This window comes from Anarhichas minor, unplaced genomic scaffold (assembly GCF_050575085.1).
Source record: "Anarhichas minor isolate MPS153535 unplaced genomic scaffold, ASM5057508v1 ptg000055l, whole genome shotgun sequence".
Lineage (NCBI taxonomy): Eukaryota > Metazoa > Chordata > Actinopteri > Perciformes > Anarhichadidae > Anarhichas > Anarhichas minor.
This window is the reverse complement of record NW_027466501.1, coordinates 3,753,236-3,872,358: the sequence shown is the minus strand read 5'-3', so window position 1 is coordinate 3,872,358 and position 119,123 is coordinate 3,753,236. Positions and strand designations below refer to the sequence as shown.

Here is a 119,123-nt window from a genome sequence, read left to right as displayed (position 1 = left end):
GAAGTGTCCAGAAGGCAGACCGTGACCTAATGGACATCCCGGTCAAACCTCGAAGGAGACAGAGGCAGAGGAAGGGCCAGACTCCCTCTCCCGCTGGGCCGCAGTTATCCCCCGCTCCCGCTGGGCCGCAGCCGACTCCAGCTCCCCGTGTCAGGTCGGCGGTTCGACCGACTCCAGCTCCCTGTGTCCGGTCGGCGGTTCGACCGACTCCAGCTCCCTGTGTCCGGTCGGCGGTTCGACCGACTCCAGCTCCCTGTGTCCGGTCGGCGGTTCGACCGACTCCAGCTCCCTGTGTCCGGTCGGCGATCCAGCCGACTCCAGCTGTCGCCTCAGAGCAGCAGCTATCCCCGGACCCGGCCGCCCCCGCCTCGGAGCAGCAGCTATCCCCGGACCCGGCCGCCCCCGCCTCGGAGCAGCAGCTATCCCTGGACCCGGCCGCCCCCGCCTCCGAACCGCAGCGACCTCTAGTCGCCTCCACCCCATCTCCGAGAGTCGGAGACCTGTTCCCCGTCCGATCTCCAGCCCCTGGAGACCTGTTCCCCGTCCGATCTCCAGCCCCTGGAGACCTGTTCCCCGTCCGATCTCCAGACCCTGGAGACCTGTTCCCCGTCCGATCTCCAGCCCCTGGAGACCTGTTCCCCGTCCGATCTCCAGCCCCTGGAGACCTGTTCCCCGTCCGATCTCCAGCCCCTGGAGACCTGTTGCCCGTCCGATCTCCAGCCCCTGGAGACCTGTTGCCCGTCCGATCTCCAGCCCCTGGAGACCTGTTGCCCGTCCGATCTCCAGCCCCTGGAGACCTGTTGCCCGTCCGATCTCCAGCCCCTGGAGACCTGTTGCCCGTCCGATCTCCAGCCCCTGGAGACCTGTTGCCCGTCCGATCTCCAGCCTCTCGAGCCCTGTTTCCCTCCTGGTTCCCAGGCTCTCGAGTGCAGTTCCCAGGCTCTCGAGTGCAGTTCCCCTCCTGGTTCCCAGGCTCTCGAGTGCAGTTCCGACCCCCAGGCTCTAGAGCTCCGTCCCCCTGACCCCCAGGCTCTAGAGCTCCGTCCTCCAGACCCTCAGTCTCCCCAGTCTGCCAGGCCAGCCATCCCTCCTCCGGACCCCCTCCACCCACCCGGTTGTGGACTCTGACTCTCGGCCTCGGAGGAGTTTGAGTCCTCATCATGCCCCGTGACACTTGCAGGTATGAAAATGTTGGTGACATCAAGTATAACAACTAAGGAATCATATAATTCATACATTTTCCCAAGTATTGATTTATATTGGGAGGAAATTACTATTAATCATCAGTCCACTAAATTGGACATCATGCATCACTGGCTATATTTCCTGCAGCAAACCAGGGGGAAAGCCGAGCAGACACAGCACAGGAGGCGGATCCCCAAGCTCAGGTTGGGGGAGGTGATGGAGGGAGTCTACTATCCAGTGCAGGTGCTGCAGGTGCTGCAGCCGCTAGGCACGTGGCATTGGTCACACCTGCAGCCCATCAGCAAATAAGAGTGAGCAAATGTTCACAGAGCAAAAAATGCAAACAGATGCTATGATGCTGCATGCACACGAAGAACCAAGTACATCTGTATGCAGTGTCTTCAGGCTTTGTGCCCTGGGTGCTTTGCCAATTATCATAAAAGATAGTCTGCAAATGTTCTTTGTATATACATATCACATTCACATCTTTATATATCATTTTATAAATACATATTTCTTCAGTTGAAAACAAAAATGCATGCTGTCCACCTGAGTGGACATATGAAAATCTCTTTGAAAAAACTGGATTTAAAAAAACAAAAATTCAAATCTTGTTTTTCATGCCTAAAGAGCAATAAAAACTCTTGGTAAAAAAATCCTGACTTGGGCTGTCATAATTCATGCATGAAAGGGTTAATGCTGGTAAATTCTGTCTTTGTCTGGCAATGTTTCAGACCCTGCTGGCAGCTTTGGCAGGACACCAAGTGTATTCTCAAACTTTAAACTGGACATCAGAAAAAATGCCAACCTCTTCCACTTTGGCATTTTACATCTTTAGTAAATGTCTTGGATTGAGTGACCTTTGCCGTCTCGGGCCCTGGACTACCTAGTCATAGGGGTGCACGAGCTGACCAGTATGAGCGAGAGAAGGGTGGCGAGGCTGGTGAACCCGGCCCTCAGTGAACTGCCTGGCTTCCTCATCCAAGATGGTGGCTTGAACTCCGGCTTCATGATCGCACACTGCACTGCCACCGCCTTAGGTGTGCGTCTGTATGTATTTAGAGGAGACGTCGTCTCTCAAGATGGTAAATGGACTACTTGTAGTCTTCTGACCACTCAAAGCGATTTAACACTACATGTCGTCATTCACCCATTCACACCAAATATGGCTAAAATATAGGAAACTTGAATGAATCCAGTTTGTTTGAAGGGGTTCTCACAGCAATAAAAAATACATATTAGAGCGAATTATGACGCGAACACAAGCTCTAAGCAGCTTTGAATACATAACTAAAACTTCTAACGCCATAATAAAAACAATCGTACATTTCCAAATCATTTGAATTGTGTTTTTATGCAAATAAAAGTTAGTCAGCCTGCTGTTGATTATAGCTCTTAGAAAGAAAATCTCAATTGGCCATGAAAATCAATCTGTGCGTCTCTAGTTCCTGTCGATGCCCGACACCAGAGGAACAGCTACATGCACACTAGGATGTCTTTGTGTGATGAATAATACAAATAATGGGGACATTTTAAACATCACTTTTGAATTTTTATTCAAAGGATTTACATAACATTAAAGCACATAGTACATCGTGTTAACTTACAAAAGAGCTGCATGATCTGATGTGACAGTAACAACGGGCCTTCTCTCCGTTCAAAACAGGTGTTCCAAAATAAACATCCAACACAACACCCCCCCCCCCCCCCCAACCCCAAAAGAAAGAAATGCATAAAAGCAAACACATTAACACACACGCACGGAAAAAACAATTTGACCACTAAATCATATAATAAGACTAGCCTTTAAAATAAAGCCTTGATTTCTCCCAGCTGGTTTGGATGCACTCCAAAACATTTGGTACCTCACAACTAGGAACTACACTTTCTACTGAACAGGTAGTGATTTCTCTGTACATGGGGGTTTCTACGATCCCCCCCTTCCTACTCCTCCTGTCCATCTGATGGCGGGGTCGGAGGTCATCCGGCCGCTGTGTTCAGGCTCGGGGGTAAGGCCTCGTCATGAAAACTGGATCTGCTGCACGGTGGGAATCTGCAACACAGACACAAAAGTTAGAGTTTGAGTTCGGATTATTTCCCCCCCAACTGATTTATCTTCTTGTTCAGAGCATTGTGGGAAAGTGGTGACGCGAGCAGCACATCCAGCCGTTTTTGAACCGCTGCTGCCTCAGCGTCTCTTTACCTGTTGATATGAGGTGGTGTACACCATGACGTTCTGCTGCTGACCGTCCGCTGTGATGATCCCAGCTGGCAGTGGATTTGCTGATTCGGGCAGAAAGGTGAATTTTAATGAGACCGGACTTCAGAACATGAAGAACAGAACACAGACGGGCTGGGCCATACGGCTTATTAATAACATCTATATTTGTACACTCTATATATATATATATATATATACTAATTATTCATACAATTTAAATTCAATTTTTATCTGAAAGACTGCTTGCACACTTGTTTTTTTAAATGATCATTATTTTATTATATTACATTTTTGTTAATTCATCATTGACAGACTGACAGATTGAATGAATGAGAGATCTTTTATTTTGAAGTCAGCTCTTACTTACTTAATGCCTAGTATATAACAACGTGGGGGCTAGTTTTACTTTAAAGTGAAAGTCGGCACCTTCCATCACTGTTTACAACGCTATAATCACTTACTTCAATATACTAACATATCAGGGGGTTAAATGAGGACAAAGTCTGAAATAAACTTGAATATTTCTGCTTACTGAAGCTATCGTCTGTGAGCTCGTCTCCCAGGCCGTCTCCCACCGACACTCCGGGAATCCCCTTCTCCCCCTTCATGGCCTGGAACAAACACCAGAGAAGCAGGAGACATTACAGATGTGAGCACAGCGACATCTGGAACTAAACGAGAACGTGGTGTCGACTACAAAATTAGCTGATTCCATTTTCGGGCGGTTGCGGTCACATATAGAAACCTTGAAAATGAAATGCCAATGATAAAACACATCACTATAAGAAGGTGGCTTTTAATCACAATGGGCAGAAAAAATAATGTTAGTAGACGGACAGAAAATTTTTGCTGGTTTAGATTATTATTATTAATCATTTACTTATTATTTATTTGGTAAAAACCTTCAAGCTCATTATGTAATCATACAGCTTTTTAGATTTGGTTTAAAATCTACACCAGGTTGCCTTTTGAGTGATTATTAGAGTGGAATCAACGCTACATCTAATCCTACTCTGATGAATAATCTCATTATAGAGTAGAGAACCTGAGCTGTAAACCGGAACACAAACGGGACAGAAGATCAGAGTTTAAGGTTCAATAAGTAAAGAATAAAATGGCTTCATCCAATTCTTAGTACATTTTAAGAAAGGACTCCATCCATCCATCCATCCATTCATTATCTTCTGCTTATTCTTGGCCCTGCAGCCGGCTAAAGAAGAGTGTCCCAGACGTCCCTCTACCTGGGGGACCCTGAGGCATTCCCAGGCCAGACCAGATATATAGTCCCTCCAGCCTGCTCCAGGTCCCCCAAGGGCCTCTTACCAGTTGGATGTGCCCGGAAAACCTCTAAAAGGAGGCGTCGAGGAGGATCCTGATCAGGTGCCTGAACACCCTCAGATGTCTGAGGTCCTCTCCCCTATCATTAAGAATGAGCCGAACCGTTCTACTGAGGAAGCTCATTTCTGCCGCTTGTATCGGCGATCCTGTTCTTTCGGTCACTACCCGAAGCACATGACCATGGGCGAGGGTCGCAACGTAAACTGGTAAATACAAAGTTTTGCCTTCCAGCTCCCTCTGAACACCACAACGGTCGGATACGACGCCGAAACGCTCAAGACAAGGTCACTGGTTTTACCATTGCAGCGCATGTTTACGTGATCACTCGGGCCTCGTTTTTTTTTTTTTGTGTCTCACCTCTCTGAACTTTTGCAGGTAGAGCTTCAGCGGCTCCACGTACATGTCGAAGCCCAGCGTGGACATGGCGAACAGGATGTCCTCCCCGTTGATGGTCTTCCTCTTCTCCTGGTGGCAGCGCTCGCTCGCCTCCGACGTGATGAAGCTGATGAACTCGCTCACGCACTCCTGCACGCACTCCTTGGCGTCTTTCGCGATCTGTGGAAAACAGGGACAGATTCTTAAAGGCCGCGAAGAGGAAAAGACATCCTTCCGAAGAGCTAACAGAACATTTTCTTCAAACTTTCTTTCTTTATTCAGGATAAAAAGCAGCAGGCCTTTGTAAATAAAACATCTGTTTTGTCATATGTTGAGTTCCCCCTGCAGTGTCTGCTGTCTGTACAAAGTGCTTCCATTTGCCAAAACAAACAACCTTTGAAAGTAAATGTGCACCAAAGTGGGAGATAGAATAGGTTTTTAAATCGCCCTATCGTCGGGTTTTATCTCAGAGACCTGATGTGAGTGGGCGGTGGGTCTTAGTTTCTGTGGAAACATAAACACTTTAGGCGTCTAAAGTGCTGCACTGATGGACCAAATACCCACAGAAAGAGGAATCAGGACTATTAAGTGCATATTGAGTTCAATGAGGCGAGCTATGTGTAGAAAACTGTTCAGAGAGGTGCTAACGTTAGCAGTTCACCTCAGTCCTTTCTACCCATAATCAACTTGATATTCGGGGGTGACCCTACAAATGATGAGGCCAATTTCTCTCACAATTCTCGTTTGACGGCAGTTACTATTTGTAAATTAAATTTTTTTTTACACTGCCTTTGCTGCTCATTTGAGATAATGATATTTTCAGCCCAACCTTTCCGGTCTGAGGAACAGCGTTCTTCATGATGCGAGCCACGTTGGCAATGGGAAGGTAGATGTCCTGCTCCCTGAAGTTCTCCTTGATGCCGCCGTCGTCGTGGTCATTCAGATTCTCCTCTCCATCATCTGGGGCGAACAAACAAAACACACGGATCAGAATCGGCAGTTTTAGACCCCGAGCTAGAAACACAACAGCGGCAGCCGCTCTCTGACGAGCCACACTTTCGGCCTGCTCCTCACCGTCTTGGGACTGGAGGACGTAGTGACCGGAGGCCATGTACTCTCCGCTGATGCCCAGCTGGGAGGCGTCGGTGGTCGAGCTGTCTCCGTCCATCTGCAACACAAACACAAAGATCTCGTTTCAACTTCTGGAGCTATATCAATATAATTCACTGCATGGCATCAAACTGAAAGTTCAGCTTACGAAGCTTCCTGCGCAAAGTCATGAAGGAGCAGATAATCTCCATTGGAAAACAATTCCATTTTGTGTTATTAAACTCAGAACTGTAAGATTAAGTTATTCTTTGTAGCTACGCTATGAATTGAACACAAAAGCCTGACAGGCTGACACAGATCATTTAAAGCAGGGAGGACTAAATTAAGTACTGAAAGTAACATCACTTTTTTGGAGGACAATTACTCCCACGCAGATAAAACACTAGAAAACATTTTTGCAAAATCCCTCAATTCCTCGGCTGTTTTAATACCAGAGTTCAATCCAGTGTCGCGTCTTGCTGTTTAGGCAGTACCCTTTTCTTATAAGTGAAGTTTTTGCCTGGAATAAATGAATAGATGCTTCTGTTCTCCCTCTCATGGGCTGGATTGATATGGTCCAGTGATATATGTTGTCGCACATGAATTCAATTCCCTCATCTCTGCTTTGAGCAATGGTCAAGCTGTTATGGTAATGAAGAACCCAACCTAAAGACTTTAACTGACACACTGGTGGGAATTATACAATATGTGGGCATCGCAGCTTAGGGGTGATAAAGGACCTGGTTGTAGCTGTATTTCCTTAAGGCCTGTTGGAAAAGCCTCCAATCCAACAAGTAGCACTAAATAGTACAGCAGTTTTCAGCATCTCAAATGTGAGGATTCCCTTTGTCATATATATATATAGTAAAATGGGTATCTACACTGATATCCCATTCTGTATCTGATAAACAAAGCTGGCGTTTCTGCCACTTAAAACAGATTCACACAATGACTTTACTATATCTTGGCCTTTCATGCTGCATTGATTTCTAGTTCCCCAGTTACTACAGAGACTTGCACTGAATTTATCGGTTAATCGGTTATTCATACAATGACCAATGTGATATATGAAATAGACAGCATGGAGTTATTACATATTGAACACATAGTGAAAGCCATGAATGAATACCGGAAGGACTTCTGGGTGTTTTGATGATTATTCAGGACAAATACATATCAAAGCACAGGTTCACTGAACGGCTGAATCTATCGGCTCTAAATTACTCTATTTAAAGTTGAGTTGAGTTAGAGAAATCACCAAATGCGTGTGTTGCTTTGTCTCTGTGTGAACTATCGCAGCTGATCGCATATTCATGAGCTCACCGACTTGGTCTGGTGTAACGCCAGATGTTACATTCAGGTCATACGCGTTATACGTTTCCATTTTAAAGGCAGCGACTAACGGAAGATGTGTGGCCTCTTCTTTTGAGGACAGATATTTTCAGATGTTGACAACGAACACCGCTAAAGGGCTGCCCCTCCCCCTTCACGTTACGCGCAGTTTTATATGATGAAATGTGTTTGCTGGCTCGTGGGAATACATTATGAAAATACATTGGTACGGGGCTGTGAGCTAGCGTTAGCTGTGTTAATGTCGTTAGCATAGCTTAAACGGGACAACCGTGCAGACAGCTGTATACCCGCGGTGAGGTCAGTTTACGTAAGCAACACGCTAACGTTAAACATCTAGGTCTGTATTTAGCTTTCGTGTGCTAACTAGCCCGTATCTGCCGCGGGTTGACATATTGAGCTAACGTTTGCTAATACCAACCCACGAACCCACGAATTGAACTTGCTAGTTTCCTGGCCCTAATACAACTAACGCTATTGAGTTTAGCATAATGAAGAAAGACTCTACCTTCTGTCGTTAACCTATTCAGGTACATAGTGCCCCTTGAATACATTCTCATTGTAAGTCCACTGCAACTCGCGCCTGCACAGACGGCGTCGGCCTGTTCTTTGTCGTACAGACCCGAGAGAGACGTGGCCGGGCCCAAATGTCAAAGAGTCGTTTATTAAGTTTCGCCCGCTGGATACTTCCTGATGAGCAGCCCTCATTCACTCAGACAACAAATAAAAAATCAGACAGAGACGGACATTTCCATTCGAGCTAACGAGAAATCGGTTAGCAATCATTGGCCGGAGCCAGCCACAAACCTGCAATGAAGCCCTGGTTGGTTACCTTCCTGAGACGGCTGTTTGGTTGGACAGAAAATGGCTGCGAAAGGACCAGTCCCAGCGCGTAACCGCGGCTGCACTACCGCTGCTCGCCGATAGAGAGCCGTGCTGCATTCAGGGACTCCTTGCAAGCTCCTACCTCACAGGTTTAAAGTAAATTCAGCAGTGGAAACAATTGTAGTGGTGACTGTCAAAATTATTAACAGTTTTAAGTTTTTCAAATGTTTAGTTTAACAATCGAGGCTAATCAAGGCCAAGTAAAGAGTCACTGCACTTTGAGACCACAGAATGTGTAGTTTCAGAAAGTGCAGATTTTTCACTACCAGAGTAAGGTTTTTAGTCGTAGTCACGCTCTATTGTTAGTTATAATTCCTACATTTATGGCTGCACTGAAATGCAACTCTTCCACCCTAGAAGTTTCCCGCAAAAGCTTCATCGTCCATCTGCTTTTATTTCAAGAAAACTGCCTAAACTTCCCAAGTTGTTTCCGTAAATGAAAAAAAACTTCTGAAGTGCTGCATCGAAGGACAAAATATCTTCTGAAAGCCTATTTAGGAGCTTATTAAGCTCATCCTGCCGGAAAAAAAGTGTCACATGTATGTTTTAGGTTTCAGGTTTACCAAAACCCCCACAAAGGCAGCTGTGTCAGTAATGCACTCGAACCAAGTTAATGTTGAAGGTTTTCACCACAAGGTTGCGCCCGGTGACAGCAAATAATACGGTTACTCTCTAGTCATAATGCTGTTTTAATGGTAGTTTACTACATTCACATTTCACTCTATCTTTGCTGCTCATTTGACATATTGTCAAATATGTGTTTCTGTCAGACTTTGATACACAGTATATTAAAAAAACGTATGAAAAAGTTGAGTGTTAGCAATTCAGTGCCACATATCGACCAAGTGGATATTTGCTCATTTTCAATATGCCTGTTTATGTTATGTGATCAATATTATAAGTTTATACATGTCAGTAGTTTGACTCTAAGCCATAACATGGTGATTATGTTTTTTTATAATTTCTTTTTTTTACTGTGTCTCAAAGTCTACATTCTGTTGAATATTGTCTTTCCCATCCTGGCAGCAAATACAAATTCTTTGCAATTTGCAAAAAAAAGATACTGTAACATTTTGGCATACTTTTTTTCAAGTGTCTCACTAAAAAATTTTCGTGTCGACTTTCAAAAACACGGTCAGTGAACGTCGTCTTGTGCAATCCACATCTAGCCCGCAGTCGTAAAGAGCTCAGGGGCCAAAGTCCCTCCTCACTGAGAGTGTTTGTGCCTTTGTTTTTGTGTCCCTCTCTAGGACTGGCCACAGACCTATAGGCTCTCAGTGTTCCGAGTTGTTGCTGTACAAAATGGACCCGCCAACCGGCCCGTCCCTGGGGCCTTATGACTACGACCTGCTGGTTATAGGAGGGGGGTCGGGAGGCCTGGCTGTGGCAAAGCTCGTTCCTTCCTCCTGTGTGCTGTCAGTCACATGGTTTTGTTTCCTGCCATTCAAGCTTTTTTTTTTTTGCTTTCTACTTAAATTAAGTTTAAAGAAAGTATGAATCCATGTAGTCTTGTACACTCTTTTGTACACTACATGTATACAGACAGTATTTGAGGCATAGCAAAAGTAGAATCTGTATACTGTTCTTTGCTCCCACAATGAGTTTTTTTTATTTTTATCACCTTTGCTGTGCAAGATTTCGATCAATCAGATGTTGATCAGGCGCAAAGCAACACTGACAGACATGACATCACATGCATGTCACAAAACGACAGCAATCATACATGAATGTGTTTTAAAGATTGTGTTTGCCCGTGTTAAAATGAACTACCGCTCCATTTTTTGAAGCTGCTGTAATGATAAATCGTCAGCTTGATGACAATGTGAACGGGGTCTCTTGTTGTGCTGAATCTGCAGCTCCTTCAGCTCGTCGTTTCGCTGTCTGGCCCACAACTTCACTGTATGAGTTCCTCCGTATGCATTCAGCTTCCCTCAGTGTTAGAGGACGCCCCGCCAACTCCACCTCATAATTGCCGCTAATCCGGTCAATGAACGCGCACTCTGCCAAAGCACAGCTCTCACGATTACCATATTAATGGCTTCATGGTAATGAAGATGATCCGTGAGCGGCTCTAGAGGGAAGTGGAAATGAGTTGACGGGCCAGGAGCTGGGATTGTTGTCAAGAACAAAACGCTTAACCCGTTTCAATATTTAATTTACCTCTTTCTCCTCTGTCGCTCACATTGATTACGTGTATCTCCTCCCTCCCTCTGCTAGGAGGGAGGGAGGAGATACATGAATTGTATGACTGTTGATAAACTATTGATAATTCAGAGCTTTAAATGAGGTCAACATTTAGCAGTGTGATAATAATATATGTGACAAAATCCAATCCAATCCATACATATTAATCCTCTGTAACGAGTGTCTCATCTCAGCGTCTCATGGCTGGAGCGAGCTGGTGGAGGCTGTGCAGGAGCAGGTGAAGACTCGCAGTATGGAGGTGAAGAGGGAGCTGAAGAGCTGCGGAGTCTTTTACCTCGGTGCTCGTGGAGAGTTAGTGGGGCCCCACACAGTAGAGGTAAACACTTGAGCATTCTTGATTGGTTCAAAACGTCTGTGATGGAATTACTGCCAGAAATGAGCGGTGGCCATTTAATATTCTTCCTAAACTAGATAGCATGGAGCAGAAAATGAACAGGTGCAGTGTGCAACAAGGATCCCCAGCTGGATGATGATTTATAACCCAGCAGGTTGACTTCATCCCTTGCCCTCCTACGCTAAATTGTTCAGAGACAAACAATTTGAATTTGAACAAAACAATAGAGACTGGAAGAGTTAAAGCTACAGCTGGTAACTTAAAGAAAGAGAACTTTTTGTCATATTTACTCAAACTGTGACTATATCCTGCCCGTAGTACATGAGACAGATAATCTGGGTAAAAAAATCTGGTTGCTCTGCCTCCTCTTAGAGCTCCTCAGGCATTTGGAAGATTCCACAGAGCCCAAAAGAAAAACAACCAATCACAGCTGAGGAGTCTCTAACACAGCTTGGAAAATATGACAAAATGTTATTTTTATTATCGTTACCAACTGTAGCTTTAACGGGGGACAACCAGAGTCTAACCTGAAATTATTGATTGTGAGAGGCAACGATTTTCATAATTTCCTCACCAAACAAAAATTTAAAATAATTCTTAACGACCTGAATCTTGATTGACTTTGTGTTTCTAGAGGGAAGGTCCTAGTCATAATTGTGCAAGACTTGAGGTTGATTTGTTGTTGTGCTCTTCCCCCCCACACCTCGTCTTGCTGCTTCAAAACAAAAGCTTTTAAATAACAAAATAATGGAGCACATTTATTGTGAAGAATTTTATAGCAAATGAAATGTAATCAAAGTTTGGTGGTAGCTATTCCTCAATAAAAACAGAGAGGAAGACCAAGCAGCAAACACTTTTATTGTGAAGAATTTATAGGAAATGAAATGTGTTTATCCACAGTTTTACAGCCTTTGACCACGAGATACTTCCGATCACTGTCCGATCAGGCAGGTCGCATTAACGTGTCAAGTGTGGACACACATGTGGAAACGGCTGAGTTCCAATCTGAAGCATCCGATCACAAAAGTCGCTTACAGCTGCCCTGTAAACTGTGTTTTTTTTTTTTCTCTCGTTTTTGTTGAATCAGGCGACAGGCGTGAACGGGAAGAAGAGGCGTCTGACAGCAGAGACCATGGTCATCGCAACAGGAGACAGGCCTCAGTATCTGGGCGTACCCGGGGACAGAGAGCACTGCCTAACCAGGTCAACCAGCACTCGCATCAGATTCCACATATAAATACCCGTATGAATATAAGCAGACTGCGTCACAGAACCTCTGAAGTCCCATCCCTCTCTCCTCACCTCCCAGTGAGGATCTCCTCTCCTCCCAGTGAGGATCTCCTCTCCCTGCTTCACCCCCCAGGTCGGACCCTGGTGGTCGGCGGGTCCGCAGAGGGACTCGAGTGCGCTGGCTTCCTGTGTGGCCTCGGACTGCCCGTCGTCGTCATGCTGCAGCCTGACCTGCTCCCCAGGTTTGATCGGAAAACAGCACAGAAGATAGAAAACCACATGATCGTTAGTGGAGTGGACTTCCTTTATCACTGCTCACTTACCAAGGTACTGAGTAAGATAAAGACAGGGATCAGTTACACTAGTAACCTGGAAATGTTCCTTCTTTATGCAGTGCTGCTTGTGTCTGTGTTAGGTGGAGCAGACTGAAGCTTGCAGGGAGGATGTCGTTTCAGGTATGGCAAATGTTGGAAGCTATTCTATCAGGATTATGATAGAGACACAATATCCAGTTGAAAAAGTAGCTTATACGTCAGTATAAAATGTAGTCTCTTTCATAACCAGTTAAAAGTCCTCACACTAACTTTGAGTAAGTGATGCAAGCACTTGTTGTACCATGGCCCACAGACCCTTTGATGTCCACCATCACATGATTTATAGATCAAACCCAGATCACCCCACAGAAGATGTTCTTTTGAGTTGCAGCCCAAGGATACCGAATATATTAGACTGCATAACGGGGAGAAATATCTATCAAAGACGCAAACTAGACATACATCCAAATATTCTAATTCAGGTGATTGTTGTGGCTATAAAACAATGGTATCTTGGATTTGGAAGTTTAAATCAGTTAATATGTAATGTAGCTTCAGTAAACACCAGTTATAAAATATTACACTATGTGATGTTGTCAAATGCTTTAAAGCTAGTCAAAGGCTGACACAATATTCAATATTCTACATTGAGTGCATTATATATTACTTTTATAACGCCATGGAGTTGGTATGTTTTCTGGTTCTTGGTCCATCTGTCCACCCCAATCGTTAACGCGATATCTCAGGAGCGCCTGGAGGGAATTTCTTCAAATTTGGCACAAACACCCACCTGGACTCAAGGACAAATTAGTTAGAATTAGGTGGTCATGGGTGACTTTGACCGCACAAATCAAATTATTTTGCCATAACTTAATAAGAATTCATATGCTTATTATGACAATTTGACACAAATGTCTAACAGGTGAAGTGATGACAAATCCAGACGGACATGGATGTAAACTGCAACTTGACTGGTTTTGCGGAGGCGTACAACCACGAGGAGCTAATTTGAGTTTATTCTTATTTTAATTAGGTGAATCTGCAACGACACCCCAGGAGGTTTCTAGACTTCGAGTGACCACCATCTCCCAGGAAGGCCAAACTAAGCAGGAAGACTTTGATACAGTACGTTATCCATGTCCAATACATCCTTTTTCGGCAACAGTTTTCCAGTAAATGTTTCAAATAACAGACAATGCAAGACACCCTGGTGAACTGTGTCTCTACGTGTCTCTGTGTGTGCAGGTGCTGCTCACCATTGGAAGGAAAGCCTTCACCAGCGACATTGGTCTGGAGCGTGTTGGGGTGCAGTGCAGCCAGAGGTACGTTTAATCAGTTCACGTTAATTTTGACCTCTCAGTGTGTGCGTGGCAGGTTTTGTTTAGGTTGTGTGTGTGTGTACTTTTCTGTGTGCAGCACTGGCAGGATCCTGGTGAACAAGAGCGATCAGACCAGCGTGGATCATATTTACGCCATCGGATCAGTGCAGCATGGACGCCCCTCCACAACAGGCCTCTCGGTGCATGCTGGGATACTGCTGGCCCGTCGCCTCTACGGAGGAGACGGCATCTTGGCACGCAGTATGGAAAGAGTTTACACGGGTTGCGTATGTTGTGCGTGAGCCAAACGCTGCATATGAGACAATAAAGATAGAATTGATTGGAGCTGATATCATTTTTCATTCACAGTGTGACTACACCAATGTGCCCACTGTTGTGCTGACTCCGCTGGAATATGCTGCCTGTGGTCTGTCTGAGAGGAGAAAGCCAATCTAACATTTGGAGAAGAGAGTGCAGAGGTAATCACACACACACACACACACACGTACATACTCAAACAAATGGGATCTAAAATCAAAAATGTCTGCCCTTTTGCAGGTGTATCACAGCTACTACTGGCCACTGGAGTGGGCACTTCCTGCCAGGAATAAAAACTCCTGCTATGTGAAAGTCATCTGCCACATCCCTGACCATGTATGACTTTTATTTATTTATTTATTAAAGCTGCAATTATTATTTTTTAAATATTAGCAATGAATCAAATAATTATGGGTAATGTGAAAGATTTTGCCTGTGGTGATGAACTCACAGATAATTCTCACCAACTCTACAGTTCCCCTCAGCTCTTTTAGCGTCTTTCAGCTCATTGTTTTGGTTTTACTGCCCACAGCTTTAAAAGTTACTACAAGGAGTTTTTACCTGGTTATGAAACAGTCTTAATTTAATACTGCTGCCTCTATAATGACTTACATAATCAAACAAGACCATCGGCAAGAAGATCGGCTGTTTCTATCTAGTTATTCTTAACGCTTGTCATCGTAGGCGCTTTAACATTTTTGTAGAGACGTGCGTACGAAATTAAATGAAGAACGACACTTGACAGATGATGTCGGAAAGATTAGGTATCACTGTCTAAGCATACTTAACATATAATGAGGCAACTGTGTAGTTATAGTTCAGTCCAAACTAATTGAAGCTCCCCACACACTTTGATAAGTGTGATACGCAGCACCTCAGCTATAAAGTAATGAGATTCTTTTCCTTTCCCGCTGGAGATATTTAGTCATAATACCTCCAATTGTGCATTAGGTCACACCACATTACTCCACCCACCCTTTTGTTATAATTTTAGCTCTTTCCAACAATTGACTTGGCATCACTCAAGATAACTGCATTTTAGAATGCATCTTTGCCAAGCTGATAGTAACTGTGCTAATTCCAATATTCACTGCTCGTTCTCACTTCATTCCCTGTCTGCAGATTACACTGCGGCCATCAGAACCACCGAACTAGCTTTTAATGTGTTCATTTGTTTTTGTGGGTTTAAATGTGTTGGGGGATGTCTTGAAGTAAGTCTGGAGACTTGGACTAGAACAGACTAGAATGTGGGACTTTCTGCTTACATAACAACAGTGATTCTGACTCACACATACCTTGAAACTCATCTTTGGACCCTGGTCCAAACTTGCTAGAAAGCCCCCCTGGAGGACTGGGACTCGATTAAGACATGACTGTTCTGACATGGGGACTGGACCTTAGGGACTTTGAACCAGGTTCAGACTTGAGGACTTAGGTCTCTATTCACACATTTAATTTCTAACTTTTATTTACACTTCGTGGCATGAACAAGATATACCTTTACACCTGGCATTAAAATGTGTTTTGGGCGATTGGATTGCATTCAGATAGTTCTCCAACACTAGGCCTACGTGGGTTAAAATACATAGTGCCAGGGTTGTGCTGAGTACTATTTTTTTTTAGTCCTCTGGAGCTTCGGTAGTAATCAACAGTGAATATGCGACGTGTTTTGAGGCTGATGTCGCCGCGGAAGATGCAGCGCCCGGAGGCTTCCGCTCAGCCCTATCAGAAGGAGCGATTAGATTGGATCGGATCTCAATGCTGACACTAGAGACACATATTAATACCGAGTGTAAGATTAAATCAGATACAGTATGAATATTAGACACATGGCGTAAAGGTAGTCAGTGTAGGCTTTGACTCACAAGGTGAGGAATTTGGACTCTACTCAGACTCGGACAGGATCTTAGGGATTTGGAACAAGGCTCAGACTTGAGAAGACTTGATGGAGCCTGACTCAGTAGTCAGTAACTACAGTAAGACTCAGACAGGACCTTGGTCACTCACATTTGGGCTCACATTTGAGAACAGAGGAACTGGCACTCGACTTGGACTCACACTTATAAATTGGGGATTTGGGACCCAGTTTAGATATTACCTTATTGACCCACAAATTATGGAAGTGGAACTCAGTTTGAATACGATGCAAGTCTGATTCACACCCTAAAATTCCAAGCGGACAGAAACTTGACCAACCAGAGACTACCCAGACTCGAGTCTTCTGACTCAAACCCAGTGGTGGGCTGTGCATTTTATACCTGGGTCTTCAGTGCTGTCCAACTACAGTTGAACCACCTCCTAATAACCTCATTATGACACCACAGCTACGGGTTATTATTTGTTTCTAGGGGTGTAACAAAACACGTATTCGTATTAAACTGTTCAGTGCGAGGCTTACAAACCGAACAATACGTTTGAATGATACTAGTGCATTTGGAAAATGCAGAAGCTTAAATTGTGGGAAATATAATGTTTTCGGTGGACTGTGCTCACGTAGGAGACAACGGGCTGTGTGACCTCTGAACCCGGAACAAAAAACCCCCAAAAAAACACAGCTGAGTCACCGCACGTGTGTTCTGGGAGGCTACGCTAAACTAGCTTAACGGGAAAACAACAGCAGCAAACAAGCTGCGAACTCTCCCCGCAGAGTTTAGCTGTTCCCTACTGATTCAGACAGGCTAAAGCAATCGCCTCACAATCCCCATTTCTCCAGACCATCATTCTTGCTTTGTAAAAGAAAACAGCAGCCCGAACAGATTCAATTGTCCGGACAATAACTCCGCGCATGACGGTATGCTTCGTAATTAACGGACAATGCATATGGTCCAAATCAATATACAGTAATTAGCACAATGACAACAACAAACTCACAAGAACCAGTCACATATATTCATATTACAACAAAGCATGAAAAATCAATCCAGCAACACTGCAGCGGAACACGCATTCTGCTACACACTCGAGGGCCATTCAGATATTAGATGTAAAAAAACAAACGCAGTTGACTTACCAAATGCTGTTCACTTAAAGACAAACTCCATCCTCCTTTCTTTGTTGACAAAGAGTTTAATCCCACGGTTAAATCCCAACTCACAAATCCATTTCTCCTCCTTCAGCCATTGAGTGTTAAAAAAACAAAGCTAGGTAAAAAAAAAAAGAATCTACATCAAGCAAAATGCAAACAATTTCATAATTTCTTCCATATCTTTCAATTTGAACTCTTACTACTCCAACTAAGTTTTGTTTCACAATAGTCACGTGCTCGCCCACTGACTAATCACAGCGCACGCTGCACCTCACTGCAGCTCTGCACCTGAAAACTGAGCTGCGTGTTAATGCTGACGTGTAGGCCAGCTAGCAGGCTCTGGCACGTCAATGAATATGCCCAACATGTCAAACTAAAGATCTGATTGGTTGAACACTATGACAATCAACGATATCGTCCCCATTCACTTAAACTGCACATGGATGCACTTGTGAGTCTGCAGGCCTTGGGCCTCTGTTCTTACCTAGAGACACAGAGGTGAGATCTGATTGGATAAAAGCTCTACTTAAAACAAGCTGCACTGGGAGCAGAGCAACTGAGGAAGACAGTAGCTGTGCAATGAGAAAATAAGATAATGGGAAAAATATTTTTATAAATTATAATACATGTAGTGTATTTAAGAAAAATTATAAAATAGCTATAACTTTGTGATTCTGTTTAGGCCAGCAGAGAAGGCCTTGCTGGCCCTGACGGCCCACCACTGCTCAAACCTTTGGTGAACCCACTGCAACACTGCTGTGTCTCAACAGGACCGCGTGGTCAGCGTCCATGTCATGGGCCCCAATGCTGGAGATATGCTCCAAGGCTTCGTTGTAGCGATGAAATGCGGTCTTACCAAGCGACAGCTGGACGCCACCGTGGGCATCCACCCCGGGTCAGCCCAGGTCAGAATCCCTTTTTTCCACACTATTTCATAAAAACAGCAGTCCTGCGATGACTATTAAAGCCCCCCCCCAGCAATGATATTAACTCAAAATCACACTCTTGATGTCCTGTCACACTCTATTTTGCGCTACTGTGCTGAGAGGTAAGTTTTCAGGTATTACCATGTTCAGTCCTTGGGAAAAGCTTTGCTGTCTGGGGTCAATGCCAGAGCAGCAGATTCAAATGAGTTTCCTGCTCTGAATGCTGCCCCTCTGAATTATTCATGGATAATATTTAATAAACCTCACAGTCCATCTCTGCAAAGGCTGACCCCAGAGCACATGAGCTGGTTCATACTTAACATTTTCTAAACTTGATTATTAAGGCGTTCAATGGAGTGTTAAATAGAGGTTACCGGTCATGGCGATGTCAGGGGTTTGGGGATGATGTGTAATGGCTAATCACAGATCTACAGCTGGACTGATTGATTAGTAGGTGATTGAATTTTAACTGATGCCGCTATTTAGCAATCATCCCAGTGGTGTGAGGTACATAGGACAGGCCCCAGTGCACGTTACTAGTTATGAAGCGTGCACGTGCACACACCCACACCACCACTGTTATGTTTGAAAGGAACGACTGCTCGCTCGTCTTGCCGATTTGCTCAGCTCGTCAGTCTTGACAGATTTTGCGCCTAACTAACATCAACATACATATTACCCAGCATTCATCATTGCATGTCTGTAGTGTATACGATACAAATGGCAAAGAAAATGATTATTTTAACTGAAATGTATTGTTTATTTATAGTTTTTATTGTTTACATATAACAAGCATATGTTTTTTATTATAGATTGCTACTGACAAATTTACCAAATAATAAAAACCATGACGGAGATGATTTAGCCTTTTCAAAGTAGTATATATTTATCAAATGGCTTCCTTATTAATATATAGTGCATCTTTTCATATTTCTGATGTCACTATCTGAATCACTAGTAGGACCGGCTGGTCATCCAGCACAATGTAGGACGTCCTGTTCTCTTTACGCTCATTGGCGCTTTTTAGACAGTAGTAAATGGTAAATGGTCTGTACTTGTATAGCACTTTTCTAGTCTTTCCGACCACTTAATGCGTTTTAACACTACCTCATTACTATCTAAGACTATCTCATTCACACACCGTAGGCACAGTTACGGGAGCTCATTTTGGGGTTAACTGTCTTGCTCAAGGACACATCGATATGCGACTAGCGGAGCCGGGGATCGAACCGCCAATCCTCTGATTGAAGGACAACCCTGCTATCCACAGTCGCCACTAATACTGAGCATTTGCTGGTAAAGGGACAGATATTTTTCTTATGAGTTGGTGGATTAAAACAGAGCTAAGAAGAGTGTTTGACTTACATTCAACAGGTGGACAAAAATAATGTAAATCATATTGATCTGTGTCTGCCGGCTGTGTAAATAAGCAGCTCTTTGCTCACATGCTAGCCATGAGATCTTTCGTAGGTGATAATATATCAGTGTCGTGTTTACAGTTGCCCCCTAGTGGCCAAAAAACAATTCATACAGCTTTAAGTTTATGTCATAGATAAATTGGTCCTTGAACGTCTCTGGAGAGATGGGGGCACAGCATAGACTAAAATATGGACGTAGTCTCTGGGACGTCCCCCATAGCTTTCTGAAGCTCAAAGTAGGTGGCGGTGGACCTTAGGCGGGCCGGGTGATGCAGCAGTGCAGACGGCTAGCAGCTAGCGACCTAAAACAGCACCCACCTGTCACTCAAAATGGCCACGCCCTTTATTATGCCTAATATTAAGCCTTAATATCATTTAAATGGGTCAGTTCTATAAAATGTACAGTTGTACATGATATTATCTATAAAGACTAAAAGCGTTTTTTGTACCACGCTGTTTATTTCTGCTGTAATGTTGGGCATTTTGTCATGGAGGTCTATGGGGATGGACTCGCTTTTGGAGCCAGCCTCAAGTGGACAACAGTTTTTGGCTCTTCCGTGTAGCCTTCATTTCTCAGCACCGGAGGGTGCTGCTTGGAGCATAGTGGAATTAATTGCCATCTGGCTCTTTTTTTGACAGTCGGTGAGGGTCTGCAAAAAAAGACATTTAAAAATCCTACACCCAAGAATTTATGTCATCAATTTTATCTAGAGTTGATACTACTTTTCCCCCGCTATAAAAAACCCCCCGCTGTAGTCACCATCATATATACAAAACTTTGTTTTAAAGGATTTCCAACTAATGTTTCTCATATTCTCAACGTTTGCAGTGCACTCCACATGGCCTGTTGACATGAACTGACATTGGTCTCTTTCTGCTGCCTTAGGTGCTCAGCTCATTGACCCAAACCCAGCGTATGTCTGAGGCCCTGCTGATGAGGGGCAACTGCTGAGGTTAGCCCCCCCCCCCCGCTGTCGATCACAGTTGCCTATATGGAAACGATAGAAGACGGCAAGGACGCGATCACCCCGACGAGTGGCGGCAGCAGGATGGCCGGCTGTCCATCCAGTGACGTCTTCACCTGAAACCCGACAGACGGACGGGCGAGGACCGATGCTCTGCTGCCGACTTGGCGTCTTGCTTTGCGCGTCTGCTTGCTTGAATTTTTTGATGAACCGCTTGCTTCAAGAAGAACTTACAGAAATAGACAGCGCTGTTGAAGCGTTTGTATGGCTCTCGGCTTTAAGGAAGATAAGATGCTCCCTCCTGTAAGCTTTAATATAGCTGAGTTTCTAAAGGCTGCATGAGAGTGATAAGACTCTAGGATTTGATGCGTTTACATGGAGTAAAAAGCTCGGGCTTACACGCTCTGTGTTTTTACTGCCGTGGCACGAGCCTCAGGTTTTTTTTTGCAGCCTTAATTTCATGTAATCAACTGGACGGGGATTATAGAATTACCCCAAATGAATACTCTTTATTGGCGCGTGCTCTCGCTTTAATTGACCTAACTGTGTCTTTATTGAGACGTTAGGCCGGAGTTCTTCGATGCACCTTTTTGTCAGCTTTCCCTCTTTTATATTCTCTCCCTGATACGGTGCCTCAAAGCGTAGCGACTGTCTTAAAACAACTGTTGCATATTCATGCCTATCAAAGGTGAAGTGTCTCATATGAATGCAGGGACTTGAGCGCAGATTTTATTTATTTTTAAAGCTGACCCCTCGAACAAGGGCGTCATTTTCATTCACTCGGCGCGTCCAGGGACCCATCGGGCCCATGTTAATGGGCCGTACATACCCGCGCATCGTGCTGGTGCTCGCTAAACATTGTAGCAATTAGATGTAAATTTTTCTCCGAGGTTATCCTCCAGACCACCTTCGGACTCTCTGCCTGACAGTCGTGCTTGTGTAAGTAAGACAGATATCCCAATTAGAAAAAGTGCACCGGAGTCTCTCTCTTTCTGGCATGTGGCTGAAAACGCCATTAGAGCATAATTCGATCAAAGCGAAGCAGCCTCCGTGACTCTGTGCAGGTCTCGCAGCAAGGTTAAGATGCCGCATAGATGTCTATCTGTCTAGCTGCTCTGCTCGGACAGTGTTCAGGGGTTTCACCCGGTTTCACCTGACCCCTGTGCAGTGCGCGCTGTTACACCACTAGATGTCACTGTAGCTGTAGGCAGACCAGGTTAATGATGCAGCGCTTGAAAGATGGAATAATAACACTGATACTACCTGATTGAACAAACTTAATTGCAGTAATTATACTGCTACCATGTCTGCAACTAATATTTATGTTACTGCTGCTACTATTAGTACCAGTGATATTGTTTGACCGTGTACTGTGAGCTCCACCAATAAAACTTCTGCTACTTCACAACAGAAAGCTCCACTGCACGTACTACTGTCTGCAACCACTGGTATTGTTGCAACTACTGTAACTGTTACTATCACCAACAGATGGTTACAGATACTCAAATTACTCTACACGGACTACTTTTGTTACAGTTAGTATTTACTCTAACTAGTACAGTCTAGCTCCTAGAAGCACACAGATTTTCGTTGGTTGACCTCTTTTGTTGTTGTTGTGTCTCTTTGTAGTCGTTACGCATCTCTCAGTGAGTTTTTGTGTTTCTTTTTGGTTATTTTGGGCCACTTTGTAATTGTTTTGGTCTCTTTGTCATTATTTTTTGTTTGTGGTTGTTTTGCCGTTATTGTGGTCGTTTTGTGTCTCTTTGTGGTCGTATTGAGTCCCTATGTAGCTGTTTTGTGTCACCTCGTAGTCAGGTTGAGTCTCTTTGTAGTTGTTTGGTGTCTCTTTGTTGTTTCTTTTTAATCACTTTGTAGTTGTTTTTTGTCTCTGTGTAGTTGTTCTGTGTCTCTTTATGGTAATTTTGTGTATTTTTATAGTCATTGTGAGTGTCTTTGTTGTCGTTTTGTGTCTCTTTGTGGTTGTTTTGGCTTTTTTCATATTTATATTATTTTATATAATGCTCGTCATGTCATTGTACAAATCCTTAATCTGCAAATAGTAACTGTGACTCACTAACAACACCAGTGGACTTAATCATGTAAATACATCTATCAGGAATGTAGTAAAGTAGATAAAGTAGCATAAAATAGAAATACTCAAGGGGTGGTGGAAAGTAACTAAACAAGTATACTGTACTCAAGTACATTTTTGAGGCGCTTGTACTTCACTTGTTGCACTTGTACTCGTTTATTATTCATGGTGACCTCTTCTACAATATGTGTGTAAAAACATGAATGTATTTATTCTAACAATATTAACTAGAATGGTTAAACAGCAGGATTTTGATGTGACGCTCCTTCGTATAAACGCACATCTGGACGCGCCCATTTCCTCGTGTCCCTGCCGCCGCCCCCCCCCCCCCCCTCCAGCAGCGCAGCAGTGGTACGCTCCGCGTTGGATGCGTTCAGATCATTGACCGGCGGACAATCCTCATCAGTACCACCAGACAGAGAGCCCCGGAGCCTCCGACAGACACGGCCCTTCATTCCCCCCCACACACACAAAGCGAGCAGCGCCCAGCCGCCTCTCCGCCTCGTCATGAAACAGACTTTGAGCGAACTGATGAGGATGAGCCGGATATGCCGGATGGTATTCGCCACTTGTTTGGGATCCTTTATTCTGGTCATCTTTTATTTCCAAAGTATGTTCCAACCAGGTAGGATCTCCCTCCTCTCTTCTCTCTGGCTGTACGTGTGTGTGTTTTGTGTGTGTGTGATGTATATGTGTGATGTATGGCAATGTGTCTGACAGTCTCCTGGCATGTTGACATATCGATTTGTCAGGGCTGTACAGTAACGCAGAGGATGAATAATTGATACACGCGTGAGCGCGTAAATCATCCGGCCGGAGCACGCCGTTTTGAAATCCATCGTTCATGTGGCGCAATTAGTCCGGATTGATCGTCTTGTTGCGCTTTTGTTGAGCGGTTCTTTCTCCGCGGTGGAGGCGTGCGTTTGGGGGGAATTGGAAGGAAGCGACCGGGCGCTGTTCGCTCGCTTCCCCCTCCCCTCAGCTGACAAGTGGCATGGAGATTTTTTTGTCTCCGGAAACGTGGCTTGGAAACGGGAATCGGCGCATGGGCGGCCGTGAGGTTTGGCAAAGTGCACGGGCGTTTTACAGGCTATAGAGATCCACCTAGAGATTGCCACCATCTGGATCGAGAGCTGAGACCGAGCTATAATGGGGAAATCAATTTGGAGTCCATAATCTGGAAACGAACCGTCTCTTGGGAGCCCTTAAAAACCGGTGTCCTCTCTAATCTGTGCGCGCCTGGAGACCCGTTTAACAATTCATCACGCAATAAAGGAGTCTTCTCCATGCCAGCGGGGGTTCCGCGGGGAGAATTTTCATACCCATTATGTTAAATGAACAGATCTGATGTTCTGCTCTTTGCCAACAACATTCGTTTCACTGAATCAACGCCCCTGGGTCTGGATGTGGTATCCGTGCGCTGTGGGCTACATCAGCGTGTCTGGTGCGCCAAGAGTCCTGCGTTCTGATGCGGCCAAGGGGTAGCGCGCGGTGTTGATTCAGTGATGCTGATTTACAGTACAACAGGTTTACTGTACGGTGCAGAAGAAGGGGGGAAAAACTCTCTCCGGGCATTTACTTAACATCAGCAGAAACAGAACCATTCCAGTGGCTGAATTGATGCTGTATCATGCTTTATGATATGCTTTTTTAATCTGCAATACTGCTATGATACTTGCAGGTCCATGTAAAAATTGATACTTTAGTCTCAGTCTGTGGGTGATGATGTGAAACCGGAGGAATTCTCTATTTGAGTGACGGGGCTGCTGGGATAAAAGAATGAAACAGCCAACACCAGAGAGCAGAAGCATCCACACAGAGCAGACTCTTTTAGCGGCTCTGTGAGTCACCATTGTTCCTGCTGGCAGCCGTGGACATGTATGTGTCTTAGCCCCACAAAGAAACCCAATCTCATCAGGGTACCTTTAGTGAGTGAAATGGCCTTACTGTAGTGTAATATGAACATCTGATCACTATAAGGATGTCATTAAATTATCCGGGTATGAAACCTTCTGCATGTCAGCAACTGCTCAACAGATCAATAGTTGGAGCACATTCTGTATTGTTAACATTGGCTTTAATTCCAGACCCCACTGCTCTATGTATAATAAACAATAATAATTGCAAAATCAACCTTTTTTTGTTTTACCTTTAATTGTATTGTTCCATGTCTTTTGACCGTAACAAAACCCAACATGTAGTTAAGCATCGATGTGACGTTCCCTTTGCCTCAAACTGGGTTTTTAAATCTCTTATAAAAGAGCTGTGTTAAAACTCCAGTAACGGGAATTTAAATGTGTGCTGGTGCTGCGTGAATCTACGGTCCACACATCACATCACAATCCATCATGTGCACCCATGTCTGCGGACGATTTCTGTCATCGGTTCATAATCATGTTCATAAGCAATTCACGCAAAAAAAGTCATAGAAAAAAACCCCAATGTTGATTATGGAGAGCTGAAACGGTCCGTCGATTGATTTAATATGGTCATAAAAATAATGTGAGACAACAAATTCATTGTTTCAGTCATATTTCAAGCAAAGAAAGTGAAAAAAATGGTGAAATGTCCTTAGGTTCAAGCTTCTTCAATAACATGAAAACGTTGCTTATTCAAATAAAACAGGCTCATAGGCACGTGGGATCTGGGAGGTGGTAATGGCCATTTTTCACCATATTTTGACATTTTAATATAGACAATTAATAAAAAAGAATCAACAGATTAACCAATTGTGAAAATGTATGTTAGTTGCAGCTCTATCAGTATGTTTATGTTTAAAGAAGAGCCTGGGCGTAAGGCTGAGGGGATCATGTGTTCGGTCATGTGTGTGTGTGTATAGCTGTCTGTCCACGGCTAATCTCACATTCTACTTGACCCATCATCCTAATATTTTCTATGCTCATTTATGACTTTTTGCTCAAGGAGCTCTCGTGGTGGTGGGGATTCACAATTAAAAAAAAACTATTTTATTTTTTCATGCGTCATTTGACTGCTGAGTCCTCACTTCTCTTAACCATCCAGTCGGGGCTGTAAGTAGTAAAAGGCTGCGGTTTTGTTATTGAGTATCTCTGAGTCATTTTATTTCAACTCGGTTAAATAATTTAAAAAGCATTACAAAAAAACGCATTCCAACATAGTTCTCTTACGAACTTTTCTCTAACAAAAGAAATTGGCCCCATGAATGCATGCCCTATGAATTATCCGGAGCAATGGGGAAAGAGACGTGGAACTTAGTATCCGGTGGCAGGAACTTTGCACAGAGTGAGACCTCCCTGCTGTATGTCATTAAATGAGCTTCCAGGCAGGGATTTAATTGTTAAGAAATTAAACCAAGACTCCCTTAAACCCCTGGTACGGTCCTCTGGATCCTGCTCCCAGAGTTGTGCCAATCTCTGCAGGCATTGCATCAGCTTCTGACCCACACACACACACACACACACACACACGCACACGCAGGTCACAAAGTGGATGTTTTATTCGGCTGTGGTGATGACAGGGTGCTGCATCCAGAGCGCTCTGATTGAAGATATGTCTAAGGCAGGGTGTTTGTGCAGGAGCTGGGATATAAATTGTAATGCTACAGTGTGTATTTATGCATGATTACACAGGTGAGACGGATAGTGAGCGGTGTGTACGTGTGTTAAGTGTTGACTTCCTGAACATCTAATTTATATCTTAATATTCTTTCTGAAATGGACTTCATCCCCCTACCCATACCTTGTCTTGGTTTTGGCTTGTTTTCACTTCACCTATTCTTCCCTCTCTCTACACACACACACACACACACACACACACACACACACACATACACACACACGGCAGCACCTCCAGGCAGCATCTCCCAGCTTCAGGCATGTTTAGTGGGCCTGGGAATCCCGTCTGGCCTCGTAGTGTAAACTCTCACCTCTCTTCCATGACCTCTTGTAAAAGAGACAGAGGGGGGGGGGCACGTGTCATCCCACTGTGGCCTAAACTAACACACACACAGCAAGTTGGGCTTTGAGATTTGGCAGTATGCTCCAAATTAAAAACAAAATTGATCACTTCGACTCACAAGCAGCTCCATCTGCTGTGGAAGCCGGGGAAGGAACAGACCTCGAGAGACGTTATCCTGCAGCGCTGTGTTCAACAGCAGTTTGAGAAGACGCCAAATTCAATTTAGTTTGGAGTGTACTGCCAGCCTTAGTGAAAGCAGACAGAAAGCATGGCAGCAGTGAAAACATTATTTCATGCTCAGTGTCCAGTTAAGCTATATGTCCCTGTGTGTTAAAGGAATGCTAAGGAATACTGTTGAATAGTGCTGTTAGTGTGGTGGCAGCTAGGAATGCCCCGACAGTAAGAAAATTATATATTTTTTCAAAAGTTCCAATAAACATGTGCTGAATGTCGTAGTTTCTAAACCAATTATTATTTTTTCATACATGCATTTCATATCGGCCTTGTATCACCCTCGCAGAAACACACAATGCCACTTGGTTAATGTTTTGAAACAAATGGTTAGGTTTAGCCTTGGTTCGAGTTGGTTAGAAAAATGATCATGGTCTATATTGAAATAATACAATTTAACAGCATAACGTAACAAAGTAACGTGACAACTTAATGTTACAAAGTTACGTGACAACATGACAACATAACAACACAACGTAACGTAACAACGTAACGTAATACAGTAAATTAACAACTTTCCTATGCACCGTTACGTAAGAAGCGTAAAGTTTTGTAAAAAAAGTTCTGTAAAACGTTACATGAAAAGCATGAAGTCAACATTTATCTTTAGTTTCATATGGGGCTTTTATTTTGTTATTTTGACCACTCCCATCCGCTCCAATTATTAAAAGTGTTATTATAGTATAATAACACTTTTGAATAATAATTATTTTTGTTTGAAAGTTACATGTTATAATTCTAACATGTAACTTTCAAACAAAAATAATAATTATTCACAGCTAAACTAATTCTTGTTCTTAAGTCACTTGCTACACCGTTTGTAATGGGGTGGAGGTCGAAATCTCAAAGTCGAAATCTTAATAAAACCAAAGCTATCTGCATGGATAGATGTTACTGCAGTTAAGTTTAATACACTCCATCAGCACAGAGCTATCCACCAGAGACTGGTCATTTGGGGCCGAACCTCTCACAACAGATTGGCCAAAGTCCCTAAAAGTTGGCGGTGTCGTTAAAAGAGTTTAGTTCTAAATTGAAATGAAATATTCAGTGTAGGAAAAAGTGGAAAACTAATCTGACAAAACGACTGCTGTCATAGAAAGCCCACGATAGAATATCACTCAGGTTATTTAAGTGGCTCCCTGACAGCAGTTCTGTTTGCCTGCCTGAAATACTGAGTCACGAGCAGCAAAAGCTTTTTCCAAAATGAACATAGGGATTGTAAAAGCAAAACCCCCTGCGGTAGATTCCCTGTACAGTACCCAAAGCAGGAGACACAAATCTAAACGGTGGTGAAACGTGAGTCACCTATGCCACCTGTGCCAAATGGAGGTCGGCACCCCTGTTGTTAAATTTGAGCCAAAAGGGCCGGCTCGTTAAGTTTAGCCACCGCTCGCTGACAGCCGCTCGCAAGGACCCGTGCCCCTTCCACCTCCATCTTGTCTCCCTGAATTCACTTTGAGCCTATGGTTGCTTTGTGCTCCGTGACAGATCCAGTCTGCCTCATCGGTCTGAGTCTCCGCTGCGCCTTTAAAGGAGTCGTTGCTGCTGCTGAGAGCAGCGCGGCTAATAAGGCTGTTTGTAGCTTGTTTGGTTTCTTTGTGAAGCGCCTCTGGGATATTTTTAAATGAGTGTATGTGTGTGTGTGCTGAGTCGGCACCTTCTGTTCACCCGCTACTGTGTGATTTTTCTGCCTGCGAGTGGTAACCTGCTTGAGCACCTGGGCCTCAAAGTCGCAAGCTCTCATTTCACGTCTTCCACAAAGGCCTTGTGCCTCTGACGCAGAGACGGACCCGAGAGGGACCACACTTCAAATCCCGAAATTATTATTTCTTTTGCCCTTGTGGGTGGGAGAAAGGGAGAGATTACCATGCAACAAAGCTACTCTTTTCTTTTTGAAGCAAAGAATGAGAAAGTCTTGGGAAAGAATGGAAAATTCTTGCCTGGAATTTCGATAGGAAACTCTAAATTCCTCACCTTCGCTGGTCTGTGGCCGTAGTGTCAGCGGTAACTGATGCTGTACTGCAGAGAGACTGCTGAGTCGAATGAGCTCTAATCCTTAGGCATTCCTATAAAAGTCTCCAATAATACCTTGGAGGTTGGTTATTCAGATGGTTCAGTTAATTTTTTTATTGCCGAAGCTAAACGATCGCGTCACCGTTTAAATGCACTTCAGTAAGTGAAGACAGCTCTGTGAGCAAATCTACAGATCAAACTCATTGAAATGAAATGCTGAGCGAGGAGATGAGCCCGAAGAGACGATGACTGCGTTTGTTTGTGTATGAATGCAATCCGTCATTGTACCCCCTGCCCCGGTATCTGTGTGTATTGTGAGAGTGTATCCCGGACGTCCTGTTTGTGCGATCTTACTGCTTCTGCTGTTTTCCTGCCCCGGCTCTGGTGCTAAATCCCAGATCAAACATCCCAATGTGAGGGGGGGCGGTGGATCCCCTGCCGTGTGATCCACATCTGGCACCAGTACACCCAGATTAGCCGCCACACACATACAGCAGCGCAGTCTGTGTCTCAGAAAATGTGCCCAGTGTCCTTCAGGATCTGAACTCCTTTGACCACTACAGTCCCCTCTGAAGTCCGGACAAACGGTCGAACAGCGCAGAATTGGTGTGTAATGTGGTTTTACATCCTGAAGTATCAAGTGCCCCCACATGTTCTCCTGATTCTCCCTCTGAGTAACTCAGAGCAGACCGACTGTGCCACTCCGCCGTCTGGACTTCGGGTCAGGCAGCAGCCGGAGGCCGACGCTGAGGACTCCTCATTTACTAGACTGAGTTGATGACCATCTGCGCGAGCGTCTGGACCTCATTAGAGAGGCGATGAAAGGGCTGCCACAAAAGACACAGACACACACACTTTTTTTTTTTTGTGGAGGGATCTCAATTGAGACTTCATAAAGTGTGTGAAAGAAGTTGGATCAAAAAGATTTCCTCCTCTGTGTAGCCTTGTGAGGACACTTTTGTTCTTTTATGTGTAGAATTAGAACACACACTAACAGCTTTCTTCTAGCATTAGCAGGCACTCATTTCAAACTACAATGCTAACAAAAGCTATGGAGCTCACATCAGCAGAAACAGTGAAACAGAACAACGAGCAGGCTTTTTCTGAGAGGAAACAGTTAACAGACACCGTTTGCCCTTCAGAGTGAGCAAGTGTGTGTATGTGTGTGTGTGTGTGTGTGTGTGTGTCAGAGACAGAATAGCTTTTGCATCCCTGATAACTTCATCTGCGCGTCATCAGCGAGGCCTCCCTGCCCGAAGGGGATTTTACACACATGAAACACACACACTCACCCAATCTCTCACAGCAGACACATACCGTTAGAGTTGCACATGGGAAAACTACCGTCACCCTCGTCTTGTACCTTCACCTAAGAGAATGTGCCGCGTCTGACATCTTCATGATCCGAGGTTATAATCCGATGATCGCGATCAAACTGTGTCATAAACTGTACTCGTGCAGTGTGTGTTCTAGTGTCGTGTCACAAATGGGTGGGAAAGGTGCGGCGCAGACGTCTGTATTTATCAGTTGACAGTATCCCAGATGGTTTATTTTTGGCGGGGGGGGGGGTTGCTCAATCTCCGAGGACCGTTTTACTTTGTCTTCCCATGAATCAGAGACAGGGCCTGTTATTGATGGGAAATGTGCACGTCTGCGCCTCAACATCTGGCCGCCACGCAATCGTAAAATGCGTCTCAGGTTTGATCCAGCTGTTTACAGCAATGCATGTTTTGACGGGTATCTGAATGTTTCTAGAAGGTGAAGAGTGGATACTCCCAAAAAGTCCCTATCTGGTTCATATAGATATCACACATATTATACTGTATATTCACTGTAGCATTTCTTACTGTGATTGTGCAGGTTTGAAGCTGTGTGTGTGTGTATGTGTGTGTGCTGGCGGGTTAAAACCATGTACAGCAGTAAACTGAGACATAGCTACCATCTGTCAGACTTCCATGTCCCACACACTGACATCTGGTCTGTCTGTGGTAGTCTTTGTGTGTGTGTTCGGCGCAGGGAAAATGGTGTCCAAAAGTGGATGCAGGGCTTTCCCCGCCCCCCCTTGAGAGTCGGTGAACTGTACACTTCAGAGATTTACTGTATGCTGTTCTTTTCAGTGGATGGTTGGAAGCCGTATAACATTCCACTGATTAGTATTGATTTAGTGAGCAGAGCAGATTTCTAGCATAGAGCCTGGCCTAGTCCGAAAGGTCCTTTAAAGGTTGATGAAATGCTCCTGTAATTCAAAGTAAGAGTCAAAATATAAAATAATAGGTATAGATTCTAAATGATGTGTTAAATATGTTGAAGATTCTTTCGTTATCGAAGATTTTATTTTGCCAGAAAAGCAGACGTAATTGGGAGGAAAAGAAGATCAAATATGAGCGGGTCTCGGAGACATTTTAAGTTAATACTGGGTGGCAACATGCAATATCCATTTTCAAATGGAAGCAGCAAATAATTTGTGAGGACACGCAGATAATCACTGTGCTGCTTTCTGTAGAGGCTGTGCACAAAATATTCTAATTTAGATCTCTTAATTCATTTTGTGTATAAACAGAAAAATAAACTCTTACCAGAAAGTTTGAATTTGTACATTTAAAAAGAAAAAATATCCAATTTACCCGTCCACCCACGCCCCGGGTTCCCTTGACACCCAAAACCCATTTCCCCCACCTTACCAACACGTTATTCACCCAAACCTACTACAATCATACCTCCCTCCAATATCCCATCCAATCACACCAACAAAAGAACTAAACGTATGTACACATAAGCAATCATTTAGAATAATATCAGTACATGAAATTTAAAAAAAATAATGAGAAGAAAAAAAAAAAAAACCTAAACACAAAAAATATAAACTTTATAAAATCGTTGTCTTTGATGCTAACTTCGCTCCCATCGGTCTTCATTAGCATATAGCCTACAAGTGGAATCTGTGCCACTAGCATCTCTGGCAGCAATACTTAAAGTGAATCACAGATGAGAAAGATCAGTCGTTAATAAGCTTTCATTTATCCAACTGTACTTTACGCATTTAGAATAAGGCAATTTTTGGGATACAAATGAATTATTCCCGAGGATGGTAAACAATGTGTTTTATTCCAAATGTGTATAAATCCACGGCTGAAAATAGTCCCCAACAAATGCCAAATTTCCTTATGTTTGAGTTTGTTGAAAACCACATCACCAGCTGTCTTTTTTCTTTTTTTAAACTGAAAACGATACATATGATTTTTTTAATAGCTATTAAGTATTGAGAGAGGGACTAACACATTGCTGATTTTGGTCTTTTTGTGGGATTTGCATCAACAAGGCAAAACTATTGCCTTGCCTATTGCCAGCCCTAACCTGTAAGTAAATCAGAAAAACAAAGTGTTGTTCTACTTACATTTAATATACGGTAAACTTTGGTACTTTTAGTCCCTTCCCTGCATCCATCTGTGTGCGTTGAGTGCTGGCATGCTGATAAGTGTACAGTGGGAGTGGAATGGTCACCATGGTCGTTATGCTCGTCTGCAGGCCCAGAGCTGAGACGGTAATGTAATCACACTGCCGATAAATATTGATTTGGTCGTTAGGTTTGAGCCCCAGGGCAGTACGTCAAGAGCGCGAGTGTCGCGCATTGGCCACATTTGGGCATTAACAGCGGCAGAGTAAGAGGGAGCAGGGCATTTTTAGGTGGTGACAGAGCGACTTCCAGGCCAGATCTCACAGCCAGTGTTTACCTCTGGAGTGTAAGGAGCCAGGGGAGGTGTTAGTGTGTGTTTGTGTAAGTGCAGGATGTCTGTAGGCATGCGGTTTGTCCAAAATGTGACGTATTTGCCGCTAGAGGATAAGGCAACAAGTGTGTGTTTGTGTGTGTGTGACTGGAATCCTTATCTTTGAATGTCAAGGAATTGATTTAGGAGTTAGGGTAAGTAAATGGCAAGTCACCTCAAAACAGTGTATAGTGTGTGTGTCTGTGTGTGTGTGCCAGCGATACTGTAGACTGCATGCGTAAGAGAAGTGAATCATGGCTTAAATTAGGTGGAGGAGGGTTGGCTGAGCCGTGTGTCTCATTAAACGGCTGGTGGAGGAACATTTAAACCTGCCTGCTCCGAACCAGCTACTGGGACACTTTACTGAACAACTGGGAGGGATTTTCCACTCCTCCACCTCCCCTCTCCTCCCCCAGCTTCTCCCTGGATATCGACTCACTCTTTTTGCTGAAGAAAAGGAATAATCCAACCCTCGGATCCTCTTTAAACACTGCTAAATGTCATCGCTCGTTGGTATTCTGGCCTTTCTAGGAGGGATTTTGTGATGAAGTGCTGCAGTTAACTTTCTCAGTGCACCTATCTATACTTTCTTTAAATGTGTCCAATCTTGCTCTTCTTCCGTTAAGGATTTCCCTCCATTTCTAGAATTAAGAAGAGCAATCCATTAAATTTGAGCCCTGGCTTCCTTTTAAATGGGAACTCCTCCAATTTTACACATTAAGGTCAGTTTACTAGTCTTGAGGCTGTTGAATCCGTTGTATAATGTCTGAGAAAATAACCCTGATTATGTCACAGTGATGTCATCTGGGTTATCTAAATTTGGGTTTTGAGACCACACATTTATAGAAAGCCTGCCTTACAAACTGGAAGAGGTGGAGTTGTTTACATGATGCATTATGGGAAATGTGCAGTGATTTCTCGCATTCTGGTCTCATTTCTGCTACTATTCAGGCTTTTTTCATCCAGCGTTCATGGCTATACCCGCGAGAAATAATGCGCTGTAATTCGTAGATGTCCCACGTAATCACTTCGTATGTAATCCACGAGGTCATGAACCAGACAAAAACCTGCACAGGGGGACTGGGAGTAGAGGCGGATGTTTTCCACCGAGGAGACCGCTGTTAGTTCCCCGTGTGAATCGAGAAGTCAGCGTTGATTTATTCGTCACGTAACATGTATACTTCAGTAACGCCACTTCCGAAGTTATTTTAACTCAAATGACGATCTTATCCTAAAGTGGTTTTGTTGCCTAAACCTAACTAAGTATTTTACAATCTTTTGATAAACCTAACCAAGTAGTTTTGTTGTCTAAAGTTTACTTTGAAAAGCATTACACGTTACATGCGTACAGCATGTAACGAGCGGAAATTGACACGTGTTGCTGGACTTCCGCAGGAAACGCACGTAAAGCGAGGAGTAACTTTTCGTAAGATATCATACGAACCGTTGAAGATACCGTGTACTATTGATGAAGAAAACTTGATTCTATGTCTCTTTCTTGATGGATTTCTCCTCGTATGATTCTTGTGTGTGTAAATATATGTGTAGCACAATACCACTGTACACGCAATACAAATACAAGGTGCATCAGAGTGTTTTCGATCAGAAGCTTTTTTCCTGCTGCTTATACCAATGTTTTGACAGTTTCCAGTTTCCACCATGGTTTCTGTTGTGGAGAGTGAAATTACTTTTCTTCCAAAATTGCTGACATGACAATTCAGATCTGTGGAGATTAAACCATCATGTGCAGTTCTACCTGATTAATTGTGCAGCCAAACCCCATTTGCCCCAATCACTCACAGCTCCTTCGTGTTTCCCACATCGCCTCCTTCTCCTTCCCCTTCACGCATCTCTCTTTTCCATTATCCGTCCATCTGGGCTTGGTGGCGTCGGGGGAGTTTTTTCCAGCCGCGGTTACTCTGCCAGCGTGGCCGGTTTGGCCTGCGGAGCTGGCGGATGCTGCCATCGGCCTTGCTGCAGGCCCAATGGTGCGGTGCGCCGTGGCAGCGCCGAGCCCGCTCAGCTGGCCTGGCGACTCAAAGACTCCTCTCATATCCCTCCAAAAGAAGGGGTCAGGGCGGACATGTTGGCAGAGCAGAGCAAGCTAACCTCTCCTCATCACTGACTCAGCAAGAAGTGGGCTTACACATGCACACATGGCCTTAATAAACCTTGAAGATGGAGCTGTTTGACAGGGCAATCTTGCTTCACAAATGAGCCTGTTCTCTCATGAAGTTAGCTTATCCCTCAGGATTTAATTGTGCTTTTGGCGATCTGCCTGTTAGATAGCGAAAATTGTTGACTTTGGCCTGAAAGCAGCAATAAACTTGCAAACACTGCTCATCCATGAGGTCCACGAATGTGCAATCTCATTAGTTTTTGAGATTCTGTGCACATAAGTGGGAAAATTTGGGTCTGAGAAAAAGCTGCTGTAAAAAGGTATGAAGGTCATTATCAATATCCACAACATATTTCCTGGAAATCTAGCCAGTAGTTCTTGAGTCAACAAAGGATTAAAGAATCGACCCTGCTCAATCTGCAATCCTGCCTGATGTCACTATCAAATGTCAAGGCTGTTTAATGCTCCAAATGTTTTCTGAGTCTGAGACTGTGGGCCTCCCCTCAGACAAAGCTCGGTAAAATAGTGCATTTACCTGCCATAATAGGGAAGCACCCCCCCTTACAACGTCTGGCTTCACCCCTGCTCCAAACCACCATGAACTAAGTGTCTGTGGTGCGGTTTCCATGCCGGGTCACTCCAGGACACACCATGTCTGAACATGACTGAGGGGAAAGAGAGCAGGAAAAGACGGGAAAATAAATAAAAGGATAGAAACAGAGGAAGAGGAGGAGGTGGAGGGCGGCGGCAAAGGAAAGTTATGACAGCAGTGGAGGGAATGGAGATCACGCGAGGGAATCGACGATGCAAAATTCGGAAGACGTCTATTATAAGCACTTCTCTTTGCTAGGACCGACCATAGTAAAGCTTGAATTAGTGCTTGAGTTCAGGACATACATTTTCCCTAAACCCTGTTGCTTTCTGTCATGAAGAGGATGTTGAGATTCGCTTCAGCTCTCCTGCCTCGCTCGGATTGATTTCCTTTTGGCTGGTTTTCTCTCTCTCTCTCTCTCTCCGTCCACTGACTGCTGTGTGGCCAGTACAGATCAATGATTCATGAAGAGGCAATGTGAAAAAATGAGTGCTGGGCAACGATTACAATTTTTAATCGCGATTAATCGCATTGTTATGCGCAAAGTTTAATAATTAATTCAAAAGTAGTGTATTGCGCACTTTTATTTTAAAAGTACTGCCATATGAACAAAAGTGCAATAACATTTGGTTTGCAAACACTTTAAACAAATAAGGTTATTTTTAACAGAAGTATTCCCTTTACACAGCAGCAGTTAAAATGTTTGTTATGTTTGTTAAATTCTCAATTGCGATAACTAAATGATATGCTTATTATACATATTACAAACAAAAACACTTTTAAAAACTCTAAAAAAATAATTTAAATGAATAATTTGTTTTTTGCTTTTTTGGTATTTTGGTCAGACACATGCAACGCTGATTACCGTAATATGTGTGGTATTTGTTATAAATGTACGTTGGTACATAGAGGGTGATAAGAAGCTGTACATGGAGGGACTTGGGACCCAGGGGAATGTAGGTGAAGCAAGGGAATCTGGAGGGGGTCTGTACCGTGGCAGTAAGTTATCCTAATAAAGAGTTGCAGTTAAGAGCAGTTTGTTCTCACGTGCTTATATGTTTATTTAAAAACACGACAATATGTATTTTGATATTGTCACGTTTGATCCTGTAACGAGACGATCACACGCATGCGTGTGTGTGTGTGTGTGAGAGACAGGAGGGACCGACGGTGACGGAGTGAAGGGTGGTTCCGGACCGGGCGTGTCACCCGGGGCGGCAGCAGCAGGAAGTGACGCCACACAAACACAGCTGTTCACCACTCGCTGCCCGGTTCTTGTGTTAAAAATGTCCGCTTATTAATAAATAAAAAAACTGCGTTAACACGCGATAAAATAATTGTCGGCGTTAATTAATTAATGCGTTAATGCGATAATAACGCGTTAATAACGCGTTAACTTGCCCAGCACTAGAAAAAATGAATCCATCTTTGTGCTGTTCTTCAAATTCAAACTCACTTGTGAAAAGCTGAACAGAGGCTTTTAGAGGATGTCAAGTTCACTGCGATAGCCTGTCTTCACACTAATTATACTAATGTCTCAAAATGAATGTAATTGCTACAATACAGGTAGCATTTCTAAAATAGGCTGTTGTTTGTGTTTGCTGTACCAGAGTCCGAGCCAAACCACATCCAGACAAGCACAGCAGAACGTCATAATACCAGAGGGTTGATGACAGCTGTCTGCTCCTCTAATCCCTTCTGTGGTCTGCTTCTTTCTTTTGTTTTCATCTCTTATTTTGTTATTTTTCATGCTTTTTTCCAACAGATGTCCAGCAACTCAAGCGATCAGTGCGTCTTTGCAAGCCCCTGGGGTATTTAGGCAACACATCTACTTGGTTAAGTTTAGGATAAGATCGTGGTTTGGGTTAAAATATCTTTTCTCAAGCGTTACTTGGGTATGGAAGTTTTGTAACAAATAAGACAACGTTTGGGTTCAAGTAACTCCAGAAACGATGTTACGTCGGTGGGGAAGTTATGTGACAAATAGGTCAATGTTTGAGTTAAATTAACTACGAAAGTGACGTTACTTAATTTTGAAAGTTACGTGAGAAACGAGTCAACGTTGACTTCTGGTTTCACACAAGAACAAACAGCGGTCTCCTGGGTGAAAGTCCTGTGTTTGAAGACCCACTGATCCACGCCGACCTCCTCCCTACGCGCACTTTGTCACTCTTTGTACTACATCACCTGTCCTCCCTTACAATTACGTGGATTTTACTAATTGATTATGTGGGATATATATACGAATGATATTGCATTACTTTTCGTACGTAAAGCTACAAACAGTGTATGAGAACAGCCTGGATTATAGATCGTTAGTTTTTGCATGAAGTCCCCACATAGTCACTGAATACAGAAAATAAATCCTTTTATATATGTTGTTTTTCATGTTTTCTTTTTGCCATGTCTCTGAGTCATCATTAGAATCCGTTTCAACAGTGAATCCAGTCTGACTACAGTTGCCATCCTCCATGAAAAAGCAACCTAAACCATTTTAGAGCCATCTTTTGTGTAAAGTGGGTATGTGATGCAAAATATTTTAGTGGAATATTCACTTAACAGTGATGTGTTTTGAAAGGTCTGAGTGAATGGAGAGGTATCGACCCATGACTAACACTGTAGTCTGGTACCAATGGTTCAACACTGGTATGAATGTGTGTTCATCTCTGCATTATACTGAGGGTTTGTGTGGGAACCGGATACGACTCTCTTAGTCTCTGCTCGCCTCCAGCTTTTCCAGTCCTCTCTATTACAATTTGATCCTTTTCCCTCCTTTTTTCTTATCCTCTCATCTCCTCTATTGATTCCTCTCATCTCATCTCCTTTCTTGATTCCTCTCCTCTTATCTCATCTTGTCTCTTCTCCTCTCCCCTCCTCTCTTGATTCCTCTTTTCTCTCAAATTCTCGCCTCTTGCCTCGTACTGTCTCGTCTCCTCTCGTCTCCTCTTTTGATCCCTCTCCTCTCCTGATTCCAGTGGTGGTGCATTTTATACCTGGGCCTTCAGTGCTGTCCGGCTACAGTTCCATCTCTTAATAACCTCATTGTGGCGCCACAGCTACGGTTATTATTTGTTTCTAGGGGTGTAACAATACACGTATTCGTATTAAACCGCTCGGTACGAGGCTTACGAACCGAACAATACGTTTGAATAATACTAGTGCGTTCGGAAAATGCAGAAGCTTAAATTGTGGGAAATATAATGTTTTCGGTGGACTGCGCTCAAACTGGCAACCCACATGACGTAACAGACAGCTGTCTGACACTCCGACCCCGGAAGAAAAACATTCTACACGCGACGCTAAACTAGCTTAGCGGGAAACAATAGCAGCAAACACGCTACACTCTCCCTGCAGCGTTTGGCTGTTCTCTACTGATACAAACAGGCCTAAAGCAGTCGCCACACAATCGCCATTTCTCCAGACCAGTGATTTTCACACCAGTGTGCCGTGAGAGATCTTCAGGTGTGTCGTGGGAAAATGTCCAATTTCACTTAATGAGTCCAAAAATGTATTATTTAGTTGTGGCAAATTGTTGAGCGTCTGAGCTGCAATATAGTGTCTGGCTAAGTACTAAATAATCTTCCATGCCAGTAGGTGGCAGTAGGTAGCGCAGTAATAACCTTGTTAATTTAGGACAGTAGAATGAAATGACGCGCGGGAGAGGTTGCGGTGACGAGACGAACAGCGATGGAGAAATATTTGAAAAGGAAAAATGTAGACTCTGAACTGGGCCCTGGACAACATAACCCAGATGAAAAGCCTATAAGGATCAACACATTTAGAGACTTGTCATTAAATTGTCAGCATATATCCGGCCCTCGGTACAACGGCCCGCCAGAAAATATCATGTTTATCATAACTGGCCCACCACACCACAGAGCTCCGGGACGAAAAGTGGTGATGTTAGCTGACTTTATGTGCAACATAACGAAGCATCGCACTGCTCTAAACCTCCAGCTTTAGGGACGTATGATCATCACAGACATGTGTGAGGCAGTAAAAGTCTCCACCGCTGTGTTCCCGACTGCGCATTTTGCTGATAAGCTGGGCGCACTTGGCACAGAGATCACTCAGCGATTTGGCGACTTTGCAGCTCAGAAATTTACATCTGAACTGCTCAGCAATCCGTTTGCAGTTGACGTGGAAAGAGCACCTGTGGAGCTGATAGAGCTCCAGTGTAATGACACTCAAGGCAAAGTATGACTCTGAGGGCGCTGCAGTTTCCAAGCTTCACCCCCGAAACGATGCCTTAACTCCGCCTCCATGCTGCTCAAATGCTCTGCATGTTTGAAAGCACATACCTGTGTGAGCAGCTGTTCTCTGTGATGAAGATGAACACAAACCCACACAGGAGTCGTCTCACTGATGCACCTTCACTCCATTTTGAGGGTTTCCACAGAACCTAACCCCAGATATTAATGAACTGGCAGCCAAGAGAAGATGCCAAACATCTGGCTCTGGCACATATGCATAAAATAATGTAGCCTAACACGTATTCTTTTTGCACTTTGTGCAATATCCCTTCTATCCTGTTTATTAAATGGTGACTCTATTTGGCCCTCAACGTAGTCACAATTTCTTATTTTGGCCCCTCTGGGATTGAGTTTGACACCCCTGCATATATGCTGTATTATGCTAAAAGGTGTCATTTTGTAACTTTTTTGGTTGTTGGTGTGCCGCGGGATCTTTTTAATGTAAAAAATGTGCCACGGCTCAGAAAAGGTTGAAAAACACTGCTCCAGACCATCATTCTTGCTTTGTTAAAGAAAACAACAGCCCAAACAGAGAAGCAAATGTCCGACCCTAACCCTGCGATGACGGGATGCTTCGTAATTAACGGACAATGATGCATATAGTCAGAATCAATGTAATTAACACAATGACAACAACAAACTCACAAGAACCAGTCACATATATTTATATGACAACAAAGCAACAAATCAATCCAGCAACACTGCAGCGCTAAAACAGTATTCCACCACACACTAAAGAGCACCAGCCATTCAAATATTATTCACATCAGAGGGACCAACATCAACCGTATAATAAAAACGGCACCATAGACAAATGAACACAGTAGTAATGCTACTGCAGATGTAAAAACACAAAAGCACTTCACTTACCAAAGCTGCTGTTCACTTAAAGACAAAGTCCATCCTCCTTTCTTTGTTAACAAAGAGTTCAATGACGCGGTTGTACAGAACATTAGTTCAGTTCAGTTCCAGTCAGAGGTCCTCCTGCGAACGTGTTCGTTGAGTTGTAGATCCACTCGGGTCTCTCCAAAAGTTTTCAAAAGCACCGTAGCTTGTAAGTGTCCTGTTGTGCTATGGTGTCGTTTTGCTGCCTTGGTTAGCGTAGCGTAGCTCCAAACAGCTCCAAACATCAAGACACTCAGTTGCAAATAAAACGCATTCCCAGCCATAAAATGTGCAGCGCTTCTCCAATGCTGAAATACCGTTCGTACAAATCCTTTTCCATGCCTTTTCCTGCTAGCTGTGGGGTTGACTGACCCTGTCCAGCTTTTCCTGAAATGTCCTTCTTGAGTAATCCATTTCTCCTCCTCCAGCCATTGAGTGTTAAAAAAACAAAGCTAGGTAAAAAAATAAGAATCTACACCAAGCAAAACACTAAAAATGTCATGTCAATGTCATAACTTCTTACATATCTTTCAACTTGAAATGTTACTACTAATACTAACTTCTGCTAGCTGCTTCAGCTTCAAAACAGTCAGGCTAGCCCACTGACCAACCACAGCGCACGTTAATGCTGACGTGTAGGCCAGCTAGAAGGCTCTGGCACGTCAAAGAATACGCCCAACATGTCAAACTAAAGATCTGATTGGTTCAAAACTATAACAATCAACAATATCGTCCCCATTCACTTAAACTGCACATGGATGCACTTGTGAGTCTGCAGGCCTCGGGCCTCTGTTCTTACCTAGAGACACAGAGGTGAGATCTGATTGGATAAAAGCTCTACTTAAAACAAGCTGCACTGGAAGCAGAGCAACTGAGGAAGACAGTAGCTGTGCAATGAGAAAATAAGATAATGGGAAAAATATTTTTATAAATTATAATACATGTCGTGTATTTAAGAAAAATTATTAAATTATAAAACAGCTATAACTTTGTGATTCTGTTTAGGCCAGCAGAGAAGGCCTTGCAGGCCCTGTTGGCCCACCACTGCATGATTCCTCTCCTCTCTTGATTCCTGTCCTCTATTCTCTCGATTCCTCTCCTCTCTTGATTCCTCACTTGAATCTTCTCCTCTCTTGATTCCTCTCCCCTCCACTCTTGATTCAGCTCTTTCATTTCCTCTGCTCTCCTGATTCCTCTCTTTTAATTCCTCTCCTCTCCTCTTCTGGTTCCTCTCTTTTAATTCCTATCCTCTTTTGATTCCTCTCCTCTCTCCTCCTCTACTCTCCTGTGGTTCCTCATTTTGTAGCCCATGGTGCTTTCACCAGGCAGCTCAGGAGAACCTCAAAGTAATCTGTCACTCTCCGCCTGAGAAGGCCCATCTGTCCTCTGCTTCTGCGTAGTTGGAAGAACTGTATATGTACCCCAAGGTTATCTGTGTGCTTCATGAATCACCAGTGACGGTGATTAGGCGATATTTATGAGGACCGGCTGGGCGTCTGTTAGCTGCGGATGAAGGGAAAGGATGGAGGGAGCGTCATGTAAAAAGAGAAACAAAGACTGATGGAGAGAGGAGGGGGGGGACAAACGCTCAGAGCTTTTACACCTTCGTCCTACTACCAGCTTGCTTTGCAGGCGGGATGGGGTTGCCATGGCGATTGGGAGGGAGAGAGGGCTTCAATGGGAGCAGAGCAACGTCCCGGTTGGCTGGGGTCCTCCAAACAGCGTAGCAGAAGTGTGACTTCTGACAGTGAGCGTCTGGGAGAGCTTTGTTGAGTCTGTTTTCACCTCGCAGGGTTTTCAACACATTTAAAATGTAAGTAGAGGAAGAATAATTCATGGCTGAAGTAACTTCTGTATTTACCATTGCTGTCAGGTTAAAACCCTCAAGTCAACTTTTCAGCGACCGCAGCAGTCTTGTTTATTGCATGACCAAAATGCATTTTTGAGTTCATCCAATGGGGTTTGAAAGGGTTTCATTAGCAAGAGCGCGTATCATTTTCTCAACCCATAGAGAACACTATGATCCTGTCACGGGGCATGATGAGGACTCAAGCGCAGACAGTCAGAGTAGGGGAAAAAAGGTCTTTAATAGCTCACAAACAAAAACAGGTAATCCAAGGACAAGACAAAAGACGAGGGGGAAAATCCGGCAGGACAAGGCAGGGCAGACAGACTGGGAAACCGGGAACAGGATGAGCAAAACGGGCGGGTAGGAAGGAAACAAACACAATGATCTGGCAGTGAGTGAGTGAAAGACAGGGGTTTAAATAGTGAACTAGGCAGAGTGAACAGGTGAGACTAATGAGCTGATGAGGTGAGTGTGACTGGCAGGTGCACTGAATGAACTGATTAGGTGAGTGAGGAGCTACAGAAAGAAACAAAGACACAGAACACACAGGGCAAAGCCTGATCGTGACAGATCCTTTAATTGGGGTTTAGATATAACAAATATAAATTAGGAATCATGAGGTTTTCACGTAGTGTTGGCAATATGATTACTAGAAAAAATACACACAAATATGCGTCATGAATATTTGTGTGTATTTTGAAGTGTGTGCTATAAATTTTGCCTGGTTTTATAATTACATTATTTGATATTTTAGCAAAACCTCTCCCTGTTTTCTGATACACTCCCGTTGTAATTTGCTGTTGCAGCAGTTTGCAGTTAATGCAAACTCAACACTTCCTCCACGTTTCCCTCACGTCTTATTAAATACAGCCTAATGTGCATTTACACAGTGCTAATTCCATCAGAACAACAATGGCCATGCCAGAATCACCACTCTGTCGCAGTTTGAAATAGAAATATTGTTTCTCTCATCGAAGTGGGTTCTACTGTGAAACATTTCCTGCTCAAGTGTTTCACATTAAAAGGTTCCCAGCAGCTCAAACAGCATAATCATTTATAGAATTGCCATTTTTGGTAAGATTTTAACGTGAAGCATCTGCAGGGAGTGTTGAGTTATATTGAATGTGCCTTAATACTGATATAAAAAATTGCATTATATTAAAGGGAAAATTTCAGATTTTTCAAACCTGCTTGCCGTTCACCTTACGCTGCCCTCGAAAGTAAGATAACAGAATGAAGAAATGCGGAAGTGTCCTACAGGCAAAGAATAAGGCCAATACGTTGTTTTGGCAGAGTTGAGTTCCTTTTAGGTCTCAACAGAGGTGACGAGTGCAAAGTTAGCATGACCCATAAAGGGACCGGACAAAATTAAGAAATTAAAAAGAGTAGCATTGGACTTCTATAACTGTAATTCAGACGCATGATGTAAAGTTTACGGTAAGATGAATAAAAGTAACTTAATTCACATGACAAAAATAAGACTCTTTTGGGGCATTTTTGCCGCGAACACTCCTCTAAGAAAGCAATGCCAAACGCACTTATTTGAACCCAAAACCGTGATCTTAGTACTTAATCTTAGAAAGTTTTGTTGCCCAAACCAAACCAAGTAAGTTTTGTTTGAATGTCGCGCTTTTATTCATATACCAGTTTTTATTTGATAATGCATGGTAATTATTCTCGACTATTTCTCAGCCCTTATATCTGCCGGCATCTCTCCCCATCCTCCTCTACTAGCCTACATCTCTGAATTCTGCCTGGCTGCCACCCCCCGAATCGATTCCCCCCACACACCCTCCTGCCAAGTCACGGCCGCGGTCAGCTGTAGATCCGACTGACGGCTAACAGAGACTCCGCTTGTATTCCCCGCTCCGCGTCTCTCGAGGTCTAGCGGCTCACTGAATCATGCTCAGTCACTAACACATGGGCACCCAGGGCCATAATTTCCCCGTTCTGTCTATTTTAAGAGGACTTGCAGTGCTCTAAAAACACACACACACACACACACACACACACACATTATAATTTAGCGGTGGAGAGAGAAGGCAGCATTCACGGTATCCGAGTGCTCTGAGAGAGACAGACAGACCGACATGGCGAGACAACACCCACACGACTCAGTGTCTCTATTCTTCATTTATCTCTCATTCAGTCTAACGACATGTTCTCGCAAATGAGCTCTTTGCATTTCCTTTAAAAAATAAGAATAACACGTCCACCAGAATAGCGGTAATGGCTCAGTGCCCACGTGCAGACAGAGGCATGTGGCAGGTTTCCGCTGCCGTGCTGCCAATGTGTTGTTGAGGACGGCATGCTGCAATAAACAAACGAAGGCTGCTGGAGTGGACGGCGTGTCCGGTAATCTGTCTTCCTGTTTCTGCGCGGGCGTCGGCGGGAAACGAGAGATTAGACAAAGGGACAGAAACCCCGGCCCTCCGTTTGCCCCTCCGTGTTTTATGTTAGCCTCTACGTGTGAAAGTGGGGCGTCGAGGAGGTGACGGCGAAATATTTGTGGCGGACTGCTGCGGTAAAGTCGTGAGCTCCTCCGTTTTGGCAGATGTTGATGAATCGGGGCTGCTACGGCCGACCTTCAGAGGCATAGGAGTGCAATGTGGGAATGCGTTCTTTTCATTTACATTCAATCCAGCAAGACTTCCTGATAAGCAAGTTCACTATTCACTATTATTTTGCTTGCTGGTAGTAAAATTGTACCAGGGTTTTGTTACCTCTGTAAAGAGATTATGTATTCGGTCATGTGTGTGTATGTGCGCGTGGATCTGTGAGTCTTGTTTTTTCACAGCTAATCTCTCACACATCCGGACCCATCAGCCTAATATTCTTTGTGCTCATTTAGGACTGAAGGACCCATCATGGTTGCAGTGATTCACACTTTTTAAAAAGACATTTCATTTTTTTATACCATCATTGACTGCTTTCTGCTCACTGTTCTTAACCGGCCTGCATAGTGAACCGCTTCAGTTAAGACTATAGTTTTCTCTACACATTAAGAATCTTCCCCTGTTGATTTGCACGCCTAGGTAAGACAATTGCATGAGCAAAGCTATTTGTTACAACTAAAAGCCCTTGAACACACACACATGTTGAAACTAAGCATTCTGTAATTTATTTGAAAGACGTAAGGGCCAAATATGAAGGCCAGTTTTCTTTCTGCCTCTCTTTTAAATCCAGCACGCATCACTTCCTGTGTATGCATTCAATTAGCATATTTGCCAGGAATGTGAGACCAACCGAGGATTTAGGGGTTATAGAGGTGCACGTACTCGATGAGAATACATTAAGCAGTTTAGCAGCGCTAGGGAGAGAAGGTATTAAATAAGACTTTTTTAAATTTTTTATTTGCTGATCTCATTCACTATCATTTTAAAAACGAATGATGAGGATTTCAAAGTTTGACTTAACATGAGCACCTAAATCATTTCAAAATTAATTCAAAGTGTTATGTGGAAAGGATTATGGAGAAAGATGGATCAATCGTCAAGTCGTCTTGGTCATTATCACGTAACTTTGGCTCCTGGTCAGATTAAGTAAAGATCTTGAGAGCGGTCTAACTTAAACCAACTTCATCAGAACTCTCCATATCGACGCGTCGACGCATCACGACTGAACTCAAGTAATTCTTCAACTCCTGCACTCTTACAAAACAGACTGCGGATCGCTTAATGAAGGCAACACCCACCTCATCTATTGAAGGGCAGAATGGGGAAGAAAAGCCCAAAAGGTAATAGGTTCATTTCATTTGGAGGCCTAATGAGGAATTGATTTTCCCTAAATGTAAGCAGAGATGAAAGCAAAGTGGCAGCTCGCTGCAGAGGAAGCGGCGCCCTCGAGAAGCAACTAATGAAGAGGGAAATGACAACATGCGCTCCTGCAAGAGTCCGTACTACTGACACACACACACACACACACACACACACACACATAAAGGTACACACACTATTGAGTGATCAGCTTTTGTTTTTTTTACCTGTCTGGAAAACAATTTTCTGGTAATGAGGAAGACTGGAAGTAAACAATGTGACTCATTTTGTTATCTTTATAATGCTATGGGCCCTCATACTCTCCAACTGACTAAGCACTTTAAGTGGAGCGCACACACACACACTTTAAGACTATTTTCAACCACACACACACACACACACACTTTGGGCTAGACACACACACACATCATCCTCACACACTAATTTTCCAACTATTTTCAGCTGTCCAAAGCCTTTTAGGTGCACATACACACTCCTAAACACACACATACACACATTATCCATAGTCATTATGTGTCTATTTTCAACCATGAACAGACACACACGGAAACTTTTCCAACACATACTCAATTTAAATCTATTTTCAACTACACACACTCATACATCATCCCACAAGCCATTTTCAATACCCCAACCACACACGTACATTCATTTTTGTAAGTGTGTGTGTGTGTGTAGCTCCCAGCAAGAGACCCAGAGCAGCAGACAGCAGCAGCATCTCAGCTTAAGTGTACGGACACACACACACACACTTCCCTTCTGCTCCCTGCTGATTAAGGCTTTTATAATTACAGCCGTCCGAGTGCCCGTCTTGTTCGCACTTCAAAGCCGGCCGGCCTGATTGGAGGAGAGGAGACGTCCTCTCATTTCTCTCCAATCAATCTGTCATCACCTCTTTTCTTCTTCTCTTCTTCTTCCAGGGCCTAACATGCATTTATGGTCCAAATCCTCCCTGACCCAGAGTCAGTATCTGCAGCGATCAAGGAATTAAACACACAGACATATGCATACTTCAAACTAATTCAAAGTAAACTTCAAGGAACAGTTTGTAGTTTTTAAAGTTAATGTTCATAAAATGAGGTAGTTTCTCTGTTGTTATCATCTATGCTCTTTTTTTTATGGTGGACGCTGTGCACAAGCTTTTCATCTACAAGTGATCGTCTTCAAGTGCAAAAAAGCAGTTCTCTCTTCATGATGCAACGGCAGTGACAGACTTCAAAAAGCATTGCTGGTTTCATTGCTAAATTAAGAGCTTCTTTCATTGCTCTCTTGGTCTTCCATCTGTTGCAAATACTACTAATTCCATCTTGTTTTCTCGGATAATGGCAACTTCCTTGAGTTGAAATATAGACAATTCTTTGTCTTTAGCCTATGTTGCGAAACTGTAACAGATGCTCTAATTTGACTTATTTTACTTTGCGCTTGCAATACAAAAGAACATACATTAAGATTTACTAGCATTTTTATCCCAGTTGCCAGAAAAAATACTACCGCATAACGTAAAAAAGATAACGTAACAACGTAATATAACAGCGTAGTGTGAAACTCGTAACAATGTAACTAGCTTAAATAGATAACAAACGACCCTAAGCAGACTCTTAATTAACGTTACCTAACAAAAGTAATGGCATTACGTAAATGTGTAAACTCAATGTTTACTTTTGGACAGCGGTCTCCTGAGTGAAAGTCCTGTGTTTGTTTGACCCATCTACCACCACTCCCACTCGTTCTTGGTAGACTTTCTCGCTTGTTATACTCGTTGTTATACCACGTAACCACAGTCGCTTGATATATTACGTCACTTGTTCTGCGCGTTGCTAGCTGTAACACGTTGCTCTGACCGAATAAAAAAATGTCCACATCTTCTAAATTAAAATATGTAAAAATGTAGTTTCACTCGCAGTAACTTTTGAAAGACCCTCTTGATTTTTGATGAATGCTGGGGAAATTTGTCAAAGGTATCGTATGACAGCCAGTACTGAGAGGAGGAGTGATTACAGGCAGTGACCAATAACTCTTTCAAAGTATATATGGCACATATCGTATAAAGACAGAGTTTTAGGCCCTGTCCACATTACTCCGTTTTTACTCCGTATTTGCTACGTTTACACTGAGCGGCCACACTACGCCGGAGTTTTGGAGCACCCTAAACGGAGGAATCTGAAAACTCCGCCGAGGTTGGAGGTATTTGAGAACTCCGGGGTTGCGTTTGCGTGTGGACGGTCGGATACGGATGTACTTAGAAAAAATTACGCCCACACCCGTGTTCGCTACTGGATTGGTTCTTGGCAACCATGACGTCTCCGTCCCTTATTCGTCACACTCACTATCACGTGACCCGTACCCGGAAGAAAACAAACTGGGCTACCAGCGATTCATTTCAACATGGATAACTAATTGCAAGCGTTGCTGCTAGCACAACAGCTACATGATGTTGCTGCTAGCACAACAGCTAGCAGCAGCTATGCAGTAAAAGTCTGCATTTATGTGGAGGAAGCAGCTGTTATTGGAGTGATTAGCGAGCGGCGTGACCGGCATCAGCCCTATGGAGCAGCTCGTTGTTTTTAGATTCTACTGAGAAGACACGCTGCACTAACGTTTTACTTCTTCCGTTTGGTAGCCTTGAGAGACCTTAGTCTGTAAGTATGTATTTATGGAGCATGAAAAGATGTACGTAGATATATTCTATTCGCGTGTTTAGTATAACATTTGTGTTGTATTAAATGCTAATCGCGGTTAGCATTTCTCCATTGGCGGTAATGTTAAAATTAGCTTAGAAGCTAGCTAGGCGGACATGTTACATGCTGGCTATATCATGGATTGTTGTTTTGTATTCATGTAATGTGTATAGGGACAGTTCGTAAAGCCATATTTCATATTGTGTTTCCACAGTTTTACAAATAAAGATTCACACTGAAGTCTTGAAACTCTTCTATGGATTCCATGGTCTTTATTTCACGGATCTACTGTTAGCGATCTGCTAAGCTTTCCTGCACGAAGCAAGAGCAGAATAGAGTGAGAGACGTGTGTTGACCACATTTATGGACCCATATTCTAGTAAACGTTTACATGTAAGTGTTGATTTTAAAGTAAATTTGATGTGAGAGAGAGAGAGAGAGAGATAGACCCGCAGCGCTGTAATGCTAATCGCGGTTAGCATTTCTCCATTGGCGGTAATGTTAAAATTAGCTTAGAAGCTAGCTAGGCGGACATGACGTTCAGAGCTACTAGTGAGAACAGACATCAACAACACGGAGGAAACGAGTGAGAGACCACATTGATGGACCCATAATCTAGTAAACGTTTATGTGTAAGTGTTGATGTTAAAGTAAATTTGGAGAGAGAGAGAGAGAAAGACCCGCAACGCTGTAACTACGTCTGAAAAATAAAACTTCTAAAACTTTCCACGAACTGTGTCTGTTTGAGTTTATAGAGGGAGATTTTAGAGGAAGATCTTAAGTATCAAATACAACCTTTCATTATTAAAGACTACTTTATTACTCTGTCGTATTTTTTTATTTTTTTTAACTAGGCAAGCAATCCACTTCCTGTTTACACCGTCACGCGCATGCCCAGTGTACGTTAATGGTCACGTGCTGTCCGCCTTCGACGGCTGCCGTGTGGACGCAGATCAACTCGAGAATGATGCTGAAACTCCCGTGTGGACGGAGATCGTTTCTATTTGACAAATCTGCATCCAAGGAGAAACGGAGTAGTGTGGACAGGGCCTTAAACAAATACAAACCCAGCTTTTAATGCCAAACTAAGGGGAATTGTAAAGAAAAAACACAAGATGACACAAGTCTAACAGATGGATCCATTCATGTTTCAGCGTAGCGTCGACTGATTGCGTTAGAAATGTACTTGTGTTCGTGCTGCTCCAGACAACCGGCAGCATGGCCGGCCGTTCGATCGCCATCGACGGCTCGTGTGGACGTTTAGTAACCAGCCGTTGAGTCCTTCCTCCTCTGAAGCGAGCTCTGCTGCTGAGCCAATGTTACCGTGAGATCAATCCCATTTCTCTTCCTGACATCCAGACCACGCAGACTTTTTGTCTTCGATTGGTGGAACTGGGCTCAAACTGGTTGCGTCCTTCTTCATTTTATGCTTCAGTGGAATATGTCGCACATGCGACGAAGCTCAAATAGAGCTGACACAGGGAGTTAGCTGCTGAGGCTGGAACGTAATCTCAACTGGAGACCGGCTTCTCTCTGTTTTCTACTGGCTCTCTGATGTCAGACTGAAATTAATAGCCAGATTTACTCGACCTCAGTATGAGAGGTGGACTCTATTTGTCAAAGCTCAAGACATTGGAGGCTTTCACACAACAGCAGATTGTAAATGCAGCTGTACAGGATGTGTATTTTTAGACCGGCCCTCCTTTGTCTGTGTTGGTCGAGCTGTTTTCTTCGACTACCATTGTTGTCCTTGTTCACTGCAGAGCACATACACTGTAACCAACAGTAATTGAAGTTAGTGTCCCCGAAACACATTTGTCTTTAGCTTTTTTTTCACTTCCATATTGTACTTAATAGTCCAAATTGTTTATCTGTTTTGAGAGCATGAATTGTAGCTCTGGAAATGTGTGGCATTGCATTCACAAGCCATGTTGTCGAAGTCCAGAAGACACAGAATAAGAACTTTATGAAAAGGACAATGGTTTGGTCATCTCAAACATGTTTGATAAAACTTAACTCAAGGTCCACTTACTAGTTTCTTTTCCAGATTTTATCAGGAAGACTCCACTCTGTGACGGAGAGATGACCGTGAGATCCAGTTGAAAGCGGTCGAAAACGAGTTAAGTGGACCTCACAAACCCAAATGTTGTTGTTTGGGAGCTGAGTGAATAATCTTAGATGTCTGAACTCCCCATCACAATTGCAAGACACAACCCCTTAACACCTGGAAATTACAATGCATAATTTGGATCGCGATCAGATAGCACTCAAACATATGAAAGTAAAGGCGTGAATGCGCCCAAAACGCTTTGAGGGTGGATTGTGATCCGATCAGCCAAGCCACCTCCGGAGGTGATCTGGGATGCATTGTAAACACATTGAACACAGGTGTAAATGTAATTGTGTTTTCAATCCACATACGCCAACTCCTTGGACGGTAGTGACCCGTGGATCGACCCACAACGTTTGGGTAAGCTTAAAGGGCCAGTGTGCAGCATTTAGGGGGATATATTGACAAATGGAATATATAATACCAAACTGTCTTTTTTTGTGTGTATAATCACCTTTAGTTAGCTTAGAGTGAACCCTTCATATCTACATAGGAAGCGGGTTCTCTTTACGGAGTCCACCATGTTGCTCCGCCATGTTTCTACAGTGGCCAAGAACGGACAAACCAAACACTGGCTTTAGAGAGGGCCAGTATCGTTTTCTTTTTAATCGGCCACTGTAGTTCTCCTACATTTTCGGACACGGGAGAAGTTGCAGTTGGTTGCAGTCTGCAATTTCACCACTAAATGCTGCTAAATCTCAAACACTGGTCCTTTAATATAAAATATCATGGGTAATGCTGGGCAAGTCGAAAAGTGAGGGAAGCAGCACTCCGAGTAAGTTATTAATAGCTTAAAGAAACATTTGGTGCAATAGTCCACACACAGGTCGGGTTCGGGTGGTTGATTAACACATATCTTTACTGGTTGGGCTGTGCATATAAGTTCATTTTTGAACTAAAAAATACATTTATCAAGCTAAACAAGTAATGTGCTTTTGAAAAAAAAAAAAACTCCAACAAAAGAACATATTTAGTACAAAGTGCTGCTGGTGCCACAGAGGCTCTAGTGCTGTGCTTGGAGCTGAGTTTATGATGTGTGTGTGCAGCGGAGACTGGACACAGTGCTAATGCTGTGATCTACTGAGCTTTTTCAGCCTCTGGCCGGAGAGCACAGATTAATAACACAGCCAGAGACATCCCCAGCGGTGCGTCTTAAATCACCTCAATCCACTGTGGAGGGTTAGGATTGTAAAACACACTCTGCTATGCTCTCGTGCTCCACTCTCCTCACCGTCTTTATTCGATTTCTTCTTCTGCTCCCACTCTGTGCAACAAGCTTTTGGGATTTTATCTAAGTCGGTCTTCCTCCTTCTTGTCTCAGTATCCGTTTCGACCTCGGTTTTCTCTCCGGATTGCCAGAGTCTAAGCTCTCTCTCTTTATTTAGTCCCCGAGGCCAGCTGTGGCTCCTGAGGGGGCTGATCTGGCTCGGAGCAGCCCTCGCTGGGACTCAACTCTCCCACAAAAACCCTTAATCGTCGGGCCGCACCCCAGAGAGGGGCTGGATGAATGAGATGAGAAAGAAAAGATTGTGCTCAGCGTAAAAAGGGGTAGAATGCGGACAAGCTGAAAAGTAGCTTTGAAAGAATGAGTGTGTGAAGGGGAGGGGAGGGGGGATAAAGAGTGGGAGAGAAATGCAGAAAATGGGCCCATAAATGCAGCTCATTAGCTTTTGAGCAGAAAATCTCATTTTCAGCCTCTGAATGGAACAAAGAAAGGAGAGTAAAGAAAGAAACCTGGCAGATGAGCAAACGTTTACCATGAGAAAAACACAAATACTGTAGGGATTGTACAGGCTCCATCCAAATCAGGTGGTTTACTTTTTGCTCATAATAACTCATCATAGTCCAACTTTTCTTTTGACCAAGAATTATTCAATTGGCAGTACTCTATACTGACACTTTCGTCCAGTAAGTAGCATGTGTAGGTTTATTTTGAATTTTTATCCATTAATTCCCATATCATTTGAAGACTAGGAATGAGGCTGTACTTACCCACTGCTTTGAGCTAAATGCTAACATCAGTATGCTAACACGCTGATGTTAAGGTATAATATATACCAGCCTGTTTTCACTCCCAAGTCTTCAAATACAGTGGCACTACTTTTAACCCATAACACTCTACGTGGCTGTTTTGGCGGGAGTAATGGAGGAAGTCAGGTGACTTAAAGAGCAAGTCCATGTAGGGAGGAACAGGTTGAGGTGGTAGGATGGGTCAAAACAGACGGGACTTTCACCCAAGAGATCAGTGCTCATGTCCTGTCGACTTATTTTAAGATACAAAACGTTATGCAACTTCACATATCTTAAAAATGTACTTAAACGTCTTAAACGTACTTAACCTACTAAGCGTACTTAACATTTTACATAAACTTAATTCACGTACGTAGCATAGCAAAGTGATAACAATTTATGGTGAGGGGAACATGACTGTAATACGAAAGCACTCGGATTATGATTCCAGTTAAGAAAACAAGCTGGCCAGTTTAGACAAGTAGATACAATGGAGTTTGAACAATCCCAGAGTAAGGGCTTCTATCTAGAGCACCCACTGAACAAACAGTCCACAATCATGCAGTAAGAGATCCATCAGAGGAGAGGCAGAGATCCATTTCTACACCTACTGTAGAACAAAAGTAGACCAGAACACAGTGCAGCCATCAGGTGTGGGTTTTGGGTAAATAACTTTTTTTTCTCCTCTCGACTGGGAAAACATGCTTTTTTTTTGTCGTTGTAATGCCATCTCTATCACTCCCATAGTGATATACTTTCCATACTGGAAAGTATGTGCACATCCCTACATCTGGCCTCCGGCCTGTACTCCGTAGGTTGATGAAAGGCATTCTGGGAAGTGTAGGAAACCACTAACTGAGGCAGAAACCTGTTAAAGGAATCTGGGTACCTAAAAAAAAAGCAAAGTTTTGTGACAGAAATAACTCCTGGGATTCAGTGAACATCAGAGACAATAGAGTACATGTACACCAGTGAAAGGTGGTGGCTTCTTCCCTTAACTGTGTAGCCCAGCAGAGGCTTTTAAATACAGACAAAGGAAGCATTTCTTATGAGGCGTGGCAGGTTTGAAAGCAAAAGGAAGCTCTGCATGTGATTTTCATCACAGGCTGATGAGCCACGGTTGTTCACCAGATAGGTTCTATTTTAGCTCCGTCAGTGGGAGGGACCTACACAGGAGGTGTCTCAGCCAGGTTTGTCATCCGTCTCTAAAGGCCCTCACATGTGCCAGCATCTTGTAATGGAGAGAACCTCGGGGGCAGCCATAGCATCTTGACGCTGAAGGTCCACGCGTGATTGACATTGTAACAGCTCGTTAACATTGTGAACGGTCGTGGTTAACGTAAAAAACATGGTTGCTATGCAACTCTTGGTTTGAGGAACTTGCAAATCACATCTTCTTCCTCACGTTTTCACATAAATGTGAAATTGACATTTCAATTAAAGATTCAAAAGCAGATTGAGTTTTAATATTTTTTTTCTTGAAGAAGTGGAGATCAGCAAAGATGACCTCGCTTGGCAAAAACACTTCTGTGAAAGTCTCTTAAAGTCTAAAACTGAAACTGCTCCTTACAAGGATAAACGAACCCAGTGAGAACACATGCACACACACACACACACACACACACACACACACACAGACACACACACACACACACAGACACACACACACACACACACACACTTGCTTACCTTCCTAGTGCTGAGCTCTCTCAGGAGCACATCAGGCAGGTGAAGTCTTCTACACAAACACAGGAATGAGATAGATTTTAAAATAAAATCAATGAAAGAAGTGTGACAGTGAGACTCTTTATAGCGGCCTTCGGGTGATGTATGGAGAAAGGAGCGCTGCAGCGTGAGAGAATAACAATATACATCAGTGCCTGCCAGCCATCCCTGCACCTGAACGGATAACATTGGAGCGACAGCCTGCACAGCCTTGTACTGCCAACACACACACACACACACACACACACACACACACACACACACACACACACACACACACACACACACACACACACACACACACACACATTGTCAGAATACCATCAGTTATTTTACACCCAGCTTTTTCTGCTGAGTCTGGCTTTCCACTCTCTCTCTCTCTCTCTCTCTCTCTCTCTCTCTCTCTCTCTCTCTTCTCTCTCCTGTTGAAAGACCCAGTGTAGCATACTTGGTGACGTCGATTTAGGCGGTGTGTCAACAGAACGCTAACGGCGAGGTGACGTCAACCAAACAGGCCTTCCACAAAGAGCGCTTGGTGAGCAGGGAGTGCTGAAAATACAGAGCTTGTGCTGTAGTTCATTGAATCACCCAAACAAAAAAAGGTAATTTGATTAAGGGGATTTTTGCATGTTTCAGCCTATATCTATATATATATATCTATATATATCTATATATATATATCTATATATCCTGAAGTGATATATATATATATATATATATATATATATATATATATATATTGTTTATATATATATATTAATTGTTTCTGCTTTAACTGTTAGCTAACGCAGTGAGAATTGATCCTGAAGTGATATATATATATATATATATATATATATATAGATAGATACACATATATATATATATATATATATGTGTATCTATATATATATATATATAGATACACATATATATATATATATATATATATATATATAGATATATATATATATATATATATATATATATATATATATATAGATACAAAATACCACACAAATACCACACATATTACACAGTAATCAGCGTTGCATAGTGTCTGACCAAAAATAGCAATAAATAAATTATTCATTTAAATAGTTTTTTTTAGAGTTTTTAAAGTGTTTTGTTTGGAATATGTATAATAAGCATATCATTTAGCTATCGCTACTGAGAATTTAACAAACATAAAAAACATGACGTAGATAGGTTTGCAGTTTTTAAGGTGTATATTTCAAATTGCATCTATTACACACATGAAAATAAAGTTGCTGAATATCTATTACCAGAATCATAACTGTATTTTAACTGCTACTGTGTAAAGTTAAAAACTGTTTAAAAGCACCTTATTTGTTTAAAGTGTTTTTAAACCAAATGTTATTACACTTTTGTTCATATAGCAGTACTTTTAAAATAAAATTGCGCATACCAATGCAATTAATTGCGATTATTAATTAACGCCGACAAAATTTTAATCGTAGCCCAGCACTAATATATATTAGTGCTGGGCTACGATTAAGTAAGGTCAGTGTCATGACTCAGCGCCAAGATCAGTCATACCTCCAAGTTCCAACACGATGCTTGAAGGGCAGACTGCCTCAGCCTGATCCTGGACTTATCGCACCGTGTTAGGGGCACAAGGAGAAATCTGCTTCTTGAAAAATGTCGGCTGGCACGATTGTAAGACTCACCATTAAATATGATCGAAGGTAATGGCTTTTTCAAGCCATCACTCATAATATGATGGTGTATTAGATGGTCCCAGCTGAGCATTTCGCCAGCTATCATCATACCGGGCCTTTGATGGATGGCACAGGTGGCAGCGGAGGTTAACGTCAGACCAAACCAACACATTTTGGTTTAATACAGTTAAAGCTCTGACGAAAGTGTCTCCTTCAACAGAAGAGATCAGCAATTCAGTGACACTGACATTTAGTGGCAGATGCTTTGGATTTGAACCCAGACACCATCCTGCTGTCCAAAGATCAGTGATCCTGAAGTGATCCTGAAGTGCTGCTGTAGCGATGTTGTCGGAGACCTCCCGCGTGGCAGATGGCTTTGACTTGCTCCATGCCCCAGAGCACCATGGGTGGCCTGCGTGAGACAACGCACCTCCCCACAGGGTGCAGGTCATAAACACAGCAGCTCTGGGGTTCAACCTGAGGGATTTGTTCAGGGGAAATAATCACAACCTCATAAAATGCAAATAACCTGCTTGGTGCACAAAAAGTAACATAAATGCATTGTCACGCCATTAAAGGGGTCATTCATACTTAAAGCTACCCATAATTCTTTAACCTTAAAGGAGTATTCCACTGATTTTGTGTTTCCAGTCATGAAGATTCCCACTCAGCTTGTGAAAACAGCTGTCTAGTGTCTTCTGTAGTAGCTTCATCAAGGGAAAGATGATATTGAGCTGCATTATGGGAAGTGTAAGATTAGGTGTATTTGTAACTAAATTCCTGGAAAGCCTCAAAGCAAACTATTAGCTGCCTAATCTTAACCTAAAGTAGGAATAATCCAATTCGGTGGATCGGCATTATAGCCAATACAGATCCACAGTTTTACAGTTTTAATCAGTTCATTTGCTTAACAAGCTTGTGTTGATTTGCAAACCTGCTAGTACTGCTGATACAGCATCATCATCTCATACAGCATCCTCAAACCAGTGAACTACGTCGCGGTGACTACGTCCTGAAATATTGTCTATAGTAGGCACCAAAACAGAGCTAACAGAGCTAAAAGAAGAGTGAAGATTGGACTTGCTATCATCATGTGACACGACTCGACCTTAAACGAATGCTAATTCTTGCTCAGTGTCTGCCGGCTGTGCAAACAGGCAACTGTTTGCTGATAAGTTTGACGACTTTAAGAGGTGACAATCTGCCAGTGTTGCGTACACAGCTTGTTCCACTGCCCCCCGAGTGGCCCGAGATTAATTGTTTCTGCTTTAACTGTTAGCTAACGCAGTGAGAATTGAATTCATCACCACAGTGTTGGGGTCGTGCTTCTGAACCATTAAGCCATCGAGAATCATTTGGGCTATAGAGAGCTTTGTGTGTGTGTGTGTGTGTGTGTAACATCTCTGTGTTTCAAAGTGCTTATCTCTGATTATCAGCAGCCGGATGAAGCTGTTGTGTGGGAGTGGGACTCTGTCTGGGTATTAACCAGCATGCATTTTTAATCATCCCATAATCAATGCGTCTAATGAGCCACATTAAGACAGACTGGAAGGCCAAAGGTCACAGCTCAGCTACACTGTGGTGCACACCGTAGAGAGAGCTTAACTTTCAGATCAGCTGCTTCTGGTTGTCTTGTAACCTCTGAGTGCTTTCAACAGTAGCATTGCTTTTTTGAATGACTTTATTATACCTCATAACTTCTCAAACCACATCCAGGAATAGAAATGTTGTGGCCTTGAATGGAAGCATCGGAATCTGGCCCTCGTGTTGGATGAATCACATTAATCTTTCATTACTTAAGTCACGCACGATTGTTTTTTTATTAGTTTGTCCGTCAGCAGGATGTTTGCAAAACTGATGAAAGGATTTTTATGCATATGGGGGAATAGTTAGGCTGTTTGCCAAGGAACCATTGATTAAATGCTGGTGGGGATCCAGATGGAGTGTTTCTAGCATCGGACAGTTAACAATCTTTTGCCATGAAGGCAACAGAATCAGAAATGCAAAGAGTGTATGTTTGCAGGCACGATGTTTACTTTGACGGATCACCTGGATGATGAAATTAAACAGATAACTGTCTTAAAGGCTGAACAAACATCTTCACAATTGTAAAAACAATAAAGAGTGTGATTCTTTCCAGAGGGGCGAAGCTCTTTTTTTTTTGCAGCAGGACTTCGGGCGGAGCAGCCGAGTCGCCCATTGTTTGCCACGAGAGCAGAGAAAGCCAATTAACTGAGCCAACGGTGGAAAGACACACGCTTCAGCATCTGCTACACCGACACGTCAACCTCTCTCTCCCTCTCTCTGTCTGTACATCAGTGAGTTTTAAGCTGCCTGTTCCAGCTCGGAGAGAGCTTTAATCATCCATCCTCAGGGACCTATGTGTGTTGTGTGTGTGTGTGTGTGTGTGTGTGTGTGTGTGTGTGTGTGTGTGTGTGTGTGTGTGTGTGTGTGTGTGTGTGTGTGTGTGCTTGTTACGCCCATGTATGTCTTCCTATATTCTGTTTTGGTATTTTCCTCTTCATCCAAATGCAGTAATGTATCTTAGACAAGATTCTTCCACCAGCAACCCACTGCTTGTGATGGGTACTTTTTTTATATATATGTATATTTGGATTTCCAAGTTGAGGTACAAGTGTGGAGAAAAACAAAGAAGTTGACCAATCCTAACAATATTTGTCTGGCAACTCATAAATGACCTGGGGCGATAAGCATTAAAGCGGCACTATTCAGTACTTTATTTTTTATATAAACCACAGATCACGTGTAATGTGGAAGGGGTTGCCCATGGAGAGAACTCACTCACGCATTTTAGCTTCTTTCAGTTTGTTGTTTGGGTTTCACAGCCTCACTCCTCTCATCAATCAGCTGTTTTCAGTTTACGGCTTGTTCCGCTGCCCCCCAATTGGCCAAAAAAAAGAGAATCAATCAATGTAACTTAAAACCTCTGTTTTGTAAGATTTAGATAACTTCCTTGAGCCTAATTGATTATAAGTACAGGTATGATTGGGTCACATGCCTTATATTTACGGGATGTGTCTAATCAAGAATGAACTCAGACAGATATCTGCATATGAATGCAGAATCTGTGGGTGACGGGAAGAGAATTTTTGTATTGGAAGCGTTCCATTTGTCGTCTGAGTGGTATTAACCCTTTCATGTTTGAGCGGGCTTTGGTTGCATGCTGGTAAGCAGTCCGTGTGGAGGGCATAAGAGGTGGAACGCATCTGTCGCAATATAATCTGGGAGTCCACCGGCTATTGTCTGACAATGATTTATCTTTTTATCAGCTTTTATTTATTTATCTGCACTCATATGTAGAAGACTCATTTTAGAGATGAGCCATGGACGTCGTCTCTCAACTACATTCTTGCATCTCAAGTTGCTGATCGGACTGTAAACACTGAGCGGCACACAGCAAAGGAAATCTTGGTTCGGATATCCGTTACCCAGACATCCACTGGCCTCACCACATCAGCCGAAATATTGGTCGTAGCCCCCAAAAGCTAAATCGTCATCAGATCGGTCAAGGGGTTCCGAGATTGACCTGGAGAATTGCAATTGGTGATTCAGTTCTTGTTTGGGTACAGGTTTTTTCCCAAATCAAATAATAAGGTTGGTGGGCTACACTATCTTCAAGAGCAGGTTATGCATAATACATTTTAAAAAACCTTTTAATATATCCGGGTAGAATATCATAAAACTCACAGAGCAGCACATTTACATTTACATCTACAGTTACATTCTCTACTGTAGAGATATGATGATTGTCAGAGCTCCTCAGATCACACCTGAGTTGGCTCGCAGTGACAATAAATTCTGTTCAGGAGCTCCGCGTCACGCTAAAATTGTCATGCATCAAAATCAACAGCACAAGCCCCGGCAGTATAACATTTCACTAGCTCGGTACAATCTTTGTGTTGCGATGTCTGATCCAAACAGTTGCTGGAACCTGAATGCGTCTGTGTGCTGCACATGTAGGTTTGTGTGTGTGTTTCTGTGTGTGCTCTTGTCTTGGACGTGTGACAGAACTACAGATTTTTTACAGAAGTAATCTCTCCAGGATGTCCAGCAGCATCTGACATGAAAACACAGAGAGGGACACGGAGAGACTGGACTACATTTCACTGCCGGGAAAACTGAAACGATAAGAAGAGCTTGTGTGTCTGTGTGTGTGTCACAGTAGGGTGTATATTGCTGCAGCAAAGCGTTTTCACATCTGGCCAGACAGTTTCAGTCCAGCGCTGTTAAATATTACATGTAGGCAGTTAAAGAGCTGGATAGAGAGAAAAAAGGCCCAAAGTGGTGGCCCCTAGAGGCTGCAATGTTCATTACATTAAAAATGTTTGTCCTGGGGTTGGTGGAAAGATCACACCATTATTCATTTTAAACTAATTCCCCTTGGAAGAAGAAATGTACCCTGTGAATTTAATTTCAATCTGCTTTGTAAATGAATAGTATACAAGTGGATATAATTATTTGGACTTATTAGGATCCATCCTCTGTGGACCATGAATTTCCATAAGAAGTACCAGACGGTTCTGCCGAGTGAAGCCAATGCTAAAGTGTCTTAAAACTTGCATTCTCTCTACTGACCAGCAGGGGGTGATTCTTCCGGTTGCAAAAATAAGTCGTATAGAAGTCTATGAGAGAATGACTCTAATTCTCACTTGATTTATTACCTCAGTAAACATTGTAAACATGAGTTTATGGTCTCAATCTCTAGTTGCAAGTCTTCTTCAATACAGCATGATGTTCATTTAGTACATTATGGTCCATTTAGAGTCAAATAGACCATAAAGCAGGGGATGCTTTAGGGCGGGCTTACTGTGATTGACAGGTCGCTGCTGCTACCAGAGCCGTATACGGTGTCTCTACGTCACTTCTCCACATTCCAAATTTGGTGACTTCTGTTGATCGGTTGCCAAAAACAACAACATGGCGATGGCCATAATCCAAGATGGCGACGGCGAAATCACGCACTTCGTCCACAAGCCAATGGGTGATTTCACGAACGACTACGTCCGCATCTTGTTTTCAGTCTATGGTCACTATGAACACACAGATGCATTTAGCTGAAAGTCACCAGATAACAAGATAACTTGTTAAATTCAAACCCTAGTGCATTGAACAGATGATGGTTTAGCCAAACAAATTGCAGAGAAACAAAGCAATTTGCATAAGTTTGTCACAAAAATTACATCGTGGGGAGCAGGAGAAACAGTATTCCGCTCAAGTTGAGCCGTCATTCTCAACCAAGTCCTTCTCCTGCGCTAGTTTCTCCTTAACAAGTGCCAATTCATATCATCACCCTAACATTACCCTTAACTTGCTGCTCTGTTCAACTGCCTGTCGGTTAAAACCTCTTTGTCCCTGCTCTCCTTTACAAGAGACTATAAGGAAGTATAGTGGTCTATCTCAATGGTATTGTTTATTGGGTGTAGTTTTTGTTGGGTGTGTAATTTGATTTTCTGCTGATGTTGCTGCGTCTGCCGTCTGTGTGTGTGAGCATGTGGTTCATGTGGCTGCCATGCCAGGCTATGTTCAAGTGTCATTTTAAACGTTATACTAAGACTGTTGGTGCCGGTGTAATTCTATCCATACGCTTGATTAATGATGCTGTTGCATCTGTCAGCTGTGTGTGTGAGAGAGAGAGTGTGTCTTGATGCTGTTCATGTTTGTCTTGATGGTACCTAACATCAGCTCTGATGATGATGATGTACAGTATAAGGCCTGACTGATTAAACTGAGGTGCATTCAGGCAAGTAGAGTTGTAATGGGCTATTTTGGTTAATAGAACAGTGTGAATAGTCTATGGCTGGTTTTGGATGGGCTCGGCCAGGGGTTGGGCAACCTTATTTATATGATGTGCCATTTTTAAATATTCTTGTCAATCAAAGTGCCATGTCAACTTTAAGGTGAATATCAAGTTAAATTATGTCACCACATCAAAATTGAAATCTCCAACAGATCCGTGAGTGTATTCCATCCATATAGGCAACGTTCATAGAACATTGTTAAAGAACATTTTTCTCCCATCATCAAGACATTGTAATTATATATGAGAGCACTAAACAAGAACGCTGCCGTCCTTAAGGAAGCATCAGATCTGAGCTTATATCATTAACCCTACCAACATGCCAAGAATGTTGTTCATCAGCAATCAAATTCTGCGAAGAAGGCAACGAGTACTAGCAGCCAATCAGAGGCAGAGTAGGGCCGGTCTTCGCTGAATGTGGGTGGGGTCGGAGACATTATGTTTTCTGGTTGTCCATCCGTCCCATTCTTGAGAATGGGATATCTCAGGAAAACCTGGAGGGAATTTATTCCAATAATTTTAGCACAAACATCCACCTGGACTAAAGAATGCACAGATTCGATTTTTGCGGTCAAAGGTCACTGGAACCTTACAAAACACGTTTTTTGGCCATAACTCAAGAATTCATATGCTAATTGTGACAATTTTACACAAATGTCCAAAAGGATGAAATGATAAAGTGACAACATTTTTGACAGACATGGATGTAAACTGCAACTTGACTGGTTGGTGGAGGTGTACAACCATGAGGCGGTGATTCTAGTTTGCACTGATGGAGCTCGTTTGTGGAGCAAAGCTTCACCCCACACCTCTCACTCACCATAATGAGTGAGATATCAAATATATGGTGATATACTGTAGATCACACACAGTCAAGGCCCCCATGTCGTTCCAGCTGTTAATGGCACACACACTCCCCATCCCTCCAAGGATGTTGTTGAGATAATGTGGAGAATGGATTTTGTGCTGTTGCATGTTTGAGGGGGTTACTAAGGGGGGATTTGTTCCAGAGAGAGGTTAATTATGCTCTTACTAAGGTAAACCTCTAATGTGTGTGTGTGTGTGTGTGTGTGTGTGTGTGTGTGTGTGTGTGTGTGTGTGTGTGTGCTTCCCCCTGATAAGCCGTTGCAGATCAGTGTGCTGTGTAAGGTTTTAAAAAGTTTTAACCAGCGAGTGTTGTCGTCTTTGCACTGATGAGCTGGCTGCTATTAGATCGAGGACTTTAATGAGAGTGGTTCGCTCAGTGTGTGTGTGTGTGTGTGTGCGTGATTCTAGTCGCTGAAGATGATTCTGTGTTGCGTGTAGACTGTTTCACACTGCGGCCGTCTTTGTTTGTGACAGATCTGCATCACTCTAAATGCTTATCTGTCTCTCTCCATTCTGATTTTCTTATCACAGCTGTTTGTGTGTGTGTGTGTGTGTGTGTGTGTGTGTGTGTGTGTGTGTGTGTGTGTGTGTGTGTGTGTGTGTGTGTGTTCCAGTGGTGACCTCGCTCATCCCGTACTATAATCTGACCCAGTGAACTGATTCAGCGACAACAGCGCGGCATTTAGCAATGGCATCTGACTGCTAGGAAGGCGCGTCCCTCCCCGCTGTGTTGTGAACGCAGCACAGTCGTCCCTATTCCGGTCAGCAGTGTGTTTGCAACGGTGTAAGTTTCAACAATAAATCGTGTTGGTGTACTTGAAACTTGTCGCGGGAGCTGCGTCTGCTCGACGCTTTCATCCAAAGTGTCGCAGTAAAAGAAAGGCGTGTATTTTTAGCACGGGTGGCCCCGGTGGAAATAACAAAAGCAATGCAGAAGGAGTGTGTAGAAGAGTGTGTTTTAAACATCACGCAGGTTTTGATGTTCATGAGTTTGTCATCTGTCCACAGGGAGAAGGAGCCTGTACAGCAGCTGGTCGGAACATCAATACTTATGGCATATTGAGAAGCTGAGTTGCCAAAAAAGAAGCTTATTGATTTGAGAGTAGTCCAAAAAGTGGAATCACACTTTAAGAGATAGTTTTAGCCCATCAAGCTGTGAGACAAGCTTCTCTGTCCAAACCGGTCAGCATCCAGGATCATTTTAACCAAACTAATGGTCTCACTTGGTCAGTGACCCAACTGTGACGCTTTAGGAACCCCACTAGTGTCAGTTTAGGACCTGCTTGTTACATACATTGTGTCTTTTCAAAATAAACTTCCTTGATCACAGGAAACATACAGTTTGCACTCTGTCTTTTCAAAATAAACTTCCAACATATTTAGACTTAGGTTTTAGGTTTACTTTCGATTGTGGTTTGGCATAAAATAATCACATTTGTTATGTAACTTACATGATTAACTAACGCTGCATACATATAACTAAGGTGAAAAAATAAGTGGATGTTCACTTAGTTTCACACGGTCTGGGTGTAAATCTGTGTTAATTTCACTCAACCAATCACCCTCAGCCTTTGTGCATAGAGGACTTTCTTGCTCTTTACACTATGTCAGTTGGTCAGCCCATAGATGGGAAATATCTGACTCCTCAACGGCTCCACTATGTTCATAATGCTGCTACTGCAGAGCCCGTTGTCACTCATTACATTCATTTAGCAGACGCTTTTATCCAAAGCGACTTACAATTCAGATTCTATCACATTTCTACACCGTAGGCACAACTACGGGAGCAATTTTGGGGTTAAGTGTCTCGCTCGAGGACACTTCGACATGCGACTAGCAGAGCCGGAGCCGGGGATTGAACCGCCGACCCTCTGATTGAAAGACGGCCCTGCTATCCACTTAGCCACAGTCGCCCACTTCTAAGTCATTATATGCCAGCTTGGTCAGTGGCCAGATGTTTCAAACTGTCATGCTTTACATTGGCATATAAGTTGTTCATAATGAACATTGTAAACGTGATCTTAGTGTTGATGACTTAGCGACTGTCTTGCTAGATTAAGCAACTTTTGTAGCTACTACCTCTAGCAACTTTCATTGTAAAAGAGTTTTTAGTTCTATGATTTTTGAAAGCTAGTGTACTCTTGCTTTAAATCTATGTGTAATCAGCACACATAAGTAATTTCAACCATTGGTACTGTAAATCAACCATCTATAATCCAATCAAGTTATCTCAGACATCCATGTATGAAAAAACAGGGCCCTGGTGATTAGTCACCCCAGACACACAGTAAAGTGCTTTTATTTATGATGTCATGCTAATATATTCAAATGGTGTGGGATCCGCTTGAAGTGTATTTCTCTTCCTGCCCATGTTCTTCTGCCCTGCATCTAGGTTAACATCAGTTACATGGGAAAATGCTGCATGTTTTTCAGTCCGCCCCAGAGAGAAACAACCCTCCACCCGACCAGCTGTGTTTGTGTGTCCTGCTACAGTAAGCCGTGCTGCACGTGCCTCCCACTGCAGCAGAGGCTTGATTTAAATCAGACCAGTCAGGGTGTTGATGGCAGTTAGGAATAGTGCAGTAAAAATATGTTCCTTAAATCATCACAACTAATTGATGTGATTTATAATAGCTGTGATTTCAGTTGTGGTACGTCATTTTCATTCCGTGCATGCAGGCACTCCCTCTTTCTCAGCCCCTCTCTCTATCTCTACTTGTGTTTGATGGGAAAATCCAACCCTTATAATCTTCAACAGAATTAAATGCAGCAATTTTTCACTCATTTTGTTGTTTGGTTTCATGCAACTGGCTTAATGTACAAACATGTTGTAGTTTCTGGAGGTTACAGTAAAGTTTATTGGATGAAGATGTCTCACCAGAGTGAACATTAACAGTCTTTTATATTTTAGTACCAGTAACAGCTTGTCTAGAGCGAGCAGGAAATGGACCAAAATGCAATGCAGCCACCTCGTGTTTTTACCCTAATGACTAGAATAAAGAAAATACAAGAAACTACATGTGAAAAACCACTAAAGACATGAAGCAGACGATTAAAGTTATGGATAATCTCCCCAAAAACTTCTATGAGAACAAATATTTTCACAAGCCAACACATAATTTGCGCTGTAACTCACACATGAAAGATGTAGACATGAAGGGAGGAAAGCAGAGTTGGGGTTAAATCGCGGGTGTAGACATACATAAAGTCCATTTAAACCATCCATCCATCCATCCATTTTCCACCGCTTATCCGGGGTCGGGGTCGCGGTGGCAACAGGCCAAGCAGGCCGACCCAGACCTCCCTCTCACCGGCAACATGTTCCAGCTCATTCTGGGGGATCCCGAGGCGTTCCCAGGCCAGCTGGGAGATGTAATCTCTCCAGCGTGTTCTGGGTCTTCCCCGGGGTCTCTTCCCAGTTGGACGTGCCTGGAAAACCTCCAGTGGGAGGCGTCCAGGAGGCATCCTAATTAGATGCCCGAACCACCTCAGCTGACTCCTTTCGACGCGAAGGAGTAGCGGCTCGACTCCAAGCTCCCTCCTGATGACCGAGCTCCTTACCCTATCTCTAAGGCTGAGCCCGGCCACCCTACGGAGGAAGCTCATTTCGGCCGCTTGTAGCCGCGACCTTGTCCTTTCGGTCACGACCCAGAGTTCGTGACCACAGGTGAGGGTAGGAACGTAGACCGAGTGGTAAATTGAGAGCTTTGCCTTCCGGCTCAGCTCCCTCTTCACCAAGACGGTCCGGTGCAGCGCCTGCTTTACTGCTGCAGCCGCACCGATCCGCCTGTCGATCTCCCGCTCCATCTTACCCTCACTCGTGAACAAGACCCCGAGATACTTGAACTCCTTCGCTTGAGGTAGGCACTCCGTCCCCACCTGGAGGGAGCAATCCACCGGTTTCTGGCAGAGCACCATGGCCTCAGATTTGGAGGTGCTAACTCTCATCCCCGCCGCTTCACACTCGGCTGCAAACCGCCCCAGTGAATGCTGGAGGTCATGATCCGAGGAGGCTAACAGGACCACATCATCTGCAAATAGCAGAGAGGTGATCCCGAGACCCCCGAAACTGACGTTCTCCGCCCCCAGGCTGCGCCTAGATATCCTGTCCATGAAAGTCAAGAACAGGACCGGTGACAAAGGGCAGCCCTGGCGGAGGCCAACACCCACCGGGAACGTGTCTGACTTATTGCCGAGAATGCGGACACAGCTCCTACTGCAGTCGTACAGAGACCGGATCGCCCATTGTAACAGGTCCGGCACCCCATACTCCCGCAGCACCCCCCACAAGACCCCCCCGAGGGACCTGGTCGAAAGCCTTCTCCAAGTCCACAAAGCACATGTAGACTGGTTGGGCAAACTCCCAGAGCCCCTCCAGTAGTCTTGCGAGGGTAAAGAGCTGGTCCACTGTTCCACGGCCGGGACGGAATCCGCACTGCTCCTCTTGAATCTGAGGTTCGACAAGCGGTCGGAGCCTCCTTTCCAGCACCCTGGCATAAGCCTTCCCCGGGACATAAGCCTTCCATTTAAACATGCACTCTAATCTGTAAACGCGCAGTCAATTTCACATGTCGGCGTCATGTTTTAAAAAGGACCTGATTGATTGATTTTTTTCTGTAAAATCATAGTTTATAGCACCATGTAATGATTTATACACAGCTCAGCATTGCCAATAAAAGCATGCACAAAGCTAGAGCCAGTAGGTGAGTAGCTCAGCTTAGCTTAGCACAAAGTAGGACGCAGGGAGAAACAGCTAGCCCGTAAAACTTCTTTTTCCATTTCTGTTTGTGTATTGATTAAACAAAGACATACAACGTGTTCATTTCTCATTTCAAAATGGTGCTGGAGAGGCTGGTCTTGGCCCACCTTCGACCGCTGGTGAAATCCTCACTGGACCCTCTGCAATTTGCATACCAGCCTCATGTGGGAGTGGACGACGCCATCATCTACCTGCTGCAACGAGTTCAGTTGCACCTGGATGGAACCGGTGGCTCTGTGAGAATCACTTTCTTTGATTTCTGCAGTGCATTCAACACCATCCAACCAGTGCTGCTGAGTGAGAAGCTGTGGGTGGTGGGGGTTAACACGTCCACCGTCTCCTGGATCACTGACTACCTCACATGCAGACCACAGTTTGTCCATTTACCACCACATCCTCGTACTTTTCTTCGGCCGTATATTCTCGAATAAATACGGCTAAATATCAAAGTCAAAACATGTCAAATGTATCCTCATCAATAACATACTCTGCGTATTTTGAGGAACCATTTTCGCTGTTGGAAACGTAGAAATTTGCAATACAAGCGCTGAGAACAAGGAAGTTCCGTTTTTGAGCGGCATCTCGAGCACGCCCCCTGGTTACAAAGAGGCAGAGAGAGATCCAAGCTGAAACAGCAGCCTCTACTTCTTCCGTGCATCCAACTACGTCACTGTCACTTCAAATGACGGCACTGGATGCAGCACGAACAGCAGATTTTGCAGCTGTGAATGCAGCTTTCTCTGTCAAGATAGGACGCACTGAGGAATTTATTGCTTTAACCGATTACATCTACCATCAACACTGATCGGACGTCCACATAAAAGGTGAAACATGTTCCGATTGATATACAGACACGATGGCACGGATCTTCTTATTTGAATAAAACAGGTTTGGGCCATTTCTCTGGGAGTCATAAAAAGTAATTCTGAGAAATGTAGGACACCACCAAGTGAACAAGAAGTACAAGGCAGGTTGAGAGAAAGTGGAATTATTGATAAGTATCACATAACACCTTATCCTGAAAAAACTCCTGCAGTGTGTTGGCTAGCACACATTGATTATCTACGTATCAGTATGAGTGTGGGGGCCGGGTGTGTCAGGCCTCTGCGTCATGCCTTCCTGGGCACAGTTTGGCTCCGTGAACCCTGGCCTAACGGCGTGCAGCAGCTGGGGCATCGCTCCACCCGGGCCTCATTCTTCTTCTTCTTCTGGGCTTATTGCCGCGGGCAGAGCTGCAGTCGCTCCTTATGCTCAGTCTGAATTGATAACTCGTCTCTTTAAGAACCACTCCACGTCCACGCTTCCCCCATTCTCCCCTCTTCCTCTTGCCGGCGTCTGATGGAGCTACTGTGTCTGACTCATCCGTCGCGTGGCACTGTCTCACAAAATAAACCCAAGGTCACTGTAATATTCAGCTCTATTTCTTGCATCTATTACTAGACCCCTGTGGTTCTGATCCTTGGCCTCTTCACTATAGGTTGGTGATTCTCAAAATGGAAGGCTTCTCTAAGATTGCAGATACTGTTCAACTCTCCAGACACAAAGGCGAGAAGGTACAACATAATGTAAATGCATTAGCTGCATATCTAAGATTCCCTCGGGCTTTTCGCCTCCAGCTTCGCAGCAAACTTTAAGAAATAGAGTTTTTTTAAACCCTGGTGGGGAAAAACAAAATAACACCCAGGAGTTTTAGTACTGAATTTATTCATTAATATTCTCGGTGGGAAGAACAGCTGGAGACTGACGGTGACCTTCTGTTGAATATGTAAGAATTAGACTATCTAGATATAGAGTCTCATCCCACAATTGAATAGTTACCATGTGAACAATGTGGCCTCTGCATTGAGGAAATGATTGCAGGCAGAGATTAAAAGGAATTATTAAGATAATAAGGATATCACGAACTCCCTAATGCAAAGATAGGGACATTTCAGAGATTTTATTCTTAATTGTGTTAATATTATGCAGCAAAAAGGATATAAGTAGGGCTATCTGCGGGTGCACAGTGCTACAGGACATGCCTGCTACAGGACATGCCTGCTACAGGACATGCCTGCTACAGGACATGCCTGCTACAGGACATGCCTGCTACAGGACATGCCTGCTACAGGACATGCCTGCTACAGGACATGCCTGCTACAGGACATGCCTGCTACAGGACATGCCCTCGAAACGGTTGCAGTTTGGTTAGGTTTAGGCACAAAACTACTTGGTTAGGTTTAGACAACAAAAATTACGTGGTTAGGTTGAGGCAACAAAACTACTTGGTAAGGTTTAGGCACAAAAGGTACTTGCTCTGTCAACACTTAGCAGCAGTTTTCACTGTTAGCTGCAAGTCGTGGTGAGAGTCACTGAGAGGCAACAGAATTGCTCATATAGACCAAACAAAAGGATCCTTCATTTAATTAAGTCAAAATCTGGAAACCCAAAAGTTATTTCTATTATGCATCCACTCATGTATGACCCTGCAAATCGTTAAGAAGTGTTTTATTTTCTTTATTCAAGTTAAATGTGTCTTTTGAGTCTCACTCTGTAAACCGATTTTAAACACAACTCTAATATCATGTGAGCACAGACAGGCCCGATATGTCGTCATCATTGCTGCTCAATATCTCCGCTTCCTTGAAGGCAGCTCACGGGTAGAGAAAACCCATGAATTACTCACGACCTCTCATCCACTCGGCGCATTTCTCCAACTTTAGATCTTTTATGGATGGGACCCTGGTGTGCAGGCAGAGAGGACCAGGGAAGACAAAGATAATTTGTTTTTGCTGCCTGCCGCGAGTGGTCCTTCTGCCGGCCTGTGATGGTTCCTTGGATGACAGCTTGCCGTCAAGCCCCGGGGGTTCAGATACCTCCGTCTGATCCCGGCACATTTTTTTCTTCTTCACTTAGCTCATGTTGGCTTTCATTCACGCTTTTTATTGCAGGGTGGAGCGTTGGGAGGTGGAGGGAGCAAGACATGAAATGTGTTTTGTAGTGTGTGTGTGTGAGACACCCACAGCGCGTGTGAGAGGAGGTTCAGTGAGTTCAGATCTCTCCGCTCTGTCCATCTGTATCCAAGCAGACGTCTCTCCTCTCCCCGTCCTCATGACTCCCCCCCGCTGTGTTTGCGTCCCGTGGTCTCTGTTTTGTTTTTTTGCAGCGTCTGCTCCATTTCCCCAGCTTCTCATGTGACTGGGGGTCTCTTCCACGCTTGGCCACCTTCAGACTGAATTGACCCACGGTTGACCGCATTTCACCGCTGGTCCATTTCCACTCAGTCACATTTTATATATGTGTGTGTGTGTGTGTGTGTGTGTGCCCCAGGGGAGGGGTGGACTATAAACAGTCATCACTTGTTGACTTCCTGCCATCCATCAAAACCTTGAACTCCGTTAAGTCCATAGCCTCCGTCTCCTTCCGCCTACTGAAACCATTATTGCATTGCAAACTTCTGATACAACTACATTACTTGCTTATTCAATTATAGTTTTTCCCCTTACACCCCTTATTTAAAGACAATAATGTATCTACCTATGAAATATCCCTAATCTCAATAAAATGAGATCAAAATTCTGTGTGACGTGAAAATCTTCAACTCTAAAGCCATCAGCTGACCTGTACTTTCTACATGTTTCCACTATCAGTCTGAGTCATGCTTTTCTAACAGTTTCCTGGCAGACATGCATGCTGCTTGGCAACCCACCACGTGTGTTGATGGTGTCACGGTGGAGCCACAAAGAGTCAAGTGAACGTCTGTGGTATTGGTTCCCATCTTGAGGCTACCGGCTACGAATTCCTTTCCTTTTTAGTTAAAGGGAATGTTGAGTCAGGCAGTGAGAGGGCAGCTATGACTTAGGGGTGCTGTGACGCTGGAAATAAACAGATGTGGAAGCGGGGAGGTGATGTCATGGGCAGGGGATCGCAGGGAATTAGGGGGTCAGATCACCCAGATTACAAATCCATGTGTTCTCATGTATCTCTTGTGGTGTCTAGCCATGCGGAGAGTTTTTCTTTCTTTTGAGTTTTTCTTTTTTTTCTCTGTCTCCGCCCCAATACAATAAAATAAATGGAATTTAGTTAAAAATGTTGATATTCTAATTTACGTTGCCGACATTTTTTGTTAGACTGTGAATCAGTGAATCAAGGGGCAGTTTGGGTGACCTTAAATGAGTCAACACGAATGGAGAGAGATTAAAAAAGACCAGAAAGAAAACCGGAGACATGGACAGAAAGAGAGGGCTTCTCGTCCTCCACTGTGGTCCCTCTCGACCACTCTTTGGCTCACCATCATCCCCCAGAATCGAAGCCATGCTTGTCTGGGTCCTATTCATGATCCATAACCTCGCAGCAAAATAATATTGTTAAATACCAAGTGACTGTTCTCCTCAACAGGCATGAATTATTCAGCTGGAAGAAGCCTTAAAGCTGCAAATTTATTATTTTATTATTTATTTCAGAAACAACATTAATCTCAAAGATTCTAACACAATTATGACTGTATGTATTAAACCCGTTTTTCTACGATCCATAAATGATCTCATCGCCTGTGCAAAACCACCCACCCGGCGGCTGCATTGCATTCTGGTCTTTTGAGGATCGAGCCAGTGGCGGTATGTCAGTGATGATGAAAACGATTCACGCAGCAGGATTGGGCTCGAGATTTTGTGTTCATTGCGTGCAGCGTGTCTACACAGGAATGGCCAGTAATTGGATCCCTCGTGTTAAATGAATGAAAAGCGTTTATGTCTGAGCTCCACCAGTCCTCTTCTTCCTCACCCTGCCTCCTCTTGACCCGCTGCGTGTGTCCCGCCACCGCGCCTTATGTTCCAGCGTGCTCAGCCACGGCCCTGATGTGTTTAAGGACTCCTTGAAAAACCTGGTTCGCCGATTCCCGTATCACTATGTAGACATTTTAGAAGCTGTCAAGCGCTATCTTTGTCTCTTCGGCTGCTTTGGCATTCTGCCTGTGCTTCCTCCTCCTCCTCCTCCTCTTCTTCTATTATCACACGCTCCCTCCGAGTCAGAATCGCTTTATTTGCCGGCTACGCAGAATGTGGTGGAGTTTTGCGTCTCGGTGACGGTGGTGCAGAAACGTGCTGACAGCTAACACAGTGTAATGTGAAGAGCCACGCTGGAGCACGCGGTATACAGGAGCTCGGGAGGTTCAGTAGCATGCTGTTGCTGTGTGCAAGATAAATCTTATCATTTTAACATTATTAAAATAGTTTTTTATTAAGATATTCAATTTATATATATTTTTTAATTCATGCAACATTTTGCAACAAAAATGTTCTTTTTGTAATAAGTGAAACACTTCCCAAAGCTTCTTTCAATGTGATTTTGATCCTACTTGTTGGACACTTCTTGCCTCCCGCTGCACACAGCTGTCAGTCAAAGACTGTCAAATCATAACGAGACTAACTGATAAGTAGTGAGGAGACGTAGTTAAGAATAATATCTGATTCTGTCTCTGGGCCTGAGGTGAAGACTGGCAATGCCGTAATTGCTTGTGTATTATCGTCATGTCGGTAATCATCATTAAGGGGATTAGACTGAGCACTCTAACCAGGAAAAGAGACGGACATGGGCAGCCAATCACCATTGGAGACTTGATTGGTTTTACACACACACACACGCTTCCCCAAATTCTTATTGAGCTTTGTTAAATGAAGTTGTGCCAACATTGCTAATCACCTGCATCTCCACTTCTCTGCTCGGCTTGCATTGTTCATTTACATCCCAATTAGGCTGCGGCACTTAAGTTTTGTGTCCGGCGGTAACAACTTGACACACACAGAAGTTGTGTCACAAAGTTGTGTCACAATCAACCATGTGAGTGTGTGTCTGTGTGTGTTGGCTGATGTGCGGGCGGCACCAGCGTGAAGTAGATCTCCGCCCTCTCCCACTGCGAAGGTAAGATTAGCGACAAATTAATCCTCCTCCAGCGGCCCATCATAATCTCTTGCTGTGAGATGGCAGCAGATGTTGTGCGTGATTGCGGGACCACACTGAGCATGTGCAGGAGCGGAGCGCACTGTTTATAGGGCGCCTCGTGTGCAATCAGGCGGCGAGACGACATAATGCGGCGTCACATTTACTGACTGCAGTGCTGGTGCTGCATTAGGTGACTTGAAGCCTCAACCACTGAGTCGAATCAACAACTGACAGTGTTAACTAAAAGCAGACATCATGATGTTCACCAAATTAGTATTTACTGCAGTGTAGGCTGCTTTATTTACTTTTTACAATCCCTGTTTGTCTCACTTCGTATAATATGTGTCGAATTAGGTCAGAGCCTGTGTTTATCAAACTGACATTTTGGATTTAAGTAAAAGTGTTGCCTTTAAAGGCATTTTCTTCTTCGTTTAGATAATTTGTTTGTACTTATTTCAAGACGAAAACATTGTTATTGTAATGTTGTTTTTCTGTTCATGTCATGATACCACTTCCGGTGCTGTCACTTCCGGGTAAATCACTTCCGGTTATTGTGCTTCCGGTTCGGTAACTTCTTTAGGTGTAGCCAAACAAAAGAGAACTGCATGCTCAGAAGAGTAATCCGCTCGCATCCACCTGGAAGCATCCGAGGAGCAATGTCGTAAGTTCATTTATTTGACAGTTTGTTAATGTGCAAATGATTGCAGTTGTATATTTATATTTACAACCGTGCAATGTTTATTACGCAGACTGAATATTTGTATTGTCTTTATTTTCAGTTTTCACCAGTGGTGGTCCATCAGGGCCTGCAAGGCCTTCTCTGCTGGCCTAAACAGAATCACAAAGTTATAGCTCTTTTGTAATTTAATAATTTTTCTTAAATACACTACATGTATTATAATTTATAAAAATATTTTCCCCATTATCTTATTTTCTCATTGCACAGCTACTGTCTTCCTCAGTTGATCTGCTTCCAGTGCAGCTTGTTTTAAGTAGAGCTTTTATCCAATCAGATTTCACCTCTGTGTCTCTAGGTAGGAAGAGAGGCCCGAGGCCTGCAGACTCACAAGTGCATCCATGTGCAGTTTAAGTGAATGGGGACGATATTGTTGATTGTCATAGTCTTCAACCAATCAGATCTTTAGTTTGACTTGTTGGGCGTATTCTTTGACGTGCCAGAGCCTGCTAGCTGGCCTACAAGTACGTCAGCATTAACACGCAGCTCAGTTTTCAGGTGCAGAGCTGCAGTGAGGTGCAGCGTGTGCTGTGATTGGTCAGTGGGCGAGCAGGTGACTATTGTGAAACTAAACTTAAGCAGAGGCTTAGTTGGAGTAGTAAGAGTTCAAATTGACATTTTGTGCATTTTGCTTGATGTAGATTTTAATTTTTTTTACCTAGCTGTGTTTTTTTAACACTCAATGGCTGAAGGAGGAGAAACGGATTTGTGAATTGGGATTAAACCCTTTGTCAACAAAGAAAGGAGCATGGAGTTTGTCTTTAAGTGAACAGCATTTGGTAAGTTAGTAGCTTTAATATGCTTGTTTGTATATTATTATTTGTACAACTTGTTTTTATGAAGATGGATTTTTGTTTGGTTTTTTATGTGATAGGAACCATTGTTACGTCCAATGTTGCGAGACATATTTAGCCGGTACCAGTGTTGCCAACTTGGTGACTTTCTCGCTAAATCTGGCGACTTTTCAAACACTCATGGAGACTTTTTTTGTCAAAAGCTACTAGTGACAAATCTAGTGACTTTTTCTGGTGTTGTTGGAGACTTTTCTGTTGTTTTGACTCTGACTTGAAAGCACGTACCGTTCTGCACGCGGGAGCTGCCGTGAGCCCCTCCGCCGCGCCAAAGCACTCGCGCAGCAGTCCCAGCTGCAGTCAGAGCAGAGAGGAGACACACTCTCGGCATATTCTCTGCAGTTAGTGTATTTATAGGTCTTGGCTTAATTTTTACACGAAACAAATAATAACTGCAGCTGTGTTTCAGCTACTGGACAGCAGTGAAGGCCCAGGTATAAAATGCACGCCCGCCACTGAGTACAACACACGCTTTGCTCTGAGCCACGTGATGTTTGGCAGCACGTTTGATTTACTATGGCAATTTCCTACAATCTTGTTTTGCAGAGGCAGGTTTGGGTGATGTGCTCATTGGGATGTCACTGTTTTGTCGTATTTCCTTTCAGGTGTATAAAAAAAGAGAATTGTAAAAACCTGTCTGATCCTCTTGGGCACAATGCAGGTTGATTTACAAATGCCGCACTTCTGGCAGCATTACGTTTTACTACAAAGAACTTTAAGTGTTCTCTCTGGTGGATCGCAGAGAGGCCTGCTTGTTGCATTGAGCTGGAAGCTTCCCAGCTTCTCTACACTTGCTTTTAGAGGAACTAATAAACTTGAAATCAAAGCATTTTCAGCAGCAGGACAATAGTGACAGGGAGGAGGAGGAGGAGAGGCGGAGGGCTGTCAGCGTCACAGTATCCAAGGCTGATAGAAGGCAGGGAGTATGGAAGCTGAATAGTGTGTGTGTGCTGTGTAGCAGGCAGAGCGTCTTCTCCCGTCAGGGTACACAGGGCACTGAAAACTGACTGGGCCACTGGTGTTCAGGCAGCCAGAGGAGGATGAGGAGGAAGAGGAGGGGAGCGAGGCAAATGGAGCTCTTCAAATGTCTCAATAACTCAGATGCCAATCAAGAGCTTTTAGCAAATTTGGTGAAATTTTGAAAGAATAAATATAATTTTCTGAAAACAGTGTTTGTGTTCACAACTGAACATATGTACTGGAAACGTTTAAAACTCCTTATATGTTGTGAAATGTTGATTCTTTGGAGCTTTTTAAACAATATAAACAAGTTCAAATGTTTTAAATGTTCATTTTTTGCTTGTCAGATTCTGATTGAGAGTTGAAGCTGAAGCACTTCAGGGGTTGAAGTGTCACTTGAAGTGCTGAACGGGTTGGAAGTGGCAGTTTAAGTGTAATAACTGAAAGCAGTTGATACGTCAGTTAAAGATGAATTGCTGCAATGAGCTGAGGATTCAGTTGAGGTGGAAGTGATGAAACAGTTGAACTGTTCAGTGTAATCACAGAACAAAAGCTTGAAGCTCGTTTATAAGATGAAAGCGGTTGGACTGTCAGTTGAAGAGTAATGCTGTGTTCACACTACGAGCAACAGAATGGCCATGGGTGGGCCGCTACATTGTCGGCGCTGAGGTGTTGCTCAAGTGTACTTCGACGTAGTCATGTCTTTAAATAGCACTGAGAACTGGTTAGCGACATTCTGTTAGATGGAACAGAACAGGGTGAATCAAAAACATGATTGGTTGATGCTTCGCTGCGTCATTGGAGCGCTGAAGAAAGTTTAGACAAGCTCAACTTTGAATTTGTAACGCGTCTCGCCCATCACGCAACACATTTCAGGCATCAGTTGGTAGCTTCATGTCACTGGCTTCCACTGAAAATAACTTGTAGCCTGTTGCTGAGTCAAATACTCAAATTCAGTTGCCCAATTTACAAATGCCGCACTGGTCAAACAAATTTGTCACTGATAGCAAAACCCACAGTGTCTTAACATGCAGTTCTTCTAATGACCACTATGTTGGCACCAGATATTGCATTATATTACAGTACATTAAATGCACTTTGTGGCTCCAATAACTTTCTCTGGGAGTGAAAGGGAATCGCTGTTAAATTCCATTCTCTCTTCCAAAGGCTCATGGTCTTGCATTATTGAATGTGCGCTGCTGGCTGTGACATCAATAATGTTGACTTTCACAAGAATGAGTATGAAGGTAACTTTCAAAGCTGACAGTCTGTGAGTCCACAACACTGGCCTCATATTTATTAATACTTCAGCCTATTAGCACTTCATCATGAGTGTGTTTGTACTTTGCAGTAGCCCACAGTCAATACCTGTCAGCGCCGAGGAAATGAAAAGGCTCTGCTTTCCCATGACCTTACCTGATTCCAGACCTGAGGAATCCGGCCAGCCGGTGCAGGTGAGAGAATTGTGAGCCGGTAGCTGTTTCCATGGCTACGGCTCAGTTCCCACCAACCAATAAGCCAGGTGTTTGTGGGGACTATGGGCGACCTTATGTTCCAGTTGACTGGGTGGGCGTACACTGGTAACACACCGAGCTCTGTAAGCTGGTTTTTGTGTGTGTGTGTGTGTGTGTGTGTGTGTGTGTGTGTGTGTGTGTGTGTGTGTGTGTGTGTGTGTGTGTGTGTGTGTGTGTGTGTGTGTGTGTGTGTGTGTGTGTGTGTGTGTGTGTGTGTGTGTGTGTGTGTGTGTGTGTGTGTGTGTGTGTGTACCTGGAGGCATCAGAGCAGACCAGAGCACAGTGATGGACTGTGTGGACGGATTTACATTACTTGTCTGTGGGTGTGTGTGTGAGGACAAAGGGATTAAGAAAGATGAGCTTTTCTGTTTTCTCCAAGGGTGGTCAAATAAGCCATAAACCTACACAGAAAATTTGTTTCACTTTGAAATTGACTGAAAAAACACCCAGAAGGACGAGGACTGGAAGCCAAACATTCAGAGAAGAGTCTCGCTGCAGAGCTCCAGGCTCTGTGCCAGTTTGAATGAGCCACTCAGTCAGGATGGCGTCATCAACTGTAACCGCCGTACGAGAGCAGTGCAGAGCGGCAATGGAGATGAGTCGCAGCGCTGGGGGCGCCCGAGTCTGGAGCTCTGCAGCTGTAAAGTTCAATGTTGTAAACCGATCCTTTGACAAAACAAAGCAAACAACAAAATCTTATTGAGCAATGAGTTAGAATTAAAGGCTACATTGTATGCCTCCATGCAGCGCTGCTTCACAATAAAAGCTTTTCAGTGACTTGGAATTAGCAGGGCATGTAGCGAGCAGGCGCCTGCTTGAGGGCATTTACTGTGAAGTGCCTGCAGCGAACATGTCAGCTCAGAAAGGCTTCAGCAAACAAATGTAAATCCAATTAAGTTGGCATTTATTTTACAACACAATCATTTTCAATCATGTCATTTTCAGTGCAAGCTTCATATGCAGTTATATTCTACACTTTGTTCAAATTTATCTCATGCTGCCATTGGTGCATGTGACAACTCAATGAAATATTGTATTGTTGTATTGTTGGCTGCACTCCTTTACTTCACATCAGAGAAAATGCATAATTTCCAGTGTTTAACAGCACAGCCAGACATGGAATTTACATGATCTCTGTCACTTTTTCAAAAGGGTTAGCAGTGCCGGCTGGCCAATAGAGGGCACTAGTTTTTGAATTATGGAATGCACCCACTAACATGTGTAAAATATGATATCTGCACAAAATATATGCTTTTCCTGCACGTCTTCTCCACCTGTCTGCATGTCTCAGCAGAGCTGCAGCCATTGAAGAATTGCCCACAGGAGGCGGGTCTATGAAGCAGTTTAGCCAATTGCTGATTAAAGATATGAATGTATGACATACAATTTAGCCAATCAGCGTCCTCAAATACATTCAGCATGGGGCTAAATTTGTATCGCCCCGAGCTGCGCGTTCTCGTCGGGACTAGTCTCTACAGGCGAGCACGAGCACTACTCCTCCAAGACCCGTTTGAGAGGAGAACTTTGGCGGAGATTCTGCAGGCCAAAGAGCTGATCCCAGATCAGCCTGACCTCACAATCAGACAGCAGACTAGCAGGAAAGGGAAGCAGTACATGCGAAGCTTCTGTACTAGCTGTACACCAGACAGGTTTGGCTAGCTGCATGACGTCATGCTAATAACTTATTTAGCTTTTTAAAACAACGGGGACAGATTCAGCACGGACAGTTACAGGAGTGAGGGATGAGGAAGTAAGGAAACATGAGAACACCAGGGTAGGGAGTGAGGGATGAGGAAGTAAGGAAACATGAGAACACCAGGGTAGGGAGTGAGGGATGAGGAGGTAAGGAAACATGAGAACACCAGGGTAGGGAGTGAGGGATGAGGAGGTAAGGAAACATGAGAACACCAGGGTAGGGAATGAGGGATGAGGAGGTAAGGAAACATAAGAACACCAGGGTAGGGAGTGAGGGATGAGGAGGTAAGGAAACATGAGAACACCAGGGCACACATGGAGAACTCTGTCAAGCTACATATTAGGCAAAGTGAACATCTTTTCTTCTACATAGTTGTCCTCAGTCTCATCTGCTTAACTTGGTCATGGAGACATCAACATTTAATAGAGATGGTAAATTAACAGTGAAAACTCATCATAGCTTAATTTAACACCATAATTCCTAATTACACTTCATGTACTTCTCCTGATCTTTACCTCCTATAACAAGGTCCATAGGGGCATCTCAATAAATAAACATGTTCTATTATAATATATTATATTTGATAAGTGTGTGTGTGTTTTATATTATACTGAATTGCCTGTGAGGGGGACAAACCCTCCTGACGTGTTTATCAAAGTGTTATTTACTGCTTTTTTTTCGTGTTGGAACAAATGTTAAATATTTAACTGCAATGTAGTAATGTGTTTTTGATACCTTCATTTTTTTGCATTAAATCATACTGCAATGTTTGCTGAAATTGATCGGATGTAACTTTGTCGAAAGTTAGAAGGGCAGCAGAAAAAAACGTCCCCAGTTGAAGTCTGTTAAGGGACCTTTGCTGTACCTTGTTTCCCGTCTCTCTCTCTCTCTCTCTCTCTCTCTCTCTCTCTCTCTCTCTCTCTCTCTCTCTCTCTCTCTCTCTCTCTCTCTCTCTCTGTCCCTTCTTTTCCTGTCAAAATCTCGAATAATGGCGTAAAAATGTGATCTACAAGACATCATTTGTGGGAAAAGCTTTTTAAAAGTAAAAATAGCTGGAACATGTTGCCGGTGAGAGGGAGGTCTGGGTCGGCCTGCTTGGCCTGCTGCCACCGCGACCCGACCCCGGATAAGCGGAGGAAAATGGATGGATGAATAACAGTAAAAATAATTTACGTGCATTACAGTGTTTATGCGCACATTTTACAAATGTGTGGCCACCCAATAATGGCTGCTCATTTACCTCCAGCTTTGGTCTATAGCGTAGCATCTTTTCTCACTGCACTGAATCTAACTTGAGCATCGCTTATGGTGAAGGACGGATGCCTGGAAGTATTGAATGGTGTTCACACTCAGCACGGACGAGCTTTCAACCTGATTTATTTCGGCATCCATTGTCATTAGCAGCAGGCTCACTGGTGCTAGCGGATAAATATCGCCACAGCTCTGCGACCCATCAGTGCCACACACACACACACACAGGACGGAATCCTCATTACCTTGAGCTCCACCTCCAGCCTGTGTCCACAGCAATCAGCAATCACCGCTGTTCTGCTGAATCAGCCTGCAGGGAGTGGTAGTGTGTGCAAAATGTTTGTGCTTTTCAGTGCGAGCAACTTAAAAATAGCAAATATTCCATGATTGCACTCAGACCTTCAATCTTCAGAGAAAAGCAGTAATTGCCTGTTTACATCATCCATAGTAGGACGCAGTGTTAATGCAGCGTATTATTAAATACCAGCTTAAGCCACAAGGTTATCAATCACGCTGCATGTGTGTGTGTGTGTGTGTGTGTGTGCGCGCATGATTAATTGTGCATGTACAGGCGTGTGTGTGTGTGTGTGTATAAAGGCATCCCTCGCCTCTCTTTATCCTCCCCTCGGTGTTTGAAGGTCATGGCTGTCTGTTGGGGCTCGTTACACTAACAAGCGCTCAGCTCACTCCCCAGGGCTCCGTCAATGGATGTAGTTTGGGCCAATAGAGGGATTACAGTTCACATACAGGGATACTTGGTATATCTGTGGCCAGCGCCAGCCTCAGCACACTCCATCCTTTTTAACCAGGGTTTTTCTTTTTAAAACCCAACAGCCCTCTGAGGAATGCGTAGCGCCTTCCTTGCTTTGATGTACCTCCGACGTGAGATGGGAGTAAGAGCAGACGAACCCGTTTTGATTTTTGAAGGGAAATTTGGCCACTGCTGCAGCAAAAAAATTGAAATAGGATATAGAAGATGAAAATACTGACATTCACAAACAACATCCTCATTATGTGGACACCAAGTGTGTACTGGCTGGAAGGCAGAGACAGATTTGCATGTTTGTAGTCAACAGATTTGTAAATTTACAGTTCAGTGCGATGAGCAGGTGTGTAAATGAGGAAATGTGGATTGTGAAATTATCAGCTTTGCACAGCGGATGTGCAAACTTCAATGCTGTACTGCTCCCACTGCACACTGTAAATATAGGCAAACATGGACAGCAATATGTCCGATAGTGCAAATGTGTGTAATTGGCCACTGGCGGGTTTTTGAGACGACAGGCCCCTGGGCACAGACATGTAAAAAAAAAAACACCGCTCTCCCACAGAGGAGCAAGCTACTCGGGCTACATCCACACTACTCCGTTTTCAAACAAAAACGATCTCCGTCCACGCGGCGTTTCAGCACCGTTTTCGAGATGATCTCCATACTAACACGCCTGAAAATGAATATCACGTGACTCTTCACGTACACTGGGCATGCGCGTGGGTGTCGATGTAAACAGGAAGTAGATTGATTTCTTAGTTTAAAAAAATACGACAGAGTAATAAAGTAGTCTTTAATAATGAAAGGTCGTGTTTGATACGATCTTCTCTAAAATCTTCCTCTATGAACTCAAACAGACACAGTTCGTGGAAAGTTTTAGAAGTTTTATTTTTCAGACTTAGTTACAGCGCTGCAGGTCTTGTTCTCTCTCTCTCTCTCACATATCAAATTTACTTTAAAATCAACACTTACACGTTAAGGTTTGCTAGATCATGGGTCCATAAATATGGTCAACACACGTCTCTCACTCGTTTCCTCGGCGTTGTTGTCTGTTCTCACTCGTAGCTTTGCTGGTGGCTTAACTATCTGTCCTACTGAATAGCATTTATTGCTAACCGCGACTTCAGACGTCCGCTCCGTAGGACTGATAACGCCGCTGGTCGCTGATCGCTCCATTAACAGCTGCTTCCTCTGTAATAATGCAGACTTTTACTGAACAACAGCTGCTATTAAAGACAACAAGGTCAGCATCGCCTGTAATCAGTTGTCCATGTTAAATTAAGCTGGTAGTCGATCGGTATTCAATGTTGTCGTTTGTGATCTTCCGGGTAAGGGTCAGGTGATAGGGGAGTGACGAATCAGGGAAGGACACGTCATGACTGCTAAGAACCAATCAAGTAGCGAACGTGGGTGTGGGCGTCATAGTTTCTAATCGTATCCGGTTTCGGACGTCCACGTTTTCAAACTTATCCGTTTACAGTGCTCTAAACCTCCGGCGTAGTGTGGACGCTCAGTGTAAGCGTAGCAAAACATATGGGTTTTCAAATGGAAACGGAGTAATGTGGATATGGCCTCAGAGTGGAGGCTAAACAAAGACTTTTGCGCCTCTTTGTAGTCGTTTTGCATCTCTTTGTGCTTGTTTGGTGTCACTTTGTAGTCGTTTTGTGTCTCTTTTGTAGTCGTTTTTACATCTCTTTTGCATTGCTCTGTGGTCAATTTGGTGATTTCACTTCTCTTCGTGGTCATTTTGGGTCTCCATATGGTAGTTTTGAGTCTCTTTGTAGTCATTTTATGTGTCTTTGTGGTCGTTTTGCATCTTGTAATGGTCGTTTTGTGTCTCTTTGTCTTGCATCTCTTGGTTGTTTATACAGTATGCTTCTCTTAGTGGTTATTTTGCATCAATGGTCGTTTTGCGTCTCTTTGTGGTCATTTTGCAGGTGAACCACAGGGACCCCCTGACCCCTCCGGCCCCTGAGCCTGTACCCGGTAGACACCTTCAGTAATCCATCCACACCCCATATCCCACTACATTATTTGTCACTCACAAACATAAGCACTGACCATTACTCATACTTTTTTTCTATACATTTGGAAATATGTAGAAAACCGTACGGTGTGCATAATTCTTTTTTACATTTCATTATAATTATATTATTTGAATGTGACTAATGTAAGTAAATGTTTTGTGATTTAAAAGTAGTGCTGCAACCAGGGCTGTTACTAGGATTTTAGTTTTAGGCTCAACAAGAGATTGCGTTGACATCAGGTCTCCGGCTCTTAATAATTAGTAGAATTATATAGTCCTAGCTAATTATTACAAAATTACCGGTCCGTAAAAAAGGGCATTACTGTTTTCCATCCATCCATCCATTTTCCACCGCTTATCCGGGGTCGGGTCGCGGTGGCAGCAGGGCAAGCAGGCCGACCCAGACCTCCCTCTCACCGGCAACATGTTCCAGCTCATTCTGGGGGATCCCGAGGCGTTCCCAGGCCAGCTGGGAGATGTAATCTCTCCAGCGTGTTCTGGGTCTTCCCCGGGGTCTCTTCCCAGTTGGACATGCCTGGAAAACCTCCAGTGGGAGGCGTCCAGGAGGCATCCTAATTAGATGCCCGAACCACCTCAGCTGACTCCTTTCGACGCGAAGGAGTAGCGGCTCGACTCCAAGCTCCCTCCTGATGACCGAGCTCCTTACCCTATCTCTAAGGCTGAGCCCGGCCACCCTACGGAGGAAACTCATTTCGGCCGCTTGTAGCCGCGACCTTGTCCTTTCGGTCACGACCCAGAGTTCGTGACCATAGGTGAGGGTAGGAACGTAGACTGAGTGGTAAATTGAGAGCTTTGCCTTCCGGCTCAGCTCCCTCTTCACCAAGACGGTCCGGTGCAGCGCCTGCTTTACTGCTGCAGCTGCACCGATCCGTCTGTCGATCTCCCGCTCCATCTTACCCTCACTCGTGAACAAGACCCCGAGATACTTGAACTCCTTCGCTTGAGGTAGGCACTCCATCCCCACCTGGAGGGAGCAATCCACCGGTTTCCGGCAGAGCACCATGGCCTCAGATTTGGAGGTGCTAACTCTCAACCCCGCCGCTTCACACTCGGCTGCAAACCGTCCCAGTGAATGCTGGAGGTCACGATCCGAGGAGGCTAACAGGACCACATCATCTGCAAATAGCAGAGAGGCGATCCCGAGACCCCCGAAACTGACGTTCTCCGCCCCCAGGCTGCGCCTAGATATCCTGTCCATGAAAATCACGAACAGGACCCTAACCCTAACCCTAACCCATTACTGTTTTCATGAAGGTCTAAATGCTAAACGATGCCAGGGATACATTTTCTCATGGTGAAATGCTAGTTCTTGGGGGAAAATGACTGAATACTGAAACTGGAATTAGGCTTAAAAAAAGTAAATAGACAAAAGTAACATTTTTTTAATTACTTAAAAAAATTTCAGAACCCAGATACTCAACTTACAGTGATATAAAAAGTAGCAAATGCTCACATTTGAGATGCTGGAACTCTTTTTCTTGACAAATGACAATCAGTTATCAAATTGCTGTCAATTGCGAATTGTTCAATTTATTTTAGTATAGCCCAAAATCACGAATCCCAAATTTGCCTCAGAGGCCTTTACAATCTCTACATGTACGACATCCTCTGTCCCAGGACCCTCACATCGGGTGTAAGGTTACTAATTGAAAAAGGTAAAAACAGTGTATCAACAATAATCAAAGCATATTCACGTCGATCTTCACGTCGTATGATTAATTACTTGTAAAGTTAACTGGTAAGGTCTACTGATGCACTGTATAGAAATGTATCCAGTGTAAACATGCGTTGTTCTCATCATGAGCTCTCCTGATGGCAGTAACACATGTTCATCCATTAACATGAGGCAGATGACGTGTGGAATAAACTGCCATTAAATCCTTGGCTTTCTCGTTAGCGGTCCCACTTCTTCCCTTGTCGATCCTGTGCCGTCCTTCAGCACTTTTTCCATCCAGAGTAATTGGAGAGAGTGTGTTGGCGGGGGCGGAGTGTTGCACTGGCTGATCCCACTGAGCTGCTGCCAGCAGCTACCACTCTGTATCGAGTTGTGTAAAGAGCTGAGATCCAGCCAAACAAACGCTGAACTGTGGCTTCGCCCTTGGCATATAGTCACGGATCTCATCATTTATCCCTGTAGCTTTCTCCCGCCTCCTCGCTGCAGTAGCTTGTTTAAAGTGATGGTTTCCAAAGTGGCGTCCTTGAGGATGGGTCCAGGGTCCACGGATAAAACAAAGAGTAGTTAGGTTTCACTCTTGCATCAATCACAAGAATACCACCCAGAGAAAGAGCAAGCCTTCTGATCATAGGCGTGTTTTCTCCACCATTAAAGAAATACAAATCAATACAATCAAACAGAGTTGGTGAATTTTATTCAGGAGAAGGGGGCAAAAGCCACCTGTGCTATTTATATATCACCATAATATGTACAAAAGCAAAAGCGAGACTGTTTAAAAAATAAAATAAAACAATAAAACAATCTTCCCTTTCCAAACTGACTTCACACTGACTTTACTACAAAATAGCTTTTTGTAAGAAAATTTGTAGCTTTTCACTACAAAATAGCTTTTCTAGGTGGTGGGAATGTAACTTTCATGGTTTTAAAATAAATGATGTAAAGAGAAAGAACTGACCTTGCTGGCAGTCAAAGATTTTAAATTAAAGTTTTTCGGGCCACATTTCTTCGGGTTGCTGTTCCGCAGTTGGACATTGGGATAAACTGACAGCAAGGCAGCTATGCGACAACGTACCCAGTTCTATTAATGCATCCATGCTGTGTCCCATTCACCCGGCTTTCAAATATGTTGTCTAATCATGGTGTCTTTAAAGCAATTGATAAAAGAGAATCGTGGAAAATGAAGGGGGATTCAACGGGTCAAAGATCCTTTAACTGCCTCCATCATGGAGGTTATGTTTTCGGTTCGATTTGTTTGTCCGTTTGTCAGAAGGTTTGCAAAACAACTACTTGCCCGATTTTCATGGAATGTGGTAGAAGGATGGTCTACGGAAGAAACCATTACATTTGGGAGAGGATCCGAATCATTTTTTCACTTTCATTAACATTGTGAGATAGGGCATGGCCTTGGTGGAGGTCTGCAATCCCTGAGTGCCCTTCTACAGTAGTTACCACTTGTGGATAGCAAAAGTTGGATAGCGTTAACTTTAACGCCTGTATTCCAGTAGAAGAATACTACATATTTAGAGTGTCAGTATTCTTGAGGATGAGAGTCAATGTTCTTGAGCAACAAAGGTCTTAACTGATTCCTCTCAACAAGTTTGTCTCGTTCCTTCCTTCCGTTTGACTGGGCCGGTTGGTGTGATTGATCCTCAGTTAATAGTTATGTTTCCTCTCTGTTTTGCAGTCATGCGGAGGAACCCCTTTGTGGTGGATGGCTGCTGTAGGAAAGGGTCCCGCAACGCCCTGCAGGAGCTCTACAACCCCATGCAGGTAGGAGGCTGACATGGTCGTTCAACTGCTCTCTCTATATGTATCTCTATGTCTATCTCTCTTGACCCTCATTTCTTCCTATTTGTACTCGCCTCCAGCTGTCAGACGTCTGACCCAAAAAGGCCGTTTGAGGCGCTTCCCCAGCTGACTTCAGTTAAGCATTTTTCATCTATGCCTGCCTGTGTGCAAGCCTCCTACCTAGTTTTTTATAGCAACGTTGACCTGCCCATGAAAACTCCAGGGGACAGCATTAGCATAATGGCTGTCCATCTTTCGTACGGTAGTCAGGAAGCGCTACTGGCCCGAGGCGATAAAGCCGTCTTCAGGCTTTCGCGAATGAAAACGGACAAACAAGGGACAAACAAGGGACAAACAAGGGACAAACAAGGGACAAACAAGGGGCAAACAAGGGGCAAACAAGGGACAAACAAGGGACCGAGGTTTTGCTGAAGTCTAACAACTTATTTCTCTCAAGGACAGAGAGGAAGAAACAAGGCAATTCAACTAAAGTATTAGGCATCAGCAGGTGGTATTCCTCACTTGTCTCTGCGAATAGCGGGGTTATTATTGCACTGTCAGTGTTTGTTCCAGCCACTGACGCCTCACATCATTTAGCATTCCACAATCCCATCTGAGTAGCCATCTGAGAGCATGACACCTGCTACATGATTGCCGGCAGGAAATTAATGCATATTATGGGTTGCAGCTTTAATGACTTATCTGCTTTATTGGGCAGTTTATTGTACAATGGGAGAGAAATGGAAGATTTCAGAATGAAATGGAGATAGGGACAAAGGTCGAGCAAGAACACCCTCTGTTAATGGTTACTATCAAAGCTGAACAAGGCAAGATTAAAAGAAAAAAAAGAAGAAAAAAAGTGTCCCATCCACAGTATTGATTTATCGTAATTATTAAAAAGATCTTAAAAAGTGTATTGATGGCTTCACACAATTCTGCCCATTACCTACAAAACTTATGTATTTTGCGTTTATTACTGCTGACGGCTTTTCAAAGCGCCTGATACTTTTAGGATGATTTCCTACCTTCCGGGCAGCCATATTTTGACAAAAAGGCTTTGCTGGCAGCCAACTCTATTTAGATGTGGCTGCCAAAAAAGTATTGCATTCATAAGCTGTATGAAAAAAGAAATCTAATTTGGAGGACAAAAAGCAAATGTTGTAAAAAGGATAATGCTAACTGAGTCATTGATAACACAAAAGCCCCTTTGTGTTGAATTTTGTCGTGATTGCAGATTTCTTTCAAGTTTGTTTTTTGATGGCATCTGAAAATTAGCCCAGAGGCAATCTGTGCAGTCTGTGGGTGGTTTTAGCTCATTGATTCTCAGTACAGGGAGGTGGAGGCACAGTATTGTCAGCTGCATAACAATACATATGTTTTCCCAGAACAATAACAAACAATCAAAGATTTGCATGCAAAAACCAACAAGTTCTCACTCTTAACTCATCAGTGGCCCAACGCTTCAAACTATAGCGCTCTACGTACCCATCTGGTGTCATTTTCTGCTCGTTACATGCATGCACTGTCTCTTTAAAATAAACTTCCGTGTTCCAAGGAAACAGGAAGCTGTTTTCAATAGACAATTTGGGTTGTAATTGTTCCGACTTACTTAGGTGTGTACAATGCCACTACAACCAACAGAACTACAAAAAGCTCAAACTACAAGCTTTCAAGCTTTCGAGCTTTGGCAATAAAACTCAAGTTGTAATGAGTTTCCTTTTAAAAGCTCTTTGGCATAGGCCTCAGAGCGGCCTTGCATGCATCATGAGTTCTCAAAGCCTGCTTGCAATGATAATGTAATTCTGAAAAACAGCAAAGTGACTCTGTTTGCTGTGATGGATTACAGATCTCAAGCAAGTGATCTGAAACCAATGGTTGGAGGTAGGAAATTAATTCAACAGCATAATGTTGTAAAAAGTGTTGGCCAGGATGAACAGCCGTCTTGATTACATCACAATGTTTGCTAGAAGCAAAGCAAAAGACAGACTGGTTGCAAACACTAATCATCTCAGAGTAGTGGCCTAAAGTTTCACATCTGTTGTTGGGTACCAGAATCTCTATTGCAATTCAATATTGTGAATTCTAGTATAGCATGCTACAATATCAGCGATGGAGAGAAAATGTTGCTAATAGGCTAAACTGTTACAGGGATGAAGAGATGGCAAACATGTGGGGTTTATATCAAAGCATGGTCGATTTAGCAAGCTAACCAGCGGACGGCTTGCTCTAGATGCTTGCTTTCATGCAACACGGGTTACAGAAAATGATCTGAACAAAGTAGTCCCCTATCTGGCGTTAGCAACATGCTTTTCTACGCTGTGACGGGTGTGGGGATGAAACATTAGGTTGTTACATTTTACTAATTTACCGGCTGGCTGGCTAGTTAGTTAGCTACCTTGCTAATTCCACCATGCTTTAATGCGAACCTTACAGTGTTCATAGAAAGTTAGCCCAACAGCGGGCCTCACTGGGAGACTACTTAAGGCAGGAGCTCTGGAGAAACTAGCCATATATATATATATATATATATGTATATATATATATATTTATTTATTTATTGCAGAGGCTGAAGAACAATACTTTCTTCAGTAGCGGTGCACCAGCTGACTAGAAGAGTGAGACAGGAGGACATTGCTGGAGGTGATCCTATCACAGTGATGGATTGGATAGCTTCTGCTCCTCTTCTGTTCTCTCATCACTGTCCTCCTCACTATCTATCACTTACTGTCCGCCTGCCTGCAACTAACCCTGGTCTGTCTCATCCCTCACACCTCCAACTGTCCTTTTACTCCCTGTGCTCTGTCTCCTCTGTCCTGTGCTGTCTCAAGCTCACTTTTTTTTTCCTTTTCTCGCATTCACTGTCTGTTTGTTTTTTCCTCTGTTGTCCATTTATCACCATGGCATGCACCTTATAAAGGTATACGGTTGGAGGGAAGGCTTTAAGTGGTTTTCTGGACAGTCAGGATTAGACCCGGTGCACGTGGACTCGCCGAAGGTTCATTTTCCATGAAGGATTTTTCCACACGTTCTCACCCATGTAAAGTCCCATTGATATATTTCTGTGTGCACAGGGGGTTCTTACTGCAGCTAGAGTAAACTTTAACAGGGTGCTTGGGGTCAGTGGTCAAGAAAAAGGTGTGTGTGTGTGTGTGTGTGTGTGTGTGTGTGTGTGTGTGTGTGTGTGTGTGTGTGTGTGTGTGTGTGTGTGTGTTAGAGCGAGTGTGTGTTCTGGCTCTGTGAGAAGCAATTTGAATTGTAGACCATCACAGTGGGGACATTTTTGGCATATTTTGGCAAAGGCATTTTCATTTTCTTCACTGGTTGACTTTAGGTTATAGGGTTTAAGGTTGGGGTAAAGCGAGTTGAGGGAACGTGCGGAATACTTTTGAAAAATTACCGTTGGTCAACACACTTGAAAAGCAATGAAAAAAATAAAGTAGATACCCAAAATATTAAAACAATAATATGTGGTTTTATATTATTTTGTTTGTCAAACATGAGGCAGGTGCTGTGACTGTGTGCCACTTTCCAAACTCTTGTGTTCATACCCAGGGCCTTGTTCTAATCTATATTTGTTGTCAAATATAGATTAGATATAGATATAGATTACAATTTTCCATCTATAAACACATACAATTGACAATTTTAAGATAAACTGCGATGCACCTACTCCATGCAAAAACACATGATTAGAATATAATAGGAACTTATTGTTATGTATGATAGCAAAAAAGACAACTGTATTGGGTCCTGTTTTTGCTTATATACATAATCAATACTACCTTTAAATCACTTTTTCAAAGCTGCGTCATCCATCTTCGTCTCTCCATGTTTTTTTGTGTTTTACATTCAATTAATAACTGTTCTGTGATTTCCATACAAATACTAGCTCTCATTAAATATATCTGGGCAAAAGGTTTTCAATCCAAGGCTTAACTTCCCTTTTGGCGAGGTATACAGTAGGCAGGGAGCACAGAGATCCTCTTCTTTGCTATTTTTACTCTACAGAGTGTTTGCACTACATCACAGTACTGAACTGAACTCTGCTTCCTTGGGGCCCACACTGGTTTTGTTTAATCAGAATTCAAATCAGAGTGAGTTGATTTGCTAAATGCAATAAAACCTCCAGAGGGAAGGATTTGATGTGGCCACACACATGGTCAGATACCATCTAAAGGCCGGGAAGGAAACTCGTTTCCTTACACAGTAATTATCTTTCCTCCTCATGGAAAGTTTTTTTTCTTCTTCCAGGAGCATGTAGACACCACAATTACCGAGCCAATCCCTGGCTTACAGTTAAATGCTGATTCAGAGATCAGGACTGAGGATGTGCATACTGGGATGAATGACTCAAAGCTAACATTAGCACTAATGGAGTGCCACTGTAATGGAAGTATGTGTTCATAGTTTGTGTGCGTCTGTTATGTATCTGTCTCCCACAAGGATATAGAGCCGAAAAAGAAATCTTCCAAAGTAAAAGACTTTGATTATGATTTTTTTGTGTTTGGGTTGAAAGTTTCAGAAAGGCTTAGATTTAATTTATGGAAGATTAGTTACACTTTTTTTGTTTCTCCTTTCTCTCTTTACACTCTGAACGACAATTTACTCACAGTAATGGACTGTATGTTTCCGTCTGTACATGGTTTTAATTGAAACTAATTTAATTTGACAGAATCGGATGAGGTAGAATTAATGTGTACACTAATTTGTGAAAAGAACTTGTTCGATAGACAGATTGGGATGTTTCAGCATACTGGGCATGGCAACCCAATGAAAACAATGACTAAAAACAGACCTGGTTAATCAGAAATGTAAACTCCACAGCTATAACAGCAGGGCTGCAACTACTGTATGTATCCATACACTGTGCAGTTATGGTCAATGAGCCATGTTCTCTCACTTCCTGTGTCATCACACACTACGTAGCCACAAAGCCACACCTCATACCGATAACCTCGGTTTTGTCAGTCAATGTGGACATGCATTCTTACTAGTCCGATTGTATAGAAGTCTATGAGAAAATGACTCTACTTCTCTCTTGATTTATTCCCTCAGTAAACATTGTAAACATGAGTTTATGGTCTTAATCTCTAGTTTCAAGTCTTCTTCAATACAGGATGATGTTCATTTAGTCAAATAGACCATAAAGCAGGGTATGCTATCGGGCGGGGCCACCTTGCGAATTGACAGGTTTCTACCACGAAGTTGTACGGTTTCGGGGTTGTCCGAGCTTTCTGTGTTTTTATAACTTTAACCTTTTCACAGTGTCATTTCAGTTTACGAAAGTAACATTTTGGTCTTATTCAGCGTTTGGTTGTACTTAGTTCCACAAAAACATGATGACGATGGCCAAAATGCCAAACTTGCGGCTTCAAAACGGCAGTCCACATACCAATGGCTAACGTCAAGGTGACAACATTCAATTCCTAGTGTATATCACCAACGTTAACTACAACTCCTCTCTTGCATTTTTTTTTTTTTACTTACTTGGAGGTACGGTTCTAACAGAATTTTAGGGTAATCTTTCTCTTTAAAGGGCCCAGAGCAAAGTTGAACCTTTACAGGACCATGACAACTGGGCAACAGTTCTTTTTTGGAAACGGAAAATGACTTGTTTTGTCGCTTTTGTTTGAGGACTTGTTGAGCAAGAAAGATCCTCAATCAGAATGTCCTCTCCTGATTGTCTCCACTGAATATCTGAGTTCAGGTTGCCTTGGCAGCAGGCTGAGCAAAGTAAGTTACACATCCTTCTCTTCAGCCACCTCCTCCAACTTTTTCTAAGGGATTCCAAGCGGTCGCCAAGGAAGGTGGAATCCCTCCCATGTGTTTTTGTGCTTACCCAGGACCCTTCCTTTCAAACTTACGTAGAATACCTCCGCAGAGAGGTTTTCAGGAGGCAACCTGGTCAGATGCTGACACATTTTGGCCACTTGCATCCACGGTCTCATTCTCTCTAGTTATGGCCCAGAATTCATGATCATGTGGACAGAAAGGTATATTGGTAAATCGAGAGACTGGTGAAGATTTGTCCCTCCCAAAAAAACATAACTTGGTTGAATTTTTGGCAAATTACAATTTGAGAGAGATGAAGAATTAATCAGTCCTGGTTGGACAACCAACAGGTCTAATCAGAAATGGTTCAAAATTAACTGTGAATATTAATCATGTTGTGGAGAGTGGTCATTTTAGTGTTTCCTAAATGAATGTATCCAGCGAAGGGAGGAAAGTGTCTGCATGTGTCTGTGTGCCACTAAATAATGCCTGTCTGGATTGTTTCATCATCTGCAGATATCCTGCTAACCCCACAATCCCTTAGTGTGCGTGGTGCGTGCGTGCGTGCGTGCGTGCGTGCGTACGCTTCCCTTCCCGTCCTCCCTGGAACCAGAACCCTGGGCCAGAATATCGGAAAAAATATGTCGCACCTTTCACCCACAGCAAAGAAGCTATAGCAGCTGTCTGAGTGCTCTGCTGTAAAAGCCATCAGAGAGCACAGCTATACGCTGTGGATACGGATTTAAAATGTGTGTGTTGGAAGCTGGATAAATCACTCTGGGTTTTGAAGACAAAGGGCTGCACTCTTTTTGTCTCGGTCTATCTCTGGAGGCTGCAGATGAGCATGGCTGAAGAAAAGGAAGTGAAAGGAGAGAGACAAAGGGATTTAGAGATGTTTTGTTTACCAAGAAGATAAACTTTTTAGAGAGAAGAGACAGCTTAGCACAGAAAGCCACAGAGAACACAGGACAAAAAAAGGTGTTTAGTTCCCTTACAATCAAAATTTGTCACGATCTCGACCACCTTGTTTCCTTGAGATCATCACATAATTCCATCGTGGGGGAAAACACAATGCACACAGGAGAAATCCAGTGCGCAGCTGGAGCCCTCGGTGCATGTTGTCCCCGTCCCTTTCTGGAGAAGGCTGTTGGTTTAACTTGATTTCCCTCTAGATTTAATGTCCACATTTGTGCTGCTGTGTTTTCCTTTTCGACAGGAAGTGTTGCGCCAGAGTTTACAACGAACACGCTTCTCTTTGGACATCGACAGCTGAGAAAATGCTTCCGGTAAAGGAGCATAAAGAGACAAACGAAGATAAAACATTGATGGCCTGTTCCAAAATACAGTTCAACTCACATGAAAGTTAAACTTGAAAATAAAGTAGGTAAAGTATACAATGTAATTTTAAAATGATAGCGCAACCTGTGATTCATATAATGTATCACATGCAATATGCAAGGAAGACATATCCCAGGTATCTGAATGTTAATGTTGAGGTTTGGAGTTAGACCGCAGGCGTTACTTGTTTCATATAGTGACAAAATAAGCAACACATTACGTCATATACAGGCGCTTGGTCAGGAGTCACTTTTTAACGCCCTGGGTAGTCCTACGAGTTAAACAATGGCGCACTTTGGTCAAAGTTGTGAATTCAAACAAAGGTACTTGGTTATGTTTAGGAAAATATCCTGGTTTGTGTTAAAACCATGTATTTTAGTGACGGAGGCTACGTAAGTTGAGTATGTTGAGTTAACTGGTCAACATCGATGAGTCAACGTTGACTTTTGGTTACACACGGGACAAGAACAGACAACAGTCTATTGGGTGGATGTGATGTTTCTTTGACCCGTCCATCCACCACAAACTCCTACCCACATGGACGCTAAAGGGTTCCTTGTGCGCCGGTATCAGAGGTAATTTATTGAGGAAATACACTGAGTGTTCAAAAGTTAATGTGGACTGGCCTTGTTGAAGAAACAATAATTAACACATCAGAACAGAACTCCGGTTCTAAGTCGCTCTATAATCACACAATGAATGAAGACTGAAAACACAATTATTGTGTAATTAAAGTACGATACCGCCTAGTGTACTACACATGCTTAACAAACGACACCAGAACCCGGCTCGTACCCGCCAATTTCATACCCGACCTGATTTGGTTCTGCCAAATTTCAGACGTGAACCCGACCCGAGACAGAGGCTTTGTTATGTTCTTTCTTCTTCTCCAAAGACTTATGCTTGATGCTTGCTTTGGGAAGGCTTTCACACAACAACTAATATCTGACTACGGAAAAAGACCAGCACATGAAAACAAAACATATATAAGCTCTACATATAGATGATAAATCATAGGTTTAGTAGCAATACACACATTGTATGCTACCAACACTCAAAGCAAGCTCGTCATGTTTTCATAATGGCATCATAATGGCCTTCCCCTCGTGATTAGGGATTTTAAGAAGCGTCCCCTTTTGCAAGTTTCTATGCATCAGCGACAGCTGTGGTCGGAAGCCAATTCTCTTGAATGTAATTTACCAGTGACGACCTTGAGGGGATCTCTTCAAATTTGGCACAAACGGCCACTTGGACTCTAAGATGAAGTGATTATAATTCATGACCTCAAGAATTCATATGCTAATTATGACAATTTGACACTAATTTCTAACTGGATAAAATAATGGTGGGCATCACAAAGCTACTTAAAATGCAGCTGATTGGTGAAGTCAGAAAGTGAAAGAGAGAGATTTATTTTAGGAAATAATCCAACCCAAGCCCGTCCCGAGCATGACGCTTACAGGTCTCAAAACATAAAGGGACCTGTCGGATTCAGGTCATGTGACATACAGCCTCATATGATACGCGGTGTTGACAGGTAAAATATGACATTCAACTATAAATCAAAACTAGACTGTGCCTACGCACACAGCGACATTTACATTTACATTTACAGACTTCACAGTACGGGATTTCTGGGTAACGATGCCTTCAAGATTCTACAAGATTATTTTCTTTGCTGCCTTTTGAGGGCACCAATCTGCAGACTTTCCAGATGCAGGTTTGAAAACAGAGAGAGAGAGATCAGTCGCAGCGTAATAAGCAGAACCCTTATTTTGCTTATTTGTCTTCTGCTCCTCCTCTTGATTATCTCCTGCGGTTTTTGCTCCCTGAGGGGTTAAAACAAGACATGCAGGAAGAGAAAAGGGTAAAGTGCTCATGAGAGGGGAGAAAAACTTTGATGGTTCTGATGGAAAGTCAGTAGTTTGTCATTATCTTGTCGGCAGTGCTATAATTATACGCCCACTTTTTCTCTTTCAGATATGCTGACACACACTCAGAACAAGTACAAATGTGATATGTTGAAGGTAATGGGTGACAATGAAAGTAAAAGTAGTGTAAGTGTGCATGACGCTGAGCTCGGGTTCCAGGTTTAATGTGACCCTGTGATGGGGGAGAGTCAGGCTTACCTAGGTGTCACATATCCTACAGATCTACCCTGGTGTGTGTGTGTGTGTGTGTGTGTGTGTGTGTGTGTGTACACAGTCCGGCGTCAGCTGGACTCTATTTCTGCCTCAGTTTTTATTGAAGTTGCATGACGGTGCATCTTGTTGTTATGCAGCTGTGAGGAGGGAGGGGAGGGCTTTCAAATAGCCTTTACAGGCAGATGGTACATTCAAGGACACACCAGAGTCAGAGAGTTGGTATTTGGCTGCTGAAAAGCAAATCCATTCAGAGGTTACTTTGTGGGGAAATCTGATCCAGGTAGGTAAAAAAAAAGATCATCACTAGATGTCCCCGAAAGGATAATTTAAAGTTTTCAAAAACAGTTGCTGCTTTTCAGCTGCATTGCCACAATAGGAAAACTAAAGGTGATGAAATGACTGCAAAGTCTACTGAAATGAAGTGAAAGCGTTTGTAGTTAACGAGCTAAATTGTGCGAAACTACCGTGCCAGTTTGGTCTGTAAGTGTTTGTGAGCAAGATGTTGATCAGCAGAGAAGAATGTTGATTTTGAACGATTCTGCTAAATCACAGATTATGTTCAATGACAATGTTTTTAGAATGACTTCTTTCTACAATTTCAAATAAACTATGATGTAGTTGATAATGATGTTTTTATCTTCTGTTTTTGCGCCTTATTTTTTAAATATTTTTTGTTTATCAGATCATTTCAATACAGAAATATTTTCAACACGGCCATCTGGAATAAAGTTTTGAGAGAGACTGGTGTGAAAATGGTTGGCAAATGCTGCTTTTATTCATATATAACAACGTCTTGTATATCTGCAGTCCGAGGTCTTCCTGTATCCCTTTTTGAAAAACGAATACAGACTAGCACCCCTTGCTGGTATGGAGAGTTATTTCGGTAGCACTTTAAAATAACTACACACTATGAAGCATTAGTTAAGTATGAGTAAACACTTAATTCATCATTTATAAAGCATTGTTCCTACATTAATAATTCATTAGTATGCAGTTCATAACAACAGTTGTAAATGTTTTATTCTTGATTAATAAGCCCGTCTATTATGTGTTTCATTATTGTGTTTTCAGACTTTATAAATGATGGATTCCCCATTTGTAAATGAAGTATTATATATTTTACAAACCAATTATTAAGGAGTTGTAGATGATTAATAAGATCATTTATAAAGTGTTAGTAAATGATTAATAACTTATTTAGATGTACATTATTCATGCATTAATATATATAATGGTTAGGGACTATGTTAATATATGCTTTATAAATGCATATTAATACTGCAATTCATGATTAATTCATGATTTATTAAGGTAGTTACTACTCGTTAGTAAAGTGTTTTATGTGACCTCATCTAAAGTGAGGACTATTTATACCTTATAAAGCATTTATAAATGACATTGAAAGGCCAGCAGTGTCTCAAAACACATAGTTTTTTAACAGAACAGGCAAATAGACACAACACAAAGTGATCAAAAACATTAATATTTATTGCAAGATGCAGACAATATACTTATATTTACTTATATTTAGTTATATTTACTTATATTTAGATGAGGTCACATAAAACACTTTACTAATAAGTAGTAACTACCTTAATAAATCATGAATTAATCATGAATTGCAGTATTAATATGCGTTTATAAAGCATATATTAACATAGTCCCTAACCATTATATATATTAATGCATGAATAATGTACATCTAAATAAGTTATTAATCATTTACTAACACTTTATAAATGATGTTATTAATCATCTACAACTCCTTAATAATTGGTTTGTAAAATATATAATACTTCATTTACAAATGGGGAATCCATCATTTATAAAGTATGAAAACACAATAATGAAGCACATAATAGACGGGCTTATTAATCAAGAATGAAACATTTATAACTGTTGTTATGAACTGCATACTAATGAATTATTAATGTAGGAACAATGCTTTATAAATGATGAATTAAGTGTTTACTCATACTTAACTAATGCTTCATAGTGTGTAGTTATTATAAAGTGCTACCATTATTTCCTCTCACACAGGCGCAGAAGTTGGCCGTGTAACCTTTGCGGTGTGTTCAAGTGCACCTTGTTTTTTGTGCATTATTCTACGAAAGCCAGCAACACGTGTGAATTTACGCTAGTTACGTGCATACGGCCTTTTCAAAATATACTTCCGTCTTCAAGGAAACAACTCAGTTAGGTTTAGAAAATAACAGCTTTCGTTTGTAGTATCCTTTGTGGAAGTGCAATACTACATTTCTGTAGTTAAACTCTACCAGTGTAGACCTTAACACGCAAGGCAGAAGCAGTTTATTATTATATTCATTCCTGTTCATTTTGAAAATTTTCCTTTCACAAATAAAGAAAACTCCCAACATTCCGTGTTTCCTCCCAGAGTTCTATCCCTGTCTTCAGAGAGACCATCATAGGGCAGTAAAACGTCTCCATTAAAGGCTGCTAGTGAAATGGTCTGTTAACATTAATGGCTCCTTAAGGTGAGGTGAGCCATCAGGACTTCACTGCAGCTTTTACAGACAGCCATCTCTGAAGTGCCGAGAGTACAATAATATTCACACTCCCATCCTATTTGTGGTTGGCAACGCTGACTCGCTCATTTCAGACTTTCACTGAAAGGGAAATGTGTGTCAAGGGTTGTGGTAAATGATTACATTATTATCAGTAGCATTAATTGGAGCTGAGATTCAAACAGCATCACCTCATATGTATCTGTGTGTGTCCGCTCGGTGCTTTTAGCCCCTGACATACACACTGTGTTCATTCCTTTATGTAACAGCAACAGAAGTCATTCATCAGTACATTTACAGCTTTAAGGTTTTCCTTTTTGCTGCTTTTAAAAAAGTTTTTGGGGATGTCAAGAGCTGGCTTGTGACCTAAAGGTTGCTGGTTTCAATCTGTGGTGGAAAAACTATTCAATAGTACCAAGTGAGTCCTATAATACTGAATACTGAAACAAGAAACATTGAGAGAAGAAGTTTGTCCTTAAAGTATTTATTCTCTGGCCAGAGAAGGCTTCACCGTCATACTGACTGCAACACAGTCTGCAGAGGATGAGCCAAGAGTTCAGTTTGTCTCCTGCTCTTAACCATCTCAGCACACAGCAGGGGGGAACATCAGTTATTTACATTACAACAATTGATCAGCAGTTTCAAGCTCCCCATTGACCCCCTCCATTCATCCCCTTCATCAAAGGTCTATCACTGATTGGTTCCAAACAACATCACTCACCTCAGTCTAGACCCACAAATACACAAATTCAAACATGCTTGCATCACACAGTCCCTTCCTTAGAAGGGAGCTGTTTTACTACAGTACAATAGTAAGTAAAACATAGAATAAAGCATATAATCAAGTCAAAGTAGAAACATTATACAGCACAATAAAACTTCCTATCACAAATCCCAGAAGCCTTATGCACCAGCTAAGTGTGAATCCAAACATAGCTCAGATTGAATGTAGTGTGGGAGTTCCGCTATAACGTAGTAAATATGCAGCTCATTGGTGGTTCATTGACGACCTTGGTGTAACACACGTTACCAAACAGAAAAGTCTTCTTTTAATTTCTGAGGTTTTCACATAAGATGTTGTGGTTTATGTTTTTAGTGATGAAGAGTTTTAGTTGTTCCACCAAGCCTCAATTTGTATTTTTATTAACCATTTCCTAAATCTCTTTAGTGTTAGAGACAGTCCAGTGTAAGTATAAAGTCATCAAAATTAACTTATAGCAAGGGATTGTTAATCAGGCTCTCCCATTGTATTCACTCCAGTGGGCCTTATTTCCACCTGTCCAAGTGGCACCTCTGCCCAATGCATTTGATACATTTTTTATGGAAAATTTGGTCCGCTTATTGGTGACCCCTGCTCCATATGAACTAACATTTATCATTTTGACTCTCTGTGTGGACCTTTGGCTCCCCTTCTGGCAGTAAAAGTAATTACACAAATACTGTCCACATGTGCTTTTGTATGCTGAGTTTGACTAACAGGGGGGGGGGCGACTGTGGCTCAGTGGTCGAGCAGGGTTGTCCTTCAATCAGAGGCTCGGAGGTTCGCTAGTCCATGTCGACGTGTCCTTGGGCCAGATCCCCAAGTTGCTCCCATAGTTGTGCCTACGGTGTGTGACTGTTGTATGAATGGTTAGATAGTCTTGATGGGCAGGTGGCACCTCGTCATCCGTGTATGAATGGGTGAATGATCAGAAGACTAGAAAAGCGCTATACAAGTACAGTCCATTTACCGTATGCTTCTGTACTTTTGTAGTTCCTCACAGCAAAGTACTCATTTGTGTTTTCAGGTTATTTTCGTCATTCTTCCAGTCACTGATGGATGTGGTACTGTAAAACCATCTGATCATTCGAGGTTTACAACACTACTATGGCCAAACAGGAAGATCAAATACAGAAGCATTTGAACTGGAAGGGAAAAACTGTGATATTGTTTTTGTTATTAATCATAACAGAGTATTTTTTACATATTTGAAACGTGTCTGGAGGGGAACTTTAAGTAATTAGATGTTCTTTAAATCGCAATAACATCTTTGTTGTAGCAACCAGTTCACTTGTGGTATCATACAAAAGTGGATTTTCTTAATACAACAGCCTGTCGTTGTCTTCTACCATCCGTCTCTTTCTCTCCCACACCATCCGAATCCTGCAGATAAAGTTTCATTTTGAATGAAGGTCTTCTTGTTCAAAAATCCTGTTCATTAATATTTACCCACTTATGTCCTACAGTTTTCTTTACGTGCCATTGAGGTGCCTTTGGTGAATACATTTTCTTTACATTTGCCTCCCGGGCTGCTCGGTAGACGTCTGTGGTTGTACTCTGCTTTTTTTTTTCAGGTATGAATGTGTGGAGCTGCTTGAATATGGAGCAGGGCATTTTTCAGAAAGAGAGCGAGTGTTCTCGGCAGCTTCCCTGGATAAACAAAAAGTAAAGAAACGTTTCCTCTGGTCTTTTTCCGCGTCTCAGCGGGCGCAGGTGGTCACAGTGAGTTCCTCTTCTGCCGGTCCGACTCCTTCATAAAAGACAGTATGGAAAGTTAATGTGCTGCCGGACCTCGTGGAAAGGATGGACACGCCTCATTAACTGTCCACATTGTCAAGGTTTTATAGAAGGGGCCTCGCCTTGTTGCCTTTTACAGAGACTCAGGTGATGAAAATCAGCCGTGTGTGTGTGTGTTTAGTACAGTTGTGGCACACTGGCAGCTTTATTCCTGCCCGCTCTATGAATGCTGGTCTGTAAGCAGAGAGGGTCAGCGAGACAGACTTTCTTTAGTGCTCAGTGTTTGTGAGAGAGAGAGATGCTTTGATGAATCCTATTGATCTTTGTTTAGATGACTTCACAGCTAGCGAGGAAAGAGAGAGAAGCTGATGCACAAACAGAAGACCAAATGGATCAGGTTTGAGGAGACGTAATGGAAGAGTAGTTTAGCAGGGGGAGGGGAAAAAAGCATTCCTCCAACATCACCGAAAGCAGCACTTTGCTTTCACCTGATTTGCTTTAGGCGTCAGGGGGCACAAATCCACCAGAGAGAGTGTAAATACTTGAGAAGCAGCTGCAATAAATTGAAGAAACTATCTAAATAGCCGTACTGACTGATGCAGTGTTTAAATTGCAATAGGAAGCGTTTTTCTTAGAGGAAAAGACGTTTCGGGCATCTTCTCTAAACAAAGTGCTCTGACGCTCTGCAGAGTCCCTGGGCTACAAATCACGTTGCATTAGCATCTCATTTTCTCCAAGACAGTATTCATAACATATTTTCTCAAGTTTTTCAGAGGAATAAATTATCAACAGAAAGTTGTTTCCATATGTATGGTAATTCAAAGTACATTCTCAAGCTGTATCTCAGTATGAATTGTGGACACTAAGAGCCCTGATTCTTAGTCTATGAATAATGTCAGCAGATTCTGCGGTATATTCCGATTTGCACCATGGCCAGGTAAACCTGTTAGAGGGCCCAGGGGCAAACATTTACTGTTGGGCCCCTAGGGACCCCCTAAGCCCACCTCCACATCTTTGCAGGGTTTTCTTCTTCTCTCTTTATTTACATCCAGTGCTTTTCATTAAAAGATGCTGTGTGTATCAAGAGGTGGAAGAAGTACTCACATCTTTTATTTTAGTAAAAGAAGCAATACCACATCGTAGAAGTACCCTGTTACAGGTAAGGGGGCTCAGATCAGGATTTTATGGGCCTATCACCGATGGCTGGAGGCTTAGTCTGCGCCTCCGTTCACCGATCACAGGGTCTATTTGAATCCATTCCTCCAAGCGATTTTGCTTTTCTGCTCTTATGATATATATGTGTGTGTGTGTGTGTGTGCGTGTGTGTGTGTGTGTGTGTGTGTGTGTGTGTGTGTGTGTGTGTGTGTGTGTGTGTGTGTGTGTGTGCCGATCCAGGTCCTGGAAGATTTCAATGTCCCTGACAAATGGAAGAAATTCTGGTTAAATATTATTTGTGTTTATTGAGTTTAAAGACCACTGACAGGCAAGCTATATAAAGAATACAATTATTAAACTATGAAAATATACTATGCACTATTGCACTAGTGGTTCAGAAATCGATAGGGTACCTTTTAAGTTCAGCCTGGTAGCACTAAGTGGTGGATGAATATAAAGGCCACTTCTTAAGTCATTTTGTATGTTATCACAACGCATTTATTGCCTTTCGTATGTCATTTCATGCCGGGTCAATATCAGACGCTCAGAGCAAGTGCTGCTGAAGTCAGTTTAAAGTCAGTTTAAAGTCGTTTAAAGAACAAGAAAGGCCATGTATGGTGGAGGACGGTGTGAACGTATGGGTCAAACAAACACGTGACTTTCACCAAGGAGACCGCTGTTCGTGTCCCGTGTAAAGTCAGCCATTGACTACTTAACTTGTCGACTACTGAACTTGTGTACGTAACTTACTTTACGTAACAAACGTGTATTTTAGCGCAAACTAAACTCTTTTCCTGAACCAAGTAGTTTTGTCTGTTTTCACAACGTTAACTACATGTTTAAAACTGTGCGTCGGTATTTGACGATTTACATAACTACTTAACTTATACGTAACTTTATTTGCGTAACTCTAAACATAATTATTGTCATTATCTTTTCCTAAACCTAACAACGTGTTTAAAACTGCGTCCGTATGTGACGAGTTGTTAATGAGAAAGGGAGTTAAATGACATGCAAAATGCTTTAACTGAGTAGACATGACACGTGAAATGTCCTTAAAAGTGACGTGTAATTTATACAGTACAGTGCAAATAGCTGAGTTCACATTACATTGTCATTATTTGCCCAGACTCCAGAAGCTAACTAGTGTGTCAGTCACGTTGTGCTTATTCTAATTTATTTTGATGTGCGTCATGTAAAAACTTAAATGAAACGTGCTTAAAGAAGCATTACAGTAGCTAATGATGAACTTTAGTTGATCTTGTAATTCATTAAATAAATTAGATGACCAACAATCATTTTAAACTGACCTTTCAAGGCCTTTTGGGACGCGGTGTGCCAGGATAGTTGCCCACTTTGTACTTTTAGTAACTTCCCTTCCTCCTTCCTTCCATTTGTAATCCCCTCCTAGCTTCCTCCCGCTCTCTTTCTTTCTTTGCAACCATCAGCAGATCAGGAGGAAGCTATTCATTACCGCCACTGCGCATCCGTGCTGATGCTCAGATCATATTTCAAACTCATAACAACTTTCGCTGAGAATCGCGCATCCATGAAGACTTGAAATATGGAATCACAATCTCCACAGTTCCCGTCATCCGTTTCTCAAACGCTTTAACGACAAATGTGCAGCGAGCAGGAAACAAGCGCCGTCGTGAATGCACAATGGGCTCCTCTCGACGTCTGAAGATAAGAAAACAGAGACTTTTCTTTTTGCAAACACGACACTGATAATGGTGTTTTTGGTGAGATTAGGTTTAATAGTATGCATAAGTCTTTCCTTTGAATTTTCTCCCAGTTTTGATGGATCGTCACATCTAAATCAATACATAGAATCATGCTGTAACACTTAGTAATTCATCATATACACGGAGAAATTGCTCGAAACTAAATTGACAACATCATACAAAGCTGCTAAGTGTAGTTTTATTTCAGTTGTTGTCCGATGCTGACCGACTTGTTCGTGTCCACAGGGGATTAGAGGGCTACTGTGCAAGCAATGATGCATGTAAATGGTCTCTGCTCTCCCATGGGAACAGCTTGACATGGCCAGAGGTCAGCGATCTCCATCACAGCTCCCTCTCAGATTGTATCTACTTATCGCCTCTCTCATCTCTCCCCCCCCTCTCCCCCACTCATCCTCACCCTTTCATCCAAACTGCACAAGAGATTCGAACGAGCTGGAGACGCGGAGATAAAATGGCAGAAAGTAATCCTGTAGAAAGAAGGGAGATAAGGAGAGGAACACTGAGGCAGAGCAGGAGATGACAAGATTCCCTCCCTTTTTCCCATGATAATTGCAGCGTTTGTCCTCCTCTGGGACGGAGGGCCTGCAACATTTGTGTGAATCATACAGCTTGATGTCTCTGAGTGGGGTTTTCATCAACAAAGAGCTGTTATTCTCCGTGCACGGTTACGCCTCTGTGGGCTTTGATGTGTTGGCGTAAGCATGGCGAGCACACAAAGACAGAAGAAGTGGGAGGGGAGCAGAGACGTTCATTCTTCTTTCAAAATGCTTTAAATGAGCATTTGAAAGAAAAGAAAAATATATGGAAAGTGTGTAAGAGGTTAAACCAGAGGTAACAGAATGGAGATGTGATGAACTAAAGAAACTAATAAAGTTGTGAAGGACAACTTTTTTTCCATTAACAATGGGGGAAAGATTACATTTTTAATCTTGTGGGAATTTTTAGTTGTCCACATAAAATATCACTGGGGCTGGGTATCGTTTAGAAAAATGACGATGCCAGTACCAAAACCAGTACCCTTAAAGGGATACCGATACCAATAGAGTACTTTGTACGCTACTCAATACGATAATCATGCGAATGGAAGCTTCGTGTGTGTCCTACTGGCTAGCTAACTGCACAGCACTAATAGAGCGGTGATTGGCTCATTTATTCTTTTATTGGCTGCAAGCAAAACCATACAAATAGTAATTTCTTTCTAGATTCTAGATCGATTGTTGGAACAAGGTATTAAGTTGTGGGTGCAATTTTGTGGGACCAAGATATGTTGTGCTCACAAATCTGTTGGGGGAAAGATCAATATGTGTGCACAAGTTATGATAGTTGTGCACGCAGGTTATTTCCGTACAGGGCCGAGATCCATCCGTTGTGGGCAAAGGTTATTATCTTGTGAAAATAAGATTGATTTGTGCACAAGGTTTTTGTTGGGGGCGAAATCCATTTGCTGTGAAAGTAGATATTATTTAGTGGAAAAAAGTCATCCAAAAGTTACACTGTTTGCACACGAATGAGAAATGTCATCTGTTGGGTGTTTCCATACTCGGCGTTAGATTAGTTGCATCACTCAGAGATGAAGATGAAACTTCAGGTTGAAGCAACAATAGAGACGATGTTTGACAAAAGTTCTCATTTATATTAAATACAAGCAAAGGTTTCAAGACTGTACATAACAGTGTCCAAAAGGGGGAATCGTTTTTAACTGAAAGCATGACTACAATATATTTATAATATAAGTGTTTCTGCCTTGATTATTGTCATGTGAATTCACAGTGGGAATAACCCTTCCTCCCAACTCTTTACCCAATTGATTTTTCAAGGAAATGAAGACAGAGAGCCGCGACCTATGACCCGTATCCCCACATGACTATCCAATGGAGCTCATTGACAAAGCGGCAGACTATGAAATGTGACTTTCATAGACATTTGTGTGAAATATCTCAGATTTTAAGGTCATGCATTTGCTCCATGACTCCTCCATGACTGCTTTTGTATGTTGGCATCAGATAAAAAAGGTATCAAAGATCGGTTTGCGTCCGTGTTCTCGTAGCAAGCTTTGCACATGCTTCCCACTTGGGAACATAATGGAAGAGTGATTTCAAAGAGAAATACATACAAGTCACGCTGTCTTCATGTTTAACGCTGGGTGGTGGTCCCTTGAGTGATTTCAGCGCTCTATGACAGTCCTGGAAAGGCCATACTTGTTGCGAGTGAGATGGATCGGTAAAGAAGCATTACAATCAATTTAGATCAGGCGAGGAAACCGGGGAACTGCCCTGGAGGGGAATTCAGACCAAGAAGAAAAATAATCAAGAGGCATAAGAAAACATTGCTGCCCTTCAGATGCAAAGCCCCTGTGCTGCTCTCAGCCTCAGACTCCGTTAAATCCTCCTCAGCCTCCTTCTTTCCCTCCTGCCGTGGTCCTCTTCATCACAAGCATCAGGGGGAATATGAAATATGCCTCAGATGAATGATTGCTGCTTGGATTTGCGCATATTGAACATTCAATATCTGTAATATCCTCCAATATCATTATCTTCCTCCACACCCGTGAACTAATCTAACATAGTCTGCGGAGCGACTCAGATAGGGAAAAAAGATAGAGTCAATAAAGAGATGAGTATAATAATAAAAGCTGTGATTAATAACACACGCTCTATCTCTCTTCATCCCTCCCTCTTTCTGCTACGGTTCAGATTCATTCATTTTAGAGTGCTTTATTGGCACAGGGAGATTTTCCATCCACTGCTAAGGAAGTTATAGAATGTGGACAAAAGTGTAGAGACAACAAAAGACTTCAGAGACAGGAAATCATTTGGTCACAAATCTCTAATCTGTGAAAACTATTATTTTCCAACAATTAGGCTAGAAAAGTTCTACCTGCTCAGAAATATACTGTCCATATATTGAAATCTGCAATGTACTGTGAAACCAAATAGTATTTGAAAAACAATATATTGGCCACCGCGACCCGACCCCGGATAAGCGGTGGAAAATGGATGGATGGATGGATGGCTTTATATTGTAATACTGTGGCAATTATTTCTGCTTTTCCAACCCGTACTCCGTCCCAACTCAAAAAATACCGTTGCTTGGTCAGAGCCCCTCGACACACCTTTTAGTGTCTGTATGAGACACACCAGGCTTTCAACTAACTAATAAACACATCCGCATAAGTATTACATGCAAAGAGCAACTGATGTAGTATAAAGAGTGAGAAAGTCATCTTAGGGTGGAGGTCGGCGGTGATGGATGTGTCAAACAAACAGGACGTTTAATCAGGAGACCATTGTTTGTGTCCCATGTGAAACCAAGTCTACGTTGACTTATGGTTAGTTTTGTTACGTAACTTTTGTGCTTAACTAACTGCAGGTTACAACAACTGTAGTTATTCGGAACCCAACCGCAACTTTTTCCAAAGCCTAACCAAGTACTTGTGTTGCCAAAAACCTAACTAAGTGAACTTTACAACTTAGTAAACATACGTTGGAAGTTTATTTTGAAAAGTCACTATGCTTGTAAAGATTGGAAACTGACACTAGTGGGGTACCTAGAGCGCCACAGTTTGAAGCGTAGGGCCACTGACCAAGTGTCATTATTTGACGATTTTGGAGTGAGAATGTGTTGACTGTTCATATTTCGTAAAAAGTATCCCCATATAATTTCTATACATTTTTAAACGTATGTATAAGTAAGAAACATTGATGTTTTATAATATATTCTCGGATGTAACATAAAGTACATTTAAAGTTGATTGATATATTATTATATCATACTATAATGTCATTTATATAATATTATACATATTTAATTTAGCCTACTGCATATTTGTGTTTGAGTAAAACCCGGATTACTCTGACACACAAACCAATAGCCCCCATTTTGGATTTATTTGCCAACTACCCAACAAGATAATTTGGCCACCAAGGGAACTGACTTTGATGCCCCAACGAGCATCTACTAGCCTCTGCTGGGTTTATTAGTCAGTGTGTAAATCAAAAGATATGGTTGACTAACAGTTACTATGGTTACTCAGCTAACACCCTAAAACTTCATTCTTCAGCCAAAAAAAGCAAGAAATGACCAATGTTTATTTCATTCTGTTGAAATGGCCGAATGTTTTATGTCAAGAGCTGGCAGTCACCCTTTTTACATCATTTCTCTCTCCCACTCCCTTCTTCTCTGTCTATGCCTGAACAGGCGGAGTTGTCCGGAGCAGCCGTGCTCCACCAGGCCAGGCGGGATCAAGTGGTGGATGCCTGTCGAGTCTACAGTGCGTCCAGCCGTAAGCGCAGAGTCCTGACACCCGGAGACCTCAAACACCTCGTGGTGGACGAGGACCACGAGCTCATCTACTGCTACGTCCCCAAGGTGGCCTGTACCAACTGGAAACGCGTCATGATGGTGCTCACAGGCCGAGGCAAATACAGGTCAGTACTAGTGGCCAGTCATTCTCCTTCTAAATGTACTGCTTTGAGATTGACAAATAGGAAGCAATATGCACAGGACATGTGTTGTAGGATGTGGTTACATCCCTGCAGGTGGCTCTCATTACAGTGGAAGCTGATACGTAGGAAGGACGTAAATGCATATTAGTTTTTTTTGCTCATTGTCCCTATGCCTCTCTTCTACAGTGACCCAATGGATATCCCTTCCAATGAAGCCCACATCCCTTCTAACCTGAAGACGCTGAACCAGTACAGTATTGCTGAGATCAACCACCGCCTCAAGAACTACCTCAAGTTCCTCTTTGTTCGCGAGCCCTTCGAGAGGCTGGTCTCCGCATACCGCAACAAGTTCACCCTCAAGTACAACTCGTCCTTCCACAAGCGCTTCGGCACCCGCATCATCCGCCGCTACCGCAAGAATGCCACGCAGGACGCCCTGTTCAACGGCGCTGATGTCAAATTCAAGGAATTCGTGGAGTACTTGGTAGACCCGGCAACGCAGCGTGACGGCCCGCTCAACGAGCACTGGCAGTCCGTTTACCAGCTTTGTCACCCATGTCACATCCACTACGACCTGGTGGGCAAGTATGAGACGCTGGAAGAGGATGCTAACTACGTGTTGCGGCTGGTGGGCGTTGGCGACTCCTTGCGCTTCCCGAGCTATGCCAAGTCCACCCGTACCACAGATACCATGACGGCCCAGTTCTTCAGTAATATCAGCACCCAGCAGCAGATCCAGCTCTACCAGCTTTACAAGTTAGATTTCCTCATGTTCAACTACTCCACACCTAGCTACCTCCGGCTGGACTAATGGAGGGCAGAGCTGGGACTCTGGGAGAATGGCTGCCTTGTTTAAGGAGAGGCAACAAAGTGAGTGGAGGGAATTTTTTGGAGGCAAACTTGATTTTTTTAAAAACTGTCGTCGTAACTTGCAGGCGTGGGGTCTGAATTAGACATATAAACAGGTGCTGAAAGAGAGAAAGGTCATGCGTGCTTGTCTGGGCATAAGGGGGAGGATGTCCAATCAACTATGTGTGATACACAGAGCGCTGGTTGGGAATGTGGGCTAAATGGAGCAAATGCATGCAAAGACTAAAAAGTGTGGGTGAAGCAGGTCTTCAAGGTGATTTAAAAAGGGTAACTTATCCTCACAGACAGACCTGAAGAGGGATTCTCCTGATGGTCCCCTACTTTAAACAAACTGCTGACAAATTAGGCTGCTTCAGATTCTACAAAGCAAACAGCGGCCTCGCACGCGCCCTGACCCCAATGCATCGTGGGAGCTAAGCTTATCTCCCCCTTCCCCCCTGATCAGTAGAGAAACTCCGTCAAATTGTAAAAAACACCATTCATTTCCTCACCACTCTGTCAGCGCGGTGTGTTAGCGCCCGTCAACTTTGCCCCACGTTAGATCCATACATTTCAGAGGGAAACATCACCTCATCACCGCCCTGTAATAGATGGCTACTGGCTTAACTCTCAAGACTCTACAACTGTAACCGTAACGATATGGCCATCAGCCAACAGTTTTTACGAAACAAGTTGTTATTGGTCTCTATAATTATGATGTTGGCAGAGGGGACCTCTTGTGTTACACCTTGAGGACCCCAAGGAAGACGGAGTCTTCAGCTGCGGCGGTGAAGTGTGGAAGTGCTTAATAAATCATTGCCTGTGACACCGAGCATCCTTAACACTTTGAGCTACAAGGAAGTTGTTAGAAAGGTACAAGATGTTTCACAGCAATTGGGCGCACAAGCTGGGAGTGATAAGTCTGCGCAGAAATTCTGAGCTGAAAGATAAGAGACAGCCTGTGTGGTTGTGGAAGGGTTAAGGCACTGGATCTCATAACCCCGCCCTGCCGCGCCCCACCGGGCCCGCCCAGGGGCTCAGTGGACATCTCCAGGGACACTCCCACAAAAGCCCCTGCTCAGACGACCAAACATGTCTTTCAGTAAATTAAGATGACCCTTTTGTTTCTATGCTTATTTTTGGTTTGTATTGTTTTATTAAGCATTGCTGCGAGCAGCAATAACAAAAGATTATTTAATTAGCTTTGTTAGTTAAAGAGAGAAAGATTTTTTTTTCATGTGCTCATTTTAGGAAATGTTTTAAAGTTAAACTATCAGTGTTCTGTCATGTTGCTTCCTTTCTTCACAACTTGCCTCCGATATGCATTTTCATTTCTGAAGGTCTCGCGGTGCATTTTCAGCCCATGGCTTTGTCCTTCTGTGTCTGAGATCATCAGAGATTTATGTGTTCTTCTTCTCCGTTTCCTTTTGTCAAACATTTGGTGCCAAAACGGCTGCAAGAGCCTCAGAGATCCACACTCAAGTGTGTTCAGTGCACAGCATTGCTGTTAAGTGGATTCATGGTGAGACCCCGCCACCTCCCCAACCTGAACATGAGAGCTAGCTGCTACTCTCAGTGTACATATCAACAAATCTACTGCCTGCATCACAGAATCAGAGACTGTATCTCATACTGTAATGTGATTAATGTTAGAGCAATGTCAAGGTTAACAACTGCACTCTCCATCACGCTGTGAATTGGATTACAGGCCGTAAGTATCATACAGGAGGGAGGGAGGAAGGGAGAGAGGGGGGAGTCATTTTGTTTATACCTCTTTGTAAATTCTAAACCACTTTTTTTTGGAAAAGCTGGATTTCTTTGTTGCACTTGACTGAACCAGAAATAATATTTTCTTGTGCAGTCTGTTAGACTGAGTTTTATAAGTTTTGACCATCATTCCTGCTGGTATTGATAACATTTGACTCACCAGATTCAGTGTAGAGAGGTCGCTTATGCTGTGATACTGCTAGACAACGCTGGATCAGCAAATAGTGAAGCAGATTTGTGGCAATATGCACGAACCAAAGCACAATATCAACTGGCATAATTTGGGCCTTAAAGTGGGTCCTTCTTTACCCGATCTCGAGGCCCGGTCAGAATGTAGTGTTAAAACCTGCATTTTTGCGCTTAGATGGCAAAGAAAATTTGCTAGGAAAAGATCATGGTTTGGACTTGAATAAGTCTGTTACATAGTTTAAGTAAGCCAAGTTATGAACGCGACTTAAGTACACATGTAAGTGTGTTACGTAAGTTAAGTAGATAACTTAAAATAAGTTAATGTTGACGAATGGTTTCACACAGGAGACGCATACCTGTCTCCTGGGTTAAAGTCCTGTGTTTTCTGACCTATCCATCCACCACACCTCCTGACTTTATCACTGTTTACACTACGCCCGCTGTAATATCCCTGCATAGGAATACTGTACACAGTGCACATAGAGGGGGAAAGATTGAGGGGTTAAAGGGGTCTCATTTTTGCCCCGCGGCCACCTAGCAGGTTTTTCTGGCCCTGCTGCTAGACTAAGCTTTATATATAAATAAAAAAAGATCAACTCTATTGCTACAGCATGAAAAGTTGGCCACAATTAAACTAAAACTATTAATTGTCGGTTGTAAATAATGTAAAGTCACGTACATACAGCTCTGCAATGCAGGGGGTGTTTTTAATGAACAATTTGTCGAGAGTTTTTACTTCCAAATTTATATTTGTGTAAACTGTAGCCTACTTGTGTAACTGATAGCTCTTACTGCAATTTCAGGTCCACTTCATTGTAACGTTTTGTCTGGTGCTGACTCCATGTCTCTGGGGAGTGAAATGTCAGCGTAACTGATAGGTGTGATAACTAAATCTTAGATAACAAGTAGACATTTCTTTTGGGACACAGACATATTTTAGCTGCAAACCTCTAGTGTTAAAGTAGTATTACTGTAGTGTGTGCACATGCCTGTGTGAGAGGGTTATAATGAGAGACCAGCCTTATTTTTCTTTGTTTTTTCACCCCCACACAGACATCTGGCTCTAATACAGGAGAAAAGCTACGGGTCTGCCCCTCGACCGCCTGTCCTCCTGCTCAAACAATGGGTGTATTCTCACCCCCCGGAGTCAGGAGCACAAAAATACACACACAAATCAGCTTGCACATTAGCTCTCCTGCTGATGTTGATGCCACGCAGCATCTTACTCAGCAGTTGTAAGCAGAGGCACTGGCGGGCAGCACCCCTCCACTCTAACACTCTGACAGAGCCTCGGCTTAAACTGCTCATTTAGCCTCCAGATTGGAAGACGAACGATACACAAAGGACCTCTTAGGCTGCAAGCGAGCCGTTACAGAGGCCTCTCCTTTAAATAAAAAGTGAGTCAGTGTCGGTGATCCCTACCGTCCCCGTGGTAAAAGCACAGTCTGCTTAAGTAAACAGAGCTGGTCAAATATCCCCACGGGCAGCAAGCCCCTAGAGGCCATTTCCGACTTTCTGCCACATTCCGAGTGCTTTCGTCCCTCTTCTTAACTCCTCAGTCTGCAGCGGCCTGTTCACTGCCCAGCTGTCTCATCCTGTAGGAGTGTTTGTATTCCAGTCAAGCCAACGGGTGTATTTATGTTGTTTTTGAACGATGTCTATTATCAGACTGAACTACACATTTGCTGAGAGGAACACAGGAAGGCTTCTTAACATATCTGACAGAGTTTTTGTGCTTATATTATTATTGTATTATTTATGCACAGGGTTAACACATTTTAGGTACAGCAAAGTGTCATAGCAGCTTAATATCAGTGTCAATTAAAGAGATAGCAGGACAATTTGGGAGATATACTTATTTGCTGCCTTAGTGAGAAGATCTAAAGAAATCTAAAAACATATTAAACCAAAAACATGATCGTATCTCAAATCATCAGCACAGAGTGATAAAGCCAGGGACTGTTTTTGTCACGCTCCCTCCTTCTCTGCCTATTTCATTTCTGACATATCTATACACTCCCAATGCGGGATGTTTTTGTACAGTACAAATTCTGCTGTTGCTTTTGAGCTGTCATGTCTGGATTGATTAGTGCTCTGGTTGTCTCACACACTTACAGACACACACAAAAGAAGTTTTTTGAGGTGCTATTGTTTCTCTGTGCCTTTCATTCACAGCAACGCAGGGCAAAGATTCAGAGCTTCCTTCTCTCTGTGGTCTCCTGGGCCTTCCTCCATACACACACACACACAGTGAATATTCTTTCCTTTTCCGAGCGTCAACCCACAACTCCAGCATCTGCCAGCAGGACAGATGGTTCAGCTTCTCACTGTGCTATTTCACACACTTTGCTGTTATAAGTCATCAACATAATTAGAAAACCATTCGGACAACGATCGCCTGCCTATGCTGCATTACATATTTGGGTTCAGATTTTGGATTTGCCCAATGACCTCATGGCACAAAAAGGAACCGTTTTATATTTTTTACTGCACAAAACTTTATTCAAGCTGCACTGAACTAATTTGGATGTCAGAAGCTTTTTAGCTTCTGACATCCAAAGAAGAAGAGGAGACAAACGTCAACACCTGCTTTGCAACAGGAAATTCTGTTTGAGGAAATGCAGCACATACAGTGACACCAATGAGGTGTATTTTACTCGAAGAGATCTCCATTCACACTCCTTAAAATTCACTTCTCACATTGCAAACCCCTCACTACAGTATTTACACACATACGGCACGCCGTTACACGCACTCACTGCGATAACGCAGAGGTAAGCGTCATGCAGAGGCCCATGTGACTGCACCGGAGAGGAGCTCTGATTCTCCTGCGGCCTCCACTCTGAAAACCATTCTTTCCTTTTAGCTAGAAATCACGTAAATAATCCAGCAGATTTAATAGCAATCGTTTCTACCGGTGATGGTAAACATGTGGCCACCAAAGTTACTGCTATGGAAACATGGCGGTATCGCTTCAATGTCACGAATATCAGATTATAGATCTAAGATGAAATAGAAAGAAGGGCAGGAAAAGTCGCAATTACAAATCCGTCAGCACCAAGGACAGCGTCAGTTAGGTTACTGATGTTTCAGAGCCGGGGGGGGGGCATAGATTCTAACATGCACAAACCTCAGTAAGATAAAGGAGTTATGCAGACTAGACTAACATCATCTGTCCCTGCACTCTCTCTGTTACTAGGAGATGGAGGTTAACAAGGTTATGAATCCCACTGCTTTTATTCACAAGACCCGCCCTGTGCAGCATTCAAGTGCTAGGATTGGCCAGGCGTCCATGCTCGCTGAGGCACCGGTAACCTGCTTTGTTCCGGTCCTGTGCCCTGACCAATGAGCTATCCTCATTCCTGACCATAACTACTCGAGGTTAATGCCGAACCGCAGGGCGGGTCTTGCCAAGACGAGCAGTGGGATTCATATTTACGATGTACGCACCCCCCAAAGCAAGCTGCGTTTGTGCACAACTATGGCAAGCACTGCAGGTCAAAGTCAATCTCCAAAGTTGGTCTGTAATAGTTTGGTTTCCAGAATTTTGCATCAGCACTCACATGTGTGATGTGTTCAGCGATTCAGATGGATCTTATGTCACGCCCATCGATGGTTATTTCAGCCAGTTGCAGAAACGGGATAAAGAACGAGGGTGTCATCTTTCCACAGAGTGAGCTAGATGCTTAATAACTGAAACCAAGAGGCTTTCTACCTTTCTTTCTTTCTTGAATACCGGGCAAGTGTGAAGAATGTGCCCACTGGAACACATTCATGTCATTGTCTTAAATCTCTTAAATTCGAACATAGCTTAGCGTGTGAGGGCTTATCACACATTTGGTCAAATGTGTCCACATCAGCGTGTTCCCTGCCGGGTGTCATGTCTCCATGTGTCGCCCTGACATCGTGTACGTCCTCCTTCAGTGAGCAGAGATCAAGCACCCTCTGATCTCCCGAGTGTTTCCTAGTGGCTTCATATTCCGCCAGATGTTGTGGATGTTGTACTGTGGCCTGTACAGTAATGTGTGTGTGTGTGTGTGTGTGTGTGTGTGTGTGTGTGTGTGTGTGTGTGTGTGTGTGTGACCCTTTGAGGAATGAGTCTTAAATCAGCCGTGTCTGTTTCTGGATTTATACCATGTCATCAGCATTTTTCACCATTGTGCGTATCAGAGTGCCTCATGTGCTGTAACTACAAGTGGAGCAGCCGGATGATGGCTGCATGATGGTGTGTGTGTGTGTGTGTGTGTGTGTGTGTGTGTGTGTGTGTGTGTGTGTGTGTGTGTGTGTGTGTGTGTGCGTGTGTGTGGACACTCTGTGCTGTACCCACTCTGCCTTACAGGGGACGTCCAAGAGGAAGGCCGAGACTCTCGTTCAAACAGGCGCAACTTATTTATTTATTTATTCTCAGACGACTACCCATTTCTCTTTGCTCACTATTGCCATGGCAACACACCTAAACTCTCTGCATCTCTCGTTCCCTCCCGGGATCGCGTCTCACTCCTCTGTTTTTACCCCGTTCATTTTCACTCACCAAAATCATGAATAATTGAGCGTGTACAGTACACCGAGTGTGGGAGAGTGGTGTCTATCCTACGACCTGCGGTTCATCCTGTCTGATGTTTTCACAATAAAATGACACTGAAACTCCCACTGCTTTTTTTTCTGCTTTTTTTTTTGCACTTGTTATTTAAGTAAAATATGTAAGAACATACCAGCTGTACAAGACCTCTGACACAGAAAAGTCCCCACAGCACTTCAACAAACTATTCAGAACAGAAGAATGAAGCTGTGGATTCATCTCACTTTCTGTCAGAATGGAAGATGAAGATGATTGAACTCAAGGGAGTAGAATACATCTCATACTGGTGCACATAGTGTAAGAAATGAAACTTTCTGTGCACTTCATGCAGAGGGATGATTACCATTTTGTAGTTCCACCTCTTATTTATAATAATAACAATATAAACGATAAATAAAAATTGATAATATACTTTTTTGTATAAAACCCTAGTAGATATAGAATGAACATAAAAACAGATAGGATGTTATAAATAATGGAAAATAAGATGAAAAAACATCAAAATGAAGATGAAATAGAATGCAAAGAATACATATAATAATAATATGAATAATAATAATGTAATGCATAACATGGTAAAATAAAACCCACTAAATAATAATATTTAAATCAGAATCCATATTTGCAGAATTCTCATATAAACACTGCAGCAGCTTGAACGTTCTCCATTATCTTCTACTCTGCTCTAAACTTTTCTTCTCTACATCAGTGGTGGAGATTTGAATTTTGAAGACAAAAACTCAAAAAGTCTGCGTGTGATTGAGCTGTGATGCGTTCACAGCCAGCGATCATCCTGGCTGTCTCCGCTTTGTCACTTCATCATTGTCTATGGCTCCCTAGGGCTCTCTAAATGGCTTCTATTTATAGGATTTTAACCCTATAAATTGATCTAATTGGTCTCTTCATCTATTAAACTGAAGCATCTGCACACCTGGGTGTTTTTTCTGACTGACTTAAAGTGCCGGAGGAATGTGTTGTGTGCAAACATAGGCTGTGTTCAAAAACCTCTATATAATAGTATAAATAATAGATACCCAGTAGCTGATTATATTATGAACTCGGTCACTGACGGATCATTGTCATTTTGCGTTATTACCATAGACTATAAAATATGGACGTGTTCTCTGTGACTTCACTTAAAATGCATAAGTGCATACTTTTAATACTCAGAATTGGTCAAATATGATTTTAAGTGAATTACTATTTGCTGCATTTCAACCGATTTACTTTTTTTGGCCACATCAAAACACAACACTGACATATTATCATAAACTGGTAAGAAAATGGCATACTTTTTGGCGGTATCTAGAGGTGAGATTGCAGATTGTAACAAACTGAAACTTCTCCCGTGTGCCAAGTGAGTAAGAGAACTACGGCAGACACGAAACACGCGAATGACTCTCTCTAGAGCCAACGTTTAGTTTGTTTGCTCTGGGCTACTGTAGAAACATGGCGGCGCAACATGGCAGACTTTGTGAAGAGGATGTAAATGCCTCATTCTAGGCAAGAAAAACACAATAATTCTTATTTTCAGGTGATTCTACACTAATGAAAACATACTTAATAAGATCACAACAGATCACTGGCCCCTTTGAGGAGAAAAGGTAATACCACATCTGAACAATCACAATCTAAGCTGACACAAATCCTTATGTCATATTCTTCTATCATCCATGCAGTATCTATCTGACAAGCCACTGGTGGGTACATTTTAGCATGGGTTGTACCCTCCAGTAGCCCATCATGTCCCTGCCCCTGATGCACCTGCCACGGCTCATTAGCGCTGCAGCAGATGTGTTTGTGTCTCAGCCTCCGTCTCTGTCCATCTCTGAGGCTGCTCAGCCTCCTTGCAAAGACCCCCAACCCTCTCATTACGCCGACACTGTGTTCTGCTGCGCTCAGTGGCCACGTGAAGAAAAGCAAACCAAAAAAGGATAAAAGAGAAATGCAAAGTAAGATTGCTCTCATCTGTGAACACCACAGATTTGGAGTGTATGGGGCATTTTTTTCCTGTCTTTATTCAGGAGCGTTCAGATTTTGAAATGCTTTCACTCGAAGCCCTGTCCTCGCACTCGAATAGCCTCTGCTTGCGCTTGAATTTGCTCTGCTTCTGCTCAAACTGTATGCTTGCTGCTAGCACAGATTTCCTGCGCTCCATCTCCAGAACTTTACCTCGCACTCAGGCTGCTCCTGTGCGCTCGTGAAAACGTCTGCTCTCAGATTTCTCCTCTGCTTTCGCAATTTTTTGTCCAATAACCCTCTCCAAATAACCCGACCAATAGATTGCTGAAAAATGCAAAATGATCCCAGCCTCATTGTGTGTTAGCTTTCCTTCTTAGAGCGTCCCCTTTAAGCAGGTTTTATCCACTCCTACCCTCCAAAGCTTTATTATTGCATATACTTCCCTTGCTCTCTTTTTCGACTTTTGGAATAAAAGGACAGTTATAATATATATCTATCAGTGGCGGGCCGTGCATTTTATACCTGGGCCTTCTGTGCTGTCCTACTACAGTTGAATAACCTCATTATGAGCCACAGCTACGGTTATTATTTGTTTCTAGGGGTGTAACAATACACATATTCGTATTAAACCGTTCGGTACGAGGCTTACAAACTGAAAAATACGTTTGAATGATACTAGTGCATTTGGAAAATGCAGAAGCTTAAATTGTGGGAAATATAATGTTTTCGGTGGACTGCGCTCATGTAGGAGACAACGGGCTTCGTGACCTCTGAACCCGGAACAAAAAAAAAAAAAACAGCTGAGGCTACGCTAAACTAGCTTAACGGGAAAACAACCGTGGCAAACCACGCGATGATGGGATGCTTCATCATTAACGGACAATGATGCATATAGTCAGAATCAATGTAATTAACACAATGACAACAACAAACTCACAAGAACCAGTCACATATATTCATATGACAACAAAGCAACAAATCAATCCAGCAACACTGCAGGACTAACACGCGTATTCCGCCACACACTGAAGAGCACGAGCCATTCAAATATTATTCACATCAGAGGGAACAATATTCACTGTATCATAAAAACGACACGATAGAAAATCTAACAGTAGTAACGCTACTGCAGATGTAAAAACACAAAAGCACTTCACTTACCAAAGCTGCTGTTCACTTAAAGACAAAGTCCATCCTCCTTTCTTAGTTAACAAAGAGTTCAATGACGCGGTTGTACAGAACATTAGTTCAGTTCAGTTCCAGTCAGAGGTCCTCCTGCGAACGTGTTCGATGAGTTGTAGATCCACTCGGGTCT

General features: G+C 43.0%; 2 protein-coding genes and 1 pseudogene across 4 annotated transcripts; 2 read left to right on the top strand and 1 right to left on the bottom strand.

Moving 5' to 3' along the window:
• Positions 1-2,724: 2,724 nt before the first annotated feature.
• nfyba (nuclear transcription factor Y, beta a) lies at positions 2,725-8,483 on the bottom strand. Of its 2 annotated transcripts, none has more exons than XM_076076036.1 (7): positions 8,366-8,483; positions 6,194-6,287; positions 5,949-6,079; positions 5,102-5,299; positions 3,939-4,017; positions 3,389-3,468; positions 2,725-3,238 (listed from the first exon to the last, which is right to left on the bottom strand). In XM_076076036.1, exons 2-7 carry the CDS (start codon positions 6,285-6,287, stop codon positions 3,206-3,208), a joined length of 615 nt encoding a protein of 204 aa, XP_075932151.1. In that variant the 5' UTR covers positions 8,366-8,483; the 3' UTR covers positions 2,725-3,205. The 2 variants fall into 2 exon arrangements, with proteins under 2 accessions (XP_075932151.1, XP_075932152.1); XM_076076037.1 differs by lacking the exon at positions 8,366-8,483 and adding an exon at positions 8,067-8,274.
• LOC142931873 (thioredoxin reductase 1, cytoplasmic-like) lies at positions 7,727-20,556 on the top strand (annotated as a pseudogene).
• Positions 20,557-23,094: 2,538 nt separating this feature from the next.
• Positions 23,095-109,273, top strand: chst11 (carbohydrate (chondroitin 4) sulfotransferase 11). 2 transcript variants are annotated; one of them, XM_076076035.1, is made up of 4 exons: positions 23,095-23,199; positions 86,738-86,823; positions 108,215-108,444; positions 108,649-109,273. In XM_076076035.1, exons 1-4 carry the CDS (start codon positions 23,097-23,099, stop codon positions 109,271-109,273), a joined length of 1,044 nt encoding a protein of 347 aa, XP_075932150.1. In that variant the 5' UTR covers positions 23,095-23,096. The 2 variants fall into 2 exon arrangements, with proteins under 2 accessions (XP_075932150.1, XP_075932149.1); XM_076076034.1 differs by having other exon boundaries at positions 23,095-23,214.
• Positions 109,274-119,123: the final 9,850 nt, after the last annotated feature.

Bases quoted from the DNA above. Each gene is read 5' to 3' on its own strand.
- nfyba (XM_076076036.1), bottom strand. From the start codon at position 6,287: ATGGACGGAGACAGCTCGACCACCGACGCCTCCCAGCTGGGCATCAGC. The intron at 4,018-5,101 runs GTGAGACACAAA...TGTTTGTTCCAG, and splicing joins ACCTGCAAAAGTTCAGAGAG to GCCATGAAGGGGGAGAAGGG. The intron at 3,469-3,938 runs GTAAGCAGAAAT...TGCCCGAATCAG, and splicing joins GCTCACAGACGATAGCTTCA to CAAATCCACTGCCAGCTGGG.
- chst11 (XM_076076034.1), top strand. From the start codon at position 23,097: ATGAAACAGACTTTGAGCGAACTGATGAGGATGAGCCGGATATGCCGG. The intron at 23,215-86,737 runs GTAGGATCTCCC...TCTGTTTTGCAG, and splicing joins CCAAAGTATGTTCCAACCAG to TCATGCGGAGGAACCCCTTT. The intron at 86,824-108,214 runs GTAGGAGGCTGA...ATGCCTGAACAG, and splicing joins AGCTCTACAACCCCATGCAG to GCGGAGTTGTCCGGAGCAGC.